Raw genomic sequence first — 121896 nt, 5'->3', positions numbered from 1 at the left:
CGATATATCTCAAGATGTTAACAGCGTTTTTCTTCAGGTAGTGGGATTTATGGAAGAACTGAACTTTCCCCTCTGCATTTCACTTCTCTCATTTTCTTCCTTTGTTTATAAATGGAATCTTCCTCTTTCTTAATTTGTTTCCCTATCTGAAACACAGGGTGAATTTCAAGGCCACGTCCTGTTCCGTTGGTCAGCGACTCAATACTGCCCTCTAGCTTACTTGTCCCAGAAGTACATAGGTAATAAGCGTGTGGCGAGTAGTCGCGTTATTATTTTTGTATTACATTGAGGTACTCAAGAACCGTTTATACTCCAGCAAAATTTTCCTCAAGGAGCCAGAACTGAAAAGTACTGTCTATGAGCCACACACACCTCTTCCGCCAGGATCCCGTAAAAACAACAACAAAACCCCAGAAAAGTTCCTCCTCTCTTCACTGCGGTAGAAAAGGCCGCCCGCATACATCTCTCAGGAACTTTAGAATGGTTGTGAACCAAAAAGTCAGGGCGTGGTCGCCCCGCCTCCCGAGCCCTACATCACCACCCCTCTCGCCGCTCCTCAGCGCAGGGATTGGCGGAAGACAATAAAGAGTCCCGCCCTGAGTCTTATGACTCCCGCTTAAGCTCCGATTCCGGGCTCTGGCGGCGCTGTGGTCGGTGGTCAACAGCGGACCCCCTTCCTGGCTGTTGCTTCTCTTGTCACCGCCACCGCCGCCGCCGCCACCGAAGCAGCAGCAGCTTCTGTCTCTCGCTTTGCAGAATCATGGTGAACCGAGGCCTCCGTCTCTTCCGGGCTCCGGGCTCGGGACTCGTTCTGCTTTGTGTCCTCCTGGGTGAGTTGCCGGGCCGCCGGCGGCAGCTTCCTGCCTGGGCCCAGGGTCCAAAGGCTCCAACTTGAGAGACTAAGCGGCGGCGGGGTTGGGGGATGGGGAGAGGGGCGCCGAGGCTGCCCGCGGAAGGCGAGCCTTGACTTGGAGCGGGCCTGGTCGCGGGGTGGTGGGGGGAGGGCCCAGGAAAGTAGGATGGGGCCAAGAATGGCGGGGCGGGGGGCAGGGGGTGGGGAGAGAGGAGGGAGGAGTGGAGGAGGTCGGGTAAAGAGTCTCTTGGGAAGATTCTGAGGAGGATGCGTCGGAGGACGGTTCTTGAAGATGACTGGGTGGGTGGCAAGGCCAATTTGGAGGGGAGGATCCTGAGTTCCCAGGAGCGGGGAGAGTTGTGGAGGTGGTGGGACAACTAGGTGGGAAGAGACTGCGCGGAGCAGCTTGTGGGTTTCTTTTTCTTTTTGAGGGGGGAGGAAAGTGTGTGAGTGATAGCCAGGAGGAATTCAATCGGTGGAGTAATGTGGAGTGGGAGGGCGTTTGTTCGTTGGAATTTGAGGCCGTGGATAGAAGGATCATTAAGGAGTCGTGGAATAGGTTGGACTTGAGTTTGGTAGCCCGAGATTGGAGACTGTAAAGGGAGTCTAACGTGGCTGTGGCACTTTTGAGGCACCCCCCCCCCCCGAAAAAATCCCCCAAAACCTTGGACTCAACTTCAGGAGATGAAAGGAAGAAGTGGGGACATGGGCGGGGAGTGAATGTTTGACTTGGAACCGCTGAGGATGTCTTTCTTCGGCCAATTTTGTTCCTCCCTGCTCCCCAGCCAGACCCTGACAAAGAACTCTCCAGATGCTCGACTGGGGGAGGACCTACCAAATGTGAGGCTTGGGGCGTGGTATAGCTGGGTCTTGTATATTACTTTCTTCCTTTCCCAACCAACCCCTCCACTTTTTTTCCTCCTTGACCACACAATTAACCAATTACTTGTTTGTTTGGTGGGGTGGGGGGGATATCTAACTTCCTCAGAACTGGGTTGTTACCAAGTCTATTTTAAAAAAATGCTTTAAAATCATTTTATTGGGGGCTCGTACAGCTCTTTTAAAAAAGTCGTTTTGTTAGGGGCTCATACGACTCTTACCACAATCCATACATACATCAATTTTGTAAATCACATTTGTACATTCATTGCCCTCATCATTCTCGAGACATTTGCTTTCCACATAAGCCCCTGGCATCAGCTCCTCATTTTTTCCTCACCCTCCCCTTTCTCCCCTCCCTCAGTAACCCTTGATAACCTATACATTATTATTATTTTGTCCTATCTTACACTGTCCGGCGTCTCCCTTCACCCACTTTTCTGTTGTCGGTCCCCCAGGGAGGAGGTCACATATAGATCCTTGTACTCTGTTCCCCCTTTCCAACCCACTGTCCCACCCTGTTACCAAGTCTTTGGACTGACAAGATGAGTGTTGGCTGGCCTTACAGTGTTGCTAAGTGGTGCCCTAATGGCCTCAAGACCCGGAGAGTGAACTTTAACCAGAATGTGTCTTCCTGACCTGTTCATCCTGTGCTTGTTGTTGAATACCGCTCCCCACCCCATCCTTGCCTGCTCTGGCTATTTGTGGAACAATAAAAGAGCAGCAGGCCCAAACCCAGAGGGGGTAGGGAAGGGGAGAAGGTAGTGATAGGTATACCTTTTGAAATTCACATTTCAGTAGGATCAAATCAGTGCACTGAAAGAGTGGCTCTCAACCCGGGGACATTGGACAATAGTTGGAAACTTTGGAGGGGTGGGTTGGGGGTGTCATAAGGGAAGGTGGCTTCTGGCATCTAGTAGGTAGAGGCTGGGAACCTCCCTCACCCACAGATTTAGCCTTCTAAAAAATGACACTGCAGCCAAATTGAAAAACCTTGCCCTTGAGAAGTGGTTATGTGTTGGACTGCTAAACCTAAAGTCAGCAGTTTGAAGCCACCAGCTGCTCCATGGGAGAAAGAAGCGTTATGGTCTCGGGTACCCACAGTGGCAGTTCTACCCTGTCCTATAGCATTGCTAGCAGTTGACATCTACTGGATGGTAGTGGTTTGTTTACTTTTTTAGTTTGGTTGTTTGTTTGGTTTTTTTTGGGGGGCGGGGGAGCCTTCACATTGGAAAGCTTTTTTTCTCAAAAGACCATTTCCCAGATGTTCCATGCGATCAAAACCATTTTCAGAATGAAACTTAGGGAGTTCCCTGCACCCACACCCCCATGACACCTCTCTAGGGCATAATGGAGCCTTCCAGTGGCTTCGTGCTATCAGGCGAAGTCACCATGCTGCACGCTGGCTCTGATGATCATGTGTTTTAGAAATTGCACACTTGTCATTTCCGATATGGTACATACGGGCAATAGAGCTCACATCCACTTTTGAGTTTCTTGTTGGATACATTTGTGAAAGGATCCAGTCACCACAAATATTTAAGAGCCCCAGATCTAACCTAATTGTTGGTGTAGCAAACTTGGCAGGAAGTCTACAAGGCCGCCTGGGAAGCTTGGCTAGAATACATTCTTTGAAGTCTTAGCTGTGCTGTGAAGCACTTAAGGACTGGAAGAAAGGGTTGTTGACAATGAGACACACCTATCAGTGCCTAGAGCACATCTGACCAAGGCATCTGCTAATGAGTAATTCACTGCTCATTGAATCTGTGCACAACCACAACACTGGTATTGTTCAGAGAAAGTTTAAAAAAAGTCTTATTTGTTGGCCTTCAAGCCATTAACTTTAAAAATTATTACTGTGGTAATTCTATACAAGGGAACTTTAAAAAGTTCATGCAAAAATTCCATTCTCTTTCAATTCTATTGTTTTCCATGTACTTTTTGAAGCCCCTTCAGAAATGCCAAACAGTTGTTATTAAAACATGAATTAAAAAATTCAAAACAAAACAAAACATGATTTTTGCATGCCTAATTTAGTGACAAGGAGCCCTAGTAGCATTGTGATTATGCCTTGGGCTGCTAACTAGCAAGGTTAGCAATGCAAAACCACCAGCACAATCCACAGGAGAAAGACTGGGCTTTCTAGTCTAGTAAAAGAGTTAAAGTCCCTGAAATGCGCAGAGGCAGTTCTGTCTTTTCCTGTAGTTTTGCTAGGGAGTTAGCATCGACTTGATGGCAGCGAGTTTGGTATTTTTTTCTTCAGTGACATTAATTTAATTTTTTATTGATTTTTGGTTTTATTGATATATAATTTGCATACTATACAATTCAATGGTTTAAATATATTAAATGAGAGTTGTGCAATCATCACCACAGTCAGTTTTAGAATGTTTTCAACATTCTTGTGCCCATTACTATTAGCTCCCCATATCACCCAACCCTCCCTGCTATAACCCTAAGGAACCATTAGTCTAGTTACTGTCTTGCTAGATTTCACATACCAAAATCATCCCCTAAACCCCAATAATGCCTATAGAATAAAACATTGTGATATTACTTTTAAATTATTTTAGATTTTATTTGTTCCTTTTTTAAAAAATCCTTTTATAGGGTTTATATAGCTCTTATCACAATCTATCCATCCATCCATTGTGTCAAGCACATTTGTCCATTTGTTGCCATCATCATTTTCAAAACATTTTCTTTCTACTTGAGCCCTTGTTATCAGCTTCTCATTTTTTCCCCTCCCTCCTCTACTCTTCCTCCCTGATGAACCCTTGATAATTTATAAATTGTTATTATTTTTTCATGTCTTACACTGGTCCATGTCTCCCTTCATCCACTTTCCTGTTGTCTGCCCCCCTGGGAGGGGATTATATGTAGATCATTGTGATCGGTTCCCCCTTTCACCCCCCACCTTCCCCTTCCCCTCCTGGTATTGCTACTCTCATTATTGGTCCGGAGGGGTGTATCTGTCCTGGATTCCCTGTGTTTCCAGCTCTGATCTGTACCCATGTACATGCTCTAGTCTAGCCAGATTTGTAAGGTAGAATTGGGGTCATCATAGTGAGGGAAAGCAAGCATTAAAGAACTAGAGGAAAGTTGTATGTTTCTTTGGTGCTATACTGTACCCTGACTAGCTTGTCTTTTCCTTGTGACCTTTCTGTGAGGGGATGTCCATTTGTCTACTGAGGGGTTTTGGGTCTCCACTCCATACTCCCCCTTCATTGGCATTGATATGATGTTATGTTGTGACATGAGCTTTTAATGGTAGCTTTTCTCTTTTGTTTAACAAAACCAGTGCCCAATCATTGAGGAAGTTAAGCCAGCCAAAAGAAGTGCTTAAAAGAAACGGTCAGCTTATCTGCTAGTTTATTGACTTGGGACTAACTAGCTTGAGCCTCCTGGGATAATGCCAAGATCTCGTCCTTCCACCTCCAAGTGTAGCACAAGATTGGCAGGCATACACGTTTATAATGTATTTACTTACACCACAGTTTTAAAAGGTTCCAGTAGGAAATATAGACCCTCAGTGTGGACCTCAGAGGCCTCTTACATGTTTTTTTAGAGTTCTTCGGGTTTTTCAGGAGCCCTTATTGTGTAGTGATTACACATTGGGCTATGATCCACAAGGCCAGTAGTTTGAAACCACCAGTTGCTCCTTTGGAGAAAGACTTTCTACTTCTGAAAAGAGTTACAGCTTCAGAAACTCACAGGAGCAATTCTTCCTTGATGACAGTGAAGGACTGCAGGTTTTCAGTTGCTTGGTTGACTTTATACATTCCTTTTACATATCAAAATTGGTTAGGTTATTTTGAAAACCCAGCAAATATTTGTAAAGTATCTGCTGTGTACCTAATAACTGCCTGGGTATCATGGAAGTTACTAAATGAACAGGATCTGTCCTGAAGTTCCAGTCTCATTAGCAAATTGTGTTCTCCTCTATGCCAGCTTCGCTGTGTAACTTTATCCCAGCTCAGCTGGTCACTTTTTAAAAATAGCTGCTCTGGAGTTAAGTATAGAAAAATAAATCTTAGGAGTCTGTGCATTGGTCTTTTCCACAGGAATTAAGGCCCGCTGCCATGTTTCTTGGTGCGAATTTGAACTGACCAGAGGATTTTGTGAAGTGGAGTGTTGCGGTTTCAGAGAATCTTAAAGAAGGGCATCTATGCCAAATCTTGTCCTAGCGCCATTGCGCACTCTTTCTGGCACATGAACTTTCTTTATGTTCACCATCAAAGACCATAGAAACCCCGAATGACTGATATTATCATTGTTCGGAAACTGGGTTTCTGAAGCATTGCTTAATTTTTGTTCTCTTTGTGAAATCAGAGGTGTCCAGATTTTTCTGGGGTTATTGATTCTATAACTAGTTCCACCTCTGGTCTTTTTAGAATGGAAACTTTGTGATGATGATGTAATCAAGGCACTTCAAGGGAGGGAAAGACCTCATTTAAATATCCTTTTTTTTTGCACCTGACTGCTAGGAGCCATTTCCTCCCACAAATGTTTATAGGATTTTACAGTGTTCAAGTCCATCCAGAGGCACTTTGGAAGAAAGACTTGGCAAACAATATTCTGAAAGCCATTGGGAGTGCCCTGGAACACAGTTCAGCAATGACACATGGGGGTCATAGTGAGGCGAATTAGTATTAGCCGCAACTGGCTTGATTTTGGGTAATTGTGTACGAGCCACTCCTCGAAGTGCATAGGATGGATCAATGGACAAGACCAAGGCGATGCCTGCTGTCCTGGGTTTACATTTTAGGGAGAGACGACAGGCCAACACATAAATATTATAAGTTCAGATATTGAGAAGCCTTGTAACGGGAATGATGCATGTCAGGAAGGAGAGTGACCTCATGGTAGGGGGGTTGGTGATGTGGTCAGAGGCACTCCTTTGTTGGCTGACATTTGAGCAGAGAACTGAGTTTCAGAAGGCCTGCCGTGTGGCCATCTGGTGGTTGGTCGGTGCTGTAAAGTTGGTTCTGATCCTTAGCTGCAACCCTGTGTACAACAGACTGAAACTGCCCAGACCTGCTCCATCTTCACAATTGATCTTTTATTTGAACTCATTGTTGCATCACTGTGTCAGCCCATCTTACTGAGGGCCTGCCACATTTCCTCTTCTCCATCACTTCACCAAACATGATGTCCTTCTCCAGGGACTGGTCTCTTCAGACATCATGTCCAAAGAGCATGAGAAGGAGTCTTGCCATCCTTGCTTCTAAGGTGAATTCTGGCTGTACTTCTTCTGAGAAAGATTTATTTGTTTGTTTTTGGGCAGTCCATGGTACTTTCCATATTCTTCACCAGCTCATTTTAGGGAAAGAAGAGTACATACTGTCTTTCTGAAACTCTTAGGTTTAATACACTGGCCAATTAAAAAAAAATCATTGTATTGGGGGATCTTACAGCTCTTATCACAATCCATCCATCCATTGTGTCACGCACATTTGTCCATTTGTTGCCATCATCATTTTCAAAACGTTTTCTTTCTACTTGAGCCCTTGTTATCAGCTTCTCATTTTTCCCCTCCCTCCTTCATGAACCCTTGATAATTTATAAATTGTTGTTATTTTTTCATGTCTTACACTGGTCCATGTCTCCCTTCATCCACTTTCCTGTTGTCTGCCCCCCTGGGAGGGGATTATATGTATATCATTGTGATTGGTTTCCCCTTTCTCCCCCCACCTTCCCCTTACCCTGCTGGTATTGCTATTCACATTATTGGTCCTGAGGGGTGTATCTGTCCTGGATTCCCTGTGTTTCCAGCTCTGATCTGTACCCATGTACATGCTCTAGTCTAGCCAGACTTGTAGAATTGGGGTCATGATAGTGGGACAGAGGAAGCATTAAAGAACTAGAGAAACGTATGTTTCATCGTTGCTGCACTGCACCTTGACTGGCTCATTTCTTCCTTGTGACCCTTCTGTAAGGGGATGTCCAATTGTCTACAGAGGGGCTTGGGGCCTCCACTCCACCGCCCACTCACCCCTATTCACATTGATAGGATTTTTTTGCTCTGGGTCTTTGATTCCTGATACCTGATCCCATCGACACCTCGTGATCACACAGACTGGTGTGCTTCTTCCATGTGGACTTTGTTGCTTCTTAGCTAGATGGCTCCTTGTTTATCTTCAAGCCTTTAAGACCCCAGACGCTCTATCTTTTGATAGCCATGCACCATCAGCTTTCTTCACCACATTTAGGCTTATGCACCCATTTGTATTCAGTGATCGTGTCAGGAAGCTAAGCATCACGGAATGCCAGGTTATTAGAACAAAGTGTCCTTGTATTGAGGGAGTACTTGAGTAGTGGCCCAATGTCTGTCTGCTGCCTTAATACTTAACGTATAAATGTATATACATAGATTTCTTTCCCTATTATCATATATAAATATATTTACTTATGTACATGCCAGTATTTAGACTTCTATAAATGTCCTTTGCCGTTTCTTTTCTCAATTTCCTTTTACTTTCCTCTTGTCCCACTATCATGTTCCTACACTGGCCAAATTTTGACTCCTCTGTTTTTTTTTTCCTTTCAGTTCTAGTCAAGTCACCCTCAATATGAAAGCAAAAGCCATCTTATGCATTATTATTTCTCAGTAGACATGTACCTAGCATAGGGCCAGGGACATGGTCACCCACCCACTTCTGTCAAGTAGATTTTGATTCCTAGTGACCCCATAGGACAGAATAGAATGGCCCCATAGGGTTTGCAAGGCTTTAAGTCTTCACAGCAGCTGGTGGGTTCCTATGCTGATCTTTGGGTTAACAGCTGAGCACTTAACCACTGCATCACCAGCGCTCCTTTGATACATCGTTAGTTCCCAGCACACATTTTTTGCAGGAATTCATTGGTGGGTACTGGGATATGATGGTGAACTAGTCACGCTTGGGTCTCTTTTGTATTTTGTGAACCTTAAATTGTGTTTTTCAAGAACTTCATTTGAGTCTGCGCATCAAGAACATCAGGATAATGCCTAAGCAGTACAGAGAATTAGAAGCAAATTTACTCAAGTAATCGCCTATCGCAGGAGTATCTTGCTTGTACCCCCTTCAACAAACTTGCACAGTTGTTATTGTTATTGCATGCCTTGGAGTCAGTTATGACTCATAGCAGCCCTTTAGAACAGTGTAGAGCTGCCCCACTGGGTTTCCAAGGCTTTATGGCAGCAGATCACTAGTCTTTTCTGCCATGGAAGCACTGGTGGGTTCAGACTGCCAATTTCTCAGTTAACAGCTAAGTGTTTAACCAGGGATCCTTACCTGCTGAAGGTTAAGCCTGCAGAACTGGTGAGAATGAGAACACAATTTTCAGGAAAAATCAATCTTGCTCCTTTTGGAGGTGATCTAAAAGACAGAAAGGAAGCTCTGAGTTTTTTTCCCCCTGTAACCTTATCTACCACATGTGATTAAATAGGTAACTTTGACTTCAAGGCTCTGCCTAAACCATTAACCCACTAGGCATTAGTTCTCATAGCAGATAGGATTATAGATATTCAAATATTTCCCATGGCCTTAGTGGCAATGTTGGGTAAGCATTGGACGGTGAACCAAAAAGTCTGTGGTTTAAACCCACGAAAGGATACGGCTGTCTGCTTCTGCAAAGATTTACAGCTTTGGAAACACCCCCCCCCCACTCCCTTATAGGGTCACTATGAGTTGGGATTGACTCAATGACAGTGGGTTTGGCTATATCTGGGTGGATTTTGTTGTTCTGTATACATCTGGGTGGATTTCGTCGTGTGTCATCTAGGACCATACAAAGATTAGTTGATGCAGGAGGACTGTTCTTCCTCCTGTAGTGACAAAAGCAAGAACAACATCACATTAATGTGATCAGAGATCACAACGAGGGTCTGATATTGCCTGATCATTTCTGCAATCTGTTTCTTACCAAAGGGTCTCTTTTTTTCATTGTAAGCTCCCTTTGTGGCAAAAACAGTAGTCACAGGTTGAGATCTATGTCCAAAATTTATGGAGGAAGAAGCTGGCAGGGAGTTTCTGAGCATCATCCAGAAAACTGATAGGTCCATGATTTGGAAGAGCTAATGGCTTGGGCTTCCTGCAGTTAGATAAAGTTATATTTCAAGTCCTCGCTGCGAGGCATCCTTATCTTGACAGTGTTCGTCAGTATGTACTTATTGAGAATTTTATAAGTAATCAGCCATGCTAGCCAGGATAGGAGGTACAAGTAAACAGATATGATCATATTCGCCCTGGACATCCATGATGGAGAGCATTCATATAAAAGACACACTCCTAGGGTGTGTGGCAATTTTTGGAATTCACATGAGTGAGAGTGATGCTATCAAAAGGGAATTTTGCTTCTATCCATCTCTAGCATTCATTCACAGAGTTTGGCACTTAGAAATAATAAAAAGTCAGTTACAAATTACTCACTGTCCACCCAAATTCACCATTGCCCACCAACTTGTTTTGCAGTGGCAATCAAAAACAGTGCTGTTTGGGAGCTTATGACAGAAGAAGGGGAGGCAGGGTTTACAGGCATAAAATTACCTTGACTAATTTAGGATTGTATAAAATACACAGAAATTTGGGGATTTGCCCTACGACTGCCTCTTGGGGCCTTTTCTCATCAAGGAAAGCACAGCAGCCCAGATCTTCATCGCATGCGACAACAGCAACAGCTGCTTGATGCTAAATAGAGCATGGAATTATTCAAAAACATGTCAGAGCACATCATATCCTTTGACCCCACAGTTTCATTCCTGGTGGATATATACTCAAACAGACACACATACACTTGTAATCACCAACGTGGGAAGAATGTTTACAGCAGCATGATCTATAATAGAACCAACTTGGAAACAATCCAGCTGCCCATCAGTGGCAGCAGAGGAGCATAGATAAGGAATGCGGTATTTATCCAATTAATCGGAAGCTATTTGGAGCTCTGGTGGCATAGTGGTTACGATTTGGGCTTCAATCTGCAGGGTCAGCAGTTCGAAACCACCAGCTGCTCGATGGGAGAAAGACGGGACTTTCTCTTCCTGGTAACAGTTACAGTCTTGGAAACACAGGAGGCAGCTCTACCCTGTCCTGTACGGTCACTGTGAGTCGGCATCCACTCAATGGCAGTGAGCTTGGTTTTCGTTGGTACATCGCTGAGAATGAGCATACGATAATTACGCACAGCAACACAGATGAAGCTCATAACATGAGTGAAAGAAGCTGTCTACAGAGGAGAACAGTTCCATTTATATCAAATTAGCAAAGAGCCAAAACTAGTTTATGGGCTTAGAGTTCAGGATAGTGACTACCTCCTTGGAAAGCGGCATGGAAAGAGCATTGGGAGTACTCACAATATTCTATTTCTTGACCTGAGGCCAGTTTACACAAGTGTCTTCAGTTTGGAGAACTGTTTTGAGTGGTAAACTTGGCGTGATGTGCATTTTACTCGACGTGTGTCATATTGTGCATCTTCCGTGTATCTGTTAATGCTTCAATACAGGACAACGATGCGTATTGGGTCAGGCAAGCCTGAGGCAGTACTCCGAATCATGCCACTTGCAAGCCCCTCACTGCTCTTCTCACCACTGGGTGCTGCCACGCGCTCGGCTGGACTTCCACCTGCGGGAGCTTGTTCCATTCTTGACTTTCTGGCTTCTTTGAGTCACTGCCCTCCTATTCAAAGTGGAGAGGTAGGGTAATGCCTACCTCTTGTTAGGTGTAGCCTAGCCTAGTTTCAAGGAAAGGTTGGAAAGCAAGTAGCTAACATTTTCAGGTTGCCTTGTGAGTGGTGAAAGGAGCCCTGGTGATGGAATGGTTACGCCTTGGGTTGCTAATCTCGAGGTCAGGCATTTGAAACCACCAGCTGCTCCAAGGGAGAAAGATGAGACTTTCTATTCCCATAAAGAGTTAGTCTTGGAAACCCACAGGGGCAAATTTGAACTTGTCCTACAGAGTCACCGAGTCAGCATTGACTTGATGGCAGTGAGTTTTGTTTTTTTGATTTTGAGGGAATGGTGTCATCTGTCAAAATTTCTCCTAATAAAGGGAGGGTCAGATTTGGGGCAGCCCCAAAAGGAGGGAGGCCCTTCCTGAGGGGAACATTTAGGTCAGGGTTGGGACCAGTAGAAAGCCGAGGGGTATAACTCTACCAAGTATGGCAGATGGGTTCCCGGGAAACCAGATTAAAGGGTGTGTGAAAGAAGTCGAAGGAATGGGGTGGGAACAGGTTGAGGTTTTCTTTGAAAGTCAGGCAGAGGAATTTCAATGTAACATGGGAGTCTTGGAGCCGGTTTATTTAACAATAGCATGCTCTCCGAGGAAGTTGTATCCATGAACCTGCCGGCACTTGTAGGGACAGCTCGGAGACATTTCTGTAATTTAAGGGTGGAGTGATGGACTGGAAGGACACATAAAAGAGAGGGCAATTTAATAGAGATTTTGAAGGGGTGAAAAAATAATCAGTAGAACTTCATGAAGTGAATACAGTGAAAGATGCTCCCAAAACTTGCGCCTGAATGTTTATGGTCCTGCTTTTCATTGGGAACCACAGCCACTGAGAAGGGAACTAGTGTGGAGGAGCTAAAGTGAGTTTTCATTGTGGATTAATAACTTTGAGGTGACGGGCATTTGAAGAAAAGTGGCATCTGAGTATGGTAGTTGGAGACTGGGAAACGACATGAACACGAAAGAACTAATTCTCTTAGAAAGAAAGGCAGTGAAGGGAATGGAACAGAGTGTCCCAGAACCTTTTGTGTATTTCATCGGAGCTCTGGTAGTTACGCATTGCATTGCTAACCACAAGGTCAGCAGTTCAAAACCACCAGCTACTCCTTGGGACGAAAATGAGGCCTTCTACTCCCGTGAAGAGTTAAAGGGTCAGAAACCCACAGAGACAGTTCTTCCCTGTCCTTTAGGCTCGCTCTGAGTCCTAGTGGACTTTGGGGCAGTGAGGTGGGTTTTGCGTGTTGGAGTCGGGAGGAAGGAGTCTTGGTGGTGCTGAGGGTGGGGTGAATGCCGGGCTGCTAACTGTAAGGTTGGTGATTCAAACCCACCAGCTTCTCTGCTGGAGAAAGAGGAGACTGGTCTTACCGAGATTCCCATCCCCAGAAACCTTACAGAGGGTCACTGTGAGTCGGAATGGACTTCATAGCAGGGGTGTTGGGTTATGTTGTGTTGTGTTTTGTTTTCAGTGCTAATAAATTTGAATTGTGACCTGAGCTTTCTGCTTCACAAAACCTCAGGTGGTGGTGGTGGGTGCGTGCCCTAAAGTTGATCCCAATTTATAGCCACTCTGTACAACAGCGATCAGGACACATTGATTAATAAAACAAACAAACAAAAAAGCCAAGTCAAGATGCCTTTCTTCCAAGGTACCTCTGAGAGGACTTGAACATCCAACCTTCCAAGCTAGTTAATCCTTTGCATCACCCAAGGCCTCCTCACGTAGTTGTCACTTTGATGCTACTGCCTTTTTTTTAAACTAACAAACAAAACACAGTTTTCTTTCCATTATTTTATTATCTTTGCAAAGAACATGATCAGTACCTGTGAGGCTATTCTTGGTTAGTTTTATAATAAAGCCTGCAAAAGCCAGAAATTAACTTGATTAGCGGGAGGTTTGAATCGTGTTGTGGTTTGTTAAGGAAAACATGCATTATCCATTACAACCTGGCAGGCCCTTTGAGATCTCTCAGCTGTAATGGTTTTCTGACTAGAAAGAGAATATGCCAACACTAGGGACCTTAGCCAGGATCACAAGCTGCCAGCTTATAATAAGGAGACTTCTTCCAGTTGATGGGAAAAATTAGAAACTGGAATTCTCATCATGACAGAGTGGCCTGGGTTGGGTGATGCCAGCTCCATTCCTTATTGTTCTAAGTGCAGAGTTTTCGTCTACAACATCCGTTAGGCTTCACATTAGGTCTTTCGGAGTCTTAGCCAATATATTTAGTCACTGTCAGTAACCACAAGCTCAGCACGGTATTTGCACTTGGTAAAGCAGCCAGGTTTCCCCAGAGCATGGTGACAGGCCTTTGTGTACAACTTGAAAGCTGTTGCCGAGGCACGCTGTCTTGGCATTTCCCTCAGGGCTTTATTCTCTATGGTGTACAGCATGCCCCTACCTGTAGGTAACACGGGACCGTTCAGACATCACGAAAGTGTGTGCAACTCTCTTAACCAGAAACAGCTGTCATGTGTGAGACAGTGAGACAACCCTGAAATGGCTGCTATTATTTATGGTGCTGGTATGTGGCCGGCATGTTTTCCCCTTGGACTCTTCTGTTGACTAGGTAATGTTTCTATGTTTACCCTAATCTGGAAGATGAGAGTCAAGTTTGCCGAAAAGTCCCAGTGCTGTTCTGGCCCCGTAAGATCTCTCTCTATTGAGACAGCAGGTTGATAACTTCAGGTATGACTTTGAGTCCCTGTCAAAAGGTTCATTGGCCCTTAGAATCAATTGGATTTTAATGTGGGTTTGAGGAAAAATGATAAGTTTTGCATTTATAAAAATGAACCCTTTGCTTATGGCTATAACAACCCTTTGGAATGGCTGCTGCTTTGGTCACGTGGTGGAATGACTAGCTCATTTCTGATCACAACAGAATAAAATATTTTGGGCAGACATCGGTGTGCTCTGTAGCTTGCGACAAGATTTATCACTACAAGACACCAGAACTCATTATTATTACTATTGCAGGGAATGTTCCTCTAGCTGGTTATGAAAAAAAAACCACACCCTCTGCCATCAAGTAGTTCTGACTCATAGCAGCCCCATGGATAGAGTAGAGCAGCCCTTGTGGGTTCCCAGTCTGGGAACCTTTACAAGAGCAGGAAGCCTCATCTTTCTCTTGCAGAGCTTTGAATTACTGACCTTGTGATTAGCAGCCTAACGTATAACCCACTATGCCACCAGAGCTCCTGGTTTGAGAGAAATGGGAGTTAAACAGATCAGCCCTGCCAACCTTTCTCATATTTCATTATCTTGAACAAAAGTCCATTTTCCTGAAGTGCAATGAGCAAGCCACAAATGAATGTGGAAGTGATGCATAGGGTACATGTCCCTAGGCAGTACCATTATCTAAGCTGCCTAGGACTAGTTATTGTGCTTTTGGGGAAGAGAGACTATGCTTTCTCAAAATATAAAGAAACATTGTCACTGGGATAACATATTAAAAATATTTTGTTTAATTTTTTACAACTGGTTGAATTTTGGTAGTGGATAGAACTTGTTTTTGATATATATGTATACATTTACCTATTTTCCTAAAACCATTTTTTAAATCTATCTTTTCAAAAATAAATCCAGGAGCTGTGCGGTCTTATGCCTTGGAACTCAACTTGAGAGATTCAGAAAATGCTACTTGCCTTTATGCAAAATGGCAGATGAATTTCCAAATACAGTATGAAACAACAAGCAAGAATTATGTAAGTAAACACTCTTCTTTGGGTTGTAGAGTAGGAATTTAAATCTGAATATTTTCCAAAATCCTTTTAACACATACAAATCAGATTCATGTTGACTCTTTTAACACTTTTTTTTGCATGTCCACTGAAGGTATTGTTTAGTGCTAAAATGAATACAGTAATTCATGGGTTCTGTGGGTTTTTCATGGAATTGGTTAAATCCAAGAGTTCCAAAGAGTATTGATTGTGTCAAAGTCTTAACTACTGTGACATCTTTAAAACATACTGGCATCAAAGCTTGTCTCCTTTTAATTGCTTGCTATTAAAATCTTCTTTATTTTATTCTCCTCTCAGTCCTTTTTATTTATAACAACTTTTTCCCCTTACTTTTATTGGGACTTTTACATCTCTTGTCACAGTCCATACATTCATCCAGTGTGTCAAGCACATTTGCAAATATGCCACCATCATCCTTTTCAAAGCATTCTCTTCCTACTTGAGCCCCTGATACCAGCTCCCCATTTCTTCCCCCTCGCTCCCCTGTCCACTCTCCCTCACAAACCCTTGATAAGTTATAGATTATTGCTTTCTTTTTTTAAATATTTTTTAAAAATCTTTTTATTGGGGCTCATAAGGCTCTTATCACAATCTGTACATACATCAATTGAGCAAAGCACCCTTATACATTCGTTGCACTCGTCACTCTCATAATTCACCTTCCACTTGGGTTCCTGGAATCAGCTCGGTTTCCATTTTCCCCCCCATCTCCCTCCCCGATCCCACCCCTGGTCCCTTGATAGTTTATAAATAATTATTATATCTTATCTTACACTCCCCGGCGTCTCCCCTCACCCGCCTCCCCAGATTATTGCTTTCATATCTTACATCATCCTCCGTCACCCCTCACCTGTCTTTCTGTTATCCGTCCCCCCTGGGAAGGGGTTCTAGGTTGTTCCTTGTGATCAATTCCCCCTTCCCCCTCCCAACCCTCCCCTAATCCTCCTGGTATCTCTACTCTCATTGTTGGCCCTGACGGGCTTATCTATCCTGTATTCCCTGTGTTTCAGGCTCTTATCTGTAGCAGTGCATGTTCTGGACTAATCCGATTTGTAAGGTAGAATTGAGGGCTTGATAGTGGGGTGAAGGAAGCACCAAAGAACTAGAGGAAATTTGTGTGTTTCATTGGTGCTATAATGCACCCTGACTGACTCATCTCTTCCCTGTGACCCTCTGTGAGGGGATGTCCAATTGTCTACACATAGGCATTGGATCTCCACTCCATGCATTCTTCCCCATTCACATTGGGTATGATTTTGTTCTGGGTCTTAGATGCCTGATACCTGAAAGGAAGGGTGGGGAGGGAAACCAACCCAGGGACAAGGGAACAACAAGTGAACTAAAATCAATGGAAAGGAGGTATAGGATGCCTAGTGGGGCCTAATCAAGGGCAATGTAGCAGCAAGGAATTACTAAACCTGGATGAAAGCCGAACATGATGGTGGGACAAGAGGAAAGTAAAAGGGAATATAGGAAAGAATTAGGAGGCAAAGGACATTTATAGAGGCCTAAATACAGGCAGGTGCATATGTAAATATATATAACGAGAGGGGAATAGAACCATGTACTCATATCTATATGTTAAGAATTAACGTAGCAGATGGACATTGGGCCTCCACTCAAGTACTCTCTCAACACAAGAACACATTGTTCTAATAATCCGGCATTCTGTGATGCTCACCTTCCTGACACTATCGCTGAAGACAAACGTGTGCATAAGCAAATGTGTCGAAGAAAGTTGATGGTGCCCGGCTATCAAAAGATAAAGCGTCTGGGGTCTTAAAGGCTTGAAAGTAAACAAGCGGCCATCTAATTTGGAAACAACAAAGCCCACATGGAAGAAGCACACGGGCCAGTGCGATCACAAGGTGTCGAAGGGATCTAAGATCAGGCATCTAAAAAAGATTTCAGGCCTTTTAAAAAAGATTTTCTTTGTTGTTGTTGTTGTTGTTGAGATATACACTGCAAAACAGACACCAGTTCCACCGTTCCTACATGTGTATTCCAGTGGCATTGAACAAGTTGAGTTGTACCAGCCGATATTCCGAATTGTTCCTTGGCCATTAACATCAACTCCCTGTCCCATAAGGTTCCTATCTAATCTTTCCAGTTACTGTTGCTAATTTGATCACATACAGATTGATCATAAAAGATGTATGTATATGTATGGATTGTGGTAAGAGTTGTTTGAGTCCCTAATAAAATGTAAAAGAAGAAAAGAGAAAAAAATGATTAGGGCAAAGACTGTACAGATGTGCTTTATACAATTGATATATGTATATGTATGAACTGTGAAAAGAATTGTATCAGCCCCAATAAATTGTTAAAATTAAAAAAAAAAAGAGCATCATGCTCAAGGCAGATATTTTTTTAATTTAAACATTTCATTAGGGGCTCATACAACTCTTATCACAATCCATGCATATACATACATCAATTGTGTAAAGCACATCGGTACCATATATTCTTTGCCCTAATCACTCTCAAAGCATTTGCTCTCCACTTAAGCCCTCTGCATCAGGTCCTCTTTTTTTCCAAGACCTTTTTACTAGTTAAATAAACAATTGTTTGGTTTTAAGAAGTCTTCAGGAGATATTTTGGTTTAAGGGTTAAAGATTACATCAGGATTCCTCAGTCCTTTGCCTTCTGGTTTTCTTTTAATTAAAAGAAAATTGTTAGTTTGCCCTACCAACTAACCACCTAATTAACAAATAATCTTAAGAACAGACCAGTTTCCCGTGTCCCTTGGTATCACCCAACCTGCCCAACCCATTACCATTAAGTTGATACTGACATATAGCGACTCTACGTAGCGTTTCTGAGTCTGTAAAATTTTACAGGAGCAGACAGCCTCCTCGTTCTCCTGCTTTGGAACTTCTAATCTTTAGGTTAGTAGTACCATGCTTACCCAATATGACTCTTTGATGCTATTTCTTTTTTAAAAAACAAATAAACCCCAAAAGTAATTGTCATTGCATTGATACCGATTCATAGCAACCCTATAGGACAGAATAGAAATGTCCCTGTGGGTTTCTGAGACTGTAGCTTGTTGTAAGAACAGAAAGCCTCACCTGTCTCTCACTGAATGGCTGGTGGCTTCTTACTACTAACCTTGTGATTAGTAGTATACACAGTAACCAACTACAACACCAGGGCTCCTTGTTGTCATCTCGGCATACACCCCGCTGAGACTGGTTTATTCAGCAAAGCAAGCACGGTGCAACCTGGCCATGGGGCCCGTGTGATGATTTCAGATGCTTGGTACTCATTTCTGTCTTTTTGCTCTGTGCCTCCAAACTTCTCATTCTTTTTAGAAAAATGTAACCGTTTCAGACCGTGGCACTGCAACATATAAAGGAAGCACTTGCGGTGATGGCAAGACTGGTCCCAGAATAGCGGTTCAGTTGGACTCTGGCTTTTCCTGGACTGTGAATTTCACGAAGGCGATGACCACTTATTCAATCGATAGCATCTCAGTTTCCTACAACACTAGTAATACCGCAGCATTCCCTGAAGCGAAAGATAAAGGTAACCTTGAGAGTTGGCTTCATTGTACAGTCTGTTTTTTTTCTGAATTATACAAGCATGCATATTTAAACATCCACGTGATGAGGTCTGTCTTCTTAATGAGATTCAAAACTTAGAGGTTTCCCCCCAACCTATGCTCACCATAGTGCAATCTACAGACTGCTTGAGTCCTTTCCTCTGTAGCACTCGTCAGTCATCATTGCTGTACCTCCCTTCATCTTTAATGGCAAGCCCGGTAAGCAGATTTTATCTTAGTTTTACAGGTAAAGGGACTGCGGCTTGAAGAGATTCAATTACTTTCTCAGAGGTCACACTAGCTGCTAAGTGGGCGAGTTGGCATTTGAACTAAAGTCTGTTCAGCTCACAGCGTTCACACACTGGGCCGTCACTTTTTATTTCATTTACTTAGTGGGAACTCAAGAAATGTTCAATGGATCATAAAATTCTTCAGTAATTGCTGTTAAAATGTGTACAGGACCCAGGAACAAGCAGAAATGATTAATCTTCAAGTTTTTTTTAGCTAGGATTTGCATGGAAAAGGAAATGATGGCCATTAAAGTTGAAATGATGGAAGTCAACGTTGACTGCTAATTCTGAGACCATTTCAGGTCAAAATAAACCCCCAAAGTAATTGTGTACTGAAGCCAGCGACAGGCCGTTTTTTTGTCATTCCCAGAATTGAGATGTGTATTAGGACATTTCAAAGGCACACATAGTGCGTGGAGGTTTCATTTTTGCTATAACCCCAAACACTGAATGCACTGCTGGAGAGTTCATTGAGACTCATGGTGGAGTGGGTTACTTGTTAGGCTGTTAACAACAAGGTCAGCAATTGGAACCCGCCAACCACTTCAGGCAGAAAGAAGCTCAAATCCCTTAAAGAGTTATAGTCTCAGAAACTCAGGGGTCACTATGAATTAATTTTTTTAGGGATGTAATTGTTTCCATTCCTCCCTCCTTATTAAGACTTCCCAAGTTTTACATGAACTGCTGCACTTCTGGGTCCATTAAAATGCAACCCTTCACTAGCCAACGGAACCACTCACTGGAAGTGGGAGCAGCCAAAACCCATCCACCTGGGACCCTGGGGCCAAAGTGAAATGCTAGGGAGGGGACTTGGGAAATTTTGTGGGAAAATGGAGTTTTAAAAAATGGAATTTTCCCCCACACACTTTTTGAAGTCTTAAGTCGGAAAATGATATAACAAAAGCAGAGTCCATTGTTCTTAAAGAACCTTCTGCAGGAGTACTTTGGGATAGTGGAGCATGCAGTTTAAGAGGCTGTCAGAGTAATTAAGGGATGACTTGTGCCTGGACAAGGAGGGTTGCTATTAAAATGAAGGAGGGGCTTCACCTGTCACAGCTTGATGGAGGAAACTGGACTCAAAAATTTCTTAACCCTTTACAGTTCCCCCTTTTTAATTTTAAGCAAGTGGAAGAGAGAATATTGTATTCCTAGCTTCTGTGAAATAACATTTTAAACTTTTGGGGGATATGAAATGGCTTCTTAAGTGAATGGTGGAGAATTAAAAAAATAAACCTTACTCTGAAGCTGCTGTGTTCTTTTGTTGACATTTTTATGACTACAATATAGAAAAGTACAGGGAATAATATAGTTGACCCACACATGCCCATCTACTGCCCAGAATTAGTGAATGTCATTTTGAAAATATTTGGTTCGTCGTTTTCGTCCGCTGAATACAGATAGCCTTGTGGGTTCCTGGTCACTTCTGGATCCCACTTTCCTCCTCCTCTCCTGCGATGCAAGCATGCTCATGAATGTGATATGTGTGCTTCCTGTCTGTGGCTTTATATTGTATTACATAAGTACATCCCTGCAATGAAAAGAAAAGTTTTATTGTTTCATAGCGTAACTCCATTATTTCTGCAAAATATTTTTTGCCCATTTGTTTTTGAGCCCTATACAAATATTGTTCATATTTATTTACTTAATTTTCACTCTCAAAAATAGCTTTAGAGAAAACATTCTAGTTGATTCAATTTTTAAACCCCCCCCCCTAGTTTTGTGGGGCTGGGAGGGAGGGAGGTTGCAGAGGGAGCCAGGGTCACATTAATTGGCTGCCTTGCTAGTAAGTCCATCAGTGTTTACCAAAGTGAGCTAAAGTTACCCGCTAGAGGGCGCTGGAATGCTCCACGGGCACTGCAAAAGCTCCTGGGTTAACAAAAGTTTTTAAGGTAGGGTGGGGGATGGGGAAGGCGTGCTGAGTAATTTTTTACTGTAAAGAGGGAAGAAGGCCACATAAGTTTGGGAACCTACAAAGTTTAGGAAGCAGCCTAGATTTCCAAAAAAAAATTCAAATTCGATGCCAACTCATAGCAATCCTATAGACAGGATAGAACTGGCCCTGTGAGTTTCCAAGATGAACTCTTTATGGGAATAAAAAGCCTGGTGTTTCTCCCGAGACTGAACTTGGAACCGCTGTGCCACCAGGGCTCCTTGCAGCCTAGCAAAAGGCCTTTGTAGACCGGCCTTCCTCACTATTCCTCCAAAAAAAAGACTAAGTCCTTTGTGTGACTAAGTGCTCTCATGGTAACTTGAGGTACACTGCTGACATTCTAATAAAAAGTTGGATTCTGTACAGAATGGCTCTAACTTAATTGATTTTGTATTCTGAAGGTTTCCTGAAATAGAATAGACTGTAAATTGCCTCAAGGAAGAGACGCCAGGACAGTGGTTCTCAATCAGTGGGTCGCGACCCCTTTGGGGCAGTCGAACAACCCTTTCACAGGGGTCCCCTGATTCATAACAGTAGCAAAATGACATTTATGAAGTAGCAACATAAGTAATTTTATGGTTACCAGAACATGAGGAACTGTATTAAAGGGTTGCGGTATTAGGAAGGTTGAGAATCACTCCTCTAGGAGCTCATGATGGGTGTTTTAATTAATTAAGGAAATTGCCAGAAAAACAAGATTTTGCTATAAAACCATTGATTAATCCCTCTGTGTTCTTCCTAGTTTAATCACCAAGTCCTATTGCTTCTGCCTTAGACACTTGTCTTCCATTTGGCTCCTTTGCTCTCTCGCTGTAGCCTCCTATCCTCTTGGCTTAGGTAACCCCTCCCATATCGCCTGAATCAGGCCAGCAGCCTTCTAACTGGCTTTCCTCTTAAATGGCTTACCTTTAAAAGTTTTATCTCTAGGCCTATCCCCTTCCAGTTTATGATCGGCCTTACAGGAAAACGTGTGTTTGTTGTTTTCTGCTTTAAACAACCGAAGCTAGACCTTCACAGCTAACAAAATAAAGGGTGAACTCTCCTTAGGTCATAGAACGTCATGCCAAGTGCGACTACTCAGCTGCAACTTAATTTTGCCTTTTCATCCCTCTTTCTTCACCAAACTCCCTACTCCTGGTGTTCAAGCTTCAGTGAATCCGGCATTCCCTAAAAAAGCCACGCCTTTTGTCATTTAGAGGATGGGGTGGAGCAGGCAGTGGGGAGGAGAAGGAAGCCTAATCAATGTATTTATATTGGCATGCTTCCTCTACCTGCTTGGAAACAATTCTTGTTGATCTTGTTTTATAGGAGTTATCACTGTGTATGACACCGTGAAAATTGGAATTCCAATGAATAACATCTTTAGATGCAATAGTTTGTCAACTTTAGAAAGCAGTGATGTTGTTCATCAGTATTGGGGCATTCTTGTGCAAGCTTTTGTCCAAAATGGCACCGTAAGCACGAAAGGTGAGTACTGTAAGTGTGCATTTCTATACTGGAAGCCGAATTAAAGATTAGCGTATACTGACTTTCCCGCAGGTTCATGCTTCAGGATGGCCCACTCTGAAAAACCACTGGCGAAGAAGATCATAAAGGAGTTTAGTAGCTGAACTCGCAGGTGTTTTTGGAGCTTATTTTTTGTTTGATAAAATGAACACAAGCCAAGATTTCAGACAAACAATGAATAGGAAATTTCCCTTCATTTTGGAAGTTTATTACAAATCCATTGAACAATCCAGAATGTATGGAATCAGAGAACAAGATCAAGAAAAATGGCTAAATAGTAAAAGTTAGCAATTTGGCCCCTGATCAAGATTTACCCATAAAAGAAACATAGTATCAGCCAAGAGTGAAATCCTAAAGCTCTCATGGATGGGTCTGGCCATATTTAAAGCAAAATTCAGATTCCAACTGCAATGAGAGGTGCTATTCTTTGGATTTGTTTTTGAAGATATATTGTTATAAATTAAGTTTTGGCTATATCAAAATTAACATAGTGTTTTGAAAAAATGAAGGAGCATACCATAGAGCTTTCATTGGAAGTCATTATCTGAAAGCATTTCTACATTAAAGCCAATTTGTAGCTTTCAGGTTCTAAAATCTTTGTTGTTATTGTGGACTAGACTGTTTAAGCATAATATTTGAACAGATCCTCTGGTAGCTTGTTCACCAGGTCCTCAGCAGGTGCAAAACCAAGGTTGGGAAATTTGTTCTAATCTTTTAAAAATCATTCTGTGACTTTATGGAGTCTCGAGGTGGTGTTAGAAGTTAAGTGCTCAGTTCCTAACGAAAGGTTGGCATTTCGGATCCACGTTGGAAGAACGGCGTGCCATTTTGCTTCCCCAAGACCCCAGTGTTTGAAATCTCTGAAGCTCAGCTCTCCTTTGACATGTACAGGATCACCATGAGTCGGAATTGACTCACCGCAACTGGTTTGTTTTGGTTTGGTGTATGTGACTTTATGGAAATGTCAGCATTTCTCGTTGACCAGTTCTAGAAAACTACTTGATTTCCTCAAGGGGTAATAGGAACAGAAGGTTCATTTGTAGGTATATCTTTCTGTGATTTCAAAACTTTCTTTTCTAGTAGTAAATCATGATTGTACCGAAGGTGGGTGGAACTGTTTTCAAAGTTAAATCCCGGAATTTCATGTAAGAAGCAGGTGAGGGTATTTTTGAATAAGGGATTTAAGGGCTTGAAAAAGACAAGTGTGCTGTCCTGTGTGGGTGCATCCACCTTTTTTGCATGTCCTTAGCTCGTCGGCTGTATCTTGGTCTTGGAATTGGGCTCTTGATGAAGCAGCAGCCTGAACCTTTCAGGCTCACTTAGTCTGAAGTGCGCAAATTACTCATTTCCCCAAATACAACCCACTTGGACTTTCTAGTATGAGAGATATTTTGTTCTTCCTTGACCTGAGGGTTTAAGAAGAAAGTCCACTTTCCTTGATTTTGTCCTGTGGGTTTTGTTTTAAGAGTTTCTGTGTGAGAAAGATAAAACTGCAACAACACTGGCCCCCATCATTCACACGACTGCACCAGCTCCTACTGCAGCACCCACTCCCAAGGGCAAGCCGGAGGTGGGAGCCTATTATGTTCGTGAGAATGGGACATGTCTTCTGGCCAACATGGGGCTGCAGCTGAACGTAACTCAGGACAAGGTATTGTTGTCTATTTTCAGTGATATATTTTACGTGCATTTCCTTTAAATATAGGGTGTTCTATTTGCATCTCCAGGGTAGCCATGACGAGAATAACTCCATCTCAAATGAATATTTGATGTGGACTTGTTGAATTCGACCAGTTTGGCGTTCCTGTAACCATGAATGGTTATTGTAGCTTTATAGATGTTGCCTTAGCCAGGAGCAAACGTTAGCAGTTTAAGGTACTCTTTGTAGTTTAAATTCTAGTTACCATCAGTTGGGTTACTATGAGTCAGAATTGACTCCATGGCAGTGAACCTGGTTTTTTGAGTTTGAAGTCACAATTTAGTAGAAGGGTAGATTGGCACACAAAATTAAAAAGCCATGTGTCTTAGACCAGAAGGTCAATAATTACTCTAAAGCAAAGATAAAAAGATAATGAAACCAGGGACAGGGAAACTAGAGTTCTAAAAACTAAACAACCAGACCACAATTAATGAGAATGTTGACACATTGTGAAAGATGTATGTGATGTCACTGATCAATTTGTTGAACCCCATTTGTTGTGTACGCCTTCACCGAAAACACAAAATATTATTAAAAATAAGAAAATACAAAGACTAGGCCTTTATTTTAGTCCATTTAAAATCGAGCGCTGCCACACTTGTATCTGAAATGCACACAGTAGACTGATGTATGAGAACAGTGCAGCACTCTCCTGCTCCAGCTTGGATCAGACAGATGCGCTCAAGTACATGATGCTATTTATTTCTAGCTGCAGTGTCCCACTGAGACTACAGGGGGAGTGCCAACAAATAAATTGCACTGCCAGGATGCGGTAACTTAAACAAACTAGGCAGATGGCTCTTGTGTTTTCATTTGGCTCATTCCTCTTAAAAAACAAAACCAAAACAAAATCAACCCCAGTCCTCTGAGTCATAGCTTGAGGATCTGTGCCAAATTTGTTGGAAAGTAAAAGTAAAAGAAAAAGGATTTTCTTGTCCTACCCAGTACTTGACAATAGAGTGTAAAGCTTTCCTTTAGGCTTTTGTGGTAATCTGTGTGTTTCGCCATCATCTTTTCCTACAGGCTGTTTCTGTAATTAACATCAACCCCAATACGACTGACTTCACTGGCAGCTGCCATCCTCAAACTGCTCTACTTAGGTTGAATAGCAGCAACATCAACTATCTTGACTTTGTCTTTGCTGTGGTGAGTAATCGCTTTCTATCATGTGCTTCACTCCCGTAGACACACACCTGCAAGTCTAAAGCCGGGGTCCTCAAGCTTTTTAAACAGGGGGCCAGTTCACTGTCCCTCAGACCCGTTGGAGGGCCAGACTATAGTTTAAAAAAAACCATGAACAAATTCCTATGCACACTCCACATATCTTACTTTGAAGTAAAAAACAATGGGGCAAAAAACCCGGCAGGCCAGATAAATGTCCTCGGCGGGCCGCATGTGGCCCACAGGCCGTAGCTTGAGGACGCCTGGTCTAAATAGTTATCTGTGGGGAGTAGTTAGCTTTAGTCTATTTCAACACTACTTAATTCTAAACATTGATCCATCGATCCCCATTAACGTTGAAGGTCTTCCAGAGGCCTAGTGGGTTGGACTCTTCTATTAAGACTCATTGTCTATCCAAGGCACAATTAGTCTCTCCTCTCCTGGATCAACAGAGGCAAAGAAGTGAGTTAGGGCTTGAAGGAGGTTGTGGGATGTGTGGGTAATTGCCTAAATGAGCAACCATGAGACCAGAACAATTGGTTCTATCATTAGTAAATATTCTGATCAAAGATTTTTTTAAATCATTTTATTAGGGGCTCATACAACTCTTACCACAAACCATACAGACATCAGTTGTGTAAAGCACATTTGTATAATTGCCCTCATCATTCTCAAAATATTTTCTCACCACTTGAGTGCCTGGCCTCAGTTTCCCTCTCCCCACTTTCCCCTCCCTCATGAACCCTTGATAATTTATGTTATTATTTTTTCATATCTTGCACTGTCCGACGTCTCCCTTTACCCACTTTTCTGTTGTCTGTCCCCCAGGGAGACACATGTAGATCCTTGTAATGGGTTCCCCCTTTCCAGTCCACCCTCCCAGTATCGCCACTCTCACCACTGGTCCTGAAGGGATCATCCATGCTGGATTCCCTGTGTTTCCAGTTCCTATCTGTATCAGTGTACATCCTCTGGTCTAGCCAGATTTGTAAGGTAAAACTGGGATCATGATAGTGGGTGGGGAGGAAGCATTTTGGAACTAGAGGAAAGTTGTATATTTCATTGTTCCTACACTACACCCTGACTGGCTTGTCTCCTCCCCGAGACCCTTCTATAAGAGATGTCCAGTGGCCTACAAATGGAGTTTGAGTCTCTACTCCGTACTCCCTCCCCCTCATTCACAATGATATGATTTTTTTTTGTTCTGATGATGCCTGATACCTGATCCCTTCGACACTTCGTGAATGCACAGGCTGGTGTACTTTTTCCATGTGGGCTTTGTTGCTTCTGTGTTAGATGATCACTTGTTTACCTTCAAGCCTTTAAGACCCCACACACTGTCTTTTGATATCCGGGCACCATCAACATTCTTCAGCACATTTGCTTATGCACCCGTTTGTCTTCAGCGATCATATCAGGGAGGTGAGCACACAACGATACGATTTTTTTGTTCTTTGATGTCTATACCTGATCCCTTCAACACGTTGTGATCACTCAGGCTGATGTGCTTCTTTGATATGGGCTTTGTTGCTTTTGAGATAGGTGGCCGCTTGTTTATCTTCAAGCCTTTAAGACCCCAGACGCTATATCTTTTGATAGCTCGGCACCATCACCTTTCTTCAAAACATTTGCTTATGCACCCGCGTTGTCTTCAGCGATCGCATCTGGAAGGTGCATGGAATTCCTGCTTAAGAGAACAAAGTATTCTTGTATTGAGGGAATACTTGATTGGAGGTCCAATGTCCATCTGCTACCTTAATACTAAACCTATAAATATATGCACTTAAATCTATTTCCCCATCATATATAAATATATTTACATATGTACTTGGCTGTATTTAGACCTCTATAAATGCCCTTTGCCTCCTAGCTCTTTCCTTTATTTCCTTTGACTTTCCTCTTGTCCCACTATTATGCTCAGTCATCTTCATTTGGGTTTCAGTAATTCCTCTTGGTTATGTTACCCTTGATCACGCCCTACCAGGCCTTCTACACCCTCCTCACCTCCGATTTGGATCACTTGTTGTTCCCTTGTCCCTTGGTTTGTTCTGATCAAGATTTTATAGAAGGATCCTGATCAAGCAGGAGTAAGGTCAAGCTGACTCTGATGTGTTCATGGATTCCAGAATTTGCAGTGCCAAAGGTAGATGCCCCTAACTATTGCCCCGAGATAATCTTTAAACCTTAAACTAGAAATAGCTGTTGAAGTCGTTTGAGAACCAAACAATAGTTTAGTTTAACTAGTAAGAGACTGCTTCTAAACCAGTGGTTCTCAACCTTTCTAATGCCACGACCCTTTGATATAGTTCCTCATGTTGTGGTGACCCCCTACCATAAAAGTATTTTCGTTGCTACTTCGTAACTGTCGTTTTGCTACTGTTAAGAATAGGGCCACCCCTGTGAAAAGGTGGTTCGAACCCCACAGGGACCGCGACCCACAGGTTGAGAACTGCTGTTCTAAAGGAAGGTATATTTTAGTTGGATGATTCCCTAAACTGTTACCCTGTGATAATCTTTAAACTGTGTGTTAATCTGGGTTCTTTGGAGAAACAAATCCACAGAAACATGTATAAGAGAGAGTTTTTTATGAAGGTTAAGTGCTCATGAAGAAAACATCCCAACCCAGTGCTTCCCAAGCCCACAAAGTCCTTCTCCATCTCATAGAACAGACGCAGTGATGCCGACTGCAGGAGAAAGCCGTCAGTGAGCGTGTAAACATCTCAGCACTGGTAGGTGTCTCCACATGGGTGCTCTTAGCACCCAGGGCTGCATCGTGGTAGGTCCATGTAACTTCTCCTCAGGGATGCCTTGCAGGAAGTTAGCCTTGCCAGCTAAAGCAGGGAACTGGCTAAGTTAGCTGCACCCTGCTCCGACCATCTGAAAGCAAGAGACCCGAATACTTGAAAGGTGAGGCTTACCAAGCCATTTATCCCTCCGCTCTTCAGTTAACCCCACATGTATTTATCGGCCAGGTTGGCACAATAAACTACCTACCTGAAACTGTAAACCAGAAACATGCCCTGAAGTCTTCTGAAAACCAAACCATGGTTGAGTTTAACCAGTAAAAGCATCTTCCAAAGGAAGGAACCATGGAAGGTGGGTCAACCCCCCTTAACAATTACCCTGAGATAATCTTTAAATATTAACGCAGAAATATCCCCTGAAATCCTCTGAAAAGCAAGCAATAGTCTAGCTTAACTAGTTAAAGATGTCTCCCTTCAACATTATACTCTTTTAATATCTATTTATTGGGATCAAAGTGACCAACATAACATGAAAGATTAGATGGGAACCTCAGAGGGCAGTGCTCCGATGTTAATGGGGGAAGAACAACTCAGAAAAGGAAGGTGAGAATGATATATTCAGTGAGTAAGTGTTCAACTGCCAACCAAAACGTTTGTGGTTCAAACGCACCCATCCCTCTAAGAGGAACAGCTGAGGAAACCTGTTCCTGTAGTTGGAGTTGACTCAATGCTAGTGGAATGGAGCTGCTCATTAAATGGTACACGGAGAGACTGTGGATTTGGTGCATGTTTTGCTCTGTACTGTACATACTCGTATATAAGCCGAGTCAGCATATTATAATGCATATTTTGTGATAACATAGGTGCCTCAGGTGATATTCAGGTTGGCTTACACTCGAGTATATTCTGAACAACAAAATAAATAAAACTTTTCGAAAGAGTGGCCATGCTACTATTATAGAGACTTGATAGCAGGAACAAAAATGAATCTACATCAAAAAAGCTATATACCTAATCTAGATATATGAGAGGAATTCCATGATCATATTTTTCTCTGTCACTGGTTAGAAAAAATTTGTGTCTGTCCTATAATACCTTAGGCTTAGAGGAGAATATACTTTAAAAAAATTAATAAATCTTTTTATTGGGGCTCATACAACTCTTATCACAATCCATTCATACATCACTTGAGTAAAGCACCCTTGTACATTCGTTGCCCTCTTCATTCTCAAAGTCAGAGTACCAATAATAATACTAGGAAACTTTGGTTTTTCCTGTGGTCAAGACTCTAAGTCAGTACTGTACCTATAGGAATTCACTAAGCCTGGCAACATGTAGGTGTTTGTGGTTCATGCTTATAGCAAGGGCTGAACCCTAAACAGAAAGCATAATTGTTCTGCTTCTTGGTAGCAGAAATTAATCATCAGAGCCCTTCATTTCTATCTTCGTAGAAACAATTATCACCTCCATAATTTCTTGTGAAGGAAATGTGTGTGTGTGTTTATATGTGACGGCAAATGGGATGAGAGGAATAAAGAGCGCAGAATTATTGCGGTTTTAGTTGTTAGGGGAGGGGATGTTGAGACCCCTCCCCCCCAGTGTAAACGCAGCTTCTTGAACTAGGAGTATTTAGATAAGTGGATTTAAAAAAAAGTTCTGCTCTGAAATCAGATTGCTTTATCAAGAAATGGAGAAGTATCAACATTTGATTTAAGTATAAAAACTCAGGTTTAGTTGATCATTTCATATTTGAACTTGACAGTGCGCATCTAAAAACCCTTTTCTCTATAGGGTCTATGATGAGTAGTTATGGATTATTTTAGGAAATTATGTTTGAGAAAGATATACAGAAGTCTCCCCCAACACCAGCATTCAGGTCACCTCACCATTACAGTACAATCAGTGAGTTATTAAAAAATCTCATTAAGCTACTTCTGTTCCATGTGGTATAAGGAGGCTTCCCCAGACACATTACAGTCAATAAAAACCAAAACAAATTCAACTGCCATTGAGTCGATGCTGACTCATAACAACCCTATAGGACAGGATAGAAATGCCACTGTGAGTCTCGAACACAACTCTTACGGAAGTAGAAAGGTTTTTCCTGAAGAGTTGCTGGTAGTTTTGAACTGCAGAGCTTGTGGATCACAGCCCAATGCATCATTCTCTTTCAGAGTGGGGTCTTTCTAGCTATAGATAGGATCCGAAAAGGAACATGGTTTCTCCTGAATTTCATGGGGAAATATTTTGGCATTTAATAACTGCAGTATTTAACTTGTGTGGCAAATCATTTAAAAATGTGATCTAAAAGAGCAACATTTTAACCCTCCTACAAACACTTAAAAAGGTCAAGAAAACGCAAAACCAAAACCCATTGCCATAGAATTTATGCCAACACATATAGTCATTATAGGACTTTAGAGCTGCCTCCGTGGGGTTCTGAGGCTGAAAATCTTTATGAGGGCAGAAAACTTCATCTTTATCACGAGGAGCAGCTGGTGGGTTTGATAACCATCGGCCTGTGGTTAACAGGCAAATATGTAACCTGCTACACCACCAGGATGTTTTGGGAGTCAAGCAACAACTGCAAAGTCACCAGAGTGTATTGGAGGCTCATAGCCCCTTCACTTTGAGTATGAAAGATGCCACCGAGGATTATTTATAGATTGTGTCTTATATGCAGGATGCTGTGGTGGGATACAAAGAGGGCATGTGTAGACTTACCGTGCTCCTCCACCCTCCAGTGTAGTGTTAACACAGAAGTATCAACTTAAAAAAACCTGTTTTGTGTGTGCATATAAAACCTTGAATGCCACGCTACAGCTTTTGACCTTGATTCTGTTGGCAATAGAGTATGGTGGATGGTGCGTACAAAGTGGGTGCTGTGGGTGAATAGGGGAGAGGAGAGGTATCACTCTAGCTGGAAGAGAGTTATGTAGGTTTATTGGAAGGGGTGACATTGGAGGTGGACCATTAAGTATGGGTAAGATTCTGCATGTGAAGATAGGAGAAGTAGAAAAGCATAGACTATCCTGGGGAACAGGGATACAGTCCCGTGCAGTCTGGAGAAAGGGGCATATGGCATGGATAGTTGGGAAAGATGTTTTGGAACCAATTGTGGAGAACCTGGAATGCCAAGCTGAGACCTACCTTAAGCAGAAAAGAGACATAATAAAGTTGACAAACCCTCCTTTATGCTTCCTCGTGAAATTTCTTTCCAGCCCTTTTTGTTTCCATCCTTTGGTCCTGGTTGTGGGGCATGCTGCCCTTTGCCTGAACTGTTCAAAATAGCCGCCTAACTAGTCTCTTCTTTCCTCTCCCCCAGCAGTGCAGTGACTCTGGGTTTTACACACACACACACACACACACACACACACACACACACACACACATCCATGAGCACACATACTCATTGTCATTGAGTTGATACTGACTCTTAGCAAGCCTATAGGGCAGGGTAGAACTGCACTGTGCATTTCTGAGACTAACTGTTTACAGGAGTAGAAAGCCCTATCTTTCTCCAAAGGAGTGGCTGGTGGTTTCAAACTGCAACTTTGTGGATTGCAGCCCACCACGTAATCACTGTGCTGCCAGATAGGTAACATCAAAATTCCACCCCAGCCCCATAAATGATCCTGGATTTCCAACCTTTTTTCCTTTTTCTTCCCTCCTCACAAATCTTTGGCCACCCTCCCACCATCCCCTGTACACACTGTGTGAGGCAGAAGGACACAGAAGTCCCTAGAAATCCTGGAGCTCTAATCGTAGCTTGCCAGTGATGCTACTCACTGAAAGATAGATCTTAGAAACCCTGGTGGCCTAGTGGGTCTCATTTTGGGCTGCCAACCACAAGATCAGCAATGTGAAACAACCGGTCACTCTGTGCGAGGAAGATGGGGCTGTATATTCCCATAAAGATTTACAGCTAGATCTTAGAAACCCTGGTGGCCTAGTGGGTCTCATTTTGGGCTGCCAACCACAAGATCAGCAATGTGAAACAACCGGTCACTCTGTGCGAGGAAGATGGGGCTGTATATTCCCATAAAGATTTACAGCCTTGGAAACCCACAGTTCTACTGTGCCCTGTAGGGTCACTGTGAGTCAGATTTGACTCCATGACAATGCATTTGTTTGTTTAGGTGAGTACCCATCCTTTGGGGGTGCTTCCTACCCAGGGCTTTCATTGTCCTATCTCAACATGGGACCGTACCAGCCCCTTCTGCATATGGGTGTTCCTTTGCTGAGCACTCTGAGGTAAAGTATAAAGAATAGTTTTTGGCACATGGTAAGTTTTCAATAAATGACTACCATCCTTGTGAGTCTGGTTCTTTTTTTTTGATCGTTTTATTAGGGGCTCATACAACTCTTATCACAATCCATACATACATCAATTGGGTTTCAGTAATTCCTCTCAGTTACATTGCCCTTGATCAAGGCCTACCAGGCTTTCTACACCCTCCTTGCCACCAATTTTGGATCACTTGTTCCCTTGTCCCTGGGTTTGTTAGCATGAACTTCCTTTCCCCCGCCTCCTCCCCTCCTGTGTCCCCCCCAGAACCGTCGCTCCCATTGTTTTCTCCTCCAAATCGTTTATCTCACCTATCTTATATAGATAGACATGCAGAAATAATAATGTGCACAAAAACAAGACAGCAAAGCAACAACAAAAATGAGGACAACAAAAAATACCAAAGCAAAACAAAAAAAAGCCTATAAATACTTCAAGATCTCTTTGTTGACCTTTAGGAGTGTTTTCTGGTCCAGTCTGATGGGGTGCCACGCCCTGGCCCCAAAGTCCATTTGTGGTATTCCCTGGGGACTTCTCCCTTTGCTGTTCTGTTGCATGCCCTTTGTGTTTTGCCTCGGTGTGGTGGGGTCAGATCGGCCACAATTGCTGCACTTTGTCTCCAGTGTTGTCCCCCATAGGCCTATGGGTCAGTGAGGGATGTCGTGTCTCACAGTGGGGCTGACCCTATGGTCCTCTCTGTGCCTTGGCTGCTCTGAGCAGGAATATCATCCTCGGGGCTTGGTGGACCATGATGTGCTTCACTCGGTCTCCCTCCCCCTTCATTTGCTCCTGTACGCTCTGATCAGACATGTCTCTCTCCCTGAACTATAACTTCAGTGCTGTCCTCTGAAGTGAATTCTTCTGGGGGGTGTGGGGGTTGTCCACATAGTTGGGGTTGGGGCCGGCCCCTCAGACCTTACAGAGGTGATTATGATTCAAGCTGGGAAGCAGCAAGGGCTCAAGGCTAAATAAGTGACAGAAGGAGGGAGTGAATTGCCCAGTAGCCAAGACCAGGAGGCTACGGCTAAGATCCCCGAATCAGAAACTAACTGCAGAGGCAATGCCTTACAGTCCTCCTTTTGAGTTTTCCTTTCCGTTCTTGCCATTTATTCTGCTGGCCAGCATCGAATCCCTGGTTTCATCTTCTATGCAATAATAGTTGATAGCTTGCTTTCTTCCTACGATAGTAGTTGTACCTGCAGACAGCTGTGCACTATTAACTGGAAACTTTTTTTTCAAACAGAAAAACGGAAACCGATTCTATCTGAAAGAAGTGAATGTCAGCCTGAATATGGGAAACGGCTCTGGTAAGCATTAACCTGTGGGAGAAAAGCGTGGGTTAAATGAAGGAAATAGAAACCATAATTCTCCATTAACCAAATGATTCTATGTAACTAGATGATTCTATGTAAGAATACCTTAACCACAATTTCAAAACTAATATCTGAGGACAGGAGAGCTTGATTTCTTTGTAGTGTCCCATTTTTTCAAAGTCCAAGGATGTGAATCACTTTGCTATCATAGAGCATTATAAAGTTGATTATGACAGATGTAATTAGGTTAAACGTTAATCCCTTAGCATCTGTTTTTTGCTTTGGACCCATTTTAGTATTGTTTCCGTTTTTAATTTATGCTTTCTTTTTGCATGAGTTTTGTCTGCTTTGTTTACACATTGTTGAGATTATTTTGGTTTGATTCTTTGTGTGCTTCCTGATTGTATTTTGTATGATTTTCTCCATGTAGCCCAGGGTAGGCAGATCTGTAGAGACAGTAACTGGGGTGATAATAGCCTAGGGGCATGGCGAAGGAGGATGGGTGAAAAAGCGGGAGCTAACAACATTGAATTAAAGAAGAAAATGTTTGCAAATTGATTATGGTGATGATTACACAAATCTTAATATCAAAAAATTAAATTTTATGCTATGTCCCAATAAAAATTTTTTAAATAATTGACATCTGCAGAAAGGCCTGGGAATCTAATAAGAGTAAGAATGACTTTTTGTGGCTAAGAGCCTGGGCCTCAAGTTCCCATACCTCATTTTGAAATTGCCAATAGTTTGTTCAGGATTGAAGCCTGCTGTCGTTTTGATGTTGCTGGGAAGATGATGCCACTGACCTGTGTTTCTCTCTCACAGTTCTCAGTTTCGCAAACAGCAATCTGAGCTACTGGGATGCCCCTCTGGGAAGTTCTTATATGTGCAACAAAGAGCAGACTGTTACAGTGTCAGGCGCCTTTCAGATAAATACCTTTGATCTCAGGGTTCAGCCTTTCAACGTGATGGAAGGAAAATACTCCACAGGTAAGACTTGGGCATGCTGAATTAATGATCTCTGTTCCAAGATGGGCTTTTCATTTGAGTCCCCGACCCTCAACACTGAGTTCAGCTCTGGGCGGTCCTGCCAAGTTCTCGCCGCCTTGGGCAAATTGTAAGACTCCTTCCTCAATATCTGCGAACACCACTTAAATTTGACTCATCATTTTGCTCCAGATTGAATTTATTTATTTGATGATGTGAAAATCCACTGGCAACAAAGTTCTTAAAGCTAAAGGCCAGTGAGAGTTTTAAGTGAACTTCGTTTAAAGTCAAGATAGCACATCCCCCCTTTCCCCCCAGTTTTAATTTGTGGCAAGGAGGGCAGTTGAAAGTTGCGATGAACATGTGTATCTGGCTTTCTTGTTCGCCATCTTCTGGCTGGAAACGTGTTTCACCACACGACAGCACTTTTATCCTTTTTTTGGTGAGATAGGTAGCAAAGTCTCAGATATCATAAAATACTCCTCCCCCCTTTAGCTAAAATGATCTGGAGGGTTTTAAAGACATATGCCATTGTGAATGAGGCTGTTTGAAGATCTACTCAGGGCTCATGCTGGGGTTTGTGGAAAAAAAATATAAAGCCCTTACTGAAGGGTTCATCACAATTTTTCTAAGATACGAGGAAAAAGTGCTGTTTGGCATTACAAGAGTAGAATTTTCATGAAGACAGAATGTACAGGAGAATTCCTTTATTTTGACCTTTTCAAGCCACCCCTCAGAACTGGGGGTTTGTGGAACACCACTCTGTTGAACACCGAGGGATTGCAGTCCTCCACATCCTTTCTCACCACTAATACTATGGTTTGGAAGCAGTGTTTAAAAGTGAGTAGGGTGTGTGGCAGTCAACCGAGTACTTAGTTAGCTAGTCTAAAATAAATAATTTTCTGACCAGGGAGGTTCATCACACTATAAAAATATGTTCAAGGATTCCTTTTTTCTCATGTTCATAAACGGACACTGAACCTTTCATGGCTCTTTTTGGAGTCTTTATCTAGCCTTTCTACTCCCGTGCTGCCAGACACACATCCTTCACCTTTTTTTGGGGTCCAGTTTTGTATGTAGAATTTCAGATTTTTGTAGTATTGATATCAGTTCAGGTCTCTCCCTTGTCTGACTTAATAGAGGTGAGCTACGTTCTTTCTTTAATTTGAAATTTTGATGTTCATGCACATAGACTAAATAATTTCACCCAAGGCGGGGTATACAACATTTAGTACTGGTATTGAATGCATAAGTAATCTGTGGAACGAGACTCTCGGCCTTAGGCACCTATAAATACAATGCACAGGAAATGGAATTGTAGTAAGGGAAAAGAAAGCTGATTGGGTTTTTACTGGACCCAACATTTCCTTAGAAGTTGAAAACAATGACTTCTGTAGGCTACAGCCCTCACCAGATTGATGAGACAGATAGTGAACAGGATTTTGACTTTTTGTAGCCACTAGGATTGTATACTCTTAAATCAGGTATCTGTACAGACAGTAAATGTGGAAAGCTTTGTAGCCAGATAGTCTTTGTCAGAATTATTTAGCTTTACTCCTGCATCCCCCAAACAGCTGTCAGCATACATAAACAAATGCATGTGGCTGTATTCCAATGTGACTGTATTTATGGATGCTAAAGTTGGAATTTCATATACTTTTCCTGCATCAAAAATAATCTTTTGATTCTTTTTTGCAGCTTTTAAAAAATAAACATGTTTGGCTCTTGGGCTGGTTTGGCCTATAGGCTATCGTTTGCTGCCTGCCCCTTCCTCTAATGCAGCAGTTCTCACCCTTTGGTTCACAACCCCTTTGGGGATCGAATGACCCTTTCACAGGGGTCACCCAATTCATAACAGTAGCAAAATTACAGTTATGAAGTAGCAGTGGAAATATTTTTATGGTTGGGGGGTCACCACAACATGAGGAACTGTATGAAAGGGTTGTGGCGTTAGGAAGGTTGAGAACCACTGCTGTAATAGAAATCCAGGATCAGCTGTTCTAATCCCAAGAAACCTTCTTGATCCGTTCCAGTCTCCCAAAAGATATCCACCCTACTTCAGCAAGGCTCTTTAAAGAATGGGCTACATTAATTAACTTCATTTCTAATGAAATACTGTTCCTTTTTTAAAAAATGATTCACAATATAAATAGACACACATATAGACTTGTATACAATGGAATATCAGTGGTTTTGCATTAAGGAATATCTATGCATACATGCTCACATACATGAATGGAAGGAAAATGTTTTTAGGATGTTAGCTTTAGAATCATCCATCTTTTTCTATAGCTTTGCCATAAAAATAGACCTGTCATACTTACTTAAGTTTGATTTTTGTAAGAGAATTTCTGACGTTTGAGTCAACATCTTTGACTTCGCAGTTGTTGCGAATACTCATTGTTACACACTTTTTCTCATCTACAGCCCAGGAGTGTTCGCTGGATGATGACACCATTCTAATACCAATTATAGTTGGTGCTGGTCTTTCAGGCTTGATTGTCGTTATAGTGATTGCTTACCTAATTGGCAGAAGAAAAAGTCACGCTGGATATCAGACTCTGTAACACTAATCCATGCTATCGTCTGTTAAAAATAATCAAGTACAAGTTCTAACATGAAATCTTACTCAATTTACTGTACATTTAGTTGTAGTCCTGGTCCTTGAATGGGTGGTGCAAGGGATTTCAAATTTGAACAAATACAAATCTGAAAAAGAAGACAAAGAAGAAGAAGAAGAACCTTAGAAACCACAGCTTGGCCTTGTGATTCTGGTTTTCCCAACCAAGACATTTAAGCCCTGGTGGTATAATGATTAAGTGCTTGGCTGCTAACCGAAAAGTGGGCAGTTCGAGCCCACCGGTGACTCTGGGAGAAAGATGTGGCAGTTTGCTTTCATAAAGATTACAGCCTAGGAAATCCAATGGAGCAGTTCTACTCTGCCCATTAGGGTAACTGAGTCGGCGGCACCACCTCGACAGCACACGGACGACACTTCTACAGCAAAAGGCATGTGCAACCCCCTTGGGATACCAGACTTCTGTTCTGAATACAGTTTTGCAGTTGTTTTCACTTTAGATATTCTGGTGAAAAATTTATGATTTAGGAAAAATTATTTTTTCTCCTGCATGTACATGAGTTGGGACACCATGTTCCATGTTGAGCTTATACTTGCTTCATTTGCACTTTGTGATTTTGTTTGCAGGTTAATGTAGCTATTTTGGCATTGCTGCCATTTTGACCTATGAGAGATATGCCAGTAGATCTGAACAGAGCCTAGTATTATGTTCTTAGCAATAAATGCCTTTCTAATGCTTTGAATAATTTCCATTTAATATGGCTGTAATGACAAAAGCTACAGAACCCTTTTCAACTTTAGAATAGGTGTTAATCTTATTTAATACCTTTGAGAAAAACCTACATATTTCAACCATTCAAATTACAAGACACACAGCAATTCTAACTGGGCATTTCAATCCACTTTTTAGGTACTTTAGAGATAATTGCGAGGCAATGCCAATTTAGGGTTTTAGTCTTTTGTACCGTAAATTGGCCTCTGAAATGGTTTGCTTTCTCATATGAACACTAGGTATTGCATGGTAAGTGGACAATTGCTACATCTAAAATTAAATGCTGATTTCGCTGTAACCTTTCAATACTGTATATTCACCACATAGCAGGCCCACGCAGATAATGTACATATGCATATAATGCGCACGGCACACATAGGAAACTAACATGAGGGGATTGCCCAGTTTGGGAAATAAACTTAACACTCATGGATTATTTGTGTGAAATACAATTTATTTGCATGGTAGCAGGTGGTTCCCCACCCCTCTCTTTTGCTTAATTAGATATGCCAACATCTAAATAAAACAAATGCTCTTAACACTTAAAAAGTAATTTGCATCCAACTCAAAAGTCCTAGTCTTCTTTTTGTGGTGTCCATTACAAAGTCATTCTTTGTTTCCAGCTTGCGTTGATCACTACAACTTTCACTCATTCGACTTGCACATTGAAATGGTTTTGCGCTAATAAAGACTTACATTGGAATTGTCCATTACCATAGAACCACTATGAAGTCACATACTTTTGAGTGCTCTGGAGAGATATACCAATGGTCTATTTACTGGTTACCACTTAATGTCATATGAGACAGAAAACCCTTTCAATTTGATAGTTAACACAGCTAGTATTTTTGGCTACTTCTAGGAGACATTTTATAAACAAATATAAAATAATTATTAATATACTGCCATATATAGAGGATTCTTCTTCTGTTTTTTTTTTTTTACGAGATTGGGTTATATGCCTCTCCACTTACTACAAATGATATGTCTGAGTTCTGGGATATTACTAATGGTGAATAAACTGGATAGTTTCAGACACACACACACACACACACACACACACACACAAGAGTAAGTCAGAGTATTGTTTTAAGGTTCCAGTTCATACATGTATAGGTTTATTCCAGAAAAAACTTGTTTTAACATGTCCCTATAAGCAGCGGATAACTGCAGACAAAGTCCTCTCAGTCTTAATCTTGTTAGGGTGCCTTCAAAAATGGATACTTTTTTGCCATAGAAAAAAAATTGTCAAAAAAAAAAAAGGAAGAAAAAAAATTGTCATTGAGGTCAGGACCAATCAATTTTTGACAAAAGTAATTGTACAGCCTCCCGCATTGAAAGATTTGCCCAGAGGACTTGAGAATGGCTTCACACAAAGCAAATCTGTAGATGGATCACGCATGTTAAGAAAGACTGAGAAGACCCCCAAAGGTGAATTTAAGACTGAGAGATCAGCTCAGAAGGTTAAGGCATATTTTTGGGGGGTAGTAGTGGTGGTGATTTTGCTTTTATTCAAAGGGGTAATCCCGATAGATTTTGTGGAATTGACACAGTAATCATGTGGCTCTACTATGAAGTTTTCAGAAAATTGAAAACTGCATTGTTGGGAGAAAGGCGGGGTAAGTTATGTTGAGGATATTTTTTTTCTGATCATCATAAACCTCCTCATTCTTTGACGCCAGCAAGGGCTGTCCTAAGAGAATTCATTGGGAACCCTTGCTTTATCTACCATACTGCCCTGACCTTAGTCCTTCACACTTTCTTTTGTTCCTCAAACGCAGAAAGCAATGAAAAGGAACCCGATTTGAGTCCCTCAAGGATGCCAAGGTTGACAAAGTGTGAATTGAGAAGCACAGAATTCTTTGGGGGAGGGTTAAAGAAATGGAAACATTGACTGGAGAAGTTTATAGACCTAAAAGGAGGACATACCGAGAAACGGGAATTTCACCTGATGTTTTTGTTTATTGCAGGCTTCTATGATTTTGTAGCTGTGCTTTTTGACTTACCCTCATTTATAGCCAGTTGCATGTTAGCATATGCATGTTTTTAGCTGTCCTTTAAGTTCTATTGGAGTGAAAATGTTTTTCTCCCACTCAAACTTGCCTTATAAAGTAGCTTGAAAACAATTGACTTACTAAGTAGCTTCCCTTCTAGAGTAGGTTGAGCTGTATTGGCAGGTTAAAGGACTTACAAAATACTAAGCCAAACATTTTGATTTTCAAAAATTGTAAGTGTGCAGGGATTTCAGTAAGTTCGTGGCTCACTGAAATTCAAGGAGAATAGCATTTCCCCATGAGTTTTTTTACATCTCCCAGTAGAGTTTTAGTATGAAGTTGTTACTCTTTTTTTTTTTTTGAAGTTGTTACTCTTGTAAGAATGGATAATGCTTATAAGAATATGGGCTTTAGCTGTTTCTCATAAGTCAAAACAAAGCAGTTCTGCAGCCTTTTCTTTGTTTTTCATTTTGTTTTTTAAGGAAGCAAAAATGATGGGCACTGGCTTAATATTGTGATGTTTCTAAAACTCTTAACATTTAGATTATATACTTGATTCATTTTAAAGTACCTCTAATCACTTTTTTAGAAAATCTGACTTCCTTGAATATTTGTATTTTACATGGGCCAGTTTATATACTGTTACTTACGCAATTACTTCCTATAGCCATTTATTCTTTGTATCATAGTATTTTTTTGTTCAAAGGGATTTACATCTTAAGGGCAAGACTCTACATGGTTTGGGGTGCCTTTCGTGTGTTAACATTTGTATAAAGAAACTGGTTCACATAGATACTTCCCATGCTGTTCCCCCCTCCCAATGTTTAATCCACTAGTTGCTGTATACTATTTCTCTTTAGATATATGCCTGTCCATTTGCTCAACATATTCCTTCAAAAACAAACAATAAAGATTTGTTTATTTCTTAAGGAAATTTGCTGACATTTTTTCCCTCACTGGTTAAGATTTTGTATATAGTTTCTTTCAAAAGGAAAAGATCAAGAAGTTCTTAGAAATGGAGCTAAAATTATTTTCAAAATGTTTCATGTTGTACAGTCTGGACGAGGTGCCCCATAGATAGGTCGTGACTGAGGCTGGGCTGGCTACAGAGTAAGACTTACCTGGGAAGCGTGTTATAGAAGTACAGACGCTTGGCTTCATTCCCAGTGAAGTTAATTTAGAAGGGTTCAGATTTGTGTGTGTGTGTATGTGTGTGTGTGTGCGCCCGCGCATGCATGTGTGTGTGTGTGTGTGTGTGTAACTATGCTTGCATGCGCTGACAAGCTCATCAGTTGGATCCGATGCATAGCCAATTAGGGAGCCAGTGATCTTGAATGTATTTGCCCCAGTAAAAGCTTCTGAGTACCTCTTTGTACTAAGCACAACTCAAAGACTAACTCAAAGACTTTCCTCAACCCCTAAGTTGATGCAGGTGTTCAATATCCAGATAGTGGTTTTACTCTAAAATCAAACACATTGAGCTATGGGTCAGAACCAAAGCACGATTTTGTGCAATCTGTCTCTTAGAGCCGATTTCCAGGGGGCTTCCCAGTTACCTTACTTAGAATACCACAAAAGAAAATTTAGCGCTCTAGTCAGTAACTTTCTTCTGGATTAACCCAATTATGCCATTGCCCCATTAAAACTCCAAACTCTGTAAATAGCTGTAATAATGACCATGGCCAAGTTGTTTAACTCCCAGTGGTCTCCGGTTCTTCATCTGGCCCCTGGCGACTTTAAAACTCTGTTACTTTTATTTCTTTGCATGACAATTTGGATTTCACTTAAAATAAATACACATTCAAAAACACTTTTAGGAACACTCTGTGGAGTGATTGCTTGTCTGTCAGTGTATAATATATACAACGTTAAAATGTACCATCTGAAAAGCCCCCCTTTTTCCCCTATAAGAAAAATCTCAACAGCCATGACAGTTTTAAAGATTACAGCATTTATTCGCTTTATTTCAGTTACTCTCTCCCTGCCATACCATCTATTCAATTCTGACTCATAGAAATCCTGTATGACAGTAGATCTACCCCTGTAGGTTTCCAAGGCAGTAATTCTTTGCACGAATAAACAGCCTTCTTTTTCTCCCATGGAGTGGCTACTGGGTTTGAAATGTCAGCAGAACAATACATAATCCACTAGGCTACTAGGGCTCCTTCATGTAGGAAGATAGTATTAAAATGTCTTGGGTTCATCTCAACTCTTCATCTTCTACTCTGGGAGCTAACTTTGTACTAATCATGGCCATCTCTTGTTTCTGAAACTGGTATGATGTCATAGGGAGTAACTTCATGTAGCTTCTCAGGTTTATGCGATGTATTTCAAATAGATGCTATATCGCAAAGGGTTATTCTTTTTCCCTTCTAAGTTATTTATATTTTGTTGTTGTGGAGAATATACATGGCAAAACAGTCACCAGTCACCACATGTATAGTTCAGTGACACTGATTAGTCTTGGAGTTGGGCAGTCATTGCCACCCTCCTTCGGGGAGCTGTTTCTCCTCCACTGTCATCACCTCACTGCCCACTAAAGTCCCTCTCTAATCTGTTGAGGTGGTGTTATATTGACCCCATAGAGATACTCTTACAAGAATATCCTGCCCAGGGCAGGGAGTTTTTATTAGTCACACTGAAGAGGATTTCAGGAATATTTTTGAAGGTCTAAATGTAATCTCAGGGCAAGACTCTCAGGGGTGGCAAATATAAATGCTTATTCTCGACACTGCCTCTTCGAAAGGGAATTGTTGATACGATTGATTTTTTTAGGAAGAGCCTTTGTTCTGTATTGTGTTGAAATGTTGTGGCTCACTTTTAAAAAATTCTTGCAATGAAAATCGTATTTGAAAAAAAATCTCTTAACAGAAAATTAGATTAAAAGTATTTTTTAATATACCTGAATCTTTCCATTGACATTTCAAGGTCTGTGAAACTATTTTTACAGATCTGCATCTTGATGATTAAGCTCTTCCCCAAATATATATTTCCTTTTTCCAGAAATAGTTCCACTACTTCCGTAAGTACACATCCAGCACTAGAGCATGTCACAGGAATTGTAGAATGGGGTTTTCTGTAGGCTGCAAACCTATTAAAATGACTGCTTCACCAAGGTGTCTTTCTGTTACCTAAAACCTTGAAAGATTATACTCACAAGCTCGACAGTTATTAATTAATATTTCATATACTAAATGAGAGCATTTTGAGTCAGTGACATCATCTAGAAAGGTCTTTGTATGAGCAGAATTGCCTTTTTCTACTCTGGGACTATCTGTCTAATGTGAAAGCTTTATTGGCAGTATTCACAAAAGTCGTTTCAGTTCTAGGTCAAATACTCAATTTGGCAAAGAGAGGACTCTGAAGGTGTTGGCAGAATAAGAAATTACCCTAATGAAAAAAGTTAAAACCAACTTCTGTTAAATCCAAGACATAATACTTTATGGTACTTGAGCAATCTATGCCACCTAATAGCTGAGTACGCTGTGCACACCAGGTAGTCTGAAGTCACATTTGGTAAATTCTGCAAACTGAATTTGTAAAAGAATCAAGAAGCAAGTGAAAAGATCATCGAGCTGGCAACTAAAGCCATGAAGTCTCTAGCCATCAGGAATAAGTTTTCTTCTTAGCGCCCCCTACAACAACAAAATACCCAATCTGTTTGCCATTGAGTCCATTCCAACTCGGCGACCCTATAAGGTAGAGTAGAACGGCCCCAACACAATTCCAAGACTGTAATCTGTATAGGAACTTACTGCCCAGCTTTCTCCCTATTGTCTTAATAATTTTAAATCTTGGGGTTGAAGTATTATGTTCCCTACCCCAGGTTCTTGATCTTACTCATCACTTCCCATTCATTCCTAAACCTACAGTACTTTGATCTATAACATCCATCCACCATGTTACTCCATCCAATGGACATTGCCCAAGCTTCTCTAATATTTTTGACTCTTCATTCTACACTCAATTGAAAGTGTTTCCTACTTGGCTTCTGTGGCACTATTTTTTAAAAATAAATCATTTTATTGGGGCTCTTACATAATAGCATAACAAACCATATATCTGTTGTCTCAAGCAGACATGTATAATTACTGGCATCAACAGTTTCTAAACATTGTCTTTCTTCTTGAGCTCTTTGCATTTAAGCTCCTTTTCCCCCCTCTCCCACCCTGCCACCCCTGCGAACCCTGAATATATTATGTATTGTTATTATTTATACATACCTTGTACCATTCGTGCTATCCCTTCACCTATTATCCTGGTATTCTTTCCCTGAGGGGGATTCCTCTGCCATCATTGCTATCCATTTCTCCCTCCCCCCGCCTCCACTCGTCCCTCTTCCTGTCCCCTATCCTTCTGGAATCGTTGCTCCCATTACTGTGTCAGAGGAGGTTTATCTTTCCTGAATTCCCTAAGTTGATTGATTTCTACTGTGCCACTGTCTGTACACCATACTAGTAGGAATTGCGAGATTAATAGTGGGGGGAGGAAGGATTAAAGAACCAGAGGAGTGATGTGTATTTCGTCGGTGCTAAACTGCCCCCTGGATGTATTTTCTCGTCCTAGCCCCTCTGCGCAGGGACATCCAGTTAAGTGGCACCGTTTTCTATCTTCCTTTTTTTCCCCCTGTTCTTTCTCTTTTGCTTACTAAAATATTGGTGTTTCCCAAGGTGGTGTCTTTGGCCTCCCTTCCGTTACATTTGTCCCCACTAAGAGATATCTCTGTCTATGGCTTTCAATAAAGTATTGCTCCGGCAACATCTGTCACCAAAGACCGCTTTAAGGTGTTTAAAGAGCAGATAGTACCTTGAGGACTAAGGTGCACTTGCCCAAGCCATGGTATTTTCAGTCACCTCATATGCAAGAGAAGGCTGCTGAAGAATGTATAAGGAAGACCAAAGAAGACTCGATGTTTTTTAATTATGGTGTTGGTGACGAATAGTGAACATTCTAGAAGAACAAACATCTTTTTTGGAAGAAGTACAACCAGAATGCTCCTCAGAAACAAGGATGGCAAGACTTCATTTTATGTACCTGGGCGTGTTAGCATGAGTTTTGGAAGGAGAGCATCATGCTTGGTAAAGGAGAAGGGAATCTAAAAACGAAACCCTCAGTGAGCTGGATTGACACAGTGACTACAACAAGGCGCTTCAACCAGGCAGGACTGTGAGGCTGGGTTAGGTCTGATCAGGCAGTGTATTTCCTTATACAAAGGGTGGTTAGCAGTCACAAATAACTTGCTGGCACCTAACAATATGGTTTTAACAATCACAAATGCTCATCAAAAAACGGGTTCAGACACAGGCACCCAAAATAAAATGCACCCATGCTTCCTCCTGACTTTCCTGTTTCCATGCATAAATGCAACTTCATCAAGTGTGGGATGGAAATCATTCTACCATCACCTCCTACTACACCCTAAATCCACTTGGTCAATTCGGTATTCTGATTCGCTTTAAACCCTGCACCTTCTGTTCCGCCACTTCAGGCAGCACAGTTCACGATTGAATTATTGGTGACTTGGACTCTAGCAATAGAGATGCCTCCTAACTCCCTACCTCTAGTTTTCTATCTGCCAAATCTTCTGAAACAGCACCCTACCATCCTTCAACCTTTGAGTCAATTCCAATTCACGGTGCCCCACTCCCACTCGCCACCACACATACACGCAGACGTGTGTGTCAGAATACAACAGGAAAACAGTGATGTGTAAGTTTAACATCTTAGCCTTCTTGGCTAGGGTTTCTTTTATCTGATCTTTCCTAAGTAGATCATCAGACCTTCTGAAGTGTATGTAGACTTGATCCCCCAACCTCCTGGATAGCAGCTGAGCGTGTCAACTATGTTTATAGCCCAGGGATTTCCAGAAACAACAACAACATGCTACTTAAAATCCTGCCCTTTTTTCATCAGATAAGGTTAAACCACTGTTGTTGCGAGCAATTTTTATTATACTCTTCTTGACTCCTGCCCAGCCAAGAATACTATTTGATCCATAGTTCCTGCAGGTGCCAGACTGCTTTACCCTGGAGGAGCCCTGTTCGTATAGTGGTTACACGTTGGGCTTCTGACCTCAATGGCCTGCAGTTCAAAACCACCATGGACAAAGACGGGACTTTCTCCTCCCGTAAAGATTTACAGTCTTGCAAAGTAACAGGGGCAGTTCTACCCTGTCCTACATGGTCACTATGAGGCGGAATCGATTCAATGGCAGTGAGTGACACCATGTCTTCTTATCCTCCACATTTTTGTCGTGTTGTTTCCTGTGCTTGGAATGTCCTTCTCTCATGATCTGCATGTTTACTTCCCACCCATCCTTCAAAACTCAGCTTCAAGTGTCACCTCTTTTAAGTGTGTCTTGTATACCCAAGCTGTGTTGTGTGTGCCTCGGGAACACTTCCATGGCACTTTGTGTGTTGCCCTGACCACAGCAGTTTGTAATGTGAGCCACTAACTGTCTTGAGTGGGTCTCATATTTGACTGAGCATCTTGAGGCAAACAGTTATGCAATCAGGTCCAGGTTTTTAAAAAAAGCATTTCTTTAATTCTGCCACTCAGCCACCCCAGATTGCTTTTCATTTTGACATCTGATTTGAATAGATGATCATTGGGTAATTTAATATTCACCTTCACAATTTTCCCTGTTTCAGGCACTGTGCATTTTAAAAAGAACTTCACACTTTGCCTTTGAGAGCTCACAGCCTGATCATCAAGGAAAGGCTAATTATATTTGTTCATTATTTTCTATTACAGTTTCTGGGAATTAGGTGATCATTTTATACATCTTGTATCCAAAATGATTGTTGTCAGGAATTTTGTTTTGTTTTTGTTATTGGTTCCTAGGAGGGTATGACTTGTTTATTTAGAAAATTGCTTTTGTGAGACAAACATCTCATTTGCAGATAATGAATGCCAATGACCTCGTGTTAATATAAAATCTATTTGTGCCTTGGGAAGTGCTGCAGTTTTTGCTTGAAATGTACAGAATTGGAATTTTGCCACTTTTCTGTTCTCAATTGTCCTTTCTCCACATCTAGCTCAAGACTGCAGTGCAGATGACGACAACTTCCTTGTGCCCATAGCGGTGGGAGCAGCCTTGGCAGGAGTACTTATTCTAGTGTTGCTGGCTTATTTTATTGGTCTCAAGCGTCATCACGCTGGATATGAGCAATTTTAAAACCCACAATCTGATTATGTACAAACACACACACACACACATAACAAGGTTTACTTGCCTCCGTTTTGAAAGAAACGCTTGGTTCCTTAAAACTGATACGTTGTCACTTTGGAATCAGTTTCAGCATTTGGCAATAATCCCTTTTCGAAACTACTCTCTCTGATCAGCTTCAAATGACAAGTGTTGTGTTTGCTGGTCCCAGAGACCAACTTGTTTCATTAAAAAAATTTGGTGTGCAATGTTTTAAGCTCCTAACTGGCAATGCTTTGATCCAATTTTGATCCTAACCTAAGATGCCTTAAACGTATTATTAATATGGCTATTATAAGAATACAGTATGTAGTTGTCTCTTAATGGAATCAATAAATATTGTTTTCCTGCCAGAGTTCTGTTTCAGTGTATAAGAATTAACCCTGCTTAGTACTCATTTTACATTTGCATATAGCTCTTTAAATAAAGATGGATGTAGCATGAATCTACAACTCTCCTATAGTTGCAGTTTGCCCACAGGAACAGCAGCATTTTATAGATTATGATTTTTTATGGTTTCTTTGGGTTCAAGATAAGCATGAGTCAATATTCTTTGGGGCTTGTGATTTAACCCTAGGTAAAATGAGCCAAACAAACCAACCAAACCCCCAAGAGGCTACAAAAGAACTTTTAAACTGGCTTCATAAGTAAAATTGGGAATATTTTATATTTCAGCAGTATCTATGGAAACAATTCAAGTGTATTTAACCACTTGCCATGTTTTGCCTTTTTTTCTCTCCCTCCCTCTTGCTTGAATGCCTGATTAACATCGAAAGACAGAAATATATGAACTAATTAGGACAGATTGTGTTGTGTTTCTTTACCTCATCTTGTGGATCTCTGGAGAATTAAAATCTATTTAGTGTTGTCATCGGACTGCTACTTATGAAATGTAAGCTAACAATAATCTCATAAGCGAGGCAGTGAAGCATAACAACCAGGCCCTTGCTTCTTCACGGCAGCCCTCATGGGGCTGTAGGGAGAGTCTACTGCCATTAAAATGTTCGAGATAGTTAGCCCCAATTGGAATATAGTTCATCTTATAAATGTAGCACAAGTATTGACTGTATGAAGGATGGGGCTTACACAATAGACTTGAGAGAACTGTCACTGAAGTGCTTTTTTTGTATGAATTCACATTATATCTATGGCTTGTTCATACTTTCTGTAACTTATTGATTAACAAATAGTACAATGTCTTGGTACCTAGCTATCAGTATCTGAGGGCGTTGTCACTGAAATATTAGGAGTAAATCCCTTCAACAAAGGTTACCATGGTCACTCAAAATCATATTATATATCCCAAAGCTTAGCAACTTAAAAAATTATGCAAGTGGAGGAAGACAAATGAAAAATAGAGGGGAACTGCACCTAAGTGCTCCATCATAAATCATGTCACATCATTATCACGTGTTAATTGCAGTAGCTACAGCAGGGAGAAAGCCTTTGAAATTCCTTGCTTTAACTCCATCATTTGACAGAAAACAGCATGGTGTCACTGAAGTTACTCATCTGGTGGATGGCAGGACCATCAGCATTAGGATCAAAATTGCTCCCCTGTGAAATCCAGCCACTTAATCATAAAACAACTGCTGGTTTAAAGTTGAACTCATGAGACCAGCAGTTGGCATTCTGAGGTGCTGAATGAACTACTTGTAATAAATAATATATGACATGGATTTTGGTTAAGTGTATTTCTCAAGTACAGGCCTCCCTTGCTTTATTGTGCTCCCAAGGTAATGAGTTTTCTTTGTTGGCTTGTTAACGAAGGGCAGGTTTGTGACTTCCTGTCAGCTGGCGCCATTTTGTGTGGTCATTTTGTCTCGGTGTCACATTCTGGCCTTTCTCACAATATTTCTAACACCCTCCCAATGCCATTGCACACTTAGCAGACTGTAGTCTTCTACAACATAACTGTGTGTGTGTGTGTGTGATCCAAGTGAGTTTTTTTTTGACTTGGCACTTCTTTTTCTATAATCGTTTTATTAGGGGCTCATACAACTCTTATCACAATCCATACATACTTCAATTGTGTAAGGCACATCTGTACATTCATTGCCCTCATCATTCTCAAAACATTTGCTTTCCACTTATGCCCCTGGCATCAGCTCCTCATTTTCCCCCTCCCTCCCCGCTCCCCCCTTCCTCATGAACTGTTGATAATTTATAAATGATCATTTTGTCATTTCTTGCCCTGTCCAACGTCTCCCTAGACCCACTTTTCTGTGGTCCATCTCCCAGGGAGGAGGTCACATGTAGATCCTTGTAATTGGTTCCCTCTTTCCAACCCACTCTCCCTCTACCCTCCCAGTATCGCCACTGACAGCACTGGTCCTGAAGGGATCATCTGCCCTGAATTCCCTGTCTCCAGTTCCCATCTCTCCAACATAACTTATGTGTACACTGGAAACCAAAATATTGTTGACTTTTTATTGCACTATTGAAACTTAACCTGCAATGCCAGTGAGGTATTCCTGTACTGAACAACGCTCGCATTCAAAAATGACATACCGAAATGCCTCTTTGCTCACTGCCTGCAACTTCAAGACTGAAACTTCCCTGGATGGAATCACAAGCATGGCAAGAAAAGGAAAAGGAATACTTGGTGACCACCTGATATGTGAAAGGAGCCCTTGTGGTGTAGTGGTTAGGCGTTGGACTACTAACCTGCAAGGTCAGCAGTTCAAAACCACCAGCAGCTCTTGAGGTTTTCTCCCATAAAGAGTTGCAGTCTCCAAAACCCACATGGTGGTTCCACCCTGTCCCATAGGGCTACTATGAATCAGAATTGACTTGATTTTTTAAACCTGATGTAGATCCTTTTCTTTGGAAACATTTAATTCTCAAATACTTTATAATATGGGTTATGTTATCCCCTCCTTCACAGATGAACAAAGGGTGACTCAGTTTAAATAACTTGACCAAGATCCTGTCACAAAAAAAATGATAGGAGTCAGGATTCATATTCAGTTATGGCTGAATCCAGTTTACAAACTCTGCCTCCCCTGTGGTCCGGGGAAATGGACTCCGATTAGATTCTGCTATTCTTCTAGTCCACTACTCAGTTAAACTCAAGAAACCCAAACTTACTGCTATCAAATCTGTTCTGACCCACTGGGACCCTACACGACAGAGTAGAACTGCCCTCGTGGGTTTCTGAGACTTGGAATTTTTTTTATCAGATGAGACATTCTCATCTTTTTCTTACAGAGCAACTGGTGGGTTCGAACTGCTGGCCTCATGGTTAGTAGCTCAGTGCCTGGCCTATTTCATCAGGCCCCCTTTTACTCAGTTAAGGATCATTAAAAACAACCTGATACCTCTCAACTGTGTGAAAAAGAGTATTATACTGAATTTTCTTTTTTATTAGTTGGGCTTTAATAATCTAACACATCACTCCATATTCAACCACATCAAGTAGAACTGTAACACAGTTTCCAACCAACCATTCTTTTAATACTGCATTTCCTTGGTCCTAATTCTCACTTTGATTTTATTGCTTAAATTTTTAAAAATGGGTGCTTTGAGTGGTTTAATATTCACATTATTAAAAAAATCTGTGACAGCATTAAGGAAGCTCTCCCTCTGCTGCCTCTATCCACTCCAGTAATTTCAATAAAGAACAAGTATCATGGTAGCCCCTATTTTGTCAGTTTTCTGTTTTATTCAGTATATCCTAGAGATTTTTGTATTTCTATACTGAGGGTTTCCTCCTTGCATTTTTTGCATTTAAGAGAAAATCTGTTGTGGAGAATATAAACAGCAAAAGTGTACACCATTTCACCAGCCTTTCCATGTACAACTCAGTGACATTCGTGACATTCTTCAAGTTGTCCAACCATTGTCACCCGTCTTTTGAGAGTTGTTCTTCCTTAACATAAACTCACTGTCCCCTAAGCTTCCATTCTAATAATTTCAGTTGCTGTCACTTTTATCCCAATTAGTTTTTTTTGAAGGAGCTTGGGTGGCATAATAGTTATGACTTGGGCTGCTAACAGCAGGGTCCACAGTTCAAAAACTGCCAGCTACTCGTTGGGAGAAAGATGGGGCTTTCTACTCCTGTAAAGAGTTAGATCTCAGAAACTCACAAGGGCAGTTCTCCCCTGCCCTATAGTGTTGCCATGAGTCAGCCTCCACTGATCAGCAGTGAATACAGGTGTTAACAGAGTAGTGTTTATGGCAGATGACTATTTAAGCTAAACTTGTTTGGTTTAAAGAAGGCTTGGGGGATGTATTTGGTCGAAGGTTTTCTACTTAAATGCGAATAACAGAATTCGAACGAGATTTTTTATGCTAGTTGTGGCAAGGGAGATTGGGAGTGGGGAAGTACCAGTAGTGTTAAGTGTGGATGATCCTGTCCCAGCACCATTAGACATAGAAAATGGGACCATATTACTATTTTGGAGCCTGTCTGTAATTGCAGGGCTATAGAGAAAATTAGAACATTGGAGTGCCGTTATCAAAAACTAACCCATGTGCACTTGTTTGTTTGTTTTAACTTAATTGCATTCCTTACTAATTTCCTTTCCTTGCTCTGTTCTTTTCTAACAGCTGAAGAGTGTTCTGGTGATTCTGACCTCAACTTTCTTATCCCTGTTGCAGTGGGTGTGGCCTTGGGCTTCCTTATAATTGTTGTCTTTATCTCATACTTGATTGGAAGAAGGAAAAGTCGAACTGGTTATCAGTCTGTGTAATCCACTGAATTCAGTGCTGCTTGTTCTGCCCTCACACTCAGAGTTTATGTTTCCATTGGCGAAAAGACGGGAAATGCTGTGCACTGTCGATAGTTTAAAATATGCAGAATAACCTCAGTGAGTTGCCAGCCACCTTGGGCATGAGTTGTACTTATTAAAAATGCTATTATTCTAATAATTAAGGTCAGTGTCTCTTTTTCTTTCTTCTTTTCTTTTTTGTCCTTTGGGAATGTGATTGAAAGCAAAATAGGAATATGAGCTTTTAAGTAAATGATAATTTTAAGGCTCAGAATTCAATGATTAAAAGCATTTCTACAAAAATCATTTTATGTGCTACTTATACCTTGTTGTTTTGCTGTGGCTTGCAAAATCAAAGCTGAGAACTGGCGTCAGGAAATACATTTAAGACTAATCAATTAATTCTCATTGATGGTAGACATCACATTGAATAAGATTTCTTTCCACTCACCTCCCAATCAGGGCTAGTTACGTAGGTATCTTTCTTGTAAAAAGAAAGAAGCGCCTTCACAATATTGTATTTAATAGCCAAAGTTTGGTAGCTTTCTTCGTTATTGCTACTGTATGTCAGAAAGGATTTTTTTCCCCCTTTCAGAAATTTGGAAGAAATTGATGATTTTTAGACTTGACATTTATGCAGAAGGATGAAAACCAACAGTTTTAAAAAAATCATTTTAATAGGGGCTCATAAAATTCTTACCACAGTCCATACATACATCAATTGTGTAAAGCACATTTGTACATCCATTGCCCTCATCATTCTCAAAACATTTGCTCTCCATTTAAGCCCCTGGCCTCAGCTCCTAATTTTTCCCCTCCCTGCTCCCACCTCTCTCATGAGCCCTTGATACATTAGAAATTATCATTTTGTCCTATCTTACACTGTCCGATGTCTCCCTTTACCCACTTTTCTGTTGTCCGTCCCCCAGGGAGGAGGTCACATGTAGATCCTTGTAATTGGTTCCCCCTTTCCAACCCACCCTCCCGGTATAACCACTCTCAACACTGGTCCTGAAGGGATCATCCTCCCTGGATTCTCTATTTCCAGTTTCTATCTGTACCAGTGTACATCCTCTGGTCTAGGCAGATTTGTAACATATAGTTGGCATCATGATAGTGGGAGTGGGGAGGAAGCATTTAGGAACTAGAGGAAAGTTTTATATTTCATTGTTGCTACACTGCACCCTGACTGGCTCATCTCCTCCCTGCAACCCTTCCTTAAGGGGGTGTACAGTTGCCTACAGATTGGCTTTGGGTCTCCACTCCGCACTCCCTGTCATACACAATACGATTTTTTGTTCTGATGATGCCTGATAACTGATCCCTTCGATACCTCGTGGTCACACAGGCTGGTGTGCTTCTTCCATGCGGGCTTTGTTGCTTCCAAACTAGACGGCCGCTTGTTTACCTTCAAGCCTTTAAGACCACAGATGCTAAAGCTTTTGATAGCCGGGCACCATTAACTTTCTTCACCATTTTTCCTTATGTACCCACTTTGTCTTCAGCGATTGTGTCAGAAAGGTGAGCATCATGGAATGCCAGTTTAATGGAACAAAGTATTCTTGCAATGAGGGAGTACTTGAGTGGAGGCCCAATGTCCATCTGCTACTTTAATATTAAACTTATACCTATATGCACATAGATCTATTTCCACATCCTCATATATTTAAATATGTACATGCCTTTATTTAGACCTCTATAAATGCCCTTTGCCTCCTAGCTCTTTCCTCTATTTCCTTTCACTTTCCTCTTGTCCCACTATCATGTTCAGCCTTCATTTGGGTTTCAGTAATTTCTCTTGGTTACATTACCCTTGGTCACACCCTACTAGGCATCCTACACCCTCCTCACCACTGATTTGTATCACTTGTTGTTTCCTTGTCCCTGGGTTTGTTAACATCACTTCCATTCTCCCCACCTCCCCCTCTCCCATGTCACCCTGGAACTGTCCTCCAGATTGTTCATCCAGCCTATCTTATTTAGACAAACCTGCGGAGATAATAACATGCACAAAAAACAAGACAGACCAAAACCAAGCAACAAAATAAAACAACAATGACAAAAAGCAAAACAAAACACAACAACAAGGAAGAAAAACTTGTAGTTAGTTCAAGGACTGTTTATTGGCTTTTAGGAGAGTTTTCCAGTCGAGTCTAATGCGGTGCCAAGCCCTGGCCCCAAATTCTATTTTTGGTATTCCCTGGGGACTTCGTTTCACACCCTTAGTGTTTGCCTTGGTGTGGTGGGATCAGATGGGCACAATTCCCACACTGTGTCTCCAGTGTTGTCCCCTGTAGGGATGTCATGTCTCATAGTGGGGCTGGCCATCTGGTCTTCTCTGTGGATTGGCTGCTCTGATGGGGAATCTCGTCATCAAGGCTTGGTAGGCCAGGATGTGCTCCATTCTTTCTTCCTCCCCCTTCATTTGCTCTCGTGTGCACTAATCAAACATGTCCCTCTCGCAGAGCTGCTGTCCTCTGAAATAAATTCTTCGGGGTGGTTGGGATTGGGGCCAGCCCCTCAGACCTCTCCACTGGTTCCCTACTCCACCAACATTTTTTTTAAGATGATGTAGAATTGGTCATCATCATCATCATCACACACACACACACACACACACACACACACACACACACACACACACACACACACACACCTCTGCATACACACACCCTGCCTTACTTGGTCCAGATATTGATTGGTTTTGCTTTTTTCTCAAAGCAGAAAGTGGGCAGCTCTAGCAGCTCGTGGGCCCCAGAGGGGCATCAAATAAGATAAACCCTCGCTGGCTGGGATTTTTATTTAAATGAGTGGAGCTTGACCCACTCCTAGTGGCTCTGACTTTGAAAATGAGGTCCTAGAAGTCAACTGTTCCCCATCTTCCTGATTGGTTAGGCTGTTGAACTGCCCCTTTGGGTGAAAGCACATTGCTATCATGTTCTAGGGCCCAGATGGCCGCTTTGCTCATCTGTCAGAGCTTGACTTTACCAAGCTCTTTTATTTCTACATTAAACTAAAAACCAGCTTTCCCAAAGATCTACCCACACTTCAGCAACTTGCCCCTGGATTCAACATGTGTAAACCGTGAAATCAGTTGGTTATTCAAAATGCTCTTTCATGAAGAGGAAATAAATCACAGCAATGTGCCTCACAGAACCATGCAATGCTCACTATTCACTGACGCCAGATGATTTTGCCCACAGCTGAAAGGATACAAGCTGTCTTCAAAAGACAGGAAATCCCATTGTAATAGTCTGGGTTCTTCAGAGAAACAAATCCACAGAAATTCATGTATAAGAGAGTTTTATATAAAGGTTAAGTGTGCATCAAGAAAACATCCCAAAGCAGTGCTGCCAAAACCCCAAATCCAATATTAATCCATTAACCCATATGCCCAACACCAATCCACAAAGTCTTCCTCCATCTCACAAAACAGACTCAATGACGCAATGACGTCGACTGCAGGCGGGAAGCCGAATCAGTGAAAGTGTAAACATCTCAGCGCTGGCAGGGGTCTCCATACATGCTCCAGCACTCAGGCCTGCATCAGAGTAGGTCCATGTGGCTTCTCCTCAGGGATGTCTTGCAGGAAGTCAGCCTTGCCAGCTAAAGGAGGGAACTGGCTAAGGCAGCTGCACCCTGGTCCAACCATCAGAAAGCAAGAGATTCAAGAACTTGAAAGGGGAGGCGCACGGAGCCATTTATCCCTCCACCCTTCAATTAACCCCATATGTGTTTGTCGGCCAGGTTGGCACAACAAACTAACTGCCTGACCCATCAACGTCTTTCTTTACTATTTTACATTTCCAAGCCTTTATTTCACAGTTGGGTAGAAAGTCAGATTGCTTAAGTCCATCTCCACTAGAATTTTAACCCCAATGTCCAGATTCTAGTTGTACTCTATCTGCCCCAAACATGGAGGATGTTTCCTTTCAAAATGTTCTCCTTTGAAAACAATCACCTATTTATGATTTAGCATAAAGCTTTTGATCAGAATGGTGACTCTGAAAAGAACAGATGGCTTCATCTCAACATCCTGGGGATGGTGAGTACCTCAAAGTCAGATGGGTGAATTCAGCTTTTGTGACCTTGCTGAGGTGTTGTCCCTGCCTTTTGGGTCAGATCTAGTAGCATCACGTCAAGTATCCTGACTTTATCTTGAGGAATTAGCAAGCACTTTGGTTTCATTCTCTGGGCAAATGAGATTAAACTATTAGCAGATGATTAAAACAAAAGCTGTTTCTAATCCAGTGTGATATAGGCAGCCTGGAGTTGATAGAACTGAGACAGAGTGCCCAGTCAGCCCTGCTCACTTGGTTCATCTGAATGTCAGAAAAGCACAGGTTCAGGCAGTGTCACTGGAGGCTCATGAATATGCAAGACTCATTTCTCACTATCGCTGCTTTGAAAGAACTGCTGCTTGCTGTGAACCTAAAGCTTGTGATCTCACAATTGAGAGGCCGAATGAATGCCTCCAGAATAAACCCTTCCGTAGTGCTCCTGTTGGATTGGGCTATGCGTGATGTTTAGACGGACAGATTAAAAAGAATACAATCCATGGCACTTTGGATAACTCCATGTTTATTCCATGTTCTCAGCCTGAAGAGCAGAGATTTGTAGCAATGAAGTTCCCTAAATTCTTGTCTCTTGAATTGTTAGAAATCTTACTAATTCACAGGCCTGCAAGTTAACAAACTATCATCTTGGAGCAGGCATCAGAATCATGAGTCCAGATACATCAGTCTCATCCTGACCTGTGGGACCATGAAAAGAAACCCTGGTGCTCACCACAGACCAGCTGTTTGAATCCATCGGCCACATTGTCGGAGGCAGATGAGATGTTCTGCTCATGTAAAGCTTTTCAAAGTCATAGAAACCCAGAGGAGCAGTTCGACTCTGTCCTGTGGGTCAATGTGAGTCAGCATCAACAGATAGCAGTGAGGTTAGTTTGGATTTTCAAAAAAATACTTTTATTGGAGGCTTTCACATCTCTTATCACAATCCATACATTCATCCAGTGTGTCAAACACATTTGCAGATATGCCTCCATCATCATTTTCAAAGCATTCTCTTCCCACTTGAGCCCCTGATATCAGCTCCCCACTTCTTCCTCTTCCCTCCCCCACCCACCCTCTCTCATGAACTCTTGATAAGTCGTAGATTATTATTTTCATATCTTACATCATCCTCTGTCGCCCCTTACCCACTGTTACATTGTTCGCCTCCCTGGGAGGGGGTTTTAGGTCAATCCTTGTGATCAGTTCTCTTTTTCTTCCGACACCCTCCCCTAATCTTCCTGGTATCTTTACTCTCATTGTTGGCCCTGAGGGGTTTATCTATCCTGGATTCCCTGTGTTGTGGGCTCTTATCTGTAGCAGTTTGCATGCTCTGGTCTAATTCAATTTGTAAGATAGAATTGAGGTCGTGATAGTGGGGTGAAGGAAGTACCAAAGAACTAGAGGAAAGTTGTGTTTTTCATAGGTGCTATACTACACTCTGGCTGGCTTATCTCTTACCTGTGACCCCTCTATAAGAGGATGTCCATTTGTCTACAGATGGGCATTGGGTCTCCACTTCATGCCTCCCCCCGCCCTTCACACTGGGTATGATTTTGTTTTAGATCTTAGATACCTGACACCTGATCCCATTGACACCTCATGATCACACAGGTTGGTATGCCTTTTCCATGTGGGCTTTGTTGCTTCTCAGTGGATAGCTGCTTGCTTATCTTCGAACCTTTAAGATCCCAGACGCTATATTTTTTGATAGCCAGGCACCATCAACTTTCTTGACCACATTTGCTTATGCACCTATTTCAATTGTCAGGAAGGTGAGCATCACAGAATGCCGAATTGTTAGAACAAAGTGTTTTTGTGTTAAGGGAGGACTTGAGTCGAGGCCCAATGTCCATCTGCAATCTTAATTCTTTAGATATAGATTTGAGTACATAGTTCTATGCCCCTCTTGTTATATATATTTTTACATATGTAAATGCCTGTATTTAGACCTCTATAAATGTCCTTTGCCTCCTGGTTCTTTATTTCCTTTTACTTTCCTCTTGTCCCTTCATCATGTTTGACCTTCATTTGGGTTTAGTAATTCCTCACTGCTACATTGCCCTTGATTAAGCCCCACTAGGCATCCTACGCCAGTCTTCTCTCTACTGACTTTAGTTCACTTGTTGTTGCCTTGTCCCTGGGTTGGTTTCCCCACGCCTCTTCCTTTCTCCCACCTACCCTTCTCCCATATCCCCCTGGAACCATTGGGTCCATGGACTTTTTTAATCTGGTGAAAATACCAAGAATACACTAAAAACAAAATATTGAAATACAACAAATGTAAGAGCTTCTAACTAAATGTCCTCTCAGTACATGTCTGTCTTTATTGATGCACTTGTACATAATACAAGTGTCGTAGTTCATTCTTCGGGATATAGTGGGGTCAGAAGACCTGTCAGTTTTTGGAAAATTCCTTACCACCCAGTCTAATCTTCAAATGCATATGATTTGATTAATAACGTCACTTATAGAAATATACTACTCCTTTATCCCAAGGGAGTTTTTGGTGAGAGGAAAAACAACAATTTAACCTTGCATTTATCCATAGTTTTGGAATATAAGGTTTCAGTTTCTGATTGTCAAGACATTTAATGACTTATAATTAAAGGAATGGCCTTGCCTTGTGTCGTGAGAGGTGTAGTAGGGAGTCTCAATAGAGCTTGTCTTTCTTATCGCAGCTCCTTCATGGAATAAACTTCATAATTCTGCACCTCACAAGGCTCCTGAAGGAAGCACTATAAAGTTACTGTTAGCAAGAAGTGTGCTTCTAAGTGTGTTCCTGGGAGGGTTAGTATAACTCTAAAATGTAAATCTGGAGCGTCAACTTTTGATTTCCATGCATACACTCATTTAGACTGCCTCTGGCACCTTTGAGAGTAAATGTTTCCTTTTGCTTTACTTTTATGTACTGGTGTTTGGATGGTGGCATATGTTCCGGGGCCCTTTTTTCCTGGGCGGCACAAACTGTTGATGCACTCACCACTAACTGAAAGGCCGCAGGTTTGAGTCTACCCAGCGGTGCCCCAGAAAGGCTTGGTGATCTACACCACACAGAAATATCTGCCACAGAAAGCCCTGGGGAGCATAGTTCTACTTTAACACATATGGGGGCACCGGGAATCAGTTAACTTGATGACAAATGGTCTGTTTCCAGAACCAGAAAAAGCTTGCTATATGATATGCAATTTTTGTAAGAAAAACCAACTACAATTTTATTAAGCCCATTCAGGGCTGTTCATTGTGCACACACTACTTCCTGTCAGCCTTGCAGCAATTTCTGAGGTTAAGTAGTTTTCTTCCCAATTTACAGATGAGATAACTGAGGCCTGACTCACCCAAAGCTGTATAGGGAATTAGGAGAAAATTAATACTTGGATCCAGCTCTGCCTGGCTCCAAACACTATACTATTTATTAGTCACAAGCTATCTTGCAGGAACCCTGGTGGTATAGTGGATTAAGTCTTGGACTGCTAACTGCATTGTCAGCAATTTGAACCAACCAGCTGCTGTGCGGCAGAAAGATGAGGTTTTTGGCTTCCAAAAAGAGTTCCAGTTTCAGAAACGCCCAGGGGCAGTTGTACCCTGTTCTATAGTCAGTGTCTAATTGATGGCAGTGACTTTTACCTACCTTGCCCTTCTGAGAAACAAGAGGTTACAAACAAACAAAAGCAGAGCAAGTATATACCCTATATAAAATGGTGGCCGAGAGCTGACTTCAGCAGGTAGTCACTGGGTAACTGTTCTTCAGCTTTCTTAAAATAGCCTCAGTGGTGTCCAGCCCACTCGAGGAGCAGAAGGATGTTGTGGCAGCATGCCTGTGAAAAGATCAAATCAAGACCAGTGTGAGCTGTACCTCATCGGTAATGTGAAGGAGGGAATGTTACTGTTTTTGTTTTTTCAGAACAACCTTTATTCTGATCACGTGTCATTATCATTCTGCCCTCAATCCTTCTCTGCCATGAATCACTTTGTCCATTCGTGTGTTTAAGAGACTAACTGTAACTGCCTCTGTATTACTCCTAAATGAATGCCACTCCTCACCCTAGCCCTCCCATGGCTTTACATTCAGTGTAGCTATGAGACTCAGCAAGCCTTGGTAGGTGATCCCGAGCCCAAAGCCACACCTCTAACTCCCACACTTTGACCCTTTATGAAAGGATTTCCAGAAAGTCACTCAGATATTTGCATGTGCCAACCACAAACTGTAAATAGGCTCCACCTCATTTTCGGGTCCCTGGTTTCACTCCACGCTCTCTACTCCTCAATGACCCCAAGGATGTTCTTACCACAAAGATCTTGACCTTAACTCTGTCTTCGACCTGGAAAGATCTTACACTGGAGAGCTTCAGGGCTCACCCCCTCAGTTCTTCGGGTCTCTGGCCAAATGTCACCCCAGTAAAGACATTCTTGAGCATCTTATTTGAAATAGCACAACACCACATACCGCTTTCCATTCCCTGTCCTCGACATCAATCATTACATATTGCTAACATATCTAACAGATTTGACTTGCTTCTGTTTCCTGTACAGCCCCCATGCCAAGGGAAACTCCATGACAGCAAGAAGTTCTGTTGTGTTTTAGGACTGTGCTCATAGTCACTAGAACAGTGCCTGGCAGCTGAATGGACGAATGGTCATTTAGTCTAATAGTTACATATGTATTAAGTACTTGGGAATGTATTCCACCAAATGGAAGGATCCACTAATTGCAAGACAAATACTGCCAATTGGCCTGTGGAGAGTGCGACGGTTTTCTGAGATGTTAAAGGGGAAAAGGGACATGTGCATCTTATCACTGATACTTGACAAATTCTGGGAGGAGTGTTCCACACGGAACACACAATTTATCAGGATTAATTCTTGAATGGTCAGTGAGTAAATTATATATTGTTTAATTATATTATCTACTGATCTATGCCCAGTCCACCATCCAGAAACCTGAGATTCCAATGAAAGCAGTGGGAGCCGATGCCATCGGTGCTGTGACACCATTGCCTTCCTTTTGCATCAAGGGAGGCCATCGGTGGTGCAATTGCTTAGTGCTCCACCGATAACCAAGAGGCTGGGAGTTCAAGTGAACCAAGGAGGAGCTTGGAAGAAAGGCCTGACAACCTGCTTTCAAACCTTGGCCATTGAAAACACCATGGAGAGCAATTGTACAGGTATTCCGACGTACATGAGCAGTTCTTTCTTCTGAGGGGCCTCTGGGTGGACTCAACCCTTTAGTTAGCAGCCAAATATGTTCACCCTGTGTACCTCCCTGGGGTTCTAGGCATATCAATGCACTGATAAAAAATTTGTAAACAACAACAACTCAGTTGTTGAGAACATGGCGGAGCACAATTCTACTCTGGCACATGGGGTCACCTTGAGTCAGAGTCCACAGGACAGGTTTTTTGAAAGTAGGACCCGTTCTTGTGTCGTTCCCCATGGAAAAAACCAAAGCCTATGATTGCTGTACTTATCTTTCAAATCAGGTTGGATAACATGATTTTCTCTTCCTTTTTTAATGCAGTAGTGTATAGCATGGCAGGTACCACAGGACAGAAATCGAATCCCAGCTCGACCACATGGTAGCTGTGGAACCTTCAGCAAGGTACTTAGCTCTTCTGAGTCTAAACTTCCCATCTGTCAAACGGAGGTGAGACGACTCACATCTTGTAGGATTTTAAAGAGAATTAAATAATGCCACCAAATCCATAGCAAATCGAGCCGGATAGAGTCCATCTCAACACATGGTGACTTCACCGGTGCTAAGAGCAGAGCTGTGTTCCAAAGGATTTTCAGTGGCTGATGTTTCAGAAGTAAATTGTCAGGCCTTTCTTCTGAGACACCGGTGGGTGGACTGAAGCATGGAAACTGTCAGTCAGCAGCTGAATGTGTTACTATTGTTCACCTACATATGGAGCACCAAATGCTACTTTTTCTCCCCAACGCCATTGGTCTTCATCGTTTTCCTCAAAGTTATGAATGTCCAACACTGGGGTCATGGGGGAAAGGAAGTGAAGAGATAGAAGGGAACTAAGATAAAAGCATTCGGAAGAGAAAGTCATTCCCTCATCCATGCACCCACTACGAGTGAATGGACTTCGACTCACAAAGAACCCGTGGGACAGAGTGCAACTTTCCGAGAGGGTTTCCAAGACAGCAAGCTTTCCAGAAGCCCACTGGTAAGCCCTGCTTCCATGGAGAGGCTGGAGGTTCTGCCCGGCAAATTTCTGGTTAGTAATGGCGTGATTTGACTGATGCGGACTCATGGTGGAACCACTTTGTCAAAAGCCAGAAGACAGTTAACCCCTGCCTCAGCAGAGGTCCCGGAAATTCATGCACACTTGCTTAAAAACTAATGAGAGAAAAGAACTGTGAAGAAACCACACGATCAGCAGTGTGATCCCGCGGGAAACTCCGCAGAAGACAGGTGAGGCTGTCTGCGCCCATAAAGATTAGTGTCACAGAAACGCTCAGGACCTTAGAGGGTCACTCTGCGGTGGAATCTACGCAATGGCATTGAGTGGAGGTTACGACTAAAAATAAATAGTGTAAAGCTTCAAATGGGCAAAGAAAGAGGTGATACTTACTAAGGAAACATGGGCAAAGAAGGATCATAAGTTACTTCGAGCACTGCATTCATGAAAATCTGTGATAAAACAGCAATAAAAAATGTTATATGGGTGTCATTGACCAACAATTCAAGGTAACGTGGCACAATCCAGAGAGACACAGCCCACTCTGTATGTGTTCAGTGTTTGATAAAGATGATCATTTTGAAACACACAACATTTCTCTAGCTCTTTGGCGCTTCTGTCCCCCCACTATCATGATCTCAATTCTACCTTACAAGTCAGACTAGACCAGAGTCTGTACAGGGCTATAGATAAGAGCCAGCAGCAAAGGGAACCCAGGATAGATAAAGCCCTCAGGGTCAACAAGGAGAGTAGAGATTCCAGGAGGATTGGAGGAGGCTGGTGGGGAGAAAGAGGGAATGGATCACAAGGATCCAACTAGAACCCCCTCCCAGGGGAACAAATAAGAGAAATTTGGGTGAAAGGGGGAGGTATGATGATGAAAGATATGGAAAAAGTAATCTATAACTTATCAAGGGTTTGTGGGGGAGGGCGGGCGGTGGAGGGAAGAGGAAGAAATTTGGAGCTCATATCAGGGGTTCCAGTGGGCAGAGGATGCTTTGAAAATGATGATGGCAGCAAATGTGCAAATGTGCTTGACACATTGGAGGAATGTATGGATTTTGATAAGAGATGTAAGAGCCCCCAATAAAAGTTAAAACAAAATGATCATTTTAAATTTTAACTAAGAAAGCAGCATAGAACAACTGTACTGAGATATTCTATGTGGAAAAACATATTTAGACACTTATCTATCAATAAATAGCACATGAAAATCAATGTAGCATAATGAGTGAATTAAGGAGAAATTCCATTAGATCGAGAGACAAATATAGAGGACTGCAGATGTTATCTCAAAAGGGAGCAGACCTTCCTGATAATGGGAAGCCCTGACAGAGGAAGACACAATGTTTGCATATATGAAAATGGAATATTATTGTCATCAAACAAATGGAAAGGTGAAAGTACAAAAGGGGGAAATATTTGCAACCCAGAATGCTCATAAAATATAGAATGAACCTTCACTGAATACATTCACGGAAGAAATACAAATGAATAAGGAGTTTGGTAAACACATACCATCTCTCTAGTAAACAAAGAAATGTCAATTCAAGCAACATGCTTCCCTGGGAGAAAGAGGAGGCTGTCTGCCCCTGGAAAGGTTGACAGCCTCAGAAACCCGATACAGGTTCCCAACGTGCCAGAATGGACTCGATGAGAGTCTTCCCACATTGCTTCATGTTTCACGATGACACTCACGACTGGCCACGCCACAGAAAAATGCACACGATCCTAATGTGGACAGTGAGAAGCAAAGGAAAAAATAAAGACGGCCAGTAAGATAGACTAGTAACACTGGTATGCGTCAATCGAGAGAAAACAATTGGAACAAACTGACAGTCATGGAGTCAATGACAACCCGTAGCAACCATGTAGAGGATAGGGTACCACGCCAACCCCCCACCCCACGCACACCTCCTTACCATAATTTCAATTCCACCTGGTAGTAACCCTACACAGCCACTAAAAGTCCTCTTTAAGACTCAGGGTATCCTCATGTCATCCTCTTAAGAGAAAAACCAAAGTTGCACAGCAGTGCACAGCCTGGTATGTACCTTCACGTCCATGGAGCTCTATCAAGGCCTGATCCTGTGCCGCTCACACGAACCCCGTATCCGTCTGCTAAAACACCCGGTGCCCCCACACTTAGAGCTGCTCAGCCTGCACGTCTCAAGGTGGGACAGCCCAGGAGATCCTGATGCTGCTGGTCCAGGATCTAGTCACTGAGAGGGCAGGATTAAAAGGAACCAACTAAGCCCCTGTGTCACACCATTCTCAGGGGGCTGGGAGCACTGACACCACCCACCCAGTGCCCCAAGTAGGTTCTAATACCGAGACAGCACAGGAAAGTGTAGAGTTCTCCGGAGACTGCCTGACGCCGTGAATGTTTACGGGAGCGGTCGGCCTGCTCTTTGTGGCATGGAGCTGCTAATGGGTTTAACCTGTCGGTCTTGCTGTTACCAGCCCAGTGCTTCACCCACGGCACCACCACAGGTCCTTTCAGCACACAGAGAACCTCAAAACCAGCCCCCAGCCCAGAAGACCTGGCTTTGGGTGTCATGGAACTTTTGGCTCCCTTCCTCCACATCATCCCCTCCAAGGTGAACATCACAGTCCTCCTCTGCCCTTGGCCATCAGCCTCTACTAAGAAGGTCACCAGCCGCCACTTCCCTGTGCTTCATGGGGCATTTATCTCGTTCTCCCAGTCTACAGCCCGGGGGCTTCCTAGAAGCTGAGCACCTTAGAGGGATGATGCACTGAGGTGTGAGAGGGCCATTGTACCTGTGAGGCACAAAGACAAATTGTCCCCCAAGTGACCTCAGGGCCCTCAGGGAGGCAACGTCTCAGGGGAATGGGTCTTGGTGCAAGTAGGGGGCCTAGACCCCAGGTACAAGTGTTCCCAGCCTGGCCAGATGCCCGCTCCACTTCTGCCCCATAGAGATGCCCGCCAACAGGGAGTCATGTGATTACGGAAGGTGAAAGTAACAGTGGCAACAATGGTAACTTGAAGTCCCCTCAAATCCTGAGTAGCTCTCAGGGAGCCCAGAAACCCTCTGACAGTGAGTGAGACTGAGCTTTGCTTCACCTCCGTGGATGGAGGGAAGATGGGGGCGTAAGGTGTCACAGCTCCGAAAGCCTCCTCTGAGGCACCCACCACACAGAGGACCTGGCAGGTCAGCAAATGCACACACTGTATTAGTGGATACGGCTTCAGACCAAAATCATACCCAAGTTTATCTTGTTGAGCTGGATGGAATCACATGGGAAAACCAACAGTTGCCTTGTCTTTAAACGGAAGGCTGACGCTAACGTACTGTTTGGGGTACTCCCCCCTCCCCATCCCGTTCCCTTCTTGCCTTGCAGAGCTTCCTCAGGGGCGCCAAGAGCCTGCAGAGGACACACCAACAAGAAAGGGCGGGGACCAGGAGCATTTCCCAAGCAGGCTTGCTCCAGTCCTGTTCTGGAACTCCAATTGCAATTTCATCCACGGTTGACTGGAAAGGAGGTTACATGGGTCACCCCAAGGATGGTAGCCAATTCTCCCACAATCATTGTCCTTTTCCGTCTTCTTCGTATAAAGAAAAACAACTAGTGATCTTTCAAGCCGATGGGCAATGAGGAGCACAGCTGTCGCTGTCAAGGGAGGGAGGACGTGAGCGGAACACCAGAACAGTCCTTTCTAGCTTCCCTGCTGTCCCTCTGCCTCCCTCGGCTCAATGAGCTCAGCAGCTCCGAAGATCAAGTCCTTTCCAGAAAGCCTCTGCGTTGTGGCCCCCGCACCAAACACACGGATCAGGAAGTTACTAGAATGGTGTTCTCCTGACGACCACGAGACTCCATGCAAGGCAAGAAGACACCCCTGTACCTCTCCTCTCATGTCCCAAGCACCCCCGCCCCATTCTTTTCATAATGCCTGGAACATAGAAATACTTCTCATTATAATCCATATGGAGAACCCATTAAACGATCTAATGGTCTAAAAATCATCCGAATGAGATACAATCTACATTTACCACTTCCTGTTCCCACCACTACCACCCTTGAACTCTGCTGTCCCATTTCCGCAACTGAGGGATCAACATGCTAAGAAGATCTGGTTTCCAAACGTAAGCCGGAGCATCTTTTCTTTCCTTGTTGCTGCACCCTCTTGTCGGCTCCAGCCAGTGGAGGTCTGGCTGAGGAGTTGGCCGTTGAGAGCCAGGGTTTCCTCATTCGCTGGAGGGAGGAGTGTGAGCAGCATCATAGGAGGTGCCTGGGGCTGAAGGACGCAAAGGGCAGTCCATCCCCTGTGAATGTGGTAGAAATTACCCGAGCAGCACACGTGAGCACTGCTGCTCGTGGGGAGTGTAGCGACAACCAACTCCAGGAAGGGCCAGGCTCTTGGGACAGAACGGATGGTACGCTTTGAAGCAGGGCCTTTTGCAGCCCGGTTCCGCTCGGTCACTGAAGGAGAGGAAGAAAGGAGTACGTTTCATAAGCTCAGTCTTTGCAGGTGTCATCTCAGTGGGGTAATATGTAAGTGAGTGGCATCTTTAAAAACTAATAAAAATGCACACACTGAGAAAAAGGCCCCTATATATGTGAATGCATATACTGCATTAAAGATGGTTTCTGCTTGATGGTGGGATGATCTTTTTAAAAAGTTGATAGGGAAAGTGTCTTGTAATACAGCAAGCCAAGTGCCAGGAACATGGCATGACTCTCTGCCCCACGGACCTCCCCAACGGTCAACATGAGTCTGGGCCCACCTTCTCGCTCTGCTGGGACTCAAAGTCTCTCTTACCTTCACATCGCACATTCTTCTCTTCCTGAAGTTGACACACTCTGGGCTCCCCTTGGCCCCAGCTGTGCTCAGAAGGCTGTGTGAAGTCCTGTCTCACAGCGTCGTCTTCAATGTCGTGGACTCTCTGTGCCCATGGAGGTCCTGCCTCTTCCTGAAATCCCCTTGCTCCTACTCTGAGGAGGCCTCTGAGGCTTGGGGTAGGCGACAGGGCCACCTACTGCTGCTGCTACTGTGGTTTCTTCTCTCATCATAAACACGTGGGCCGCGGGGGGGCCGGGGGTGGGATGGGGGGTGGGAGGGCAAGTGTTGAGTAGGCGAATGGTGGCACATCTGGAAACAGGTGAGGAGGAAGGACCCTCTGGCACTGGGCCATGCAAGTCCTGGGCCCAGGGATTCGGGTATGCCTGCCAGTAAAAGTTGTCTCCTATGACTCTTCTCTGCCTCCATGTAGAAACCACTCTCTTCCCCTCTGGCGGCCAAGTTGTCTTGCTCCTCCACCTTCAGGAGCCACGGATCACACCACTCCCGCTTGGCTTCTACACCATCACTGACCTCCTCGGCCTCTGCTTCAAAGGTGGCCAGCTTGTTGGGCTGCAACAGCTGGCCGCACATCACTTCCAGATCCTCCTTCACCCGCTACAGCCCTCACTGCACACTCTGCGGCTCTCCCTGCACCTGCTGCAGCTCTTCTGCAGCCATTGCAGCTCAGTCTGCACCTGATGCAGCACTCCATCCACCTGGTGCAGCTGCATGGCCAGCTGGTCGCGCACCTGGTAAACCCGCAGCAGCTCCCAGGCCTGAATCTGGGTCTCAATCTCCCTCTGTTTCATCTGCTGCTGGAACCCCCACAACTGGCGCTGGTGGTGCTTTCACTGGCGGGCGGGCGTCCGAGTGCATTCTCAAGGCGCTCCAGGTGCAGGCCCTCTTGGTGGTGCGGGGGAGCTTAGGGTCCACCACCACAGAGTGCAGCTTGTCCTCCACCTGGTGCCTGGGAAGTGAGGGGTGGGCCCTGTAGAAGTGGGGTCGCCCCCCAATACTGAGGATCTCTTCATTGAGGAACAGGATCGCATCTCGGTGGCTGAAGGCGATCCTGTGATCTCTTAAGTTCACAGCCATGGCGGCTCCGGCCTAGTCTGCAGGTCGCCCACCAAAGACGGTGGCACAGCCACTTGCTCAGCCCTCACTGCCTAGCTCAGTCTCAATTCAGTCCTCATACAGTCCTAGACTCTCCCTGCCCGGACTGCGCACAAAAATGCCAGACAAAGTGCTCACCCCGCAACTGCTTCAGAGGCAATGCCTACTGGGGCCAACTTCCACTGTTGGGCACAGCGTGCCCTGTTTGGTGGAGGAGGGGGGGGGCGAGCTGCTCCCTTGTCTCAGGAGACAGCGGGTAGAGGCGTGGCAAGAGCAGGGCTGCGGTGGGCAGCAGGAAGGAGGGCGGCGGTTCAGCAACTCAGACAGGATTCTTGTGTCTGGTTTTCCAGACTTTTCGAAAGACCACACGCATCCATCTTAAAGGCATGTGGGACCTGTGAGTGAGGTGCATAGCTGGGCACCCCGATGCCCGCTTTTAATGCAACTCCCTCCGCCCTAACTCTGGGGTGTGTCTGACCCCCTCCAAAGGTGCCCTCATGGCACTGAGGGGTAGGCACTGGGCAGCGAACCACAGGGTGGCATGGTGCCTGGCTATCAAAAGGTATAGTGATTGGAGTCTTAAAGGCTTGAAGGTAAACAAGTAGCCATCTAAATCAGAAGTAAATCCCACGTGGAAAAAGCACACCAGGCTGTGTGAACATGAGGTGTCAAAGGGGTCGGGTATCAGACACCAAAGAACACAAATTCATATCATTGTGTGCTCGCCTTCCGATTAAGATCACTGAAGACAAATGGATGCATAAGGAAATGTGGTGAAGAAAGTTGATGGTGCCTGGTTACCAAAAGATATAGCATATGGGGTCTGAAAGGCTTCAAGGTAAACAAGTGTGCCTCTAGCTCAGGAGCAACAAAGCCCACATGGAAGAAGCACACATGCCTGTGTGATCACGAGGTGTCAAAGGGATCAGGAATCAGGCATTAAAGAACAAAACTTCAAATAATTGTGAATGAGGGGGAGTGCAGATTGGGGACATCCCCTTACAAAAGGGTCGTGAGGAGGAGATCGGCCAGTCAGAATGCAGTATAGAAACAATGAGATATACAAGTTTCCTCTAGTTCCGAAATGCACCCCACCCCCCAGTAGCATGATCCCAATTCTAGCTTATACACGTGGCTAGACCAGAGGATGCACAGTGATACAGATAAGAACTGGAAACACAAGAAATCCAGGAGAGATGAACCCTGCAGGACCAGTGATGAGAGTGCAAATACAGAGGGTGAAGGAAGGGTGGGGTGGAAAGGGGGAACCCATTACAAGGATCTACATATAACCTCCTTCCTGGGGGACGGACAATAGAGACCTGAGTAAAGGCAAAACAAAGTACGAATATGCTTGACACAGTGGATGGATGTATGGAACATGATAAGAGTTGTATGAGCCCCCAATAAAATGATTAAATTAAAAAAAAGAGGGACCAGGGGGCCTCATCATTTTTCTCAGAAGCAGCTGGTGACTTTATAGCTCCCACCTGCGGGTAGCAGCGCAATGCCTACACTACCGCCACCAGGGTTAATTTGATAGGAGGTTAGAAACAGCACCAGAGGCAGGGCAGAAGGAGTGGAGGAGCAGAGGCCAGGCTTGCATGGATCCATGCCCATCCTCTGGGCTGGATGTGGCCCTTCTAAAGGTCTTGGCAGCTGGAAACAGAAACCATCACTGAGTCAATGACTACCCTCCCCTCCTGGTGCCCCGCCTCCCACCGCCTGCACCCCTAGACAGCCAGCTTACGACACAGTGGGGCCAGCGGCAGGCAATCCCCGCAGGCCTTGAGGCAAGCTGTAGCTCCCATTGTGACGCCCTGGGCTCCCTAGGAGTTGGGCTGGTGAGGTGTTTGGCTTGAAGCTTTATGAGGCAGATGGGTGCGTGAGAGGCTCACAGGCTGCGGAGGGGCAGACGGGGAGCGGGCCTGGACTGAGTGGGCACGGAGGCAGGTGTGGTGAGACGCTAGGCAGCGGCCATGGCGATGAACTTTAGGGACTTCTGGAACACCTTCAGCCACCCAGAGGTGGCTGAGTACATACACCAGGAGGTCATGGGTAACCGCGGCGGCCCCGAGTTCTACACAGCCCACCGCTCCCGGCCCTGGCAGCAGGTGGAAGACCAGTTGTTCGTGGTGCTGCGGGACCCCCAGGTGCCCCGGGTCGTCAAAAGGGCGTCCGCTTGGAGCGCGCTGGCCCTGGGCATGCGAGCGGGCGCCCGGCAGCGACGTCACCTCCTGCGGCGCGTGCAGCGGCTCCGGCAGCAGGTGGCGAAGGGCGAAAGCACCACGGGGGCCCTGGCCTCCGAGCTGCTGCGGCTGCGCCAGGAACGCGAGGAGCTAGCTGCCCAGCTGCACCACACGCGAGAACACCTGCGGCAGTCCATGGATGAACAGGAGGTGCTGCGCGGGCACCTGCTCCAAGCACAGCGGTCAGCCTGTGCCCACCCCGAGGCCCCCGAGGGCAGCTTCGAGCTGCCAGCCCAGCAGCTGTGGCCCGGGACGGGGCCCCAGGATGCCGAGGAGCAAGGTAGGTGGCCTCTTCTCGCGCAAAGGGCATGTGGGAGGCAGCTGGGGTGGGTGGGTGGGTGGGTGTGTTGGGTTGGAGGGGAATCCCCGATTTCCCGGGTCCTGGCCTTTATATCCCCTCTGCTAGACTGTCATCCGCCCTGTTTCCATACCTGCCACCATGCTCATACACATCACCTGCCCTGTCCACTGTAGTCATGCAAACAGATGCTCCAACAGAAGCAATATCTGCCCCACAACCCTGTGTCCTGTGGGATGCAAGGGGTTCGCAGGAGGGGACGGCCACTTCATGGTCCCAAAGTGGACACAGCATCAATGAAGGTGCTTCAAGATCTGACGTAGCACAGTCTCCTGAACACAACTGGCCCCAGAATCAGACAAATAGGCGATCTAAAGGTAAGAGGGACTCTGAGTCCCAGCAATGGGAGAATGTGGGCCCAGACTCAGGCTGACCGGTTGGGGAGGCCCGCGGGGCAGAGCGTCATGACTTGTTCCTGGCTCTTGGCCTGATGTGCTACAAGAGGCTTTCCCTATCAATTTTTCACAAAGGTCATCAGCAGGAACCATCTTTAACGCAGTACATCCATTCGCACCTGGGGACCTTTTTTTCCTTCTTATTATTTTAAAGTTGGGATTCCCTTGCGTATGACCATTACCCCCCACAGGGAGAATTTCTCCCATTGTATTGAAGATCATGGGTGATGGGCTGCCACCCCTTGGGTGACACTCTGGACAGACGGAGGTGATGAAGCGTGTTCCTTTCTCCTCTCTGTCTTCTCCCAAAGTGCCAAATGCATCCCATGCATTCCCTCCCAAGAGCCAGCTCTTCCTTGAGCTTGCCCAGGAGCAGCAGTGTTGATATTTGCTGCTTAGTTATTTTGTACAACATTCACAGGCGAAGCCCTGTCCTTTGTGTCTCTCAGCTCCAGGAACTTTCTATCCTGTAGGTGGCAACTGATGTACAAGAAAACCTAGCTGCCACCACTGGGAAGACCTCGGCCGGCTGCAGTCCAGAGGTCACAGGGATAAGAAAGTGATATTCGGACGTATACTCTGAGAACAAGATCTTCTTAGGATTTTAATTCCTGTTGGACAAAGGGGGAAGCCTCAATCAAGGTGGGGATGGGCTGGGATTAAGCCGAATTAAATGTTCCCAGTTATAACCCTTTTGTGAAGTGTCATCCATTATTGACTGAGCAGGTGGTTATTGAACACCCCCTATGAGTCTCATGTTGGGATTCGACGTTTTTATTTGGTGCACACATTGTGAGATGTGGGGCTTTTGGTTAGACGACAGGAGAGAACCTAATTTGAGGTACATGCATGTCTTCCTTGCCTTGCATGTAGCCATGTGGCCTTCAAGTAAACACGATTGAAATAGCTTCCTGATCTATATACTGGGTTTGGGGGACACTTTTGTGAGAGGATTTGAGTGGCTCAGCTACTTAGCTCATTGACCCACCAGGCGAGGCAAAGGGACGGAGGGGGCTGTCAAGGAGCACTCTTCTGGTGCTCTGCTCATGTCCTCTCTCCCCCGACAGGGACAGCTGTGTTCCCCTGTGTGCCCACCATCTTAGGTGAAAGACCACTGCATTTTTTAAGGGGAATGTTCAGGGATGTGTTGGCTTCCCATTGGAGCCGGGGGCCTTGGGCGGTTCCCACTGTTAGGCGCCTTTCTATTCCACAAGCAAATGTGAGTTCCAGGACAGCCCGTGTAGTCTCCTAGTACTGGGAGATGCTGCTTGTCTTGGAAGGGTTAGTTGGATAAGGGAACAGACTGAGGCTCGCCCACTTGGGACCATGATTTGGACTCGTCTCCTAATTGGTGGGCTCTCAAAAGGCTCTCGGCTAACTTGAGGCAACTGCTCTAAGGCAATGAGTTATCTGGGCGGGGAACAGGGTGGAGAGGTGGTGGACCCCAGCTAGTAGGTTAGGTTGGTCCCCAATCTGAAGGAGAGGCTTTCCATTTCCCCATGAGACTCTCACTGGCTCAGCAAGATCCACTTTGTCTGTACATTCCCCTGCTGTGTCTTCTCTGTGTTGTTTATATAAGGACAGGCTCAGGTGAAGGATCTCTTTCGACTCTGTGGGTGGAATATTGGGCTGGCAACCACAAGGTCAGGGGTTCCAAGAACTTCCAAGAAGAAAAACGATGCAGTCTGGCCCTATAGAGTTGCACAGCTTCACAAAGTCATTTCATATCTTGTAGGCATCCATATTTAGGATGCAACTACTCTCCCTCTTGTAGTTTACCTTTCAATTGGTTTCCTTAGGGGATTTGAAAAATTCATACATAATTCACATATCATTTGATTCAATAGTTCAATCACATTAATAAAGTTGGTGCAAACATCACTGCGTTACTCTGTGCACTTTAGAGAAACAGATCCACAGAAACTCATGTGTAAGAGAGAGTTTTAAAGAAATGTTAAGTGCGCATCAAGAAAAAATCCCAACCTAGTACTGCCCAATCCCACAAGTCTATCATTAACCCATATGTCTGACACCAACCCGCGAAGTCCTCCTCCATCTCACAAAACACACGCAGTGACGGCGACTGCAGGATGAAAGGCAAATCAGTGAACGTGTAAGCACCTCAGCACTGGCAGGGGTCTCCACACGGGTACTCCAGCACCCAGGGCTGCATTGGGGGAGTTCCATGTGGCTTCTCCTTGGGGATGTCTTGCAGGAAGTCAGCCTTGCCAGCTGAAGCAGGGAACAGCTATGGCAGCCGCACCCTGGTCTGACCACCACAATGCAAGAGACCCGATAAGTAGAAAGCCATGGCTCACGGAGCCATTTATCCCTCTGCCCTTCAATTAACCCCACAGGTGTTTATTGGCCAGGTTGTCACAATAAACTACCTACCTCAATCACCACAATCAATTCTAGAACATTTTCTGCTTTCTTGCCCTCACCGTTGTTAGCTCCACATTTCGCCCCACCAATGCCCTGTGACATGCCCCTAGGACATTTCTAACCCTGTTACTATGGTTATGTATTTATCTATCTTGAGTTTCATACTCAGGAAAACATATAAACGAAAATCCTACTCAACAAAGACAAAGTAAAACTGATTAAAAACATGAATCACTAAGAATGCAGAAAATATCAAAACCTAGAGCAGTTTAAAATAGGTCAAAAGGGAGAACAAATGACAAAAGGTTCCATTTTAATCTATTATTGCCATCCACTGCACAATGCATTCTGCCCGATAGTAAGGCTATTTACAGCCTTGGTCTATGGTTAGAGCGGTTTCGTGGGAGGCTTGATCCACGTGGGGGTTCTGCAAATGGGTTTGGGCCTTGCACTGTCATCCATAGGCCTCTGAAAGCGGAATTACAGATGTAATTTCAGATGTTCCATCATTTGGGTTGGGATTTTATTATTTACCATCCTTGGCTCACACAGGCTGGTGTACTTCTGCAGTGTGGACTCAGCTGATGCCTGCCTTAGATGGCTACTTCTTTTAAGACAAGCTGGTTGCATTTTGATGGTCAGCAATAGCCAAATTTTGTAGATTTAAATCTCTTGTCTTCCACATCCTGTTTTCTTTTTCTTTTACCAGGAAGCTCTTTTTTCTTTTCAGATAGCATCTGAAGTCTTCTTGTCTTGAGTCATGATTTTACGGAATGGTTTAAAACTGTATTCATCAATGTACATTGCTTTTCCTTTGGTATTTACTGATAGGTAGGCAAATGTGATTGACCTGGGGTGGGAAATTTCACAAATTCCCCCAACCTCGGGTTAAGGGGTTGCATTCTAAATGGATAGAGGAGAATGACATCAGACAGAGGCTGATTCTAAACACCTGGCTAGAGTTCTTGGGGAGTGATTTGTGGAAAGACTTCCCCAGAGCACTGAAGAGATGAGCCAGTCCTGAGGGAATCCAAAATTTGCTGGGCCTCTTTCAGGGGGGAAATCAGCACGGGAGATGAGTGTGAGCAGCTCTGTGTGGACCTGGGATTCAAAGATTCCCTTGGCTGCCTGGCGGCCCTCACTTTAATAGGCCGTGGGCCCTGCTCTGGCATACAAAGCCAGGGAATACGCTTGGACAGGCAGGCAGGCAATATCTTGGACATTCTCTTCTCTCCCACTTCCTGTGGTTGTGTTGAGAGTTGCCTGACACTTCCTGAGAACTGTGAGCTGCCCTTGAAACCTGGATTCTGATGTAAGCAGTACATACTCGTCTCCTGTCTTTGGCTCCTGTTTGCGGTAGGTTAGTGGGGAACTGTCTGGCTGCCCTTGGCTTTCCAATGCCAACAACGAATGCATGGGAATAGCTGTGTGGTCAGAGATAAAGATTAAAAAAAAGCCACGTCGTGGAAACAGCAGTCAATCTCTGCAGACATCCAGATACAAGAGAAAACAGCTCAATGGACTGTAATACAATTAGGTGTGGACCTGGAGGACGTCTTGGAGAAGAAGAAAGCTTTAGATACTCCAATGAGGGAGTTTAGGGCAATAATCCCCAGCTATTTGGAGCAATTGGGGAAAATTTTTTTGATAAAAATGCAGAATAAACTGAAGAGAATCCAGGGGGAATTCAGAATAGTCATGTAAGATTAATCTGATGCATTGAATGAGAAAGAAATCTAGAAATAATTCAACAACACCAAATAGAATTCCAAAGTCAAACACTGGAATACGGGAGCTGGGTAACATCTTGAAAGAACAGAGAAAAAGTATGTAAACAAGAATCAGTGGACTCGAGGCACAATCTCTCAAGACCAAACTCCAAGACTATCAATGTATAAAATAATGCCCCCCAAAGCTCAAGAAACAGACAAATAACCCAAGTATTTGGTGGCATGCTATCATAATGAACAAGATACAGTTGCTAAACTCCCCAGGGTGAGAGTAGAAAGAAGAATTTTTTAACTACATGGAAAGTAGTTGAAGAAGTACTGTATTAAAGGAGAATTTATCTAATATTAAGACTGAGAAGAAAATATCTTTCTAAGACTCCCAGAGGCATTTAAACAATTGATTCCAAAAGACAATCACCATGCAATTTCAAGGTCACACTTTCTAAAACCAAAGAAAAGGAAGGACTTCTGAGAGCAACATGGGAAAAAAGAGTACTCATCTATTAAAGTCAACCAGTTTGAGGAGGCTCAATTTTCGCTTTGGAAATCTTGCAGGCAAGAAGGCAATGGATCGACAGAATCAATGTTTTGAAAGAAAAACTGCCTACCAAGATTCCTATATCCAGTAAAATTATCCCTCAAATATGAGAGGGAAATAAGATCATTTTAGGAGAACACAAAACTAAAGAAATTTGTAAAAACAAGATCAGCCTTAACAACATTAAGAGTAGTCTTCTGGATAGAGAATAAACAACAGACAGCAACCTAAAATTATGATATAAGACGTTATTATCTGGACACTTTCCTACTTAAGAAATACACAAAGTGAAACAGAATCATACAAATAAAAATAAATAACTACAGATAACGTTTCAACAATGCAAACAACAACAAAAACAAAATAGAGGAAACAGAGTAGAGAATAAATCATTGGAGGAGATATTGAATCATTTGAAAAAGACAAAATGCTGTCTTAAACTTGGGAAAAAAACAATCCAAAAGCAAATGCACCTGGATGAATAAGTTAAAACCTGAACACCATAGAGGGAAAGCATAAAATCGTGTAAAACCGTCATATAAGAACAATAAAAAGCAAAAAAAATGTTGACTAAAATTTCCACAAACAAAAGGAATGCAGTCCAGAAAATTATCATGAAGAGTGAAACCTGTAACATCATAAAAAATACAGTAAAATGGCAGCAAGAAACCATACTGATCAATAACAACACTGAATGTAAATGGATTGGATTAGCCACTTAGGAGACAAAGACTAAGGAAACCAATAAGAAGACAGGTGCCTTGAATATGCTACTTACAAGAAACACACCTTACCTTGTTATCAGACAGCATACAATTTAGGGCGGATTATAATAGTAGAAGTTAGGTCGATAGGTGATGCCTTGTCATTGACTGCCCTCTTGATTCACGGTATAGTTGTCACAGTTTTGAACATGTTCTGCTTTGTGTTAGATTGAGGGTTTATTCTGTTTTATTCTGTCACTTTTGTTGGACCATTTGTGTGGATTTTGTCTTGATGTTTGTATGTTTTTCTCTACGGGAAACCCACACTGGGTAAACCTAGAGAGACAACACTGGATCAATAAATGCAAAGGGACATGGCAGTGGGGTGGGCTGGTGGGAAATGGGAAGCTAACAATAATGAGTAAAGGGAAAAAGATCTGTTCTGCAATTGATCATTGTGATGGTTGCACAAGTCCTGTGAATGTGATTGAACTGATAACAAGCACATTGTGCACAATGTATGCTGAGGAAACTTTAACATAAGGAAACTAAATAAAAATAAATTAATTACGAATTAAAATATGCAAAATGTATTGATACCATGTAGTTTAGTGACAAGATGATTGCTATTCCTTTTCCAGATAATCTCTTCTTCTACTGTATTAAACCCCCTTCCCCACCCGCATCGTCTGTTAGAGGTGACAGGTTGTTTTTGGACTGGATCCACCGTCTCCTTGAATATGACATTCAATGAAAACCTTGCTCATTCCATCAAAAGAAAGGAAGATAGAAACCCTAGATGGAAGGACAAACATGGAGTAAACATTAAGGGATGAAAATAGAGAGATAGATAGATGATATCAAGCTAATGGTAATCATAAAGAAGCAGAAGTTACAATATTAATTACTGACAGAATAGACATAAAAGTAAAAGCCGTGAGAGTCCAGTCAGGACAGTTTTAAGAAGCCAAAATTTATTGGCCTGCAGGCACTAGGGACCCTGTAGGGCACCGCAGTGGCACGGGTCAGCCTGAACTGGCTCCAGTGGAGACTCAGGGACTAGGTTAGAAGAGGGATGGGCCCTGGCAGTGGGCGTGCGCTGGCAGGAATTGGCCAGTCCTGGCTGCTGAGGGTGCACCGCAGCGGGGCCTCCCAGGCGGGGAGCAGGAGGAGGAGCAAAGCTGGTGGGAATGGGTGGGTGAACCAGGGTGCTGGTGGCGTGGTCCAAGGAGCAATCGGGGTGGATAATCTCCAGTGCAGGTCACCAGCCATCTATTGGTAGATTGCATGTCGGTTCCCAGGGTCCTGGGTGAAAGGAAGGAGGCCCTTACGCCCGGGGGTGGATCACTGCGGGACTGCAGGAAAGGGAAACCTCTCTCCAAGTGGCCTGCCAAGAGTGGGTAGATGCTGTAGGTGATCCCGGAGCCCCACAGAATTGGAATGTGCATACAGACCCCACAATGACGGGCCAAACCAGGAGGGCAACCTAACACACAGAGGAATCCATAAAATGACTGAACAATAGGGCTGGCCCCAACCAGAACCAGACTTACCCACACCATGGAAGGGTGTGCCATGAAGAATGACAATAGAACTTCTGGTGGGGGAAAGAAGCAACCTAACTTACCCAGATGGAAGCAGAAGCAAATGAAGCGGGAGGAGGGGAGCAGAGCACACCCTGACCCACAAGCCCTGAGGACAGCAGCCCAGCTCAGAGCAGCCAATGCACAGAGAGGTCAATATGCCCAGCCCACTACGAGATGCGACATCCCGCACTGACCCATAGCCCTGCAATCCTAATCTCGGTCAAAATGAATCTGAAGGTGCAAGTCATGACAAGAGATAACGAAGGACATTATATAATGCTCCACGGGACAGTAGACCAGGAACCAATGAGCATAATACACATATACACATCCACCAAGAGGCCCACAAAATTAATGAATGAAACATTACAAAAGGTGAAGAAATTATGGATTCAACAATCATAATATGTGACTTTAACACACCACTCTCTGAGAAACATAGATCTCAGGAAAAGAAACACAAGTAGGCTACAAATCGAAACATTATGAATGGACAATTTGACCTGATCTATAATGTCAGAGCCCTCCATCCAAATGAAAAAATAAATTCAGATTCTTTTCATGCCCACATGGCACATGCTCAAAGACCACCTGTTGGGATACAAGTTTAATCTGTGTAAATTCAAGCACATAGATATCATGTAGACTTCGCTCTCAGACTTCTATGCGACAAGGCTACAAATCAAAAAAAGGACATTTAAGGAAACAAGGGCAAACAACTGAACAATGAATATCTCTCTATTGCAAAAGGAGTGGGTACTTGCCCAGATCAGAGCTGAAATCAAGAAGTTTTCATTAACCAAATGAGAATGAGAATACGACGTAACAAGTTTGTTAGCAATACATGTAAACATGAAAAAGGAAGAGAGAATTATGATAGACATACTGACACAAAACACAGCAATTAGAGCAGAGTCAACAAGACAAGTCTACTAATAAAAGGAAAAAAATAATAAATATCACGACTGAGATTCATGAGAAGGAAAACAAGAACACCATGGAAAAAATTAACGCAGCTAAAAGTTGGTTCTTTGAAAGGATTATCCACAGATCGCTGGATAAACTAACCAAAGGAAGGAAGGAACACATTTTCAATAGGAAGAACGAGCGATGAGAGAGTGGCCATTACAGCGGACCCTAATGAAATCAAAAGGATAATTAGAGTACTATGAACAACTTAGAAGACATGGACAACTTCTTGGAATAAACAATCCCTGCCTAGACTATCCCTGATGGATGTCATGAATCTAAACAGACCCATTGCAATAGAGGAAGTAGATGAGGCTACCAAGGAATTACCAATAAAAGAAATCCCCGGATGAGATGGCTTCACAGGAGAATTCTACCAAGCATTTAGGGATGAACTGACACCAATCCTACTGAAACTCTTGCAGAACATAGAAAAAGACAGAAAACTCTCGAACTCTTGCTTTGAAGCTAGTATAACTGGCCTTGGGTCCCAGAAGAACTGATCACTGCAGACCTATATCTCTAATGAACATCGATGCAAACATCCTTAAGACAATACTGGCCAATAGAATACAGAAGTATATAAATTTAATAATTCACCAAGACCAAGTGGGATTCACACCAGTGAGGTAAGGATGGTTCACCATGCGAACGACCATTAGTATCATTCGACACATTGACATGAAAAACTAAAAAACCACATGATAAAATCGATAGATGCAGAAAAAGCGTGAGAACATCCAACACCAATTCCTGTATAAGACACTCAAGAAGATGGGGAAGGAAGGAAAATTCCTCAATATAATACAAAGTATATATGAACAAGCAAAAGCCAACATGGTAGTCGATGGAGAAAAGATGAAAATAATCCCACTGAAAAGGGAATCAGACAAGGATACCCCTTTGTGTGCACTCTTATTTAACAACATATTTCACAACTTACTGGAGGTCCTATTTAATAGCATTAGGCAAAGAAAAGACATAAAAGGTATTTTCCTGGAGAAGCAAGAGGTGAAACTATCGTTATTTGTAGATGATATGATATGATATGATTCTATATATGGAAAATCCCAAAAGGCCCTCAAAAGGTGTACTAGAAGCAATAGAGGAATATGGCAGAGTGGCAGGACTCAAGATCAACAAACCAAAGGCTATCGGACTGCTATACGCAACAGACAAGATCACAGAACAGGCAAGTCCCCTTTATGATAGCCAACACAAATTGAAATATCTAGGGATATTCCTGACTAAAAATGCAAACTATTTGTACAATGAAAACTACAGAATACTATTACAAGAAACCAAGGGTGACCTCAACAAATGGCAGAATATTCCATGCTTGTGGATCGGTAGACTCAGTATAGCAAAGTTGTAAGTTTGCTCAAGGCACTATAAACCGCATATACTCCAGCATAAGCCAACACGAATATCAGCCAAGGCACCTAATTTTATCACAAAAAACTGAAAAAATAAATGTGCTGTAAACTCCGCTTATACACAAGCATATACGGTAAGTTAAATGCTATCTCAGTATCAATAACATCATTTCTTCAAAGAAATGGAAAAATTCATTACCATCTTCATATGGAGAGGGAAGAAGCCCAAATTAGCTAGGAACTTCTCAATAAGAAGGATACAGTGGGAGGGCTCACTTTACCTGACTTTAGAAGCTATTCTTCAGCCAAAGTGGGCTGAACCTCGTGGTACTGGTATAATGACAGGTACTCAGATCAATGGAAAAGAACTGAAAACCCAGAAATAAAATCATTGGCATACCGACAATTGCTTTTTTGATAGGTGCCGCAAAATATAAAATGGAGAGCAGACGCCCTCTTCAACCAGTGGTGCTGGAAAAAAATGGATATCTTCCTGCAGAAAAGTGAAGCAAGACCTTTACCCAACAACACGTACAAGAATATATTCAAGGTGGATCATAGGCCGAGACGTAAACCCCAAACTATTAGGGCCATCAATGAGGGAATTGTGACAAACCTGAGAACTTTGGTACACGGAATACGCAAGCCACCAGAAATAGGGAAGGACACAAATACAGATGAGGCACAAATTGACAAGTGGTATATACTGATGACAAAATATCCGTGCACATCGAAATAATTCACCAAGAGAGTAATAAGAGAGGCCACGGACCGGGAAAACATCTTTAGAAATGGCACATGAGACAAAGGCCTTATTACTGTAATCTATAATACTCTCCTAGCTTCCAAAAACACAAAAAAATTATTGCTCACTGACAAAGTAGGCAAAGGACCTGAAAAGACGGTTCAAAAGGGCAGAAATCCGAATGGTCAGTAAACATATGACAAATTGTTCCTGAACATTAGCCATCAGAAAATGCAAATTAGAACAACTATGAGATACCACCTAACACCTGTAAAGATAGCCCAATTCAAACAATCAGAAAGTAACAAATGTTAGTGGGGCTGTGGGGAGACAGGAACTCGTGTCTACTGCCAGTGGACCAATAGGTATGTATAGCCACTATGGAAATCAATTTGGCAAAATCTAAAACAGATGGAAATTGAACTACCATACCAGCAGCAATCCCCCTACTCGGCCTATAACCAGAAGAGACAAGTTCATTGCAAGGAGGTGGAAACAACCCAAATTTACATCCATGGATGAATGTCTTTTGAAACTGTGGTACATGCAACGGAGTGCTACGCATCCCTAAAAGCAGTGATGAATGCATGAAACACATTGCCACATGCAAAGAACTGGAGGAAATTATGCTGATCGATGAAAGCCTTGCACAAGAGGACAAGTACAACACGAGTGCACTGAGGTATGTTTAAAACTGCAAAAGGGGTATAGGGGAAAAGTTACTGTATACATACATTCTCAGGGTGAGACCCAGGTAGTATGACAGGGGCCAGACCCAATCCAGGGATACGTATGGCAGCCAACTATGAAGGACGAGAAAAGAAAAAAATGACTTGGTAGGGTGGGAACAGGGCACTACTGCACCCTAAGGAAGGGTATTGTTTATATATCCACAGGAAAGGGAGAGAGGGAGCACACTTCAACCTGGTGCTGTGTTCCAAGACGTGAATGCACAATACCAGCATGAAGCAGGGAACAGATAGAGGACTGCAGGGCTTGACCCGATCCCAACTATGTGGAAGTGTTAGTCTCATAGACTAAAGAAAGAAACTCATGCACACACACAAGTGCATAAGAAAGATGTTTATATACAAGAGTAGTTGAATATTGAGGAAACATCCCAGCCTAGTCCAGATCAAGTCCTTAAGTCTGATATTAGATCAATGCGTCTGATACCAATGTATCAAGTCCTCCTCAGACTCATGAAACACATGCAATGATGTCGAATGCTCCAAGATCACAGGTCAGTGAGTGCAAAGTCAGTGGCGGCAGAAGCATCTCAGTGCTGGCAGGAACCCTCATGTGGCTTCTCTGGCTCCAGAGGTCTGGTTGCATCAGGTCTGGTTTTTGTGGCTTCTCAAGCTCCCATGGAATAGAACTATGTGTCTAGTCACTAGAGTGTCTCTTTGGAGTGAGCAGAAGGAGAGAAGTGTCTCCTGCCACCAAGGAGGAATATCCAGGAATCCCAGCATCCTCAGTGGAGGGATGTGCCCACACAGCAGTCTCATTGGCTATGACCAGGTTGACAGACTAGCCTCAACTCCTCCACTCTTAATCCTCACAAGTCCCAAATTGACAGCAGATTATGGAACTACCACAGCAGACACCGCCCTCCTCTCCCAGAAGAATCCACTAGAGACGACAACACTTAAGCATCAGCTCGGGGAAGGTATGCAGCTGATCAGAGCACATATGAGCAAAGGAAGAAGGAAGGAGAGAGAGTGGAACACATCCTGGCCCACCAAGTCCCAGGGACAATATTCCTGCTCAGAGCAGCCAATGCACAGAGAGGACCACAGGGCCGGTCTCACCATGAGACAAGATGTCCTTCACTGATACATATCGCCAGGATCAACGCTGGAGACACAGTGCTGGAAATGTGCCCGATCTGACCTCAGCACACCAGGGAGAAACATCAAGGGGCGTGCAGCAGAGCAGCCAGGGGAGCAAAGCAATGAAGTCTCCAGGGAATTTCAAAGATAGATTTTGGGGCCAGGCATGGCACCCCATCGAACTTGACCAGAAAACACTCCTAAAGGTCAACAGATAGTCTTAGAACTATTTGCATTCTCTTCTCTTTTCTTTCCTTTTACCTTTCTTTCTTTTTCTTTGTCCTTGGTTTTGCTGTTGTAGCTTGAAAACTCTCATGTGAAAGAGAGACCCTCTAACAGTGAATGAGACTGAGCTTTGCTTCACCTCCGTGGATGGAGGGAAGATGTGGAATTAAGCTGTCACCACTCTGAAAGCCTCCTCTGAGACACCCACCACACAGTGGACCGAGCAGGCCAGCAAACCCACACACTTTATTAGTGGTTCAGGCTTCAGACCCAAATCCTACACAAGTTTATCTTGTTGAGCTGGATGGAATCACTTAGGAAAACCAAGAATTGCCTTTCCTTTAAACTGAAGGCTGACCCTAAACTATTGCTTCTGGTACTCCCTCCCTGACCCCATCCCGGTCCCTTCTTGCCTTGCAGCGCTTCCTACGGGGTGCCGAGAACCTGTAGAGGACACACCAAAAAGAAAATGAGGGGGCCAGGAGCATATCCCAAGCAGGCTTGCTCCAGTCCTGTTTTCTTAGTCCAGTTAAAGTTCCATCCACTATTTGACAGTGGTCCAAGGGAATTCATTTGATGGAGGCGTGACGCACTCGGGGACCCTCCAAATGGATTTTGGACTTTCACTGTTTTACATAGCAAGCTGGGTGCTCAGAATTTCAGGTCTAATAACATTCCCAAAAAACAAAAATATGATGACATCTGAGAGATAAATATGTTTTTAAATCTATGTAATTCACATCACAGGAGATACTTGATTTTGGTGTGCCTTCAGGAAATTTCTCAACTCACAGCCATCAAGTCAGTGCGAGGTGATAGTGACCCTGTAGGATAGAGTAGACCTAGCACTTTGAGTTTCAGAGACTGTAAGTCTTCATGCCAGTTAAAAGCCTCATTTGTCTTCTGACGAGCGTCTGATCATGTGGAACAGTTGGCCTCACGGCCAGCACTCCATTCCTTAACCCACACATACCAGGGATCCACATACGAGTCAGAATCCAGTTGAGAGCAGTGAAGTTTTTTATAACAGTATTATTCTCAGAATAAGCGAATAGCTACTCAGCTTGCCTTTATTATTAGGCTATATATATATATATATATATATATATATATATATATATATATATATAGTTAAAATGTGTAGCCTCTAATTAATTCCATTTTCTTGTTTTAAATAAAACTGGCACTTTACTCATAAAATAAAATACGCCTACATATAAATGGAAAGGAAACGGAAAATTTGTATGCCACTATGTCAGGTATAACAACTGGTGTCTCCATATCCGAAGGAAGGAGGAGAGACGAAAATCTACAGAAACATAGAAATGATTTCTCGAATGACTTAAAGGTTGAGGCAAACCCTCATGCGCACAAGCCTGAAAATAGAAGAACTAGTTCGGTGCCTGACTACAGTACCAACTCATCTGAAATGAATCACAATAGAAAGGCCTGGATAGAGTTGGGGGAAATGTGGAACAGAACTCAAAGTCACAAAAGAGACGAATCGTACTGACCCAATGGAAACTGCTACCCCCTCCCGCCCCAACAAGTCTGTGGCCCTCAGTCACCCTTCAGGCCTCTGCCAGAAAGCACACCTGGGTTAAAGTCACCACCACTTAAGATGAAAAGGGCAGCATTTACCCAAGGACAGAGCTCAGAGGGCTAGGAAAGAAGGGGAATGGGAAAAGGACGCACAGCACGTGAAGCAAGCAATGGAGTGTTGAGGGGATTGCCATGGACGAGCTGAAAGTACACCGGCATGCAGTGTTGAGGGCAGAAATGATGATCTGCTCTGGAAACCTGCACTTAATTCACAATAGAACATTTTCTAAAGGAAGAAAATGAAGGAATGCTTCAATGAATACACTAAATTGGTGTCATCAGTTGACCTTGATTGATGGTAAGCCCAGGATTTCGGAGTGGAATTCCATAAGAATTGCTATGCCAATATTTCTAAAGTGCCACACCTTTCCTGTGAGTTGCCTCTGGGTGATCTCAACCCTTTCGGTTAGCACCCAAATGCGTTAACCATTTGTGCCTTTCTTGGGAACCCAGGCATATGAATGCAGTGATAAAAATTTAAAACAAAACCATTCAGTCATTGAAATCATGGTGGAGCACAGTTCTACTCTGACACCCAGGGGCACCGTGAGTCAGAATCCACGGGGCAGGTTTTGTTTCTATTTTTTTGGTTACATGTTTTTCGAAGGTAGGACCTGTTCTTGTGTTATTTTCCATGCAAAGACAGAAGATTATGAGTGCTGTAATTTCCGTTCAAGCAGATTGAATAATCACCATTTGTTTTCTTCCTTTTAAATGCAGTAGAGTATAACATGACAAGCATGTCATAACAGAATCTGAATCCCAGCTCTACCACGTGGTAACCCTGTGACCTTCAAAATGTTGCTTCAGTGTTCTGAGCCTAACATTCCTATCTGTAAAACAGCGATGAGACTACCAGCATCTTGTGGGAGTTTAAAGAGAATTCAGATAATGCCACCAAGAACATCACCACACCGAGCCAGATAGAATCCATTTCGGCATCTGGCGACTCCACTAGTTAGAGGACAGCTGTATTCCATAGGATTTTCCCTGGCTGATTTTCAGAAGTAGACTGCCAGGCCTTTCTTCTGAGGCACCCCTGAATTGACTCAAGCGTTGATCCTTCCAGTCAGCAGGCGAGTGTGTTACTTTTGTTCCCCTGAATATTTAGGAATACATTCTCTTTTTTCCCCCAACGACATAGATCTGGATCTTTCCCCTAAAAGTAACAAATGTCAAATGTCAGGATCATGTGGAATAGGAAGAGTGAGGAGAAAGAATAGAAGTAAGATAAAATCATTAGGGAAAGAAATGCACTCACACACACCCACTGCCAATGAATGGATTTGGACTCATAAGGATCCCGTGGGATGGAGTAAAACTCTCCCATTTGGGTTCTAAGCCAATAGGATTTACAAAAGCAGACTGTTAAGTCTTCCTCACAGGGGTCCATGGGCGGCAAGGGGGAGGGGCTTCTGCTTGCCTGTTTTCAGGTCAGTGATGGAGTGATTTGGCGAAGGCTGACTCATGTTTGAATCCCTCCCCGAATATCCTGAAGTCTGACTGTTAACCCTGTGTCAATGTGGGCCCTCGAAATTCATTCCCGCTGGCCTAAAGAAAACAAAGAGAGAAAGAACTGTGGCATAATATAGTAAGGCTGAAGGAGCCCTGGTGGCGGTGCACTGGATTATATGTTGGCCTGCGAACCACAAGGTCAGGGGTTCAAACCTTCAGGAAACTCTGAGGAAGAAAGTGGACGACGTCTGTTCCCATAAAGTTTTATGTCTCAGAAACCCACAGGGTCTTATACGGTCTCTATAAGTTGGAATCTACTCAATGGCAGTGAGGTTCAGGGCATGTCTCAGAAAAAGATGACAAACTTTTAACTGAGAAAAGAAACAGTGTAATTCACTAAGAGAACATAGGAAATCAGTAATTATGAGTTACATCATGATGTGCATTCATTAAAATGTGTGAGGAAACAATGAATAATGTTATATGGCGGTCCTAGACAAAGAGTTCAAGGGAACAAAACACAATCCAGAAAGGGACTACAACCTTGCGTTTCATGTGTGTGTTCATGTGTACATGTGTGAAGAGCTTGATAAAGATAATACTTTCAAATCATGGAAAAGCTTGAAATATAGAACAACAATACTAAAATATTTGTGGAAAACCATATTTAGGTATCTACTGTCCAAAAATACCCATTGATAATCAATATAGAGAAAAAGGCTTTCTTACTAAGATCTTCAATAGTGTGCTAACTTAAAAGAAAGAAACCAATGACTCACTCAGGAGCTGAGCAAACGACATGAACAGAAGTTTCTCAAGGGGAAACATCCACATGTTCAATAAATATATGGGGACATGTTCCATTTTCTAGCCATATTTGAAATTTAAATTAAAACAACTGTGATACCGCCTAACAACCACAAAGATAGCCCAGTTCAGTAGATCTAAAGTAATAAGTATTGGAGGGCACTGGAGAGATAGGAAGTCTCTTCCACTGCTTGTGGACCTGAAGGTATGTACAGCCACTATGAAATCGATTTTGCAATATCTAAACCAGATGGAATTTGAGCTGCCGTACAACCCAGCAACCCCCCTACTGGGCATATACCCAGAAAAGGTTAGAAATAAACCATGGTCAGACATCTGTGCTCCATTGTTCATTGTGGCACAGTTCACAGTTGTAAGGAGTTGGAAACAACCCACATTTTCATCAACAGACAAATGCATTAAAAACTGGGAAACATACGTACAATGGCATATTCTGCATCCCTAAAAAGCAGTGATGGACACATGAAGCACATCGCTGTATGGGAAGAACTGGAGGAAATTATGCTAATTGAAGTAAGCCAAGCACAAATGGACAAGTACTACATAAGTCTGCTGAGGTAAGCTGAAAAAAAATCCAAAAGGGGCATAAGGAAGAAGCTACTGTAAACATATGCCCCTGGGGTAAGGTCCAGGTAATATGGCAGGGGCCAGACTAACCTCAGGGTACACTTGGTAGCCAACTAAAATGAGGTGAGGGGGGGATATGAGTAGCCGGGGAACAGGGCACTAACCCACCCAACCGGAGGGTGTTGTTTATATCTCCACAGGAAATGAGAGCCCAGTCTTTCCTCCAGTGCTCCAAGAAAAGAACAGAACACGCTGATATGAAGCAGGGAACCAGTAGAGAGGAGAGATCTTATGGGCCAGCCCCATTACCAACTAGGTGGACAGCCCCCCCCCGCCCAAATACTCCCAGAAGGATTCATTTCAGAGGACAGCACTGAAGCTACAGCTCAAGGAGAGGGACTTGTCTGATGAGAGGACCCAGGAGCCAATGAGGTGGGAGGAAAAAGAGTGAAGCACATCCTGGCCCACCAAGCCCTGAGGACAATGTTTCTGCTCAGAGCAGTCAATGCACAGAGAGGACCATAAGGTCGGCCCCACCACAGTACACAATGTTTCTCATTGACCCAAAGTACCACGGGCGACAACATTGCAGAAATACGGTGGAAATTGTGCCCAACATGCCCATGTCAAACACTGGGGGCGTGCAACAGAGCAGCACAGGGAGCAGAGCAATGAAGTCCCCAGGGGATACTGAAAATAGAATGTGGGGCCAGGGTGTGGCGCCCCACCCGAGTCCAGTGGAAAACACTCATAAAGGACAACAAATGGACCTTGAACTATTTATAGGCTTGATGTTGTTTGTGTTGTTGTAGCTAATGTTTTATTTTCTACTGTTGCTTTGCTGTGCAACATCTTTTATTTGTGAATATAGTTGTCTCTGTTTTTCAATCTGGATGGTATAGGCGGGATAAACAAGCTGGAAGAGAGAACAATGGGATGACAGTTCTGGGGGGACATGGGAGAGCGGGAGGCAGGGGAAAGGAAGCCAGGGTTAACATACCCAGGGACAAGGAACAACAAGTAATTGAAAACCAATGGCGAGGAGGGTGTAGGAGGTCTGGCAGGGCTGGCTGGATCAAGGACAGTGTAACTGAGAGGAAGTCCTGAAACCCAAATGAAGGCTGAACGTGATAGTGGGATAAGGAGAAAGTAAAAAAGAAATAGAGGAAAGAACTAGGAGGCAAAGATCATTTATAGAGATCTAAATACAGGCGCATATATCTGTAAATATATTTATATATGATGATGGGGAAGTATATTTATGTGCATATATTTATAGGTTTAGTATTAAGGAAGCAGATGGACATTGGGCCCCTACTCAAGTACGCCCTCAACACAAGAACAGTTTGTTCTAATAATGCAGCACACTGAGAGGCTCACCATCCTGACACAGTCGCTGAAGACAAAGGGAGTACATGGCAAATGTGGTGAAGAAAGGTGATGGTTCCCAGCCATCAAAAGATATACCACTGGGGACTTAAAGGCTTGAAGATATACAAGTGGCCATCTAGCTGAGAAACAGTAAAGCCCACATGGAAGAATCACACCAGCCTGTGTGATCACGAGGTGTTGAAGGGAGCTGGTAGCAGGCATCAAAGAACAAAAAATCATATCAATGTGAATGAGGGGCAGTGCAAATGTCAGTAGGCAACTGGTCATCCCCTTACAGAAGGGTTGCGGGGAGGAGACAAGCCAGTGAGGGTACAGTGTAGCAACAATGAAACATACAACTTTCCTCTAGTTCTTAAATACTTCCTCCCCCCCTCCCACCCCCGACTATCATGATCCCAATTCTACCTTACAAATCTGCCTAGACCAGAGGATATTCATTGGCACAGAGAGGAACTGGAAACACAGGGAATCCAAGACACATGATCCCTTCAGGATTGGGTTGAGAGTGGCGATGCAGAGAGTGTGGAGGGAAGGTAGGGGAGAAAGGGGGAACTGATTACAAGGATATACATATAACTCCTTCCCGGGGGACAGACAACAATAAAGTGGGTGAAAGGAGACATCGACAGTGTAAGATGTGACAAATAATAATTTATTAATTATCAAGGGTTCTTGAGGGAGGGGGGCAGGGAAGGAGGGGCAAAGTGAGGAGCTGATACCAAAGGTTCAAATAGAAAACAAATGTTTTTAGAATGATAAGGGAAACAACTGTACAAATGTGCCTGACATATTGGATGTATGTGTGGATTGTGATAAAATTGGTATCGGCCCCCAGTAAAATGATTTTTTTTAAAAAAAGGACAACACTGGGAACTAAAGTGGAAATAAAGAAAGAAAATCAATGTAGGATAATGAGTGAATTGAAAAGCAATTCCATAAGATCAAGACACAAATTGAGAGGACTGTACATATTATCTTGAAAGAAGACCTTCCTGATAAAAGGCAGCAATGGTATTGGAAAACACAATATTTAATATAGAGACACAATATTACCAGCCATCAAAATGACTCCAGAAACCAATGGAAAAGTTCAGTACCAAATGGAAAAGGAACTATTTGCAATTGAGAATGCTCACGAAATATAACATGAACAGCCCATGGGTACATCCCAGAGGACGCACAACGGAATGAGTGGTTCCATGAAAGGTTCCATCTTGTTTGTAAATAAAGGCATGTAAATGCAGGCGCCATGCCCTCCGGGAGAAAGGGGAGGCTGCCTGTGCCTGAAGAGGTTCACAGCCTGGGGAACCCTGTACAGGATGATGAGGATGAGTCAGAGTCGACTTGAGACAGTGGGTTTCACCCTGCCTCAGATGCTTAATGATAATCCTCACTACTGACCACCATGCAGAAAGCTGTACATAACCCCAAGGTGGATGGTGGAAATAATGTTTCTTAAAAAATGGAGGATACCGATCTGATAGGACGAGTAAAATGAATTGGGGACCACTGATATGAGGGAATCCAGAAAAAACCCACTGCCATGGAGCCAAGGCCGACCAGAGTGGCAGGGCATCACATGAACAACACGCAGGAGCACACACGGCCAAATCACAACTGCCCAATCCCCTGGCCATCATTTGGATTTCGACTGGCCAAAACCCAACACGGACATTAAAAATCAAGACTCAGTGTGTGCTCAGGTCAAAGTGTCCAGTAAAAAAACACACCAACATTTCAAAGCAATGTGTAGTTAGTTTATTTTGTCAAGAAATCTATTCTTATTTTGTCCACGGAGATTAAACAGCTGCTCTCTCCATCCCAGTATCTGCCCCTTGAAACAACTAGTGCCCCACTCTCAGAGCTGCTCTCTCTGCAAGTCTCAATTGGGCCGGATCATTTACATTTCTAGCAAGTCCCCAGGGGATACCGATGCTGTTGGTTCAGGATCTAGACAATGAGAATGACAGGATTATAAGGTACCAACCGATTCCCTAGTCTCACACCATTCCCAGGGAGCAGTGAGCACTGACCCCACCCCATCCACCCAGTGCCCCAAGTACGTTCTTACACTGAGACCCCTCAGGACAGAGTAGAAGTGCTCGGGAGACTGCCTGACACGGTAAATATTTACAGGAGTGGTCGGCCTGCTCTTTGTGGCGTGGAGCTGCTAAAGGGTTTAACCTGCTGGTCTTGCTGTTACCAGCCCAGCGCTTCACCCACGGCACCACCAGAGGTCCTGTCAGCACATAGAAAATCTCAAAACCAGCCCCCAGCCCAGAAGACCTGGCTTTGGGTGTAATGGCACCTTTGGCTCCCTTCCTCCTCATCATCCCCTGCAAGGTGATCATCACAGTCCTCCTCTGCCCTTGACCCTCAGCCTGTACTAAGAAGGTCACCAGCCGCCACTTCCCTGTGCTTCATGGGGCATTTATCTCGTTCTCCCAGTCTACAGCCCGGGGGCTTCCTAGAAGCTGAGCACCTTAGAGGGTTGATGTTCTGAAGTGTGAGAGGGCCATTGTACCTGAGAGGCACAAAGACAAATTCTCCCTCAAGTGCCCTCAGGGCCCTCAGGGTGGCAACGTCTCAGGGGAATGCATCTTGGTGCACGTAGAGGTCTGGAACCCACGCACTTATGGTCCCAGCCTGGGCAGATGCCCCTCCGACTCGTGCCCCACAGAGATTCCTGCCCTAAGGGTCCATGTGGATATGAACATTGACGGTCACACTGGCAAAAATGTTCACTTGAAGCCACTTCCAGTCCTGGGTAGCTCTCCTGGAGACCCAAGAGCCTCCCACAGGAATGAGATTGTGCTCTGTAAGTCTCCCCCTAGACACACTCTCCACAGAAGACACAGCCGGTCAGCAAATGCACACACTTTATTCGTGGTTAGGGCTTCAGACCAATGTCATACAAAAGCTTATCTTATTGAGCTGAATGGAGACACATAAGGAAAGCAAGTTACCTTTGCTGTAAATGAAGGCTGACCCTAACCTACCGCTTGGGCTAACCCACTTCCACCAGCACGACCCCATCACCTCTGTTCCCTCCTAGTCTTGCAGAATTTTACGGGGGGTTCTGAGGGGAAGGAGGTGTGGAGGGCCTGAAGAGAACACGTGAAATAGAAGATAAGGGGGCAGGAGCATTTCCTATCTGGACTTGCTGCAGCGCTGGTTTCTTCAAATACCTTCTTCTCTGCTGTTGACTGGAAAGGATGTTAACATAGGGCCTCTCCAAGGATGGGGGCTTCAGTGGGAAGCCAACTCTACTCACAAGAAACAAGTAAACAACACCACCAACAACATCCTTCTTAACACCAAATAAACCACAACAAAACATAACCAAAACTCTGCTGTCTTCAGCCCAGTCACAGAGCTATAGGAAATAGAGTTCTCCACCTTTACAAACTGAGGACGTCAGTGAAGGATCAAAAATACTCCTTTTAAGGTTTTTCTTCCACTGTTCTTCTGCCTCACCTAGGATCCACAAGCTAAGCAGCCTGGACACTCCAGTCTTTTCATGAAAGTTCCTTTGACATTGGACCCAGCACTGGAGCCATGGATCAGGACATGACTCCAAGGGCATTTAGGCATTTACACAATGAGGTTCTCCCTGTCTAGCCTAATTAAAGTCCTCACATCTTCTCTTAGTGTCTGGACAAGGTCAAAAGGTGCAGCTGAAACTTGGAATACATCATAGGCCTTCAGTATCTGTCAACAACGATAATGGAAGACATTCCACAAACTTGCTATAACCTACACCATTGAACACAACCCACTCTCCCCACCCCGCCATTCTTCTTTGACCTCTGCCATTCCCTTTCCCCAACAGAGGGATTGACATCCTATGTGTGCTGGGCATTGCTTACTCCCTTGCTCCTACACCCTCTTGGGGATTGCAGTCAGTGCAGGGCTCCCTGAGGTGGAGGCTGTTGAGAGCCAGGATTTCCTGCAGATCACTTCCGGAAGGGGTGAGCATCATCAGCATCATAGGAGGCTCCCGAAGCTGAAAGACACAAAAGAAAAGATTTAAGAGTGTTGTAAAAATTACCTGAACAGCAAGTGTGAACGCTGCAGCTCCTGTGTAGTGTAACCACAGCCAGCTCAAGGAGGAGCCAGGCTCTTGGGACAGAATGGACGGTATGCTTTTCAAAGCAGGGCCTTTCACACGCAGAGTCCTGCTCAGCTGCCGAGAGCGGCAGTTAAGGAGAAGAGGAGACAAGGAACACGCTTCCTAACCTCAGTCTCTGCAGGGTGTCACAGTAGTGAGAGCAGCCCACCCAGGTGACCTCCAGTGCAGTTGGGGGAATTCTACACTTAATTATCTTCAAGGGAGCCCCCTAAATAAATGGGGGGATGGTACTCATACAGATATGATGAGGGTTCAACAAGTTCATGGAAAAATGGAGCTAAGACACGTTCTCCCCACAAACTCTTTGAAGTCCCCTACTGTAACATAAAGCTGGGGGTGTCTGTTATGCATTGTATTCTGTCCACCAAATATACATATTAGAGATCCTAACCTCTGTGCCTGTGGTAATCACCTAATCTGGTGTCCATTTAAGGATTAAGAGTGTACGTGTGGAGTCTAGGCTGTCAATCTGGAGATGGCCGATGAGACCTCTGTATGGGCATGGCCTTCTCCTGAGAATTCTGGGAAATCTGATACTTCCTCCTTAGAGGCGGAAGACACTTCTCTCTCTCTGCCACTCCCTGGCAGACATTTGCCAAAGACAAGCCACATCGATGCAACCAGACCTCAGAACAGGAGAAACCACTGGGAGGCCCCTGACAGCACTGAGATGCTTACAAAACCACTGGATCCAAAGACTTTCTACCCACTGACTTGTGATCGTCCTGCATTTGGCTTCACTGCAAGTGTTTCGTGAGTCTGAAGAGGTCTCTATAAATTGGTATCGGACATATGGGCTAATATCAGATTTATGGCCTTGGACTGGCCCGGGGTGTGATGTTTTTTCCATGTTCAATTCCTCTTGTATATAAAACCCTTCCTTATACACATATGTGTGTGCTCATGGATTTGTGGCTCTAGTCTACCCAGAATAAGACAGTGCCTGTGCCGGTGTTTCTTGGACTTCTCATTCGGTGGCTCTGACACAACTGCAGCTTCTAAGGAGAAATACAAGGCCAAAAGGCCAAAGTCATGGCATGAAGTCGAGGCGGCCTCACAATCACCCTGTCAACTGGGCAGAACGGCCCCTGGCGTTTCTGTAACGGTTTATGAGTGGAGGAAGCCCCATCTTCTTCCTGCGGTGGAACTGGGGCTTCGAATTGCTGACCTTGCAGATTTCAGCGCAATGCTAACCAGGACGCCAGCAGGGCTCCTCCGGCACACCTAGCCTTGCTTTACAAAAAAAGGAGGGAGACATTCGAGAGGGGGAAGATGGCCGACAGGGACACCCGCATACTCTGAGAGCTCCTCCAAACAAAGCGGGATTGGCGACCAGGTAGCTGAATAGTAAGAGTCTGGTGAGTGAAATATCCCCCTGGGACAGCACCCCAGTCCTACCCCACGTATTTGTCCGGAGCAGGGGTCTAGGTGAAAGAGGACCGGACTAGTGGGAGACATCTCTGGCCACTAAGCTGCCGTGAGCTCACTGGCGACCGGCTTAGGCTCCATCCCCAAACCCGACGCCAGCCCAGAGCCGCTTGCCTGCCCTGCCTACTCCAGCGGCCCACTCCCCACTCCCTATCGCGGATCCCCACTGGGAGAGAAGCTTTCCTCTCCCGAAGTTCCCCTCTCCCCACAGGGCAGCGATCTGCCCTCGGGCCCACGTCCCTCCCTCCATTCATCCAAGCTCAGGGGAGCGGACCCGCGGGTTGTCTGGCGACCCCCACGGGGGACCATCCACCCGCACCGCTGCCGCGGACCTCTCCACCTGCCCTCCGTGCACTGGCCTCCCACCCCCGCCCGCCCCCGCCAGCCCCTGGCAGCCTAGCGCCAGCTCCACTCCTGGCGGGGACCCTGCGCTGAGCACTTCCCGCCAACAGGAGCCATAGCCCAACCCGCGCCTGTCCCGGACCCTGAGCTTCCGTGGAGCGCCGCGCCCCGCGCTGCTGAGTCTGCCCACCAAGGGCCCCCCCCCTGCGCAAGGCACAAGAGTAGGTGCCCTCCCCAGGGTGCTGCGGGGACCCCGGCGGCCGCGACTCTGAGCCTGAGCAGAGGAAGGGCGCCATTGCCCCCTGCGGTTTCGCGCCAAGCCTCCTTTGCCGGCGCCATTACCCCCTGCGGTCTCGCGCCAAAAGGGCGGAGAGCGAACACCATTGTTCCCTGCAGTGTCCCGCAGCTGCCTGCGCAGCTATCCAAGGGGCCTCCCCGCGCCCGCTCACAGCCCGGGCAGATCAAACACTCCACCTGCAGTAGAGCCTGGGTCTCGGCTTTGCAGTCCCTGAGGAGCCGTCAGTGAGCTCCAGCCAGCTCTCACCACCTGGGGCCCTGTTGGGTCCCCAGTGCCAGCCCTAAGCCTGCCGCAGCCCGCCCCAGCCACCCCAGGAGACGGCACAGTGGCCTGAGCCTCCACACAATAAGGTTACTCCTGTCTCCCAGAAGCATGGGGCCTATTAAAGGATCAAGGAAAAATCAACAGACCACATCACTCCCAACAAAAAAATCAGAAAAACGAGGCACTTTAACAGACCTAACGTCACTCATAGAAGAAACAGATATAGATCAGCCACAAAAGGAAATCTTCAGAACTCTGCTTGCAGTAATACAGGAGCTAAGAGAAGCAAACCAAAATAAGGATGCAACGATAGAAGGGATGAAATGCACAATAGAGGGGATGAAGTCCACAATAGAGGGGATGAATACTATCCACCAAAAGGAACTGCAGAAACTAACAGAGGAGGTAGCAGAGGCCACACAAAAGGTCACAGAAGCTATATCTAGGCATGAGGAGGCTGAGAACCGTATCAGTGAACTCGAGGACGCTCAAACCAAACGAAGCAAGCGAGAAAAACAATCAGATAGGAAAATTAAAGAAACAGAAGACAGCCTGAGATCAATGACAGATGCTATGAAGAGGAATAATATTCGAATAATCGGTCTACCGGAACACAACATAACACACAAATCGACCGCCAAGATAGCAAAGGAATTCCTGGAAGAAAATTTCCCCAACCTAACAAAGGAGAATCCGACTCTCATACAGGAAGCAGAGAGGACGCCGGCTAAGCTAAACACCAAGAAGAACACGCCAAGGCATATAATTGTAAAATTATCCAACTTAGAGGAAAAAGAGAAAATTCTACGAGCATCAAGAGAAAGGAAGACAGTCACATACAAAGGAGCGCAGGTAAGGTTATGCTCAGACTTATCAGTAGAAACCATGAAGAGGAGGAGAGAATGGAGCAACATCTTCCAAAAACTGAAAGATGAAAATGCCTCCCCCAGAATCCTATACCCTGCCAAGTTATCCATTAAGATAGAGGGTAAGATAAGGGCCTTCCAGGACAAGGAAGAACTCAAAAAATATACTGCAAGTCACCCGACCCTGCAGAACATACTGGCTGACTCACTATGGCCAGAAGATCAAGCTCCAACTAGAACCACCAGGAGACCACCATATAGCCCATCTCCATCTAGAAGCCAACATGCCAGCAACACGTACCAGGACAACACGGTCTCAGATGGAAAAGAGGACAGGATAGAAACCCTCCACTCAAACGCAGTACACTGATATGAAGGAAGATAGGCAAAGACCCAAAACACAAAACAGAATATGGCAACCATGAAGCCAGAGATTGTAATAATCACTTTGAATACAAATGGGCTCAATTCATATGTTAAAAGAAAGAGGCTGGAGGATTGGATTAGAAAACATAACCCATCAATCTGCTGCCTGCAAGAGACACACCTTAAGCAAGCAGACAAGCATATGCTGAGAATAAAGGGCTGGCAGAAAGTTTACCAAGCAAATGGTAACTCCAAGAAGGCAGGAGTGGCTATCTTAATCTCCGACAAAATGGATCTCAAGATCCAAAACATAAAAAGAGACAAAGAGGGACATTACATAATGCTCAAAGGCTCAGTAAACCAGGAAGCAATAAGCATACTGAATATTTACGCACCTAATAATGGTGCGGCAAATTTCGTCAAACAAACTATTAAAAAAATGACAGAAGAAATCACGGAAACAACAATAATAGTGGGGGACTTCAACACTCCACTATCAGAGAAAGACAGGTCACAGGGAAAGAAGCTCAGCAAAGAGGCCAGAGAGCTAAACAATGTAATTAGGCAACAGGGCCTGATAGACATCTATAGAGCCTTTCATCCAAAAGCAAAAGGTTTCACATTCTTCTCCAATCCACACGGATCTTTCTCAAGAATAGATCACATGCTGGGGCACAAGGCCAGCCTGAGTAAATTCAAACACATAGATATTATCCAGACGTCTTTCTCAGACCACCATGCCATAAAGCTGGAGATTAATAGAAGGGCACCCAGAAAAGCAAGGGCCACCAATTGGAGAATAAACAACGATCTCCTGCGACATGAATGGGTTAAGGTCCAGATCAGAGAGGATATCAGGAAATTTCTAGAAACTAATGAGAACGAGCATACAACATATCAAAACTTATGGGACACTGCAAAGGCAGTTATCAGAGGTAGCTTGATATCACTGAATGCATACATGAAAAAAGAAGAAAGGCGTATGACAGATATGTTAACACAAAACCTCCAACAACTAGAACAGAGTCAACAGAACTACCCCTCCAATAGCAAGAGAAAAGAAATAATAAAAATCAGGGCGGAGTTAAACCAGTGGGAAGACAAAAGAACAATGCAAAGGATTAACGCAACTAGAAGCTGGTTTTATGAACGAATTAATAAAATTGACACTCCCCTGGCAAAGCTTACCAAAGATAGAAAGGAACAATCATCAATAGCCAGGATGAGGGATGAATCGGGGGCAATAACAACAGACCCCAATGAGATAAAAAGGATAATCACAAAGTACTATGAAGGTTTGTATTCTAATGAATTCAGAAACCTGGAAGACATGGATAAATATTTAGAAAAACAATCTATCCCTAGATTATCTGAGACAGAGATCAAGAACCTCAACAAACCCATAGCGAAGGAAGAAATAGAGAGTGTCATCAAAAACCTACCAAGGAAAAAGGCCCCAGGGCCAGATGGCTACACAGCAGAATTTTACCAAACATTCAGGGAAGAGCTGACACCGATCCTCCACAAAGTGTTCCATAACATAGAAACGAACGGCAAGCTCCCAAACTCATTTTACGAAGCCAGCATTACTTTGATACCCAAACAGGGAAAAGACCCCACAAGTGTAGAGAATTATAGACCAATATCTCTAATGAACATAGATGCAAAAATCCTTAACAAAATATTGGCCAATAGAATACAAAGGAACATCAAACATATCATTCACCACGACCAAGTAGGATTCATCCCAGCGATGCAGGGATGGTTTAACATCCGAAAATCCATCAATATCATACACCACATCGAGAAGAAAAAGGATAAAAACCATATGATAATATCCATAGATGCAGAAAAAGCATTTGACAACATCCAGCATCCATTCCTAATCAAAACACTCATGAAGATAGGATTGGAAGGTAAGTTCCTCAAGCTCATACAAGCTATCTATGAAAGACCAACAGCCAACATCATAGTCAATGGAGAAAAGACAAGAACAATACCACTGAAAAAGGGTACAAGACAAGGATGCCCCCTGTCCCCTCTTCTATTCAATATCGTTTTGGAGGTTCTGGCTAACAACATAAGACAGCGGAAGGACATCAAAGGGATCCAGTTGGGAGAGGAGGAGGTGAAATTATCGTTATTTGCAGATGACATGATCCTATACATTGAAGACCCCCAAAACTCCACAGTTGGAATACTTACAGCAATAGAGGAATACGGAAGAGTAGCAGGATACAAGATCAATAAACAGAAGTCGGTAGGGTTTCTATACACATCGGACAGGGCCATGGAAGAGGCGATTAAGAGGGAAGTACCCTTCACAGTAGCCAAGAACAAACTGAAATACCTAGGAATATACTTAACAAAAAATACTAAAGACCTATATAAGCATAATTATAAAACCCTATTACAGGAAACCAAAAGTGACCTTCACAAATGGATGAAGCTCCCCTGCTCATGGTTAGGTAGGCTGAACATAGTAAAGATGACAGTTCTTCCTAAAGCACTCTACAAGTTCAATGCTATACCAATACAATTACCATCAACCTTCTTCAAAGAATTGGAAAAACTGACCACCAACTTCATATGGAGAGGGAAGAAACCCAGAATTAGCAGAGAACTCCTCAAGAAGAAGGACACAATTGGAGGACTCGCCCTACCTGATTTTAATGCCTACTACACAGCTACAGTGGTCAAAACAGCATGGTACTGGCACAATGATAGACACTCAGACCAGTGGAAAAGAATAGAAAGCCCAGGAGTAAAATCATCAGCATATAGACAACTGATCTTCGACAAGGGTCCCAAAAACGTCAAGTGGGAAGCAAATGCCCTCTTTAATAAGTGGTGCTGGAAACAATGGATATCCACATGTAGAAAGTTGAAACAAGACGTCTACCTCACCCCATGCACAAGAATACACTCAAGGTGGATCACAGATCTAGAAGTCAAACCCCAAACCATCAGGACCATTAAGGAGGGAATCGGGACTAATCTCAGAGCACTGGCCCAGGGAGCACATAGGCTCACTGCAACAGGGAAGGGGACACACACAGGTGATCTGGAAATCGACAAATGGGATCTAATAGAATAAAACACCTGTGCACCTCGAAAGACTGGGAGAAGATTTTTAGTAATGACACGTCAGACAAAGGGCTCATTACTAAAATCTACAACACCATCATGACCTGCAAAAAGAGGAAAACAGTTAACCCCCTAAGGAAGTGGGCAAAAGAAATGAGAAGAACTTTCACTTCAGAGGAGATCAATATGGCCAATAAATATATGAGAAAGTGCTCGAAGTCCCTTGCCATAAGAGAAATGCAAATCAAAACAACCATGAGATACCACCTAACACCCCTCAGGCTAGCTCAGATCAGTAAATCAGAGAGCAACAAGTGTTGGAGGGGCTGTGGTGAAATAGGAACCCTCCTCCACTGCTGGTGGTCGTGCAGATTTGTACAGACTCTGTGGAAAGCAATCTGGCGATACCTAAAGAAAATGGAAATTGATCTAACTTACGACCCAGCCATCCCTCTACTGGGCATATACCCGGTTGAAGCAGCAAATAAAACACGACCAGTCATATGTGCTCCAATGTTTATTGCGGCACAATTCACAATAGCAAAGACTTGGAAACAGCCCAAGTTTCCATCGATAGACGAGTGGATTAGCAAACTTTGGCACATACACACAATGGAGTATTATGCAGCACTAAAAAGCACCGATGAGCACATGAAACACGTTATTTCATGGGAAGAGCTGGAAGGAATTATGTTAAGCGAGGTAAGCCAGACCCAAAGGGACAGGTACAACATGAGTCCCCTGAGGTAAGTATAATCAGCATGACAGAAATGGGGCATTAATCCACCCAAGGGGAGGGTATGGTTTATATCTCCACAGGGAAAGTGGGACCAGACTTCAACCCAGTGTCGCAAGGTGTGAATGCAATATCCCGGCGTGGAGGACGGAACCGGTGGAGAGGTCTGGGAGGCTGGCCCCAGCACCATAAATTAAGTGGATTCCTGCCCCTCCCCCGAAAAGAACTTGTTCCAAAGGACGACATTGACCCTGCAGCTATGGGAGATGGACATATTTGATCAGAGCACACGGGAGCAGATGAAGGGGCAGGAGGAGAGAGTGGAGCACAGCCTGGCCCACCAGGCCGTGATGATGATGTTCCTGAGTAGAGCAGCCAGTCCACAGAGAGAACAACATGGCTGGCCCTACTATGAGACATGATGCCCCTCAGTGACTAAGGGCGATACAGGGGACAGCACCGGAGACACAGTGTGGGAATTGCACCTGACCTGATCCCACCACACCGAGGCAAATCACTGGGGGAGTGCAGCGGAACAGCAAGGGAATGGAGTGGCAAGGTCCCCAGGGAATGCTGAAAGTGGACTTTGGGGCCAGGGCGTGGTGCCCCAACAGACTGGACTGGAAAACGCTCCTAAGGGCCAGCAAAGATCCCTGAACTAACTACAAGCTTTTCTCTTGTGAACTGTTTTGTTCTGTTCTTTTTCAGTGGTTTGTTTTGGTTGTTTTGTTGTCTGGTTGTATACTGTTGCTTTGTGTTCCTCTGTCTAGTTTTCGTGCATGTTAGTGACTCCACAGGTCTGTCTGAATAGGACAGGCTGGATGAACTATCTGGATGAAAAACAACGGGACCGACAGTTCCGGGGGGACTTGGGGTGGGGGGTAGGGGGGCTAAGGAAGTGGTGTTAACAAACCCAGGGACAAGGGAAAAACATGGGACCCCAAAGGGTAGAGAAGGGGGAGTGGCAGCCTGATGGGAAATGATCAAGGGTAAGGTTGCTTAGAGAAGAGGTATACTCTAGCCCAGGTGGCGATGAAGCATGGTAGTAGGGCAGGAGGAAGGTCAAGGGAGATGGAGGAAAGAGCTAGGAGTCAAAGGGCATTCATGGAGGTCTAGACAAAGACATGTACATGCAAATATATATAGGAGGTTGGGGAAATAGATCTTTGTGTCGATATTTATAGGTCAAGTATTAAGGTGGCGGAAGGACCTTGGGCCTCTACTCAAACACTCCCTCTATGCATGAATACCTACTTTTATTAAATTGGAACTCTATGATGCTCACTCTCCCAACACAACGGCTGGAGCCAAAGTGGGTGAACAAGTAAATGTGGTGAAAAAGCTGATGGTGCCCGGCTATCAAAAGAGATAGTGACTGGGGTCTTAAAGGCTTGAAGATAAACAAGCGGCCATCTAGCTCAGAAGCAACAAAGTCCACATGGAAGAACACACCAGCCTGTGTGATCGAGTGGTCCCAAAGGGATCAGTTACCAGGCATCAAAGAACAAAAAATCATATCATTGACTGCACACCTCCATGATAGGATCGCTGAAGACAAATGGGTGCACAAGCAAATGTGGTGAAGAAAGCTGATGGTGCCCGGCTATCAAAAGAGATAGTGTCTGGGGTCTTAAAGGCTTGAAGGTGAACAAGCGGCCATCTCGCACAGAAACAAATAAGCCCACATGGAAGAAGCACACCGGCCAGTGCGATCACGAGGTGCCCAAGGGACCAGATATAAGGCATCATGCAAAAAAAAAAAAAGATATAAGTGTGTATGTATGTGTATATATGTGTATATGTATATATGTATGTGTATATATATATTATATTAAATGAAGGGGGAAGTGCAGAGTGGAGACCCAAGGCCCAAGTGTCGGCCAATGGAGATCCCCTCATAGAGGGGCTTAGGAGAGGAGATGGGTTAATTAGGGTGTGAGGTAGTATCGATGAAGAACACAGCTTTCCCCCAGATCCTGGATGCTTCCTCCCCCCAACTACCATGATCCGAATTCTACCTTGCAGGGCTGGATAGGACAGAGGCTGTACACTGGTACATATGAGGGTTGGAGGTACAGGGAATCCAGGGTGGATGATACCTTCAGGACCAAGGGCGTGAGGGACGATGCTGGGAGAGTGGAGGGTGAGTGGGTTGGAAAGGGGGAACTGATTACAAGGATCCACATGTGACCTCTTCCCTGGGAGAGGGACAGCAGAGAAGGGGGGAAGGGAGACCCCGAATAGGGCAAGATATGACAAAATAACGAGGTATAAATTACCAAGGGCATATGAGGGAGGGGGGAAAGGGGAGGGAGGGGGGGGGGGAAGAGGACCTGATGCAAGGGGCTTAAGTGGAGAGCAAATGCCTTGAGAATGATTGGGGCAGGGAATGTATGGATGTGCTTTATACAATTGATGTATGTATATGTATGGATTGTGGTAAGAGTTGTTGGAGTCCCTAATAAAATGTAAAAGAAGAAAAGAGAAAAAAAAACAAAAAAAGGAGGGAAAGTAATAGAAACTGATTTGCATTCTTTGGTGGCAAACAAGCTAGATACCAAGGACAACGAATGACAGTCATATTTAAAAACTGAATAGGCTGCTTCGCTTGCTTTATAGCACGTCAAGTACAGGAAATCTCTGTGCCACAGGGGCCTGAGGTCTGGGGCCGCGTTTGTCCCATCGCGGGGAGTCCCCGGCTTTCTTACCTCTTGGTGGCCAGGTGTTCTGCTCCCGGGATGGTCTCCACTCAGGGTGGTTCGCCACGTTGGGTCTCACAGCACCTTTCTCTTTGCCTTGTCCTCTCTGGTCCCACGGCTCTTGCTCCCTCTTGCTCACTGCAGCCCAAGGGCCAAGGTTATGGCGCTTCCCCAGAATCTCCCGGGATGGGCCTAAGGCTGCTGCTGCTGCTGGTGCTGCAGAGGGCGCTGCTTCGGTTTCCGTGGCAACTGTGGGCTGGAGAGGCAACAAGGGCGGGAACCCGAACGCAAAGGGCGGGAAGCAGGAGAATGAGCTTGCTTGAGGCACTGACTGAGCAGGTTGATGGGCCTGGGCCAAGGGACTCCAGGGTCCCTGGACGCCGAACATACTTGCGTGGGAGCCTCCCTGAGGGGCCCCAGCCGGCTCGCCTTGGGCTCCCCAGGGCACCTCTGGGCCTTGGCTTGCCGGGTTCCCAGACGACGCTTCGGCCGCGTGCTGCCCGGCTGGCCACTGGCTCACGATGGGCGTGCTGGTCTGGGCCCGCCTCTCGGCTTTGTACAGCAGCCTGCGGAGCTTTTCCCGCTCGCCCATCACCCTGTGCAGGGCGCCCCGTGCGCAGTGCCATCGCGAGACGGTCTCTCGATGCTCCTCTTGCTGCCGCTCGAGCTCGCTGACCAGGTGCTTGGTGGCCGCCTCGCACTCCTCCACCTGCTCCTGCAGTCGTTGCACCTGGGCAGCCTGCTGCTGCCTCTGCCTGGCGGCCGAGCGCACACCCAGGGCCAGGCCGCTCCAGGCGCAGGAGCGCTTCTCTTCGTGGGGCAGATGCACGTTGGTCAGCACGTCGCGGAGCTGGTCCTCCACCTCGTCCCAGGGCCGCGAGCGGCAGGCAAGTAAGAAATCTGGGCCCGAGCGGCTGCTGACGATCTCCTCGTTGATGAAGCCGACCACCTCTTTGTGGCGGAATCCGTTGCTGGGGTCTGGGAAATCCATGGCCAAGGCTGCCCGGGGCCTTCGGCAGCCGTCTGACTGGGCGCCGTCCACCACACAATCCGTCCTTCACCGGTGGTTCAGCCCCGAGTCGGCGCTCGCGCAGTCGCGTCTCCGAGGGCCGGGCACCCGCGCAGCTCCAGGCGACCTGCTGACCCCGCCGACTCGTGCCAACAAGAGAGCGTGGGGGACAGAGCTCCCCAGGGGGTGGCGCAGGCTGCAGAGCCTCCTGGGAGGGCGCCCCCTGGTGTGGCGCGTCGCGCGGGCGGCCTGGCGGAGACGTGCACGGAGGAGCCTGGAACCACGCAATGCGTCGGGCTCCGCCAGGCCACGCCCACCCACTGAGGAAGACCTCCACATCGCAGGTGGGATGCAGGAGACCTTGAAGGAGCCCAGCCGAGCCACCGGCTTCCGCAAGGCCGCGAACCCCCAACGGGGCGGTTTGGGGCGCACACCACTTTGCCTTCTGTCACATGGACCGGACGGCACTTAACAACCACAGCAGACACCCTGCGATGCGTGTCCGTGTTCCATGCCCCCGGCCGCTCAGGCACCCCAGATGCTTTGACGAGCATTTCCAAAGAGCAAACTCAAACCCTCAAGTCAAGTTCACTGCCGTGGAGTCCTTGCCACCTCACAAGGAGCCTGTGGGCCAGGGGAGAACCCCGCCCGGGTTTCTGAGCCTGGACGCTTTGCCAGAGTCAAAAGCTCCGTCTTTTTCTCGCGAAGCGGCTGGCTGGTCCCAAACGCTGTCCTGGCAGAGAGCATGTTCACACTAAGGACAATTCAACTTGAACAGGACGAGCGTCGCTGTGCGTCAGAATCCACACGACGACCGTCAGTTTGGGTTTAGGAGCTAATGCAGAGTCCATGTTCAAATATCTGATTTCCTTGTACAGTGACTTTTCTCGCAATTTTTTTCCTGGTGTCAGATTCATGTCAGGGCTCTAGGTTGCAGATCATTGTCATATCCTTTGAATGTCCAGCGGAATAAGGTGTTTGCTTGTGTCCCCCCACTCCCTACCCCCCACCCCTCTTTGGACCTTAGCGTTCCTGTAGAGTGTAGGTCAGCTGCTTTGCATACTCTCCTCGGATTTCTGCGTGGGGGTTCCTCATGATCCCATTCACATTACACTCTTGGGTAACAAGATTGCAGACGTGAAGATATATGTATGTATGTATCTATGTATGTATATTGTTCTCAGCGATATTATTTGGATTCCTTCACCAGAGGTTGCTTTGTCCCGATATTAATGAACTTAACTATGTAATTCGCTTCTTCACTGTGCAGTTTGTTTGCAAACAGTGGGTAATTTGAGGGAAGATTCCATACTGTACACAAATAGTATACCTACTTTTTAAACATGAACCTTGCAATCCTCCCACCTGCCCCTTCCATTTTCCTAAAAACTGTGCAAATTTTTTATAGCAATGTATAAACCAGTTAGCTTAGTGTGCTTACAAAAATCCCTGCGGGTGGAGGGTGGGAGTGTGCAATTGGTTTAAAAACCATGATGTCCACGTTATTTGTGTAAAAATATATCACATACCATATAAATATCCCATTCCTCATCAAACGTTTAATCCCTTTTTGTCACCATTTGCTGATGATTTTCTAACTTGATCAGACATCTTTGGTTTATTTGGTGGCATGTTATTGTACAAAAGAGCTTTCTTTTCTCCTCCATTTAGTTATAGCTCTATTTATAAATATATATATGGCAGTCAAAGTCACAAGATGACCCACCTCACAAATATAGCAGCCAAAATTCTCGATAGAGATGATACACGCATTTCTCAGGAGAATACTATAGATTAATACTTTCAAACTCTGCTCGTTCTCTTCCTGGTTAATAGAACCCCTATGTTGCTCAAAAGCTAGATGGTCAGCCCTAGGGGAAGTCTCATGATTTGCCACAACCATCGAGACTTGCCTTTCTTTCTTTTCACAGTTGTATTGCCATATTATTCACATATCATCTAGTTCAATAGTCCAATCCTATGAAATGTTGTACAGTTATTATGACAATCAACTTTAGAATATTTGCAACTTCCTTTTTTTAAAAATCTTTTTATTGGGGCTCATAAGGCTCTTATCACAGTCTATACATACATCAATTGAGCAAAGCACCCTTATACATTCGTTGCACTCGACATTCTCATAATTCACCTTCTACTTGGGTTCTTGGAATCAGCTCGGTTTCCCTTTTTTCCCCCCATCCCCCTCCCTCCCCGATACCAACCCTGGTCCCTTGATAGTTTATAAATAATTATTATATCTTATCTTATACTCCCCGGCGTCTCCCCTCACCCGCCTCCCCATTGCCCATCTCCCAGAGAGGAGGTTACACATAGATCTCCGAGATCGGTTCTCCCTTTCTACACCCCTTTCCTTCCTGGTGTCCCCACTCCCACCGCTGGTGTTGAGGGGTTCATCTGTCCTAGATTCCCTGTGCCTCCAGATCCCCACTGCACCACTGTACATCCTCTGGTATAACCAAGTCCGCAAGGCAAGGTAGAATTGGGGTCATGATGATTGGGAGGGGAGGAAGCGTTCAGGAACTAGAGGAAGGTTTTGAGTTTCATTGTTGCTACATTGAACCCTGAGTGGCCCATCTCCTCCACACTACCCCTCTGGGAGGGGTGTCCAGCTGTCTACAGATGGGCATTGGGTCCCCATCATGCACTGCCCCTCTTTCACGGTGATGTGGTTCTCATCACCACCCCACCTTTGTTGTTGGAGACCTGGTTTCCTCTGTCCTTCACGGTCACCTATGTTCGTGTGCTGCTTCCGTGTGGGTTCGGTTGCTTCTGGGCTAGATGGCCGCTTGTTTGCTTTCAAGCCTTTAAGTCCCCAGATGCTATCTCTCAGTAGTCGGGCACCATCAGGCTTCTTCACCACACTTGCTTATGCACACTTTTGTCTTCAGCGATTATGTGAGCAAGGTGATCACACAGTGATTGTTTTTGTTCCTTTGTATCTGCTACATGGTCCATTCAACACCTTGTATTCGCTTAGGCCGTGTGCTTCTTCTCTGTGGGCTTTGTTGCTTCTGAGCTAGATGGCCGCTTATTTGCCTTCAAGCCTTTAAGACCCCAGACGCTATATCTTTTTGATAGCCGGGCACCATCAGCTTTCTTCACCACATTTGCTTACATACACGTCTGTCTTCAGTGATCATGTCGGGAAGATGGGTATCCTGCAATGACTGTTTAGCAGGGCGAGGTGCTATTGTATTGGGGGATTATGCATGAGGAGGTCCAATGTCCATCTGCTACCCTACTACTGAACCTATAAATATATGCATATAAATCGATTGCCCCCATAATCATAAATATATTTACATGTCTGTATTTAGGCTTCTCTGTATGCACTTTGCCTCCTACTCCTTTCCTCTATTTCCTTTCGTTTTCCTCCCGACCCATTACCATGTTTAGCCTTCATTCTGGTTTCAGTAATTCCTCTCAGTTACCTTGCTCTTGGTCACTCCCTACCAGTCCTCCCCTCCCCTCCCTCCTCTGGATTTGAACCACTCGCTGTTCCCTTGTCCCTGTGTTGGGCGACACCTCCTCCCTTCCCCTACCTCCCACGCTCTCATGTCCCTCCAGGACCGTTGGTCCTGTTGTTTTCTTCTCTCATTATTTGTCCAGCCTATCTTGTCCAAGTGGACCTGCTGACATAGTAATATGTGCATACAAATGCATATGACTTTGACTGCGCCCAAGTGGTACATAAGAACATGGCTTTGACAGAAGCAACATCGACACGCTGATAAGCAGAAAAGCCACTAACATACAAAATTTACAAGGTAAAAAACAAAACAAATTAAAAAAAGACTAAACAAAAAGATAGCAAATATTAAAAGGAAAATTGCTAGTAGTTCAAGGTCAGTTCGTTGGCCTTTAGGAGTGTTTTCTAGGTGTAGCTTGTGAGGCGCCACGTCCTGGCCCAGAAGACCATCCTTTATACTCCCTCGGGATCCTCTGCATCCTTCACTGCTCCATTGCACGCCCCCAGTGTTTGCCTCAGTGTGGCGGGGTCAGCTCAGTCGCACATCCCCCATTGTGTCTCAGGTGCTGTCCCGTGTAGGGCCATGTGTTGGTGAAGGATGTCGCATCTCGTAGTGTGGCCAGCTGAATGGTCCTCTCTGTATGATGGGCCCTTCTAGCTGGTCTATCGACCTTGGGCTTGGTGGACCCAGGTGTACTCCACTACGTCCTTTCTCCTTCTTTTGTTTCAGCTTCCTTCTGGATGTGGTGTGGTGGGTCAGTTCCTTTCCCACTCCAGACGATCTATTTTTGTTTTCTGTGGTATTCCCTTCGAGTGTGGGGGTCGGCCTAATTCTGGTTTGGGCCAGCTTGTCGTCCAGCCTCTTTGTGTAGACCTCTGTACTTTGCGTTGCCCTCCTTGTTTGGTGTGTCGTGTTGGGGTCCGTATGCATGTTCCAGATCTGTGGGGACACAACCGATACTCTCCCCCGGGTGGGTTAGTACCCTGCCCCCCGCCTACCATCCATTCGGATTCTCCCCCTCCCGGTTCTCCTTCTCCCTGCCCCCCTACTCCTTCTTTATGCTGGGCTCTCATGTACCTCCCTAAGTGTGGCCTGCCCTCCCTCCAACTATCTATGCTTCCCCCCATTTATTGTGGGATGGATGTTTTTTCTTCTATTTCCGTCATGCTGATTGTACTTACCTCAGGGGACTCATGTTGGTACCTGCTCATTGTTGTTTGATATCTATTCAACCGCCCCACCCCCGGCCCGACAAACACATTCAGCAAAACCATCCCTGGCATGCCTTGAGGAAATTATTAATCCAGTTATTGCTCTATAGACTTATCTATCCTGGATTTCATACAGAAAAAAACCCCCACACAAAATAAGAACAAAAGATAAAAAGAAAACCCTCAATCCAAAGAAAAGCAGAAGATATGAAAACTAGAAATAAATTCAAAATCACTGGTCTTTTTCAGAGAGTTTGGGTTGGCGCTGGTAGGCAGCCTCTAAGACGGCTCAATAGTTTCTTATCAATAGAGTAGTTGGGCTATCCCTTCTGAAATTAGGTTCTGAAAGGACCGTGCTTTCTATCTTGGGAGTTGGCTCTTGTTTTCTGCGATCATTGGGAGCAGTCAGCTGCATGGTCGGGAGGCAGCCCTAGAGAACGTGGAAGCAAATCTGAGGCACGGCAGCAGTCACTTAAATGAGCTTGAAGGAGAGTCCTCCCTGGTCAAACCGTCAGATGAGAACGCAGTCCTAGCCACAGCTTGACTGAGCCTCATTAGAGACTCTGGGCAGGTATATACCTGCAAAAGCCATGCCCAGATTCCTGACCAACAGAAAGGGTGGGATAATAACTGTGTGCTTTTTAAATGACTGGATGTTGGAGTGATTTGTGATTCCACTGTTACTGAGTCTGTTCTGACCCATAAGCACCCGATAGCATGGAGCAGAACCGGCCCATAGTGTTTCCAAGGTTGTAAACACTTATGAAAGCAGACTGCCTCATCTTTCTCCTGTGGGAGTGGATTCCAACTGCCGGACTTTTGCTAAGCAATTCCGTGCTTTAACCACTGTGCCACCATGGGCTCTCAGTGTTACCTAACAATACATGGCCTAAATCCAGCATATTACTCCATGCTGGCCCTTGAGACAGCAGGGCATCTGTTAGGGTTTCTAGCAAAGATGTTTTTTTCTATGATGTCAGAAAAAGTCCAAGGAGAGCGTCCCTTTCATGCCCAGCTGTTTGCTTCTGTCAGGATGCCAGTTTGAGGGTGTGCGGCTCAGAGCCATGGTAGTTACTGTGAAACCACGACACACTTTTGATGCTAGTGTGGCCAATACTGAGAGCCTTTGGGCCCTTGAAGATGGAATTGCTTTTTTCATTTTTGAACTGTTTGCTATGTACCTGGTTCTGACAGAAATGAATTGGCTTAAGAAAGAAGAAAGAAAAACGATCGTGGATTATTAAGTGTGGGTTTCAATGTGACATCATCACTTTTGTATTCAAGAGTTTCACTCATTCACTGCCATAATGTCCATTCCGACTCATGGTGACCCTATAGGATAGGGTCGAACTGTCCCCACGGGATTCTGAGACTGAAATATTTTATGGGAATAGAAAGTCCGATCTTCCAAGCATCAGCTGCTGGTTTCCAATTGTTAACCTTGCAGTTAGCAGCCTAATGCAAAACAATTCTGCCACCACAACCCCTACAATTTTGCTGAAACTACTTTAAAAATGGATGGGGAAGTATATCTACAGGGAGCTGCCAACAATCCAGGCAGGATCCAGAAGAGGACATAGAATGTGGGGTATCATTGCTGATAACTTATCGATCTTGCCTCAAAGCAGAAACATCAGAAAGATGTTGACTTTTTTTGTTTGTTTGTTTCCGTAGTCTTCTTTATTTTTATTTAAATCATTTTATTGGGGGCTTGTACAATTCTTATCACAATCTATACATCCATCCATTGTGTCAAGCACATTTGTACATTTGTTGCCATCATCATTATCAAACCATTTACCTTCCACTTGAGTCCTTGGTATCAGCTCCTCATTTCGCCCTCTCCCTTCCCCGTCCCCATCCCTCATGAACCATTCATCATTCATAAATTATTATTATTTTGTCATATGTTACACTGTCTGATGACTAACCCCGCCCTCTTCTCTGTTGTCCATCCCCCAGGGAGGAGGCTATATGTAGATACTTGTAATCGGTTCCCCCTTTCTACCCTACATTCTCTCCACCCTCCAGGCATCGGCACTCTTATCACTAGTTCTGGAGGAGTCATCTGTCCTGGATTCCCTGTTTCCAGTTGCTATGTGTACCAATGTACATCCTCAGGTATAACTGGATTTGTAAGTTATAATTGGGATCATGATAGTGGAGGGAGGAAGCATTTAAGGACTAGAGGAAAGTTATATGTTTCATCATTGCTACCCTGCATCCTGACTGGCTCATCTCCTCCCCACAACTCTTCAGTAAGGGGGTGTCCAGTTGCCTCCACTCTGCACTCCCCCTCATTTACAATGATATGATTTTTTGTTCTTTGATGCTTGATACCTGATCCTTTTGACAGCTCGTGGTCACACAGGCTGGTGTGCTTCTTCCGTGTGGGCTTTGTTGCTTCTTCTGAGCTAGATGGCCGGTTGTTTATCTTCAAGCCTTTAAGACCCCAGGCACTATATCTTTTGATAGCCGGGCACCATCAGCTTTCTTCACCACATTTGCTTATGCCCATGTTTGTCTTCAGTGATCATATCGGGAAGGTGGGCACCCACTGATATGATTTTATGTTCCTTGATGTCTGATAAGTGGTCCCTTCTACACCTCGTGGTCAGACAAGTTGGTGTGCTACTTCCATGTGGGCTTTGATGCTTCTCAGCTAGATAGCCGCTTATTTATCTTCAAGTCTTTAAGACCCCAGATGCTATATCTTTTGACAGCCAGGCACCATCAGCTTTCTTCACCACATTTGCTTATGCACACATTTGTCTTTAGTGATCATGTCGGGAAGGTGTGCATCATGGAATGCCAATTTAATAGAACAACATATTCTTGCATTGAGTAAGTACTTGAGTGGAGGCCCAATGTCCATCTGCTGCCTTAATACTAAACCTATAAATATATGCACATAGATATATTTCCCCACCCTCCTATATAAATATATTACATATGTACATGCCAGTATTTAGACCTCTATAAATATCCTTTTCCACCTAGTTCTTTCCTCTATTTCCTTTTACTTTCCTCTTGTCCCTATCATGCTTAGCCTTCATTTGGTTTCAGTAATTTCTCTCAGTTACATTGTTCTTGCTGAATCCCTACCAGGCCTCTCACACCCTCCTTGCCATTAATTTTGGATCACTTGTTGCTCCCCTGTCCCTGGGTTGGTCAGCACCACCTCCTTATCTCCGCCTTCCCCTCTCCCATGTCCCCCCAGAACCATTGGTCCTGTTGTTTTCTCATCCAGCCTATCTAGATAGATCTGTAGAGATAATAATATGCACCGAAAATCAAGCCATAGCAAGATAGTCGATAAATGAGAACACAGTGATGACAACAAAAAAGAAAACAACTGACCCATAAAAGAATAAATTAATTAAAAGGAAAAAATTTAAAAGAAAGAAAAACCTGTAAATAGATTCAGGTCTGATTTTTGATCTCTAGGCGTCTCCTTCAGTCAGGTCTGATGGGGTGCCATGCTCTGTCCCCAGAGTCTGTCCTTTGTACTCCCTCAGGGGCTCCCTGCTCTGCTCCCACTATTGCTCTGCTGCATGCCCTTATTGGTTTGCCTCCATGTCACAGGGTCAGTCTGGGCTCATCCCGACACTGAGTCTCCAGTGTTGTCCCCCTTAGGGTCCTGGGCCAACAAGGGATGGTGTGTCTCATAGTGGGATCAGCCATATCTTCCACTCTGTGCATTGGCTGTTCAGAGCGGGGATATCCTGGTGGGCCAGGATGTGCCCCACTCTCTCTTCCTCCCCCTTCATTTGCTCCCATAGTCTCTAATCAGACATGCCCCTCTCCTCTAGCTGCAGCGTCAGTGTCGTTCTCTAAAATAAATTCTTCTGGTGGGAGGGGAAGTTGTCCATGTAGCTGGTATGGGGGCGACTTGTGCTTTTTTAATGTGCTTTATTTATATGCATTTGACTGTGTGGATCATAACCCACTATGGATACCATTGTGAAGAATGAGACTTCCAGGACATTTCATCGTACTCAGCACAGAACCTGTGCACAGAACAAGTCAGAGGCTGGAACAAGGGGATACTCCTTGGTTTAAAATCAGAAAAGATATGTGTCAGGGTGTTATCACTCAATATACATATTCCTTCCATTTGTGTGCAGAGTAAATAATCCTAGAAACTGGATTATTTGAAGCAGAATGCAGCATCTTGTTTGGAGGGGGATTCATTAACATCCTGTGATGTGCAGACAACACAAGTTTGCTGAAAGCAAAAGGATTTGGGGCACTTGCTGATATAAAGATTAAAGACTGCAGTCTTCAGTATGAATTATAACATGAAGAACAAAGAAAATCCTCTAACTGGACAGATAGACATCATGATCAAGGGAGAAAAGACTGAAGTTGTCAAGGATTTTATTTTACTTGGCTCCACAATGGACGCTCATGGAAGCACCAGTCAGGGAATTAAATGACATCGTGTACTGGAAGAGTCTGCAGCACAAGACCTCTTCAAGGAGTTACAAACCAAAGATGTCACTTTGTGGCCTAAAACCCACCTGACCCAAGCCCCAGTAATTTCAGTAGAGGCTGGCCACAGTCAATGTGGTATGCTTGCAGAGAAGCCACCATATTTTCAATCACATCCTTTGCATGTGATAAGTGGACAACAGAGATGGAAACCAAAGAAGGATCGATGCATTTGAACTATGGTGTTGGGAAAGAATATTTAAAGTCCCACAGACCTCCAGAAGAATAAACAAAGCTTTCTCAGAAGTGGCCAGAATGGGAGAGACCAGTCCTAGGAAGAGGACACATGCTCGGGGAAGTAGAGGGCCAGTGAAAAGGGAAAGGTTAGTTACAAGATGAATTGACACCGTGGCTGCAACAATGGCTAAAGCTTAGGAACTGGGAGGCTAAAGCTGGACTGGCACTATTTCCTGAGTCCCTATTAGTTGAAGCCAATTTAATAGCACTGAAAAGGAACAGCAATTGGATAATTATTGCTTGGGGTCTTAAAAGCTTGCACGTGGCCATCTAAGATGACAACAATTGACTTAAACTCACCTGGCATGGATGAAAATGAAGGTAATCAAATGCTCAAAGAAGAAAGTAGTCCACAGGACTAAAAGCCCACACACACCACAGCCTCTTCGAACCTGAGACAAAAACTGAATTATGCCCAGCCAATACTATTGACCATTCCGACCACGAACACAACAGAAATAGAAAGTCCTGAATAGAATAATAGCAGAATGTAAAACGATACGTAAATCACCCGCCCCACCCCCACCACCCACCCCCAAAAGCCTGAATTAACAGAGAGAAAGCGATTAGAGGAACCCCAGAGATTGTTGTCCTAAAACTACTTTTGAATTTGGAACTAAAGGAATTTCTGAAGGTCACCTTTCAGCCACATAATAGATTGGTGTATGAAATAAGCAGTGTGAACTGTGAATGGTGCACCCCTTTCAATAATCAATTGCAGGAGGCCACAGAATCAACATTTACCCAAAAGCAAGCAGAGAAGGCAAAGAGGGAAAGGAAAGCAACATCAATGGAAATGTCATCAACAGGATGCAAAAAATAAGAATGTTGCTCTGTTGTGAAAAATGTTAACTTATGTCTCAGAACAATTAATTTCCAAATGGTGATGCAGAAATCTAATTGGTGGCGTAAGCTTTCACCTAAGACATAGTAAAATATTATGAGAACTCTGTACTAAAAGAGAATATCAAAGATCCCTGGTGGCATTCTGGATGAAGTGTTGGGCTTACCCCTGCGAGGTCTGTGGCTATACTAAACAGACAGACGAGTGGGGGTGAAGATCTGGATATATTTGAGCCTCCCAACATGGCTGATGTGAATATAAGATGACTCAAACGCTTTGGAAAACATTTTCATGAATCTGAAAAGGGAATGCAAGCAATCTATAGAAGGTAGAAAAAAAGAAGGAAACAGTGTCACCTCTTATAGCCTCCAGTCCTGCTGAAATCTTGACTATGCCCTGTAAGACTGATTTCAGATTCCAAGCCTCCAAATGGATAAGGATTTAAGATGTGTTCTTTTATGTCACCGTATTTGTGATGACCTCTTCCAGCTGGAGGACTTGGGTGCTGAAAAATGCCTGATGGAAGAATTACCTGGAGTAGGGAAGGACTGCATGGCCAATTACTGTGATTGCTGTCAGGAAATTCAAAGTTTGCAGAAAATTGAAGTGGCAGGGGTTGTGCGATAGATGTATTTACAACAGGGACCCAACAGAGTAGTTGCTAAAGCTGTTTATGTGCAACCAAGTGGCCTATGGGATTTGATTCCTTGATTTGGAGGGCAGGGTCATGGTCCCATGGGACATCCCCAGGAACTGAAATAATGTGTTTGGTGCTCCTGTCCTACCTCTTAGCTTTTGCTTAGTGCCTGGGGACTTAGACACTTTCAAGAGGCCATCAAAGGTGCAATGGACCTGTCAGTGCCTAGAGCAACAGGGGAAGTAATGAGATTGGAGAAAAGTGAGGTGAAATGGAATGTTTAGCTAATCATCTCCCAGAACAACTGTCTCTTTTGACTTGAGACCAGAACTGGTTGGTGCCCATTTACCATTATTGAAAAATTTTATCAGAGATTGCATAGACAATTCCAGGCCAAAGGGAGAAAGGAAGAACAGAAATTCAAATGGAGTCCAAACATTCTGTGGATGCAGAAGCTAAATGAAGCACTGAAACTTTTGCGAATGGATGAAGTGCTTGGACTGCACAACAGAAAGTTGGAGGTTCAAATAGACCGCTGTGGAAGAAAGGCCTGGTGTCTCACTTTCAAAGACCCAGCCATTGGGAGATATAAGGACTTCTCTCTTTTTTTTTCCTTTTCTTTTTTTACATTTTATTAGGGGCTCATACAACTCTTATCACAATCCATACATATGCATACATCAATTGTATAAAGCACATCCGCACATTCCCTGCCCCAATCATTCTCAAAGCATTTGCTCTCCACTTAAGCCCTTTGCATCAGGTCCTCTTTTTTTCCCCTCCCTCCCCGCTCCCCCCTCCCTCATGTGCCCTTGGTAATTTATACCTCGTTATTTTGTCATATCTTGCCCTATCCGGAGTCTCCCTCCCCCCCCTTCTCTGCCGTCCCTCTCCCAGGGAGGAGGTCACATGTGGATCCTTGTAATCAGTTCCCCATTTCCAACCCGCTCACCCTCCACTCTCCCAGCATCGCCCCTCACACCCTTGGTCCTGAAGGTATCATCCACCCTGGATTCCCTGTGCCTCCAGCCCCCATATGCACCGGTGTACAATCTCTGCCCTATCCAGTCCTGCAAGGTAGAATTCAGATCATGGTAGTTGGGGGAAGGAAGCATCCAGGATCTGGGGGAAAGCTGTGTTCTTCATCGGTAGTACCTCGCACCCTGACTGACCTATCTCCTCTCCTAAACCCCTCTATGAGGGGATTTCCAGTGGCCGACACTTGAGCCTTGGGTCTCCACTTTGCACTTCCCCCTTCATTCAATATAGTATATATATATATACATATATATATATATATATATATATATATATATATATATATATATATATATATATATATACTTGTTTGGGTTTTTTTTGCATGATGCCTTATACCTGGTCCCTTTGGCACCTCGTGATCGCACCGGCTGGTGTGCTTCTTCCATGTGGGCTTTTTTTCTTCTGAGCAAGATGGCTGCTTGTTCACCTTCAAGCCTTTAAGACCCCAGACACTATCTCTTTTGATAGCCGGGCACCATCAGCTTTCTTCGCCACATTTGCTTATGCACCCATTTGTCTTCAGCGATATCATGGAGGTGTGCAGCCAATGATATGATTTTTTGTTCTTTGATGCCTGATAACTGATCCCTTCGGGACCACTCAATCACACAGGCTGGTATGTTCTTCCATGTGGGCTTTGTTGCTTCTGAGCTAGATGGGCGCTTGTTTATCTTCAAGCCTTTAAGACCCCAGTCACTATCTCTTTTGATAGCCCGGCACCATCAGCTTTTTCACCACATTTACTTGTTCACCCGCTTTGGCTTCAGCAGTTGTGTCGGGAGAGTGAGCATCATAGAGTGCCAATTTAATAAAAGAAAGTATTCATGCATTGAGGGAGTGCTTGAGTAGAGGTCCAAGGTAAGGACTTCTCTTAGACATAACCGAATACCTTGAAGGAAGGAATCCCTTGTCCAGGAGGATCAGGACCATGATCTTGATGACGCCCACAGGCACAGTAATGTAGTTCACAAAGACGATGCTCCAACAGCCCCTTGTGCCTCACAGCTGCCACCAAAGTTATTACCCACTTTTGAAAACAAAGAGGGTCTGTGCCCATTCTGTGGGGGCTTCCTCAATATGTGCGAAAAGTCACTTGTTGGGGTTTGGGCTTGAGACCCTGCGTTGGTTCTCACACCCTTTGTTACTGAAGTTGCTATGTTGGACCCCTCCCTTTATCCCTGTTGGAGCCTTGGTGACATAGTGATTGAGAATTATGCTGCAATCCCCAAGGTCCGCAGTTGGAAACCACCAATAAGTGGCTCCTCGGAGACAGAAAGGGACTCTCTACTCCCATTCACAGTTACAGTCGGAGACACTTCCAGGGACAGCTCTACCCTGTCCCATATGGTCCCTATGAGTCCATATAGACACGCTGGCAGTGAGCTTGTCCAGATTGATGTGTGTGGGTTGTGCATGGGGGGAGGAGAGTGTGCTAACTATACACTCAACTGCCACACTGCTGTTCCAAGGCAGAAGTTTCAACTCCAGGCCTCCTGGGTTCATTGTGAACCGTGGTCTGGCCATGCTTGTCTACTACCTGCCTCCCCAGACCTCCTTGTTTTGTCCCTCTACAATCGAGCCACACAACAGGCCCTCTGAGAATGCCCCAGGATCACCTTTACAACCCCTCTCTCCCTTGCTCAGGCTATGCTCCCCTGTCCTCCTCCTCTCCCACAGGCCTTAGATTGAGGCCAAGACTAAGACTGGCCCTGACCCCAACGTGTCCCTTTCCATCCAGGACCGTGGTGTCCTCCCAAGTGTCCGGGCACCTGATCTTTCACACTCACAAGTGGATGATGAACAGAAACAAAAAAGAAAGAAAATGTTCGTTCCTTGACTTTATCTGGTCATGTTTGTTTGGAGAATTTGCCTGATCTGCTGGTCAATAAATCCATTCAAAAAGGCTTCTGTTATAATATCGTGGGGTGGGGTGATCTGGAATTGGATATTGAACATTGTTGGGCACATTTCTTATTATCAATGTCCAAGATCATGAATCATCACGTTTTACCTACATGTTAGATTTAAGGCTCAGATATATGACCTCCAGGAAAGCAACATTCTATTGGGGTTGACCATCATAAATACAGTCAGGTTTGGTGACAAAAGGAAGGAGGGAGAGGGCTATCAACTGATAGTCAACTACAGAGATGCTCAGTTTGAGGCCTAGCTCCAAGAGGGGCTGAAGATTAAATGTAAATGTAGCCTCTTTCAGTTGGATGAATCTCTCCTCCATATGAGCCTTGCTTCATCTCCCCCACTGGCCCGTCTCTGAGATGCTTGGTCCCTGAACCCTGACGAACCTCCGCAGTGAGGAATACATTATTTTACCACTGATTGGCAGTGCAGATGTGATTACCAAAAAACCATTCCAGAAGTTTAAGGTCGAACTCATGAGCAAATTGATTGGCAATGGTGTCCAGCTATACTAGTCCGCCCCTCCCCACCCCCGTGGATGGTGAGTGGTACTTGCCTTTTGCTTTTTTGGGAAGTTTAGGTGAGGTCAAAGTCGGAAAGCAGATGGTCACTGTGGTTCAAGTGTACAACAAGAGCCTTGATGATGTTCATAAGCTCTGGGAAATGCATAATTGTACAAACTTGGAAGATGTGCGAGTTTAGGCTCCCACTGGACACTGTACCATTGCAAATGGAGAGATTGGCTGTTGAGGACGTGGGCCCAGAGAGCAAGCCTGTCCGTGCTCAAAAGACCAGGAAGCCAAAAGACAGGAGTTCTCCAGCAAACTTGAGAAGAAAGTGGAAGAGAGGAAGCTGCTATTTGTGCAGCGAGCACAAGAGAAAGAATCCATATAGGAAGAAGCTGACAGCGCACTCCTAGCAAAATTGGAACAGCTTAACAGAGCTCACCAAAGACAACGGGATAAAACCTCAAGAACAGAGAAGAGTTGTGTGAGGGGAAATGGCTGCTCTTTCAAAGAAGGAAGCCATGACAGAAAGGTTTAAGAACTCGCCCTTTGCTGCCACTGGTAGGAAGCACAAAGGACCAAGGTCAGCAAAACGTCAAAAGCTGTCATTCTAGACCAGGAAATCACATAAGCAAACGTGAGTAAGAAAGGTAGGCTTTGGTTTTCTTTGGTATATTTCTTATTGGTTCTCTTCCTGATGAATGGACCCCATAACTGCCAGGAATCAAAAAGTATTTTCAAAGATAAGGTCAAAGCAAATGACCGAGGGGAAGTGCTGCTCAGTGTTGTTAGAAATCCTGAAGTAACCACTTTCAGGTGGCTCCATGGTTTCTCCCTGTTGCCCAATGACTGTAATTTTGCAGTGAATTACACCAAAGGGATAGGTTTCTGAGCCCTTTAACACAATCCCAGCATATGAGGGCAGCTTGACTGTACTTGTGTCCCAACACAAACTTTGGGTTTTTGGTTATCCGTTTTGGTGCATACTGAAGGTAACAACATTTTGGGAATATGGTGTGAAATGTATCATATGCCCCAAACTGGCCAACCTTTGGAGGGTTTTATAGACATTCTTTACTCTTGATAGGATGGCCTATTTGGTCATAGCCTAAGCTTTTGTATCAAAATACTTTTTATGATCTTTTTTGGAGACTTCAGTAGGTTAACACACATCCAGTGTATGGACCTTACAACATTTTCCATAAGATGTATTGTATATTTTTTGGTGAAAACTCTTGTCTTCTAGGGAAAAAGAATGAAGCTGAATCATCCTATTTCACCTTTTTAAAAGGAAAACCCAAATACCATGACATCTGAATAATAGATATGTTTAAACATCCATGTCATTCACATCATGGGAGATACTTGATATAAAGCCCCGATGGAATATTTGTCAATGCACTGCCATCAAGTCAGTGCAAGCTCATAACGGCCCTGGTGAACAGGATACACTGGGTCTTTTGAGTTTCAGAGACTGTAAGTATTTATGGAAGTAGAAAGTCTCATTTGTCTTCTGCTGAGTAGCTTGTGGTTTAGAACTGCTGACCTTGTGCTTAACCCAATACAGAACCAGAGATCCAAGTATGAATCTGAAATAACTTGATGTCAGTGAAATTTATCTTAGTAGTATTCTCAGAATAAGGAAACAGCTTCTGTAATTGTTTTTATTACGAGTCTACATATATACACTTGAGAGGTATGTGGCCTCTCATTTTTTGTACTCGATTGCTGTTTTTAAAAAGCTGACATTTTACTCATAGAAATAAAATATGCCTACAAATAAATGGAAAGGGCAATAAAAGCTTGTGCGCCCCCATCTCAGGTGTCTCCAAATCAGAAGGAAGGGTGGTGAAAAACCACAGACACAAGGAAATGATTAGTGCAGTGGGTTAAAGGGTGAGGCAAACACGCATGTGCACAACCCTGAAGATAGAAGAACTAGTTTGGTGCCTGACTACTGTATCAATTAGTCTGAAATTAATCACAATAGAAAGTCCTGCATAGAGTTGGGGGAAATGTGGAACAGAACTCAAAGTCACAAAAGAGACCAATCGTACTGACCCAATGGAAACTGCTCCCCCCTCCCTCCCCAACAAGTCTGTGGCCCTCAGTCACCCTTCAGGCCTCTGCCAGAAAGTACACCTGGGTTAAAGTCACCACCACTTAAGATGAAAAGGGCAGCATTTACCCAAGGACAGAGCTCAGAGGGCTAGGAAAGAAGGGGGAATGGGAAAAGGACGCACAGCATGTGAAGCAAGCAATGGAGTGTTGAGGGGATTGCCATGGACGAGCTGAAAGTACACCGGCATGCAGTGTTGAGGGCAGAAATGAAGATCTGCTCTGGAAACCTGCACTTAATTCACAATAGAACATTTTCTAAAGGAAGAAAATGAAGGAATGCTTCAACGAATACGCTAAATTGGTGTCATCAGTTGACCTTGATTGATGGTAAGCCCAGGATGTCGGAGTGGAATTCCATAAGAATAGCTATGCCAATATTTCCAAAGTAGAATGCCACACCTTTCCTGTGAGTTGCCTCTGGGTGATCTCAACCCTTTCGGTTAGTACCCAAATGCGTTAACCATTTGTACCTCCCTGGGAACCCAGGAAGATGAATGTAGTGATAAAAAAATTTTATTCAACAACCCAGTCGATGAGAACATAGCGGAGCACAATTCTACATTGGCACACGGGGGTCACCAGGAGTCAGGATCCATGGGACAGGTTTTTAGAAGTTAAAGCCCTTACCCGTGTTATTTTCCATGGCAAAAACCGAAGCCTATGATTGCCTTAATTTCCTTTCAAAGCAGATTGAATAATAAACATTTGTTTTTTTCCCTTTAAATGCAGAAGAGTATAGCGAAATGTACTTAACTTTTCTGAGCCTCAAGTTCCCATCTATAGGACTGAGATGAGACTACCACCATCTTGTAGAATTTAAAAGAAAATTCAATAAGATAATGCACCAAGAACATCACCAACCCGAGCCAGATAGCATCCATTTCAACACCTGGTGAATCCATTCGTTAGAGAAGATCTGTTTTCCATAGGATTTTCCCTGGGTGATTTTCAGAAGTACAGTGCCAGGCCTTTCTTCTGAGGCACCTCTACATCGACTCAAGCATTGATCCTTTTAGTCAGCAACGAAGTGTGCTACCTTTGTTGCCCTGAATATTCAGGAATACATTCTACTCCCCCCCCACCCCCCGCCAACGACATAGACCTGGGCCTTTCCTTTAAAGTAACACATGTCAAAAGTCAGAATCATGGGAAAAAGGCATTCTGAAGAGAAAGAA

At 44.2% G+C, this 121896-nt stretch overlaps 1 protein-coding gene and 1 pseudogene across 2 annotated transcripts; both read left to right on the top strand.

The window, feature by feature from the left end:
• The first annotated feature begins 600 nt into the window (after positions 1 to 600).
• On the top strand, positions 601 to 47988 carry LAMP2 (lysosomal associated membrane protein 2). 2 transcript variants are annotated; one of them, XM_075538607.1, is made up of 9 exons: positions 601 to 830; positions 15023 to 15141; positions 18492 to 18705; positions 22250 to 22408; positions 23914 to 24098; positions 25170 to 25292; positions 33583 to 33646; positions 34475 to 34639; positions 37064 to 40764. In XM_075538607.1, the coding sequence occupies exons 1-9, from the start codon at positions 761 to 763 to the stop codon at positions 37201 to 37203; spliced, it is 1239 nt and encodes a 412-aa protein (XP_075394722.1). In that variant the 5' UTR covers positions 601 to 760; the 3' UTR covers positions 37204 to 40764. The 2 variants fall into 2 exon arrangements, with proteins under 2 accessions (XP_075394722.1, XP_075394721.1); XM_075538606.1 differs by lacking the exon at positions 37064 to 40764 and adding an exon at positions 47018 to 47988 and having other exon boundaries at positions 602 to 830.
• LOC142433964 (protein CEBPZOS-like) lies at positions 22431 to 23891 on the top strand (annotated as a pseudogene).
• Positions 47989 to 121896: the final 73908 nt, after the last annotated feature.

This window comes from Tenrec ecaudatus, chromosome X, assembly GCF_050624435.1.
Source record: "Tenrec ecaudatus isolate mTenEca1 chromosome X, mTenEca1.hap1, whole genome shotgun sequence".
Classification (NCBI taxonomy): Eukaryota; Metazoa; Chordata; class Mammalia; order Afrosoricida; family Tenrecidae; genus Tenrec; species Tenrec ecaudatus.
The sequence above is the reverse complement of the archived record's forward strand: the minus strand, read 5'-3'. Positions and strand labels throughout refer to the sequence as shown.

What these genes read in the sequence shown, in the direction of transcription:
- LAMP2 (XM_075538606.1), top strand. Translation starts at nt 761, where the DNA reads ATGGTGAACCGAGGCCTCCGTCTCTTCCGGGCTCCGGGCTCGGGACTC. An exon ending in TGGCACCGTAAGCACGAAAG is followed by an intron (nt 22,409 to 23,913) that starts GTGAGTACTGTA and finishes TTTTGTTTTAAG; the next exon opens with AGTTTCTGTGTGAGAAAGAT. An exon ending in GAATATGGGAAACGGCTCTG is followed by an intron (nt 33,647 to 34,474) that starts GTAAGCATTAAC and finishes TCTCTCTCACAG; the next exon opens with TTCTCAGTTTCGCAAACAGC.